General features: G+C 47.2%; 1 protein-coding gene across 4 annotated transcripts; it reads left to right on the top strand.

Annotated features, from left to right (window-relative positions):
• Positions 1–29,006: 29,006 nt before the first annotated feature.
• VSTM5 (V-set and transmembrane domain containing 5) lies at positions 29,007–122,571 on the top strand. Of its 4 annotated transcripts, none has more exons than XM_063956989.1 (4): positions 29,013–29,203; positions 115,775–116,101; positions 116,206–116,343; positions 121,908–122,571. In XM_063956989.1, the coding sequence occupies exons 1-4, from the start codon at positions 29,059–29,061 to the stop codon at positions 121,937–121,939; spliced, it is 642 nt and encodes a 213-aa protein (XP_063813059.1). In that variant the 5' UTR covers positions 29,013–29,058; the 3' UTR covers positions 121,940–122,571. The 4 variants fall into 4 exon arrangements, with proteins under 4 accessions (XP_063813061.1, XP_063813059.1, XP_063813058.1 ...); XM_063956988.1 differs by having other exon boundaries at positions 29,016–29,203; positions 121,905–122,571; XM_063956990.1 differs by lacking the exon at positions 29,013–29,203 and adding an exon at positions 52,882–53,378 and having other exon boundaries at positions 121,905–122,571.
• Positions 122,572–130,124: the final 7,553 nt, after the last annotated feature.

The following is a 130,124-nucleotide window of genomic DNA, read 5'->3' as shown; positions in this document are numbered from 1 at the left end:
TATAGTATACAAATTTTAGATGTTACTTCAGTGCTGATTGGCTGCCATGGGCAACTTCTCCACTGGCTCACTTCTCCGCTCTTATCACTGCTTAGTAAATGTCCCCCATAATCACAATATAGAATTGCATGCATTATTCTAGCTAGTAGTATAGTCAGGGCCCAAACTAGGGATGTGTAAGCAGTGCCACCAACCCAGGGTGTAAAGTTGAGGTGGAGCGCATTATTGCTGACCCGTGACATCTGTATTTGGCTTGCAGGGTAGAGTTACATATCTCCCAACTGTCCAGCTTTGGGGGGGGGACAGTCCCAATTTTCTGAGACTGCTGCATCGCCCCTCACATGGACTGCAGTGTCCACGGTGGGGGAGTTGGGGAAGCATACACTCCCGCTCTGCACAGCAGCAGCCACATAGTGCAGGAAGAGTCTCTGGAGGCAGCCCAACATCACTGGGAGTGCTGAGCATGCCCTCAGAGTGATGAAAGGGGGTGGTCATGAGGACACACCACCTCACATTGAGACCACACCCTCTTTTGGACGGACCCAACTTGAGAAGTGCATAAGTTGGGAGGTTTGGAGATAATGTAGTCAATTATTTGCATTATTAAATCTTCAATCTTCAGGGTTATAAAGTCAAAGCAGATCCAATATGAAAGCTATGCAAAAAAGATAGATTACAAAATATGTATCCTGGGACATAGTGACTTCTAGTGAGTGCACTACAAACTATTACTATGCAACTTGTTTTACCAAAGAGTAAGGTAAATGTTTTGTAAGCAGGCAAATTACAGAAAACCCCTTATCTGGAGGACAATCTTGAGTTCCAACGTTTCAGAATAATAAATTAGAGCCATGGTAATGTGTCATGAATCAGTAACAGGGACACACCCTAAAGACTGTTCCTCAGTGGCGTAACTAGAATTTTTTGGTCCCTATAACAGCATTATGAAAGGGCTTCTAGAGCGACAAGGTTGGTGGGGTATGGTGTGAAGCTGCTTATTTTACAACTTGGTTCTTCTAGTGGTGTTGACAGTTTACAACATCGGTAAGTCATTTCCCTGTCCCTGTAAGTGCAGCTACTCAGCTGCAGCGTAATTAATTGCAAGGGGCCTGTCTCTGTAAGTGCAGCTACTCAGCTGCAGTGTCATTAATTGCAAGGGGCCTGTCCCTGTAAGTGCAGCTACTTAGCTGCAGCGTAATTAATTGCAAGGGGCCTGTCCCTGTAAGTGCAGCTACTCAGCTGCAGTGTAAATAATTGCAAGGGGCCCGTCTCTGTAAGTGCAGCTACTCAGCTGCAGTGTAATTAATTGCAAGGGGCCTGTCTCTGTAAGTGCAGCTACTCAGCTGCAGCGTAAATAATTGCAAGGGGCCCGTCTCTGTAAGTGCAGCTACTCAGCTGCAGTGTAATTAATTGCTAGGGGCCTGTCTCTGTAAGTGCAGCTACTCAGCTACAAAGTTAATAATTGCAAGAGACCTGTCTCTGTTCTGGGGTTCTGATTGCCCCCCCGGATATGGTAAAAGGCAGGGAGGGCCTAGTCTGACTGCCGGTTATAGCTAATGTCCTGCCAGAAGTCACCTGCTCTGCTGCAGCTTCTTAGAGTTCTTCTGCTAGGTCTTGCCATCCATTTCTGCTTTGTAACTTGTCCCTGGTTTTGGAATACCTGAGTGCACCCTGCCTTTGCGCAGTGGCCCTAGCATTTGCATGCATGCGCACATGACAGGGGTGCGTGTGCCGCAAAAGGGGGTACGCAGACACTAATGACGGGGGCGTGCCACAAGTCAGGGGGGTATGGACTCGTGGCACCCCCCCCCCCCATTTCCATGGAGATGGGCAGTGGAGCGGCCAGACCAGAGAGCCAGATGCTGCGCGCGGCCTTCCCAGCTCTCTGTGTGACAGGAACAGCCAACCAGCCCATCAGCCCTTCTGTTACAGTGGAATGAAGATCTTCCTTCGGAGTTCAGCGCTGCTTGTAAGTCTTCAGGCAGTGACCCTTGTACACCTGGGTTGAAGCCCCATCCTCCCTTAATGAATAACTCAATACAGCTGACCAGCTGCAGGCACACACACAGCCCTGATCAGCCCCTTCCGCCAGCGTCCTTTGTTACTAGGGCACCGGTGGGCAGGGAGCTAACCTCATCTACCATCATCGAGGGAGCAACGGCCAGGTGCCAGAAGCCGCACGCCGCAGCTGTAACACCTTCTGGCATTTGCCAGAAGTGCCAGATGGGCAGTCCGTCCCTGGTCCTGCCTCTGTCTGTATTCTACTTTTTGTTTTGGACCTAGGATTCTCAGCCTGCCTTAGGGGGTAATTCAGACCTGATCGTAGCAGCAAATCTGTTAGCAGTTGGGCAAAACCATGTGCACTGCAGGGGGGGGGGGGGATTTTGGGGCAGCAGGGGTGTAAGTTCAAACCAGACGCCCGGAGGCAAATTAGACAATGGTGTGCCCCCACCTCATTTGCAGCCACATGTGCGCACACACACAGCCACATACAAACATAGCCACATATGCAGACAGCGACATCTACAGTCACATATACACGAACAGCCTCATACTGTATACACACACACCCACTTATACACAGACATGCAAGCAGCTACATATACAGACAGTCTCCTCACCTACAGTATAGCAGATATAAATGCGAGGCATCGTCCAAGAGAACCTTCCTAAGCAGCATGTGCTGGTGGGCTGTGGGAAACGAGCAGCAAGGCTGTCGGGAGGTGGGCGTATTGCCTGATACTACCAGCAAACCTCACCTCCTCCCAGCCACTGAGATTCTATAATGATGCTGCTGAGCACTGCCACTGAGATTCTATAATGATGCTGCTGTGCACTGCCACTGAGATTCTATAATGATGCTGCTGTGCACTGCCACTAAGATTCTATAATGCTGCTGCTGTGCACTGCCACTGCAGCGCTGTTCATACACATACTGTAGTGGCTGGCGCACAGAGACTGGGGGAGCTCACCAGAGGCAATGGAGAAGATCGAGATGCCCCTTTCAGAACTGGCACACAACTCCATTGTCTCCGATACTTCTGCCACTGCACGCAGCCACATATGCACACACATCCCCATACATGCACAGCCTCATACGCGCACACAAACAGCCCCAAATACGCCAGTGCGTACATGCACAGCTCCATACGCACACACAGTCTCATATACAGAACATACAGACACAGCCCTGTATACACACACACACAGCCCTATATATATACATACATACTGTACACATACACACACAGCCCCATATACATACATACTGTACACATATTTATTTATTTATTAACAGTTTCTTATATAGCGCAGCATATTCCATTGCGCTTTACAATTAGAACAACAGTAATAGAACAAAACTGGGTAAAAACAGACAGACATAGAGGTAGGAAGGCCCTGCTCGCAAGCTTACAATCTATAGGGAAATAGGCATAGATACACAAGGATAGATGCTACCTATTGCATAATGGTCCACCAGATTGCTAGGTTCTTAATGGGTTGTATGATGATACCCCACAAAGTTGGCCAAGTGTCAGGAGGGTGTGAGACTAAAGAAAGACAAGATGTGTGATGTTATGTGTACTGTACAGAGGATGTAATTAGATAGGGAAGCACTGAAGGTTATGTGGGTGGGTCTGGAATTTGATAGGCTTGTCTGAAGAGGTGAGTTTTAAGGGAACATTTAAAGGTTTGGAGACTAGAGGCGAGTCTTACTGTGCGTGGGAGGGCATTCCACAGAGTGGGTGAAGCCCGGATAAAGTCCTGTAATTTTGAGTGTGAACAAGTAATGCGTGTGGATGAGAGACGTAGATCTTGTGCAGAGCGGAGAGGTCGGTTAGGGAGATATTTTGAGATGAGTGAAGAGATGTATGTTAGTGCAGTTTGGTTAATAGCCTTGTATGTGAGTAAAAGTATTTTATATTTAATACGGTAGAATACCGGTAACCAATGGAGGGACTGACAGAGCGGATCTGCAGACGATGAACGTCTGGCAAGGAAGATTAGCCTCGCAGTTGCATTCAAAATGTATTGTAGTGGTGAGAGCCTATGTTTGGGAAGATCGGTCAGGAGACTATTACAATAATCAATGCGGGAGATAATGAGTGCATGGATTAGAGTTTTTGCTGTGTCTTGTGTAAGATATGGTCGTATTTTGGATATGTTTCTTAGATGAATGTAACATGATCTTGAGACAGATTGAATGTGGGTAACAAAGGACAGTTCAGAGTCAAGAATGACACCTAGGCAGCGAGCTTGTGGGGTAGGGGTGATTGCCGAGTTCTCAACAGTGATAGAGATATCAGGTTGGAAACTACTATTGGCCAGTGGAAATATAATTAATTCTGTTTTAGAAATATTAAGTTTGAGGTGGCGAGATGTCATCCAAGATGAAATGGCAGAAAGGCATTCAGTGACACGGCCCAATACAGATGGTCACAAATCAGGGGAGGATAGGTAGATTTGAGTATCATCCGCATACAGATGGTACTGAAATAGATATGGTATAGATAGAGAAAAGCAGAGGACCTAGGACTGAGCCTTGCGGTACTCCAACTGAGAGAGGTAGCGAAGGAGAGGTGGAATCAGAGAAACGAACACTGAAGGAGCGATTAGATAGGTAGGATGAGAACCAAGAAAGGGCTGTGTCCTGAATACCTAGGGATTGTAGTGTTTGTATGAGAAGAGAGTGGTCAACAGTGTCAAAAGCAGCAGAGAGATCAAGGAGAATAAGTAGAGAGTAATGTCCTTTAGATTTAGCAGTGACCAAATCATTCACTACCTTAGTCAGTGCTGTCTCTGTGGAGTGTTGGGCACGAAATCCTGACTGAAGTGGGTCCAGTAGGCTGTGTGAGTTAAGAAAGTGTGTGAGGCGAGTGTAGGCAAGTCTCTCAAGTAGCTTGGAGGGTCATGGGAGCTGAGAGATGGGACGGTAATTAGAGAGTTCGGGTCAGAGTTTTGTTTTTTCAGAATGGGAGTAATCACTGCATGCTTGTATAGAGAAGGAAAGATACCAGTAGACAGGGAGAGATTACAGATTTTCGTTAAGGTTGGGATGAGCACAGTAGACAGAGCTTTACTAATTTGTGAGGGTATAGAGTCAAGGGGAGAGGTATTAGAGTAGGCAGATGAAAAGAGTGCAGATACTTCATCTTCATTTGTAGGATCAAAGGAAGAGTAGGTGTTAGAGGGTTCAGGCAGGGAATTGAGCAGGTCACTTGCTGTGGAAGAGCATACCATTTCATTTCGGATCTTGTCAATCTTGTCCTTGAAATAGGAAGCAAGATCTTGCGCACTGACAGTGGCTGGTGGGTTAGGTGAGGGAGGGACAAGAAGTGATTTAAATGTATTAAAAAGTCGCTTGGGGTTAGAGGCTTGAGCAGAGATGAGAGATTGAAAATTTGTTTGTTTGGCAGTGTCCAGAGCATTACGATAAGAGTGGTAGGTGGTCTTATATGTGAGAAAGTCACTTGAACTACGAGATTTACGCCACTGGCGTTCAACTTTACGTGAGAGTTTTTGTAAGTGTCTAGTGTATTTAGAGTGCCACGGTTGACATTCAAGTCTATGTGGAGTGTGATAGGTAGCTGGAGCCACTTCATCAAGTGCTGTTTCTAGAGTTTGGTTAAGGTGTGACACAGCAGTCTCTGGATAGGTGAATGTAGAAATTGGTGAGAGCAGTGGTTGCAGAGAGGTAGATAGTTGTTGAAAATTAATAGCGTTAATATTTCTGCGGGTAAGAGGTGTCCTTGTAGACTTTAGGAACATTGAGTTTGAAGTAATGGAGGAGAGCATGCAGGTGATAAGGTTGTGATCTGAGACAGGGAAAGGAGTGTTAGTGAGTTCAGAAACAGAGCATAGTCTGGTGAATACAAGATCAAGGCAGTGGCCCTCCTGATGAGTAGGGGAGTCAGTCCATTGGGAGAGGCCAAGAGAGGAGGTTAGAGAGAGTAGTTTAGAGGCATGGGGAGATTGTGGACTGTCAATAGAGAGATTGAAATCGCCCATAATGATGGTGGAGATGTCAGAGGATAGAAAGTGAGGGAGCCAAGCAGAAAAATCTTCCAGAAAATTTTTGGGTTGCCCAGGTGGCCGATAGATAGCTGCAACACGCAGAGAGAAAGGGGTGAAAATCCTAATAGAGTGTACTTCAAAGGATGTAAATGTGAGTGAGGGAACAGGTGGTAAAACGATGTGCGTGTAAGATTTGGACAGTAATATTCCAACACCACCTCCTTTAATGTTACCAAGCCTGGGGGTGTGTGAAGTGGAGGCCACCATGTGACAGTGCTGCAGGGGAGGCAGTGTCTGATTGTGTGAGCCATGTTTCTGTTATGGCTAGCATATTGAATTTTTTTGCTATGAAAAGGTCATGAATAGCTGTTAATTTGTTGCAAACAGAGCGTGCATTCCATAAAGCACATTTTAGTGACTTGGAGGTAGATGGGAGACATGTGATGTTGATAAGGTTTGTTGGTTTTATATTCCGTTGTGAATCAGCTGAATGTGAGCGTGGTATGTGGATGGGACCTGGATTTGGGGATATGTCACCAGCTAGTAGAAGCAGAAGAAGAGAGAAATAGGTATATTTGGGGGAGGTGTGTGATAGTTTCTTATGGCGACAGGTAGAGGATGTGACAGTTAGTGTACATAGATAGGTTAAAAGCTCATGAGTGTTAATAAGAGGGGAGTGGATGAATGAGGCTGCAATGTGTACAGAGTGATACATAACAGGAATAGTGAAGGATGATGTCATTTTATAGAGGATACCATGAAGTGCTATGAGGAAAAACAGTTTGTGGAGCATGGTGTTTTTAAAGATAAAAGTATAGATAGGAAAGTGCTTATGGAAATTGTTAGTTAAATGGTAGATTTACCTGCTTTCCAATGTTTTGCAATGTTTGTTTAACTGTTGGTTTTACTGTTCTTTTTAAAATTTCCTAACTTTGTAATTTCCAAACTTCGTATATTTCTAAACTCTGACAACTGCCCCATAACTGAATGCTAACATATACTAGTTCTAATTTACAAAGGCTTCAGCTGAAGCCAATTGGACATCTAATCAAAGGGCTTATATTACCCTGTGTTAAGTAAACACCAGTCCATGTATGCTAATAAACTCCACTCCACTGACCAACATCTATACAAGAGATAATATCAGCTATAAGCAAGTACTAATATTCTACAAATACAATTACATACACTGCTAAATTATACATTGGTGTGAATACAGATCAAGAGTTATAGTTTGCAGGAATCATCAAGCAGAAATCACATACATTTAAAATACAGCTGAAGATGTTTGTGGGTTAATGCAGAGGTGCAGGAATCATCAAGCAGAAATCACATACATTTAAAATACAGCTGAAGATGTTTGTGGGTTAATGCAGAGGTGCAGGAATCATCAAGCAGAAATCACATACATTTAAAATACAGCTGAAGATGTTTGTGGGTTAATGCAGAGGTGCAGGAATCATCAAGCAGAAATCACATACCTGTGAGATGAAAAGATATATAGAAAGCTGATCAGTCCATATTCAGTGAGATATATGTAGACTAACTGTTGGTTTAACTGTTCTTTTTAAAATTTCCTAACTTTGTAATTTCCAAACTTCGTATATTTCTAAACTCTGACAACTGCCCCGCAGACAACTGCCCCATAACATACACACACACAGCCCCATATACATACATACTGTACACATACACACACACAGCCCCATATGCATACATACTGTACCATACACAGCCCCATATACATACATTCTGTACACATACACAGCCCCATATACATACATTCTGTACACATACACAGCCCCATATACATACATTCTGTACACATATACAGCCCCATATACATACATTCTGTACACATACACAGCCCCATATACATACATACTGTACACATACACAGCCCCATATACATACATACTGTACACATACACAGCCCCATATACATACATACATACTGTACACATACACAGCCCCATACAATATATCCTCCCGCCTTGCTCGGTTAACCCGAGCGCGCACGAACGTCATCATCCCGCTGACGGATTCTATCGAGATTCGTATTCTATATAAGGAGCTGCGCGTAGCCGCCATTTTCACTCGTGCATTGGAGATGATAGGGAGAGGACGTGCAGCGTTCTCTCAGTTTCTGTGTTCAGTGTGCTGCAAATATCTGTGCTCAGTGTGCTGCAAATATCTGTGCTCAGTGTGCTGCAAATATCTGTGCTCAGTGTACTTGCAAATATCTGTGCTCAGTGTGCTGAAAATATCTACGTTCTCTGCCTGAAAAACACTCCATATCTGTGCTGCACTGTAGTATATAGGAGGACAGTGCAGAATTTTGCTGACCAGTGACCACCAGTATTATATAGCAGTCTGGTACAGTAGTCCACTGCTCTACCTACCTCTGTGTCGTCAAGTATACTATCCATCCATACCTGTGGTGCATTTTAGTTGTGCGCAGTATATATAGTAGGAGGACAGTGCATAATTTTGCTGACCACCAGTATATAATATATAGCAGTACGGTACAGTAGTCCACTGCTCTACCTACCTCTGTGTCGTCAAGTATACTATCCTTCCATACCTGTGGTGCATTTTAGTTGTGCGCAGTATATATAGTAGGAGGACAGTGCAGAATTTTGCTGACCACCAGTATATAATATATAGCAGTACGGTACAGTAGGCCATTGCTATTGATATATTACTGGCATATAATTCCACACATTAAAAAATGGAGAACAAAAATGTGGAGGGTAAAATAGGGAAAGATCAAGATCCACTTCCACCTCGTGCTGAGGCTGCTGCCACTAGTCATGGCCGAGACGATGAAATGCCATCAACGTCGTCTGCCAAGGCCGATGCCCAATGTCATAGTAGAGAGCATGTAAAATCCAAAAAACAAAAGTTCAGTAAAATGACCCACAAATCAAAATTAAAAGCGTCTGATGAGAAGCGTAAACTTGCCACTATGCCATTTACGACACGGAGTGGCAAGGAACGGCTGAGGCCCTGGCCTATGTTCATGGCTAGTGGTTCAGATTCACATGAGGATGGAAGCACTCATCCTCTCGCTAGAAAACTGCAGTGCCACTCCTAGATGGGCCAGGTGTTTGTGTCGGCCACTTGGGTCGCTTAGCTTAGTCACACAGCTACCTCATTGCACCTCTTTTTTTCTTTGCATCATGTGCTGTTTGGGGACTATTTTTTAAATCTGCCATCCTGTCTGACACTGCAGTGCCACTCCTAGATGGCCCAGGTGTTTGTGTCGGCCACTTGGGTCGCTTAGCTTAGCCATCCAGCAACCATGGTGCACCTCTTTTTTTCTTTGCATCATGTGCTGTTTGGGGACAATTTTTTAAATCTGCCATCCTATCTGACACTGCAGTGCCACTCCTAGATGGGCCAGGTGTTTGTGTCGGCCACTTGGGTCGCTTAGCTTAGTCACACAGCTGCCTCATTGCACCTCTTTTTTTCTTTGCATCATGTGCTATTTGGGGACTATTTTTTTAAAACTGCCATCCTGTCTGACACTGCAGTGCCACTCCTAGATGGGCCAGGTGTTTGTGTCGGCCACTTGGGTCGCTTAGCTTAGCCATCCAGCGACCTTGGTGCACCTCTTTTTTTCTTTGCATCATGTGCTGTTTGGGGACTATTTTTTGAAGTGCTATCCTGTCTGACACTGCAGTGCCACTCCTAGATGGGCCAGGTGTTTGTGTCGGCCACTTAGGTCACTTAGCTTAGCCATCCAGCGACCTTGGTGCACCTCTTTTTTTCTTTGCATCATGTGCTGTTTGGGGACTATTTTTTGAAGTGCCATTCTGTCTGACACTGCAGTGCCACTCCTAGATGGGCCAGGTGTTTGTGTCGGCCACTTGGGTCGCTTAGCTTAGTCATCCAGCGACCTCGGTGCAAATTGTAGGACTAAAAATAATATTGTGAGGTGTTCAGAATAGACTGGAAATGAGTGGAAATTATGGTTATTGAGGTTAATAATACTATGGGATCAAAATGACCCCCAAATTCTATGATTTAAGCTGTTTTTGAGGGTTTTTTTGTAAAAAAAAACCCCGATCCGACAAAAAAATTTCAGGGAGGTTTTGCCAAAACGCGTCCGAATCCAAAACACGGCCGCGGATCCGAACCCAAAACCAAAACACAAAACCCGAAAAATTTCCGGTGCACATCACTTATATATATATATGTGTGTACCCAGTGAGAGTAGGAAATGAACACTACTTATCTGGAGCATAAATTTTTCTTCAGTCATGAGACCAATGTTGGAGCATAAAAAAGATAAAAGAAATATATCATAGCGCGTACCGTTTTCATGCAATTATCACACCATTGTTCAACATAAAATCAGTTGTATATATAAAAAACCTTGTAGGGATAAGCAAATCCCAGAATTTAAAATCCACAGCCTGGGATAATTGAAAGGTTTTTCACAAATTTTAATACAACACATAAAAACAAATGGTAAAAATGCAAGCGTACAGCATAAAAAAATTCAAATGAGCTTATCTATCAATATAGGAACGGGTACGTCTAACTTTCCATAAATATCCGTAGAAATGGTAACAATGCAAACGTACAGAAAATAAATATTAAAAGGCTTATGTGTCCATATAAAAGGTTCAGGTACAGCAGTCCCAACGCGTTTCGTCAGCAATTAGACTTCATACGTGTGTGTGTGTGTATGTATATATATTTATATATATATATATATAATTTTTTTATTTTTTATTTTGGGGGGGGGGGGGGGGGGTAGCTTTATTGTTTATTTTTATATACACACTTAGATCCCCAAACATTGCAGCCTCCGCTGCCACTCCTCACCTGAAATCAGCCATCCAGCAGACTCAAGGACATCTGGGAGCAGGTAAAGAGTGCGGACTGCAGAGTACTACTACGTCCCGCCCAGCATGAGCCACTCTGGGGAGGAGAGAGCTGACGGGAGATGGACTGTCAGGAGGTGGGGCGCATTGCCTGACACTGACGGTAATCTCCGCCTCCTGCCTGCTGAGATTCCGGGGTGAAGCTGCTGCTCTGCAGCCGCGTCTGAGTAGCTGGCAACTGGCGCACAGAGGCTGTACTCGAGTCAGAAGTAACAGGAGGCAATGGAGATGGTCAGGCCGAGTGCCCCCTTCAGAGCTGGAGCCCGGCGGCGACCGACTCCATTGCCTCCGGAACTTCCGCCACTGTGGGGCAGATATAACATGTGCAGATAGAGTAGATTTGGGTGTGGTGAGTTCAAACTGAAATCTAAATTGAAGTATAAACATAAAGCAGCCAGTATTTGCCCTGCACAGAAACAAAATAACCCACCCAAATCTAACTCTCTGCACATGTTATATCTGCCCCCCCTCCCTGCAGTGCACATGGTTTTGCCCAACTGCTAACAAATTTGCTGCTGCGATCAACTCTGAATTACCCCCTTACTCCTCTCCCAGCTTTCAGCCATTACCTGTTTCTTTCTGTGTATTTGTCTACAGCCACTGAAGTAATATTTCTGTTCCCACCTCAGCCTATTTCTTCTGCACACCTAGTTTTTACATTGACTCTTTGGGGCTAATTCAGACCTGTTCGCTAGCAGGCGATTTTTGCACTGCTGCGATTAGATAGTCGCCACCTACAGGGGGAGTGTATTTTCACTGTGCAAGTGTGTGAACGCATGTGCAGCAGAGCTGCACAAACTGATTTTGTGCAGTCTCTGCGCAGCCCAGGACTTACTCAGCCGCTGCGATCACATCAGTCTCTACGGGACCGGAATTGACGACAGGATCCCTCCCTGCAAACGCTTGGACATGCCTGCGTTTTTCCAAACACTCCCTGAAAACAGTCAATTGCCAGCCAACTGCATATGCATGCGCAGTTTGGAACTGATCGCAGGCTGTGACAAAACGCAGCCTAGCGGTCAGGTCTGAATTACCCCCTTTGTTACCTGTGTTAAGTCCTGGCGGCATCCAAGTACCGAGATCATTTCTTCTCCTGGGAATGGCGCCTGTTATAGGTGAAGACTGTTATGCTCAGTTCAGGAGTCATGTGTTTAACTAGGTGTGCACAAACAAGCACAAAATAAAAAGGTGTTATGCTGGAATACATACTAAATCCCGGTGGTCTGGATTCAGGCAGTCACATGACCTACCGCGGCATCCTGACATTGAAGATTCCGACATCAGGGGGGGTATTTCTACCCCCCTCCCAATCCATAACCTAACTCTATCCCTGGGGGGGGGCTAGGACTGCCCCTCTAGTGCCTAACTCTACCCCCCCCCTCCCCTTCCCCAGTGCCTAACCCTAACGCTTTCCCCCGGCCCTAACCCAGAACCCTTATAGTCATCTCCGGCGTCGATAACATTACCGCCGCCATCGCAACAGCTGGGATACTAAATGCATCCCGTTATGTTTTATAGGCTAAAGGGCAAAGTTGTCCAACAAAATGTTGTCAATGCATTAGAAGGTTTTTGTGTATACTTGCACTGAAGAATAAAATAGAGACTGATAGCACTAGGCCGTTTCCTGTCTGTAGTTGTAGCCTTTCTCTATCTCCTGTGTCATGCGGTACAGAAATGATTAACCAGCCATGTATTAACATACAGTAAGAGGCGTATCTATAATCGGTATAGGGTGTGTAGTGCATACCCACTGCTTCTCCTCATCTCCCCCTATGCCTTATGCCAGTTGCTCCATCATTGTTTCCTTGGCACAGGAGATGGCTCTGCTCCCCATGTGTCAGATGCCTCAGCTAAGCATATTTAAATAAACAGATCTAAAAACATTGCTTGGAGGGTAATTCTAAAGGAGATCTCCATTTTGTATGCTAGAGAAAAGATATAAGGCCTCCATTTTTTAACACAAGCATGGATTTGACCTTAGCCCTATGTACAATAAGTGTTGCCAGGGGTGTAGTATGTTTTGCCGGCGGTCGGGTTCCCGGCGCCCAGCATACCGGCACCGGGATATCGACCACTGGCATGCTGACAGTGCTGCGAGCGCAAATGAGCCCCTTGCGGTCTCACTGCGAGCATGGTGGCACGCTACGCGCACCACGTTATTTATTCTCCCTCCAGGGGGGTCGTGGACCCCCAAGAGGGAGAATAGTTGTCGGTATGCCGGGTGTCGGGATTCCGGTGTCGATATACTGAATATAACCCATTGCCAGGGGTGTTTTAATAGAGGAGGGGGCCTGTGTGCAGTCTCTGTCCGGGCACCTTCGTCCAGTGTTGGACTGGGGTATGAAGGGCACACCGGGGGAATGCAGTTATAGGGGCCCATATTTAGGGGTGTGACCAGCCTACAAATGGGGTGTGGCCAGCCTCCAAAGAGGCTTGAAATACACAATAGTCTTGTGCAGTGTAATGCAACATATCTACCATGTATAATACAAGTGCACAGTGTGGAACCTGATCCCTAGAGGAAGGAGTGGGCCCTCAGGCAGTGGGGCCCACTGGTGGTTTCCCTGGTACCACTGTGGGCCAGTCCGACCCTGCCTTCCTCTCTAGTCAGCATTCTCTGAGCATTAGGGTCGCTAGTGGACCTTAGAGCCATGCTCAAGTCTAGTATGCATTCGCAGGTGGCCGGGGAAACGGCACAGTGATTTTCCTAATGCACACGTCTGGTGATTTGTGCAGAGCTGATGCCACCGACGAAGGACTCTGGAGGGCGAGTAGTAAATAAATGCACCCATTATAGATACATCACTGGGTGTTGCACCCATTATTTAAATACTCACCTCTCCAGAGTCCCTCGCCACGGTATCATCTGTAAGAAAATCTTCGGTAAATGGTGCGGCAGCCATTTTTCCGTAGATATTCGCATTAAGGAAATCACTGGGAAAATGCTCACCGCACCATTTTCCTGGAGATCTGCGCATATGAGTGGCCAGACAGAGTCTGCACATGAGCCTCCGCCTCTCTAGAAACGCCCCTGGTGTTGCACAAGATATTCATTGTGCCACAAATATTACATCACTTTGACATAAAGATAAACCTATTGTAACTTCCAGTTCCTGAGTTAATCAAAATCATAGACAGGGTCATGTCAAGGAAAGACATCACAAAAAGCACAGTTTAATAAGGGCTTCAGCCAAACCAGAGACCTCACAGTCCTCTGAGCCGACTTGCACCTGAGAGTAAGCAGTGCAATATGCAAGGTGTTCGCCTACTGTACTGGTGCTCTAGGTGCAAAAACAGAAGTGTTGGTGCAAATCGCGATGTACAACTTTACACGGCATCTATCTGTTATCATGACACACATCGTCGCCTTAATCCTTGCTGTACTACACAAAAATAAAGAAGGGAAAACTCACATTTATTTAAATGTTTACGGAGAGAAAGCCTTTCATAGTGGTAAAAGAAACAGCCGCAGAATAGTAAGTAATCCAAGCAGCCACCAGTTGAAACACTTGCAAAACAGTAAAGAAAACAAAATGGCATAGAAGTACACGAACATGACATTATAACTGGGCTCAGACAACCCTGCTGCGGTGCACAGCACTGGTAGAAGGATTATCGTCGTTAGGCCAATACTAATTGTAGTATTTAGAGGTGCAAATCTTTGCCAGCAATTAGGAATTCCTTCTCCACTTTCTGTACACAGTGGGACTCACAGCACAAGAATTCTTTGTCAAGGGGTATTGTACAAAGTCAGATCCACATTGCATTTAGGAACCAGTCCTTACACTGTTTGCTTGGCCTTCTGCCACATAGAACAAAACCTTTGTTATTCAAGTGTTCTGTAACAGAAACAAACTTTAATTAATTACTGATGGCAAACAAGAAAAAATGTGTCTACGTTCTAATAGTAATTCTGTCACATGTTCACGTCAAGAAAAAATAGGATTGACCAAGTATGTGTACACACAGTCAAGAGTGTCAACGGGTTCAGTATGATTTAACGACGGTCAGGATGCCATCCGTCAGCAGGCCCGCCATCAAGGGGGACGGCGGTTACTCCAGTCCCGGGGTGAGATGGGGCCCAGGTGGTTGTAGTGTGGATCAGGGGGCCTGATCAGCTGCCTGCCTGCGTATCGGCAGGCAGCCACGGAAGAACAGAGGAAGAGGCTGAGCCGCGGCCAGCTGTCATATTCTTAATACAGAGCCAGCCATGAGCCAATCAGAGCTCCTGGCAGCTCCTGATTGGCTGCTGGTCCGTGAGCTCCGATTGTCTCGCGGCCGGCTCTGTATGAAGAATATGAATGCGGCTCTGTCTCTCCGTGGCAGCTGACCTGGTCCCCTGATCCTCACTACAACCACCCAGACCCCTCAAAAAGTAGTTTGGGGAATGCAGGAAAGAGGGGAGGATCGGAAGGGGGGGCTGCCTTGTGAGGGTCAGTCCCGGGCCCCATAATTTCTGATGACAGCTCTGTCCATCAGTTTACCGACAACGCCATCCCTACCGTCAGTAATCCAGCAGCGGGACAAGCGCCAAGATTCCCCTTGTGAGCTCAGTGGCTCGCTGCGCTCACCACAGGTTCTATTCCCACGCTATGGGTCCTGTGGACACCCACGAGTGGGAATAGCCCATGTGAAGCAGGATTCCGGCTGTCGGTATTGTCTGCAGTGGGACTCCGGCGTCAGCATAAGTACCTTAATTCTAATAGAAAAACCTTAAACAACACAGATGATACCCAGGAGTTTAAAATAAAGGAGTTCATGAACTGTTACACAACATCAGTCGTATATCTACTAGAATGCACGTGTTCTAAGAAATATGTCGGGAAGACCAAAAGGCAGGGCCGGATGAGCAATGGGGCGGATGGAGCTGCAGCTCCAGCCCCCCCTCACCCCCCCACCATGAAGATAGGCCCACACCACCAAGGAGGATCCGCTGGAGACAGGAAAAATATTTTCCTGTCACCACCAGCTGCCGACCGAGGCTCTAACCGTTCAAACCACACCTCCAATAAGCTCCTACACACCCCACCCGGTGGCCGGACATATATTGAAAGGGTGGCGCAGCGGAAGGCTTCACAAGCCCTCCCTGCGCTGCATACTAATGTGCCTCAGCCCCTTCTCTGTGCGGCTGCGCCATGTGATGTTGCGGCACGCCGGGTGATGTCACATAGGCTCCACTGCGCAGGGCTCTGCGTGGGTGACACTGAAGACCATGGGGAGGACTGAGGATGGGAGCCGCCACACACTGGATGCTAAAAATAGGCACAGAGGGGTGGGTGGGGCATAATTATAGACAGGTGGGGGGTGCAATGCAGAAATCAAGAGCAACAAGTTATTGCTCACTAGTAGCATCTATTCCTGGTGGTATAGAATATCCATATCTTAAATAATAAAATTGTCTTATAATGACAGACTGCGGCTAGTCAGATGGCCTGTTGTTTGTCTGGCCCTACACAAAACACAATGAAAAGGGTATAAAAACTCTGCAAAATATTGTTGATATATATCTGCTTAATGATAAACTTAATAGCAAACTTCTCTTTATACAAATAAAACAAAATTTATTATCCGACCTGAACACACATAAAATTTAAAGTGGGTACACACTTAGCACTATAGTGAACTATATCGCTCATTTTCCCCTCCTGAGCGATATAGTTTACTGTATCGCCCAGTGTGTATGTCGCCGATGACGAGCAATGCGCGGCCCCGTGGGTCATTAATGACCCTCGGTCTCGGCTGTGCATGCAGCTCAATTTGGACTCATTTTCCGGCCGGCTGCGGCATGATGTCACTGTGTGGTATCGCACTGTCTGTTAGGTAGTCAGGGCATGATGGTGAGTGAGGGTATTTGTGTGTCTGTTGTGTAGTCAGGGCATGATGGTGAGTGAGGGTATTTGTGTGTCTGTTGTGTAGTCAGGGCATGATGGTGAGTGAGGGTATTTGTGTGTCTGTTGTGTAGTCAGGGCATGATGGTGAGTGAGGGTATTTGTGTGTTGTGTGGTCAGGGCATGATGGTGAGTGAGGGTATTTGTGTGTCTGTTGTGTGGTCAGGGCATGACGGTGAGTGAGGGTATTTATGTGTCTGTTGTGTGGTCAGGGCATGATGGTGAGTGAGGGTATTTGTATGTCTGTTGTGTGGTCAGGGCATGATGGTGAGTGAGGGTATTTGTGTGTCTGTTGTGTGGTCAGGGCATGATGGTGAGTGAGGGTATTTGTGTGTCTGTTGTGTGGTCAGGGCATGACGGTGAGTGAGGGTATTTATGTGTCTGTTGTGTGGTCAGGGCATGATGGTGAGTGAGGGTATTTGTGTGTCTGTTGTGTGGTCAGGGCATGATGGTGAGTGAGGATATTTGTGTGTCTGTTGTGTGGTCAGGGCATGATGGTGAGTGAGGGTATTTGTGTGTCTTGTGTGGTCAGGGCATGACGGTGAGTGAGGGTATTTGTGTGTCTGTTGTGTGGTCAGGGCATGATGGTGAGTGAGGGTATTTGTGTGTCTTGTGTGGTCAGGGCATGACGGTGAGTGAGGGTATTTGTGTGTCTGTTGTGTGGTCAGGGCATGATGGTGAGTGAGGGTATTTGTGTGTCTGTTGTGTGGTCAGGGCATGATGGTGAGTGAGGGTATTTGTGTGTCTTGTGTGGTCAGGGCATGATGGTGAGTGAGGGTATTTGTGTGTCTGTTGTGTGGTCAGGGCATGATGGTGAGTGAGGGTATTTGTGTGTCTTGTGTGGTCAGGGCATGATGGTGAGTGAGGGTATTTGTGTGTCTTGTGTGGTCAGGGCATGATGGTGAGTGAGGGTATTTGTGTGTCTTGTGTGGTCAGGGCATGATGGTGAGTGAGGGTATTTGTGTGTCTTGTGTGGTCAGGGCATGATGGTGAGTGAGGGGTATTTAATATTGTCCGTTACAGGGTCAGGGAGTGGTAGTTGAAGGAATTACAGATAGTTAAATATGGGGTTGGGAAGTGATGGCGAGTGAGGGGTATTTCAGTGTTTGTGGTATGGGATCATGTAGTGATGGTGAATGAGGGGTATTTTAGTGTTTGAGATATAGTATCTGTGAGTAGTAGTAGATAATAGGTTCTGTATACAGGACTGATGCTCGACAAGGATTTAAGTGGGTGGTGGGTAAGGTAGCGTAGCACAGTCAGCAATACTTACCTCTGTCCCTGCACAAAGGTGGTGCGATTTGTGCCTATCAACATATACAATCAGCCTACCAAAATATGTTTGCGGGGGCATATCTATCTATCTAATGTATATGTGTATTTATGTATGTATGTATGTGTTAATATATATATATATACACACACACACACACACACACACACACACACACACACACACACATCGAGGGGAGGGACATTGAGGTGGCTGAAAGTACAGTAGGTGGTAGCTATGGCCATCATGGTACGTACTACACCCCCTGTACAGATCATTCCCCAATGCACTGGTCACGCCCTCCATATCATAAGCCAAACCCACATGAAGTTAGTCACACCCCTTATGATGGCATGCAATAGGGCCTTCATAAATTCCAGCTCCAGGCTCATGTGGACCTTAATCTGGCACTGCCAAAAGGTCATTAAAACTGAGGATCCAGGAGCATGTTCGAAACATCAAAAACAAATCACCATATATATAAACACTTCAATCTTGAACACAACTCTAATCCAGAAGAGATGTCCTTCAAAGCTATTGAACATGTACAGATTGTCGAAAGGGGTGGACACCTGGCAAATAGTCCCAACGGGAAATGGTTTGGATTTTCCAACTGAAAACCATGCACCCCATGGGCTTTAACGAAGAATATGAGATTGCCCTATTCCTATAAAGATGCATTCTACTCAGTTTAAGTATTTTTTTTATTGTAATATTTCTTATCGTCACTCCTGTCACACACCCCTTCTTTTTTTTTTGTATATTGCACCTTAATTTGTCACTGTGCACAATAAAAATTGATGATTAAAATGATACTGGGCTGATCTTTTATGTGCCGCAACCTACCATACTGGTCCTACGCCCAACTCTGTTCGATCTTGGAAGCTAAGCAGTGTTGGGCCTAATCAGTACCAGGTGGGAGACCACCCAGGAAGATTGAGTACTGTACCAGGAAGGCCTAAGCACACACGCGGTGATTTGATATCTACACACACATATGTAAATATATATATAATTCACGTCCACCATTACTATACCTCTAGCACTCTAAATATCCTTATGCCTATATTTTTATATGACCCTAGTAAGTACTCACAAGCTCTAATCTGAGCTAACAAGCACTCTCATTTCACATAGGCCCTCACTCCGAGTTGTTCGCTCGGTATTTTTCATCGCATCGCAGTGAAAATCCGCTTAGTACGCATGCGCAATGTTCGCACTGCGACTGCGCCAAGTAACTTTACTATGATGAAAGTATTTTTACTCACGGCTTTTTCTTCGCTCCGGCGATCGTAATGTGATTGACAGGAAATGGGTGTTACTGGGCGGAAACACGGCGTTTCAGGGGCGTGTGGCTGAAAACGCTACCGTTTCCGGAAAAAACGCAGGAGTGGCCGGGGAAACGGTGGGAGTGCCTGGGCGAACGCTGGGTGTGTTTGTGACGTCAACCAGGAACGACAAGCACTGAAATGATCGCACAGGCAGAGTAAGTCTGGAGCTACTCTGAAACTGCTAAGTAGTTAGTAATCGCAATATTGCGAATACATCGGTCGCAATTTTAAGAAGCTAAGATTCACTCCCAGTAGGCGGCGGCTTAGCGTGTGTAACTCTGCTAAAATCGCCTTGCGACCGATCAACTCGGAATGAGGGCCATAGTACTTTATAAAGTGTTAATTCCAGCATACTAATGCTATGTACTTTATTCTCATTATTATTTCCCATAGTCCTGTCACCGTCTAACACATATATCTTACTAGGTGCTTCATCGCGCCCTACGGGCGCTCTTCACATCGTCGCAAGGGGCTACGCCCCCTTAACCCTTGCATGCCTTTCTGGGGTTCAATATTTGTATTATATGGAGTATTACCTGCATTCCTTTGTTAGTGGTTAAATATTGAACAATGAAAGGGCGTGCGATGGTGAAGGAGGCGCAGCCCCTTGCGACGGCATGAACAGCACCTTCAGGGCATGATGTACAGAATGTAGCGGGTGCGGGGGGGTCTAAGGATGGGGGAGGGAGTCTGTAGATGCTGCGGGTGGAGGGGGGGCGGAAGCAGGGAGGGCCCCAGATGGGGAAGGGTCAGGAGACGCTGTGGATGGGGGAGCGGCAGAGGAGTGGGGGCTGCAGATGGGGAGGGGTCCGGAGGCACTGCAGGTGGGGGAGGGGCAGGGGTGCCACGGGTGGGAGAGGGGCAGGTGCGGGGATGTTGCGGATGGGTGAAGGGTTCCGGAGGTGCTGTGGGATGGGAAGGGGCGGGGGTGCCGGGGGTGTGGTGGGGGTCCGGAGGCACCATGGGTGGGGGAAAAGCAGGTACAGGTGGTGCGGCGGATGGGTAAGGGGGTCTCGAGGCGCTGCAGGTGGTGGAGGGGCAGGTGCGGGGGTGCCGTGGGTGGGGGAGGGGTGGGTGAGAAGGGGGACCACGGATTGAGGAGGGTGTCTGTAGATGCTGCGGGTGGAGGGGAGGCAGGTGTGGGGGAAGACATATATGGGGGGTGGATGGTGGAGGGGGCCTGGAGGTGCTGTGGGTGGTGGAGGGGCGGGGGAGTGGGAGCCACGGGTGGTGTAGGGGGTCTGGAGGCACAGCGTGTGGGGGAGGGGAAGGTACGGAGGTGTGGTGCATTGGGGAGGGGTCTGGAGGCGCTGCGGGTACTGTACCTGCCAAAAAGGTAGTTGGAGGGTATGCAGTAACAGGGCCAGAACAGGGGTGACAGGGTCAGAACAGGGGTGACAGGGTCAGAACAGGGGTGACAGGGTCAGAACAGGGGTGACGGGGCCAGGACAGGGGTGACGGGGCCAGGACAGGGGTGACTGGGCCAGGACAGGGGCGACGGGGCCAGGACAGAAATGATAGGGACAGGATAGGGGTGACATGGCCAGGGTAGGGGCGGCAGGACCAGGACAGGGGTGACAGGGCCAGGATAAGGGTGAAAGGGCCAGGATACGGGTGAAAGGGCCAGGATATGGGTGACAGGGCAAGGCCAGGGGTGACAGGGACATGACAGAACACAGGGCACGGGAGAGATTAGTATTAGGGACAGAACAGTGGTGACAGACAGATGTGTCTTACCGGAGTCACTGCTGCTGGCTGCTGCTGTTCCACTCCAACCTGTTGGGATCTGCTGCTGGTGGAGACTTGGCATGGCTGACTCTCTCAGGCTGGAGTCCTGCTTCCTCTGCCCGTCCGCATCCCTCCCCTCCTCCTCAGTCACACACCGCGGACCTCGCACAGCTGCCGGGCACTGTCGTAAGGGGAAACTGGGAGTGACTGGGTAGCCCCCAGGAGACGCTGCAGCTGGAGGGAGGAGGGGGTCATAGCATGCACGCGGCGTGGACCTCGCGGCTGCCGGGCACTGTGGTAAGGGGAGACTGGGAGTGACTGGTTAGCCCCCTGGAGACGCTGCAGCTGGAGGGAGGAGGGGGTCATAGCATGCACGCGGCGTGGACATCGCGGCTGCCGGGCACTGTAAAAAGGGGAGACTGGGAGTGACTGGTTAGCTCCCAGGAGACGCTGCGGCTGGAGGGAGGAGGGGGTCGGAGCCTGCAAACAGCGCGGACTTCTGCAGCGCTATCCGCCAGCTAAAGTGTGTGAAGGAGCTGGGCGCACCTCACTGCGGGCGGCAGCGGTGCAGCTAGCGGTGGGGTTGCCGGGACTGGAGATAACAGAGGCAGTACGGAACCTGCACAGCGGCAGGTGCCCCACAAAACTGCAGCTAAGAAGCATGGAGTGTGCCAGAAAGTGACGCTCCTCTGCGCCAGAGAGCCCCTGCTGAGTTTGCTGATGAGGGGGGTCAAGCACACAGTGAACCGGTGCCCGTCTGTCTGTATGGCATACCCCCTCACACACACCCATACCTCCCCACTGTCCCGATTTTGCGGGACAGTCCCATTTTTTGGGGTCTGTCCCGCTGCCCCACCCGTGGGCCGCAGTGTCCCCCGGTGGGGGGGGGGGGCAGTTGGGAAGCTCCTGAACTCGCTGTTCTGCTTAGCAGAGCAGCGGTGAATAGATGCGCACAGCGTCTATTTAGTGGAGACAGGAGGAGAGGGGGCATCAGGGGGTGGTTGATTCTATTTCGGAGTGGGAGAAGGGACCTTCTGACGTATCTAGGGGAGGAGCTACGGGCGAACAGGGTACCCGAAAAGTACCCTCGCGGGCTCGCTTCGCTCGCCACTCTTCGGGCTCGGTGGCTCGCTACGCTCCGCTTCGCTCGCCACCTGATTACTAAAGGTAATAGTTGGTGGCGTGGATAGTGGAGCAACTGTCCCGCTGGCCTAGCTCCTCCCCCTTTTGTCGTAACTCCTCCCCCTTAAGGAAAAGGTCCCTTAGCCCACTTGATTCTAGCATCTACCCTCCTTAGAGTAGACTGTATGTGTAGTGTCACGCAATGTACTCTGACTGCACTTAGGGGTTTGGCCAGATCTGTGACTCTGCCCAGCGCTGTGACTCCGCCCAGCGTTAGACACACAGTCACACAGGGGCAGATGTATTAAGCCTGGAGAAGTGATAAAGCAGTGATAAGTGCAAGGTGATAAACGCACCAGCCAATCAGTTCCTAACTGTAAATTTACATATTGGAGCTGATTGGCTGGTGCGTTATCACCTTGCACTTATCACTGCTTTATCACTTCTCCAGGCTTAATACATCTGCCCCTGAGTCACAGATCTGGGCTAATACATAGGAGATATGGTAACGGTGTGTGATGTGATTGTATAGAGCGGGTGGGCCGACCTTGCTAGGTCCAGTATCGTCTGTGTACACTGTTGTTGTTTGTAGGTTGATTTCATTTTATTTTTTATGATACAGCCCTGTAGGGGAGTAAGTATTAAACAGATTGTGAGTGACCTGGGTGCATTAGGTGGGGAGCAGCTGGTGGACATCTGTGCGTGCAGAACTGCGTGACCTCGAAGCGAGTGGTCCCAGACAATCTGCATGATGCTGATAAGCGTGAGTGTCACTCCTGCAACGGGATCCGGTCTGAAGATCGACAGTGTCTAGGTCGACAATGTTTAGGTCGACCACTATAGGTCGACAGTCACTAGGTCGACATGGATGGAAGGTCGACAGGGTTTCTATTTCTAGGTCGACATGTGCTAGGTCGACAGGTCTAAAGGTCGACATGAGTTTTTCACATTTTTTTTTTTCATACTTAACGATCCACGTGGACTACGATTGGAACGGTAAAGTGTGCCGAGCGAAGCGGTAGCGGAGCGAAGGCACCATGCCCGAAGCATGGCGAGCGAAGCGAGCCATGCGAGGGGACGCGGTGCACTAATTTGGGATCCCGGTCACTTTACGAAGAAAACGACACAAAAAAAAAAAAAATCCTCATGTCGACCTTTAGACCTGTCGACCTAGCACATGTCGACCTTCCATCCATGTCGACCTAGTGACTGTCGACCTATAGTGGTCGACCTAAACATTGTCGACCTAGATACTGTCGATAAAACGAACCACACCCCCTGCAACTGCCAGTTCATTATTTGTCGCTGTTCTCAAAGCCAAAACATGTAACATAGAAGTATTAGGATGAAAATTAATATGCTTTTAGCCTCCTGCCTATACTATTATACTATTTCAGGAGGAGTTTAGTTGATCAGTGCCGGATTTCCCACTAGGCACGTGAGGCACCTGCTGGCGGCGGCGGCACGGCAGTCACACCCTCCCACCTCGTTTGATCTTTCTTGTTAATGCTGTCCAGCAATGGTGACAGCCAGCCCAGGATCAACAGCTGCTTTGATGGGAGGGGGGTCGTGAGAGGGGGGGGTCAGGGGTCATGGGAGGGGGGGTGTAGAGAGGTAAATGGTACTTGCTGCCAGGTCCTGGAACGAAGGGTTCCCTGATGGGGTGGAGCCAGAGATGGTTATGTGTATACAGAGCCAATCAGAGCTCTGCATCTGTGCTTCATTACCCTGGCCCCTCCCCCCAGGTTCTAGAGCACTAGTAGCTCTAGAACCTGGCTCTCCCGGGCTGCTGCCTGTGATGGGGAGATCTGAAGGTGTGTGTTGGCGGGGTGAGGGGGTGGAGCAATAATGTTGTGCCTAGGGGTGGCCTGACCCTTAAATCTGCCACTGTAGTTGATATGTAGAAATCTACCATAACAGCATATTATTTGTTTGTAAAAAAAAGGAGCTGCAATACATACGTCCTTAGGAACTCCTCAATACAACTATAACACTTAAAATGAAGAAAAATTGAAAGGTCAGCATTCAATGACACTTATATTTTAGCACTGTATGGTTACTGGGACCTAGAGATTGTCATTAACCATTACTTTTAAGGCCAGTTTTAGTCTTTCAACAGCTTCCGTTCAGAAATCCCTGCCATGATTTTCTATAGAACTATTAGGAATGGCAGAGTAAGCCCCTTTCATTTAATTCTCCATGGGAAAGCTATTGTTGCTAGAATGAAATCCATTTTTTCGTTTTGGCCTCCATATAAACAATTACCTTTATTGGAAATGATTGATGTTTTTATGCATTTTCTCACAGACTACCGCTGAGACCATTACCGTCTACTTAAAATCTTTAATTCCTGAAACACAAACTGCACTGAGTCCACAGGGACTCTCTGAGTCTGAGCTTTAATTGACTTCTTGGCTTTCATTTCTTAGAACCTGGGATATGCTGTGGTAGGAGGGTGCCACGGCCATTAGCCCCTTGTCAGATTCTTCTGGCATACGGCTAAGTGCAGAACTATGGGGCATACAGATACCTGTTCTCTTCGGAGATGCAGAACCACAATTAGGAAGTGCAGTTGATGCAATAAGGAGACACCTCTATGAAGGACATCTCCGTGTACAGAGGTATGGGGAAATATAAAGGGACGTGCTGTGCAAAACTGCAAGCGCCATGCTAAAAATCCAAACTCACATTGAAAATCCAACTCTGGTCACTTTTAAAAACCCCTCCTTTTATTAAACAACAGAGCATTTCAGTTTTCTGCTCAGTTTCTCTTCATTTACTTCCTAAAGGCTTATAAAACTGTTTGAAGCTTGTTTTACTCTGGATAAGATTTTCCTAGAAATAGAATTATCTACTGCAGTTCTGCAAGGTGAAATCTCATTTTTGCACTGGTCTCTCTGCCTCACTTCTGGAACACTAGCACAAACTGAGGTGAATTGGGTACTGGTACCCTCTTGGGACTTGTTACTCTGCACTGCTCTTCTATTTTCCCCCATCATTAAAAATCATTGCTGTCCCACGGGACTTGCATTTGGCTTGCCTGGAACGCCCCCCCTGCAGCCAGTAGCTCTGCTGCAGCCATTTCCAGCTTAGTGTGGCATGATGTCGTGTGTTTGGAGGGTTAGAAGAACCAAGGTTGGGGTGAGTACAAATTATCTGGGTCTGGGCAGTAGAACATCGGGCAGGGAGAAAGAAGAGAATGCTGCTGTTCAGTGGCAGCAGTCTCTTCTTAAGCCAAGCCCAGGGTCCAGGGTGGCTGTTGTTGAGCAGTAGAAGTCTTCTCTATCTCCCTGCAAGTGTTGGGGGTCAGCCTGCCACATGGCTAAAGTTGACAAATCCGCCCCTCTTCAAAGTGCACATGGCACTTACAAATAAAATGTTTGGGGAGGGGGTATTGCCACGCCTCCCCAATTTCACTACACCCCCGTACACAGAGCCTTGCTCTGGGGCTTGATCTATCTCCACCAACTTCAAAACTACTACTGGAAGACTCTTGAATTTTGGGAAGTTCTCATGGACCCAGTCCATGTGGGTAGTGTAACAGAGTGTGATTTAGGGCACATCAGCAGCTGGAATTCATTACCGTCTTGTTAAGGTGTACTGAATCAGATCTTCAATGCGGCACAAATTGTCATCTATAGTGAATGTGCTTGGCCTACCTTGTCCACACATCTCTGATCAAAACGCACCAAATTCCCAGCAGTATATACTGCTAAATCTTGGTATAATGCCCACATGCACCCTTTGGCTCATATATTGTGTGAATGCCAGTGCCTCATGAGCCATTTACCTCACCGCACGCCCCTGATTCTAAGCATAAACGCAGAGCAATAAAGCCACGTCAAAAACTTTTAAAAATAAGACAATGCAATGCATTCAAGAAACAAAACTGTAATAAAGAAAAATATGTTCTTGCAAACTTAAACTGCGAACACTATTACATTCAAATAATAATAACCTAAACTGCAAATCAGGGACACAAAAATCTGTAAATGTCCTTTAGCAATAGTCCATAATAAGGGTGTCGTATGGTATGCCAGCGGCCGGGCTCTCGGCGACCAGCATACCGGCGGCAGAAGCCCGACCGCCGGCATAACGACAGCATGGTGAGCGCAAATGAGCCTCTTGTGGGCTCGCTGTGCCCGCCATGCTGTGGGCACGGTGGCGCGCTACGTGCGCCACGCTATTTATTCTCCCTCCAGGGGGGTCGTGGACCCCCAAGAGGGAGAAAAAGTGTCGGTATGCCGGCTGTCGGGATTCCGGCACCAGTATACTGTGCGCCGAGATCCCGACAGCTGGCAAATTGAAGACCACTCCATAATAATACATCTGGTGAATCATTAAAGTTCCCCAACTTGCTAAAACTCAGAGGCAGTGAACACAAAAATCGACATTATATATAAAATATACAATCCAAAGACAAGCAGTCTGCATTAACATAATTCCAAGACGTTAAATAGTCAGATCCATAAAGATCTTAATTGATGCGCCCAATGATTGTGAGTGAAAGTTAAATTGATTAATTCTCCAATAACATTGGGTCAAGTTCATCTACCGTCAATCTTTATAGTTTGAGAAGCTTCAATTTACGATTTAAAACCATGACACATTTTACATTCATTTCATCATGTTGACAATATGTCCAAAGTGCTTAAACTATACTTGTGTCAATACGCCCTAAGTGGCTGTTTTGTGTGTTCCTCTTAGCAATCTTTCTTGGCCTAAGCGGATATTAGGCATCCGCAATTCTCCTAAACATGCCGATGGTAAAGTATGTCAGCGTTCAACGGGGTCTCTCCTTATCCTTATCAGGATGTATGACAAACTTTCCCGGAAATAGGAACAATTTCTGAATAATTTTCTCCATTAACCAAAGTTGCTTTGGAATTCATGGAAAATAATTGAGACACTTTATAGTTTATTAAAACTATAAAAAAAAAAAAAAATGTTTATCGTGTACAATTCTGTTCCAAAACCGGCACCGTTGTACCATACTAAATGAATAACCGCAATCACAAATGGAATATCTGGACAAGCTAATCCATGGCCAGGGCTGTAACTAGCTATCAACCCCATAGCAATAAAAATAAATTTGTGGGAGGGTGGGTTAGCGTTGCAGATGTACTTACAGGACCCCCACATGCGGAATAGAGCACTCAACCAAACACTAATATGTTTGAAAAAGGGGCCAAAATAAATTCCACCAAAAGTTTATCCTGAAACCACGGTCTCCTGTCCACTCAGAAAAATAACTTTTGAATAAAACTCTGCCCCTTTTGTGGCCTGCGAAAAATTGGGAGGTGTTTGCGCAATACAGTGAAACTGGAAGTTCAGATCAGCTGCACTGCACATGCTCCGCCCACCATTCCTGTATAAACATCAAGATGGTGGTTTAAAACCATGCGCTTTTATGTACAGTTCAGCCTTTAGTAAATTGCTCACTTTACAAACCGCACATCAATGTGCTGAAAAACTTGGTGTTTCATCAAACAACAAATTTTTGACCCACGACCCAAACAGGCCTCCCTCCAGTTCCCCCAGGGCTCTGGCACTGAGCGCACTACAGTAATAGCAAGGTGACAGTTCTCCTGTGCTCCTTCCTGCAGTTGCTGCAGTGTAGAGACTGACACAGTCAGGGGAGTTGGAAGGTAGTGGGTAGGTAGGGGTCAGTCCCTGCATGGGCTCTTGCAGTGAGTAGTCGGTCACCAGACAGACTGCGGGAAGTGTGGCCCAGCCTCAGGAGATACTGTAGGTGGGAGGTCACCGCTAATGATCAACCGAAACGATTCATATGGGGTATCACTATGTGATGATTATCTGTTGATCCTGTCACTCACCTGTAGTGATGGGTGACAGGTGGCCCTAGGGACGCATGGTCTTCCAAAGCCTCACCTGTGGCCCCAAGATCCTTACCGCTTTTTAGTCAGAAATGTTTGTTACAGCTTGTAACACTTGTTTATGTTACATTAAAATACCCAATGATAGTTATACAGATAGGTGTCTTTATATTTGATTAAACCTATTGTGTTATCACTCAGATTGTAATATGTGGCCCTATTGATGGCTAAAGGGCTATCTATGTGGTCCTTCAACTGTATCAGATCGTCCATCATCTACTGTTCCAATAACCTTGGCTGTGGGGGCCTACACAGCACACGCTGTACCCATAAAGTTATACTTACCCTTTCAAAGTCCTGTGGCGGCCGGCGCTGCAGACGGAAATCACTAGGAAAATGTCACGGTGGCCATTTTGCCGGTGATTTGAGCATGTGCAATAGAGGTCTTCCTGGGAACAAGGAGCAGGCACCATGTTTCCAGAGACCTGTGATGCGCAGTAGACACTGGCTCTGTGCCAGAGTCTACAGCTCTGCCAGAGAGGAGGGGGCCTGCACAGATGCACATGGGCCCTCTTGTCTCTTAAAATGCCCCCGCTTGGCTGAATTGAATAACTAGAGCTAAAGATACATTAAATAAGAAATATATTACTTGAATCTCCTCATCAATAGCAGAAATTTGATGTGATTGGTAGATCCTGTAATTAGCGGATTTCTACCAATAAACTTCAGTTTTCCTGAATTATCTCCACAGCAGGAAAGATCAGATACAGTAGGGTTGCAGGTGATCATTTAAAGCGGCACTCACATCCAATGTAAAGACAGGTGTACTTTCCACTGACTGCGAGTGCCGTTTTAACTTTTCCCCTCCAACCGAAGCTGCCGCTTCGTGAATAAAGCCCAACGGCTCAGCGGTTTTCAGTTGGAGAGCCTGCGTTAGATGTCTCCGGCTATAGAGTTGAGTGCTAGTGAATGATGGGTACTGTCCTGTTCCTTTTTGTATTACTGTGCTTAGACCACGGTGGGCAAGGAACACCCCAGTCTGCCAAGATCCTCCAATCAGAAGCAACATTTAGCACATCCGCCATCACTAATCCATGTGCGCACCCATTCTACGGTAAGCAACTGCATGATGTGCTAGATTTCTTGTTATGGGCATCAACAGAACAGTTCCCGTGGTACAATAATTTACCCATAGGCGGCGCTATTTTATTGGAGCTCGTAGCTTACTTTACCTCCCAAGTTAACAAATCTACAATTTACTGAATACTAGGGGGTAAATGCATGAAGCAGTGATAAGAGTGGAGAAGTGAGCCAGTGGAGAAGTTGCCCATTGCAACCAATCAGCATTGAAGTAACATTTATAATTTGCATACTATAAAATTATACAGAGCAGCTGATTGGTTGCCATGGGCAACTTCTCCACTTGCTCACATCTTATCACTACTTCATACATTTACCCAGTGCCGTAACTAGGCATTTTAGCACTGTGTGCAAGAAACGACATTGGCGCCCCCCCCATGTAAGATAGGGGCAGTGCGCGCCGTAGGCGCGTGAAAAATAGGGGTGTGGCTTCATGGGGAAGGGGTGTGGCCACAAAATAATAGCAATTCATACTACAGTGCACAGTAGTCTACATTATTCAAATTACGCTGCACAGTAGCGCCACTACACCAGGTAAAGCCCCTTTTATACATTACAGCAGACAGCGTCCCCCTTTTTACACATTACAGCAGACAGTCTCCCTTTTAACACATTGCGGCAGCCAGTCCCCCTTTTTACACATTGCGGCAGACAGCGTCCCCTTTTTTACACATTACAGCAGACAGCGTCCCCTTTTTTAACATTACGGCAGACAGCGTCCCCTTTTTACACATTACAGCAGACAGCGTCCCCGTTTTTACACATTACGGCAGACGGTGTCCCCCTTTATACACATTGCGGCAGCCAGTCCCCCTTTTTACACATTACGGCAGCCAGTCCCCCTTTTTACACATTGCGGCAGCCAGTCCCCCTTTTTACACATTGCGGCAGCTAGTCCCCCTTTTTACACATTGCAGCAGCCGCCAGGCCCCCTTTTTACACATTGCGGCAGCCAGGCCCCCTTTTTACACATTGCGGCCTCCAGTCCCCCTTTTTACACATTGCGGCCTCCAGTCCCCCTTTTTACACATTGCGGCAGCCAGGCCCCCTTTTTACACATTGCGGCAGCCAGTCCCCCTTTTTACACATTGCGGCAGCCAGGCCCCCTTTTTACACATTATGGCAGACGGTGTCCCCCTGAGAGAGAGAGAGAGAGAGAGAGAGAGAGAGAGAGAGAGAGAGAGAGAGAGAAGAGAGATACATACTTACCATCTTCCCGCTGACAGGCTCCTCATGCAGCTCCCTCGGTGCAGGCAGGTGAGAAGGAGGAGGAGGGAGGGGGACTGGAGCCGCAGCAGCGCTATTTCATTGGTAGTAAGCGCCGCTGCAGCATCCCCCTCTCCTTCCGTATTGGCTGCCCGGCGCTGCTGTGGATGCTGGGATGGAGGAACCGCATCCCAGCATCCACAGCAGCGCCGGGCAGCCAATACGGAAGGAGAGGGGGATGCTGCAGCGGTGCTTACTACCAATGAAATAGCGCTGCTGCGGCTCCAGTCCCCCTCCCTCCTCCTCCTTCTCACCTGCCCGGCGCTGTAGCTCTCCTCCACAGCGCGGCGCACGGCGCAGACTTCAGAGGCATGTAATGAGCCAATTTGACTCATTACATGCCGCTGGCCGTGCGCCCTCAGGGCAACTGCGCTGTGTGCCAAGCCCACTTGGCATACACGTAGTTACGGCCCTGCATTTACCCCATTCATATATCAGGGTTTCCCAACTCCAGTCCCCAGGGAACCCTAACAGTGCATGTTTTCCAATCTCCTTGCTTGAACACAGGTGTATTTTTACTGACTGACACATTGTAAAAGATCCACAGATGGTGCTCATTATTTCACTTCTGATTTTGAGCCTAATTCAGACTGGAACGCTGCAGCGGCAGCGTTCGCAGGCTGAAGCGCTGTGGTATGTGTGCACGCGCAGCGGCCGCACTCCACATGCGCACACGTGAGATGTGAAGGCATCTCACTGGTGCGATCTCCTCTGCCTGATTGACAGGCAGAGGCGGTTGCAGGGCGTGTCAGTGGAATTGGGGGGGAGCGTGTTGGTGGCTTTGGAGGTGGGTGCAGTCCGGACAACGCAGGCGTGTCCAGACCATTTGCGGGCGGGCCACGGCGGCTGCATGACATCGCACACAGCCGATGAGGCCAAAAACATGGCAGGCCGCCGCCTGCCTTCGCAACTAGGCTGCATAGGCAGGGAGCTACTTGCCAGGTGCTGTGCGATGCTTTCACATGTGTGCGGGGAATAGGGGGGGAGGGGGAGGGCCTGGCATATGGGGCGGACTAGCCCTGTGCTGGGCGTCCCCCCGCATATCAGAGATCACCCCCCCCCCCCCTTGAGAGGAGACCTGGAAAACATGCACTGTTAAGGTTCCCTGGGGCCAGGAATTGGGAAAAGATGCTATAGATTGATTTCAGATATTTGGGTTTGAGTCAGTTGTAAAACTTCCATTGTCTTTAGCAAATCTAATTATGAATGTCAGGTAACTTTTTTTAATATACTGAGATAATTGTAATACTGCAATTCTGGTGGCACTCGGTTTCTATTTGTCAAAGGGGGTCATTCCGAATTGATCGCTCGCTAGCAGTTTTTAGCAGCCGTGCAAACGCATTGTCGCTGCCCACGGGGGGAGTGTATTTTCGCTTTGCAGAAGTGCGAACGCTTGTGCAGCAGAGCGCCTGCAAAAACATTTTGTGCAAAACAAGACCAGCCCTGTAGTTACTCTTCATGTGCGTTGATTCTAACGACGGAGGGACGGCTTTTGACGTCACACACCCGCCCAGCCACGCCTGCATTTTCCCCGACACGCCTGCATTTTTCTAAGCACTCCCTGAAAACGGTCGGTTGACACCCAGAAACGCCCACTTCATGTCAGTCTTCCAGCGTTCGGCTGTGCCACTGAAAGCTTCGCTAGAACCTGTGCAAAACCACAAAGGACTTTGTAACCGTACGTCGCACGTGCGCATTGCGGTGCATACACATGCACAGATTAGCCGTTTTTTCCACTGATCGCTGCGCTGCGAACAACAGCAGCTAGCGATTAACTTGGAATGACCCCCAAAGTGCAGTGTCTTCTTGTAGCCTCTAGGTGGCAATGTGAGCTGCATTGTCATATTTCCCCTGTTACACTAGCCATTGTACTGTAAATAGCATTTACAGTATCTGTGTAGTTCAGACCTTTCTGGATAACGGATTTATACAGTACAATGTCTTTTATTTAAAAATACAATATCTAGGTAACGTTTTATTATTGATTTAAGCAACAGTGCTTTATAGGTATTATTTAAGAGGATTAAAAGTGAAAGCTGCTAGCTTGTAATAATAACAATCATGTAATACCATACTAATAACAAAAGAATTAGATCAGTTCATTCGCTGAAGTGAATAACAATGTAAACTTCTCAGCATGATAAAGATGAATATTAAGCACAATAGTGCCGCATACCTCCTAACATATCGTCGAGGAATCAGGACAAGTGTTGGCATACCTCCGTGACCCGCTCAAAAAGGGGGCGAGACCAGTGATCTGCTCTGCATAGGGGCGGAGTTAAAAGGTATGGGGCCTTATGTGATAGGCTGTGAGACGCAGGGACAGGTGCATTTCAGGTGAGTCTGTCTGAATTTTTAAAATGCCAGTATTATAAAAGGAAAAACCAAGCAACCTCAATTTTGAACAATGCTTTCAATGTGGAGGACCTGTTACCCACTTGTAGCGCTGCTTCCTCCCCCAGCCATGCCCCCTACCTCCCAGCATTCACCCATGCAAAATTCTAATAAAATAAGCACAACCCAAAATCATTGCAACCATATACCCATTTCAGACACAACACACCCTAATTCAGATCCTTTTCTGATGGAAACTTGCCTACTTTTCTGTGAGAAACACCCAGTTCAGGGTCTGCAGACAAGAACTGACCTGCTGAAATTGTGCCTTTTGGGAGGTATACTGCCCGGGCAGCTGCTGCAGCAGCCTTCAGTGCAGAAGAAATGTGATCTACAAAGGAAGCCTCCTGTTGAGGTAAGGAGAGCGCTACTGCGCAGTTTCCGTGATGCTCCGCCTGGGAGGCATTAGAACCTAACCAAAATGGCCGCCAACGTTGTCTTCACTGCCTGTTACTGTGAATGAGTGCCACAGTGGGAGTGGGACACTAAAATGTTTCACTTAGCTCCAGTCAGACCCAGCTACAACCGAGAGACACCTGTAATTGTCAACAGCAATGCTTTTAGTTTGTGTTGTATTTTTGTACTGTAACTTAAACAAAAATGTACAATAAAAATTGTCGAATTAAAAATAAATAAATAAATAAAATAAAAACAATCCCAATGTTCCTTCACATTCAAGATTCACTTAAGCCATGAGGATAAAATTCAATATATATTCAATAAAAAGGAGCTGGGTTTTAATGTGATTTACATAGTGCATCTTTCCATATTTTTCCCCCATTCCGCACACCGAGACGCTCCTTGTGATGCACAGCGTCTGCCATCCTGACACAATGCCGGAAAACCAGAGTGTTTTTTGGTGCTCATCAACTGCGCTATGTAAATGACCTCCACTGTGTACAATTATTACTAATTAACAGAGCAATTCATTTTACAGTTCTGCCAGGAATTCAGCTGCTAAATGATAAGCATGTGACAGGCTGCAGTTCTGTATGACAGGCACGTCGCGGGGTATATTTACACAATCAACATTTATAACCTAATGGATATTTCTGCTTTATGGAGAGGTTCCATAAATATCACAAGTGATAAGATATTGGCAAGATAATAACCGCTATAACCTACAGTTGACATTCGTATCACTGAATGCTGTTAGGTTTGAATGTAGGGTATATATAACTGAAAATAGACCGATGAGATGCTCAAGTTATATATGTGTATTTGCTAAGGGGCACAATGGTTAAGTGCATTTACTATACACTGAGCTACAGGGGCGGATCCAGAAGAAAATGATAGGGGGGGCACCATGGAAGGGGCAAGTACATTTGCGTGCGGCTTTGGTGCATGTGAGGTGGCGCTTCTTATACAATGCCCACAGTTGTAGCGCTCATTATGCAATGTCCACTGTACTGGTAGTGCCCCTTATATAGACCCCAGAGTAGTGGTGCCCCTTATGCAATGCCCGTATTGCCCCCAGTAGTAATGTTGCCTGTAGTAATGCCCCCAGTCATTTAGCGCCCTAGTAGTTATGCCCCCAGTGGTAATGCCCCTGCAGTTATGACCCCAGTAGTTTACCCCCCCCCCCCTTTAGTTTAGCCTCCCAGTGGTAATGCCCCCAGGAGTTTGCCTGCTTGTAGTTTAGCCACCAGTAGTAATGCCCCCCTGTAGTTTGCCCCATTGTAGTTTAGCCCCTGTAGTTATGCCCCCTTGTTGTTTAGCCCCCAGTAGTAATGCCCCCAGTAGTTTGGCCCCTGTAGTTATCCCCCAGTAGTTATGCCCCCAGTAGTTTGGCCCCCCTGTAGTTTAGCCCCCAAGTAGTAATGCCCCTGTAGTTACACCGCCAGTAGTAATGCCCCTGTAGTTACACCGCTAGTAGTAATGCCCTCCTGTAGTTTGCCCCTTTGTTGTTGGCCCCCAGTAATAATGTCCCCCCAGTAGTTTGCCCCCAGTAGATGCCCCCCAGTGATAATGTCCCCCAGTAGTTTGCCCCCAGTAGATGCACCCCAGTAATAATGTCCTCCAGTAGTTTGCCCCCAGTAGTAATGCCCCTTAGGAGTTTGCACCCAATAGATGACCCCCCAGTAGTAATGCCCCCAGTATATGCCCCCCAGTGATAATGCCCCCAGTTGTAATACACCCAGTTGTAATACACCCAGTAGATGCCACCAGTAATAATATCCCCCAGTAGTTTGCCTCCAGTAGATGCCCCCCAGTAAAAATGTTCCCAGTAGCTGCCCCCAGTAGTAATTCCCCCAATAGATGACCCCCCAGTAGTGCCCCCAGTAGATGCCCCCCAGTAATAATGCCCCCAGTTGTAATGCCCCTCAGTAGTAATGCCCCTTGTTAATGCCCCCAGTAGTAATGTCCCCCCGTAGTTTGCTCCCAGTAGATGCCCCCGCTGCACTAAGGAAGTAGAAATTAAATCATACTTACCGAGCCCCGTTCCCGCTTCCAGACTGCTGCAGTCCTCCTCTCTTGGCGTCCTCTCCTCAGCACTATGAGAGAGACGTCATGACTGACGTCTCTCCCATAGCGCACGCCGCACAGTGACAGCGCCGGAGGCAGGAGCTTAGTACTGAGCTCCTGCCTCCGGCTTTCGGTGAGGAGAGACGGGCGCCCGCTGGTAACACAATCTCAGCGGGCGCCCGTCATCTCCCTGTGCGGCGCCGGGGACAGAGGCCACAAATGACAGGGGGGCACGGGCCCGAGTGCCCTCCCCCCCTGGATCCGCCACTGCTGAGCTAGAGGACATTTTGTGGAGGAAGGAGTATTCCTCTTTCTCTTTTGGATTTCCCCTGAGGAGGTCATACTGCTGCACTGTGAGTACCTATCTTGTACATATTTTTGCAGTTTTTTGCTCTAGTTTTGCATTAGAGTAAGAAAAGTCTTACTCTAGTGGGCAAAACCATGTGCACTGCAGCTGGGGCCGATAATGTGCAGAGAGAGTTAGATTTGGGTGGGGTGTGTTCAAACTGAAATGTAAATTGCAGTGTAAAAATAAAGCAGCCAGTATTTACCCTGCACAGAAACAATGTAACCCACCCAAATCTAACTCTCTCTGTCTTGTAAAAGTGCTGGACGTTCCTGGGAGGTGGCTAAAGAAAAGCCCGGAGATGGTCCATATGATCAGCGCATTATGGGAGTGCCGCAGGCATGCTGCCGAAGTGTTTGCGCACACAGGTGCTCAATCGTTATCTTTGAAGGCCACACGTGCACCTGGCATCTGGCTGTTGCAAGTTTCCATGATGTGACCTATGGCACACAAGTTGGTCTTACAGCACCTGCAGTCCTTGCTCATTCATATACACGGATATACACGGGCGGATTGGGTACAAAAAGCGGCCCTGGAAAAATTTGTACTAGTGGCCCCACATGGGCAGCACCAGAGGTGTAAGGTCTAGCCATTCATTATGTCTATAAAAAGGACCACATGTCCTCAAACAAAACAGGCCCCACGGATGCGTCGGCCCACCGGGAATCTTCCCCTGTAAACCCTATGGCCAATCCACCTTTGTGTCCGCTTTTGCATAAAACAGCAGACGGGTGAGTGACCCCATCTGCTTCCAACTATGTATTATGGCCCCTGTGGCTTGCGCTTGTGATGTGAAATTTTGCGCTTGTGATGTGAAATTTTGCGATTGTGATGTGAAATCTTGCGATGTGGCTCCTTGCTCCCGATTGCTTGCTTGCGGCGTTTCGTGGCCCCTGCTCTGTCCTGTGACTGGCGTTGGTGTCTGCTGGTACATTCTCCTGGGCGGGGATATAAATGCAGGGGAGCGGGCAAGCTGGTTTCGCAACCCTAGTGTAATGTCCCTGTCCTGTGCGCTCCCTGCGCCCTGTCCCCAGTTACCCCCTTGCCTAGGAGTGCCCTCTGGCTGCCTAGCCGGGCTATTATATTGCTGTGTCTCTGCCAGGAATACCCATCTCCCCCTCACTTCGGGTGACCCTGCCCCGCTGGCTGTGTCGGTGAGAATAACTCCCCCTTCCTGGCATGCTGCTCCTACGTTCCTAGCCTGTGTTGGGGTATTCTGCAACCGTTGTGCTGCAACGTTAATAGGGGTTCCCCTGGACTGTAGTGGGCCATAGCCGCTCTGCCCCTTCCTTTCCTGTGTGGGTAAAATGGAGCTATTAACTCCCTCCCCCCCGGCTGCTGCTTTTATCTGCCTCTCCCTCCTCACCCCCCCCCCCCCCCCCAGCCTCTGGGCCGCACCTTTTACTGGCCCAGGGCTCCCTGCAGGTGATGAAAAGGGGAGGGGGTCCCTCCTCCCTGCAGCCAACACCCCCTCCCCCGGCGTTCGCGCCTTCGGGCGGCCCGGCACCCCTCCTCCTTATCCTGCTGCGGCGCCATTGCTGCCCCCTTCGCCCCTGTTATGGCCCCTGTCCCTGTGTAGGTGGCTACAGTTTGGGAGGGGGTGCGTTTTGCACTGTATAGAGTCATGCTTTCTGTACTGATTCACTGTTTGTTTGGAAAACATTAAAAAGATGCAAAGAAATAGCATCAAAGTGTCCGTCTGAAAAAAACATCGCTAAGCTGTAATAAAAAAATCTGACAAAAATGATTTATGTTGCAATAAGTTTCCACTCCTTGAAATCCATAAATAGTGATTTTCAGAACATGGGGAGAGATGTATCAAAGCGTGGAGAGAGATCAAGTACCAACCAAAAAACTTCTGCTGTGACACTTTACAGGCTGTGTTTGAAAAATGACAGGAGCTGATTGGTTGGTACTTTTTCTCATACGTCCTAGAGGATGCTGGGGATGCTTCAAGAACCATGGGGTATAGACGGGATCCGCAGGAGACATGGGCACACTATAAGACTTTGAATGGGTGTTAACTGGCTCCTCCCTCTATGCCCCTCCTCCAGACTCCAGTTAGATTCTGTGCCCAGTGAGACTGGATGCACACTGAGGAGCTCTCCAGAGTTTCTCAGAAAAAAAGACTTAGTTAGGTTTGTTATTTTCAGGGAGACCTGCTGGCAACAGGCTCCCTGCATCGTGGGACTGAGGGAAGAGAAGCAGACCTACTTCTGAGTTCAAGGGCTCTGCTTCTTAGGCTACTGACACCATTAGCTCCAGAGGGTTCGATCACTTGGTACGTCTAGCTGCTTGTTCCCGGAGCCGCGCCGTCACCCCCTCACAGAGCCAGAAGACAGAAGCCGGGTGAGTATGAGAAGATCAGAAGACTTCAGTGACGGCATTTGAGGTACCATGCTCCCACACATAACACGGCACTACAGGGTGCAGGGATCAGGGGGGGCGCCCTGGGCAGCATGGGGGACCTCAAACAGCACTGGCATAAGATATAACAGTGCCCAGGCACTAGTTAAGGGACCCCCGCCAGTATAAAGATTTTTTAAGCGGGACTGAAGTGCGCCATGTAGTGGGCGGGGCTTAGCCCACACAGCTCTGACCAGCGCCATTTTCTCTTCACAGAAGCTGCAGAGACGCTGGCCCTGACCCAGGGCCGGTGCAAGGTTTCTTGACACCCTAGGCAAATTTTCTGCCTACTGCCCCCCAACACCATCAATTACTCACTTTCCCAGTCACTAAGGTGAAAGTACATAAGCGGCGTCTTATATGTTTCCCAGCCATCTGACTGCATTGAGTACAACAAGGATGTATCTCTCAAAGACATCCTTAATTAATTGATGGGTACACCTAGTGGCACCCCCGTTCCCAGATCCTGGCACCCTACCCAGCTGCCCATCTCTTTCTATTTCATTCGTCTCTCATACATACATACATATCCACAGGGGCGGATTGGGATACAAAACCAGCCCTGGAAATTTCTGGAAGCAGCCCTAAATAGGGGGCGGGGGTCAGGGCAGCGGAGAGCGAATATGGATCAACGTACTGGTGGGGTGTGGCAAAATATGGAGAAGCATGGCCACCCTCTTAAAAAATTTTTACTATCCATCTGACCCCCTCTGCAACTAACACAGGCCACTACTATATGTGCAAGGGGACAGTGCCGTAACTAGGCATTTTAGCGCTGTGTGGAAGAAACGGCATTGGCGCCCCCCTTCCGTAAATTACGGGCAGTGCGCGCCGTAGGCACGTGCCAAAAAATTAGGGGCGTGGCTTCATGGGGAAGGGGTGTGGCCACAAAATAATACCCATTCATACTACCGTGCACAGTAGTCTCCATTATTCAAATTACGGCGCACAGTAGCACCACTACACCAGGTAGAGCCCCTTTACACATTACGGCAGCCAGTACCCCTTTTTACACATTACGGCAGACAGTGTCCCCCTTTTTACACATTACGGCAGCCAGCGTCCCCCTTTTTACACATTACGGCAGCCAGCGTCCCCCTTTTTACACATTACGGCAGGCAGCATCCCCCTTTTTACACATTACGGCAGCCAGCGTCCCCCTTTTTACACATTACGGCAGACAGTGTCCCCTTTTTACACATTACGGCAGACAGCGTCCCCCTTTTTACACATTATGGCAGCCAGCGTCCCCCTTTTTACACATTACGGCAGACAGCGTCCCCCTTTTTACACATTACGGCAGACAGTGTGCCCCTTTTTACACATTATGGCAGACAGCTTCCCCTTTTTACACATTACGGCAGACAGAGCCCCCTTTTTACACATTACGGCAGACAGCGTCCCATTTTTACACATTACGGCAGACAGCATCCCCCTTTTTACACATTAAGGCAGACAGTGTCTCCCTTTTTACACATTACGGCAGCCAGCGTCCCCTTATTACACATTACGGCAGACAGTGTCCCCCTTTTTACACATTACGGTAGACAGTGGGGTAAATTTACTAAGATTCGTGTTTTCCCGTTTGAGGTCAAAGTTCAATCACGAATGACATCGAAAGTGTAAATATGCAACTTTTTGAATTGATTACGACTAATTTACTAAGCTGCCGTATTCTGCATTTTTGGGTTTTCCGATGTCGATGTCATTCGGTTTTTTTGGCAGTGTTTTACGTGAGTGACTTGTAAAACACTGCCGACTTTAATACAATGAATCTCGGCCGGATCTGAGAGATCCGTGCTGGGCTTCATTGTGCACTTTGTTTAACAAAAAAATAAAGTTTAAATGTAAAAAAAAAATTGCGTGGGGTCCCCCCTCCTAAGGCAAACCAGCCTCGGGCTCTTTGAGCCGATCCTGGTTGCAGAAATATGGGAAAAAAATGGACAGGGGTTCCCCCATATTTAAGCAACCAGCATCGGGCTCTGCGCCTGGTCCTGGTTCCAAAAATACGGGGAACAAAAAGAGTAGGGGTCCCCCGTATTTTTGAAACCAGCACCGGGCTCCACTAGCTGGACAGATAATGCCACAGCCGGGGGTCACTTTTATACAGTGCCTTGCGGCCGTGGCATCAAATATCCAACTAGTCACCCCTGGCCGGGGTACCCTGGGGGAGTGGGGACCCCTTCAATCAAGGGGTCCCCCCCCCCAGCCACCCAAGGGCCAGGGGTGAAGCCCGAGGCTGTCGCCCCCATCCAATAGGCTGCGAATGGGGGGCTGATAGCCTTTGTGAAAAGTGATTGATATTGTTTTTAGTAGCAGTACTACAAGGCCCAGCAAGCCTCCCCCGCAAGCTGGTACTTGGAGAACCACAAGTACCAGCATGCGGCGGAAAAACGGGCCCGCTGGTACCTGTAGTACTACTACTAAAAAAATACCCCAATAAAGACAACACACACACACCTTGAAAGTATAACTTTAATACATCCATCCACACCTCCATATACACATACTTACCTTATGTTCACACGAGGGTCGGTCCTCTTCTCCAGTAGAATCCATTGTGTACCTGTAGAAAAAATTATACTCACATAATCCAGTGTTTTCGGCTCCTCGGTAAATCCTTTTGTAATCCACGTACTTGAAAAAATAAAAAAACGGACACCCGACCACGAACTGAAAGGGGACCCATGTTTTCACATGGGCCCCCTTTCCCCGAATGCCAGAAACCCACTCTGACTGATGTCTAAGTGGGTTTCTTCAGCCAATCAGGGAGCGCTACGTTGTGGCACCCTCCTGATCGGCTGTGTGCTCCTGTACTGTATGACAGGCGGCACACGGCAGTGTTACAATGTAGCGCCTATGCGCTCCATTGTAACCAATGGTGGGAACTTTCAGGTCAGCGGTGAGGTCACTTTCGGTCAACCGCTGACCTGAAAGTTCCCACCATTGGTTACAATGGAGCGCATAGGCGCTACATTGTAACACTGCCGTGTGCTGGCTGTCAGACAGTACAGGAGCACACAGCCGATCAGGAGGGTGCCACAACGTAGCGCTCCCTGATTGGCTGAAGAAACCCACTTAGACATCAGTCAGAGTGGGTTTCTGGCATTCGGGGAAAGGGGGCCCATGTGAAAACATGGGTCCCCTTTCAGTTCGTGGTCGGGTATCCGTTTTTTTATTTTTTCAAGTACGTGGATTACAAAAGGATTTACCGAGGAGCCGAAAACACTGGATTATGTGAGTATAATTTTTTCTACAGGTACACAATGGATTCTACTGGAGAAGAGGACCGACCTGCGTGGGAACATAAGGTAAGTATGTGTATATGGAGGTGTGGATGGATGTATTAAAGTTATACTTTCAAGGTGTGTGTGTGTTGTCTTTTTTGGGGTATTTTTTTTAGTAGTAGTACTACAGGTACCAGCGGGCCCGTTTTTCCGCCGCATGCTGGTACTTGTGGTTCTCCAAGTACCAGCTTGCGGGGGAGGCTTGCTGGGCCTTGTAGTACTGCTACTAAAAACAATATCAATCACTTTTCACAAAGGCTATCAGCCCCCCATCCGCAGCCTATTGGATGGGGGGGACAGCCTCGGGCTTCACCCCTGGCCCTTGGGTGGCTGGGGGGGGACCCCTTGATTGAAGGGGTCCCCACTCCCCCAGGGTACCCCAGCCAGGGGTGACTAGTTGGATATTTGATGCCACGGCCACAAGGCACTGTATAAAAGTGACCCCCGGCTGTGGCATTATCTGTCCAGCTAGTGCTGGTTTCAAAAATACGGGGGACCCCTACTCTTTTTGTCCCCCGTATTTTTGGAACCAGGACCAGGCGCAGAGCCCGATGCTGGTTGCTTAAATATGGGGGAACCCCTGTCCATTTTTTCCCCATATTTCTGCAACCAGGATCGGCTCAAAGAGCCCGAGGCTGGTTTGCCTTAGGAGGGGGGACCCCACGCAATTTTTTTTCTGAAAATTTATAACATTTCCCCCCCGTTCCCACTGAAAAACATGCACGGATCTCATGGATCCGTGCATGCCTATACAAACACGGGATAAAAAAGCAGGTCTGTTTTTTTTTAGCACTTTTTCACGATTTGTATTTTATCACGGCAGTGCTTGGCTATTGTCGGCAGTGTTTGTGTTTTGCACTTTTTAGTAAATTCCCGATTTCTAGCAAATTGCAGGCGTATTTGACCGATGGTGTATTGATTCGTGATTTTTTCCTAGGACTTCCAAAATATTACGAATGCCCTCATCACTGCCGTGATTTTTGCTTAGTAAATTACCGAGATGACACTTTGATGAAAAAACAGCATCTCGGTCAAAATCGGGACCTTAGTAAATATACCCCAGTGTCCCCCTTTTTACACATTATGGCAGACAGAGTCCCCTTTTTACACATTATGGCAGACAGCGTCCCCCTTTTTACACATTACGGCAGCCAGAGTCCCGTTTTTACACATTACGGCAGGCAGCGTCCCCCTTTTTACACATTACGGCAGGCAGCGTCCCCCTTTGTGTGAGGAGGGTAGGGCTGTGTGTGTGGATCTGAGTGAGGAGCTGTGTATTTACCTTTAGTTGAATGGCGATGCTGGGGTTGGTTCCTCCATGGTGGCCGATTCCTTTTGAAAGTGGCTGCAGATGGCAATTTGGTGGCCTGGCCCTTGTTCAGCGTGGTGGGTGGACTGAGGCAGACACCGGCCGCGCTTCTCTCCCTGGGGCCCTCCTCTATTTTCCTACAAGTAGCGCAGGCAGACACTAAGCCTATATTCATCCATACACTACCTCCATACATACATCCATACACTGCCTCCATACATATATACATCTATACACTGCCTCCATACATATATACATCTATACATCCATACACTGCCTCCATACATATATACATCTATACATCCATACACTGCCTCCATACATATATACATCTATACATCCATACACTGCTTCCATACATATATACATCTATACATCCATACACTGCCTCCATACATACACACATATATACATCCATATACTACCTCCGTACATACATACACACACACATATATACATCCATACACTACCTTCGTACATACACATATATACATCCATATACTCCCTCTATACATACACACAGATATACATCCATATACACTGCCTCTATACATACATCCATATATACAAACTGTCTCCACACATACACACATATATACATCCATACATACATGTTTATACATACTGTCTCCATACATACACACATATATACATCCATACAGTACCTCCATACATACACACATATATACATCCATACAGTACCTCCACACATACACACATAAATACAGCCATACACTGCCTCCGTTCATACATACTGTCTCCATCCATATACACATATATACATCTGCCGTGCGGGTAACAGGCGGCGGGTGCAGAGTCGTGGGGGGGGCAGGGTTACAAGATGCAGGAGCCGAGTGGGAGCATGTAGCAGGCAGCGGAAGCAGAGTCGCGGGGGGGTGGGGGGGTGGAGAGCGGGTTACAAGTTGCAGGGAGCCGAGTGGGAGCGGGTAACAGGCAGCGGGAGCAGAGTCTGGGGGGGGGGGGGATGGGGAAGAAGAACGAGTTCCAAGTTGCAGGAGCCGAGTGAGAGCGGGTAACATGCAGCTGGAGCAGAGTCTGGGGGGGGGGGGAATGGGGAAGAAGAGCGGGTTCCAAGTTGCAGGAGCCGAGTGGGAGCGGGTAACATGCAGCGGGAGCAGAGTCGCGGGGGTGAGGATGTGTGTGACAAGAAGCGGCATGCGGGAGTGCAATTACGGAGGGGGGAGCATGTTACCCGCTCCCCCAGTTGCAGGGGGATGGGGTGACATGTTGGAGACCAAACGCACCAGGGGGAAGAGAGAAAAATTATGCGGGTGCTCCTGCCATGCGGGAGACTGATCGAGGGGGGGAGCTGGTAACATGATAAAGGGGGGGGGGGGGTAAGGCAACATGTGGGAGCCCAATTGCGGGTGGGAGCAGTCTAGTAACAAGATGCAGGGGGGGGGTAACCTGTGGGAGCCCAATTGTGGGGGGGGCTTTAGTAACAAGATGCAGGGGGGGGAGGCAACATGTGGGAGCCGAATTGCGGGAAGGGGGGGGGCGATCTAGTAACAAGATGCAGGGGGGGTAACCTGTTGGAGCCAAATTGTGGGGGGGCTTTAGTAACAATATGCAGGGGGGGAGGCAACATGTGGGAGCCAAATTGCGGGAAGGGGGGGCGAACTAGTAATAAGATGCAGCGGGGGGGGGGGCACCTTGTGGGAGCCGAATTGTGTGTGGGGGGGAGTAACAAGATGCAGGGGGGGGAAGGCAACATGCGGGAGCCGAATTGCGCGGGGGGGGGATAATCTGGTAATAAGATGCAGGGGGGGAGGCAACATGTGGGAACCGAATTGCGCGGGGGGGGGGGGATAGTAATAAGATGCAGGAGGAGCGGCAACGAATTGCGGGGTTAGGAGGAACTGCTAGTAACCAGATGCAGGGGGGAGGGAGGGGGGCGAGGGGAGCCGAATAGCCATGGGGGGAGCAGCCAGGTGACGAGATGAAGGCGGGGGGGGAGGCAGCGGGAGCCGGAGCCGAATAGACGTGGGGAGAGCAGGTGACGAGATGCAGGGAGGGGGGGGGTGGCAGCGGGAGCCGAACCAGCCGGGTGAGCGACGAGATGCAGGGGGGGGGGGAGGCAGCGGGAGCTGAAGCCGTACAGCCGTGGGGGGGAGCAGCCGAGTAACGAGATGTAGGGGGGGGGGGGGGGGAGGCAGCGGGAGCCGGAGCTGAACAGCCGTGTGGGGGAGCTGGAGCAGGTGACAAGATGCAGGAGGGGGGACTCGGGCAGGCAGCAGGTATGGTGATCAGATGCGGGGGGAGCGCCAGTGCCAGCTCGTAAGCTGCTCCTCGTCTCTTACTGAATAGGAGGAGTTTGGCTGAGCTGAAGCGTTCTCTCATTCACTGTGCGGTGCCGCCCTCCAGTGGTCGCCGCCGACGAATGATTGGGTGAATATGTTGAGTGTTTTAAACGCAAATGTGACTAAGTTGACTAAGAGATTTGATAAATCTGAGTCTAAGAACCAGACATGGAGAAAATCCATGGAAGATGCTTTGTCACAGGCCCAGACCCCTCCGGGGTCACAGAAACGTGCATTTACCCAGATAGCAGATACAGATACCGACACGGACTCTGATTCCAGTGTCGACTATAGTGATGCCAGATTACATCCAAAACTGGCTAAGAGTATTCAGTACATGATTGTGGCGATAAAAGATGTTTTACATATCATTGAGGACCCTGCTGTCCCTGATACTAGGGTCTGTATGTATAAAGGAATGAAACCTGAGTTAACGTTTCCTCCCTCTCATGAACAGAACGCTCTTTTTGAAAAGGCTTGGGAAAATCCTGACAAAAAGATACATGTTCCCAAAAGAATTCCAGTGGCATATCCGTTCCCCTCTGGGGACAGGGAAAGGTGGGAATCAATCCCCACGGTAGTCAAAGCTTTATCGCGTCTATCCAAAAAGGTGGCGCTTCCGTCCCCTGACATGGCAGCCCTAAAGGATCCTGCGGATCGTAAGCAGGAAAATACACTATAATCCATTTATGTCACTACAGGGTTGCTACTCAGGCCTGCCGTTGCTGCGGCATGGGTGAGTAGCGCTATTGAAAGGTGGGCAGATAACTTGTCATCTGAGATAGATACCCTAGACAGGGATAGTGTGCTTCTGACTCTGGGTCACATCAGGGACGCTGCAGCATATTTAAAAGAAGCTGTAAGGGATATTGGCCTTTTGGGGTCAAGGGCCAATGCCATGGCAGTCTCAGCAAGGAGAGAGTTGTGGATTCATCAATGGAATGCTGACGCTGACTCTAAAAAGGCGATGGAGTCTCTACTGTTTAACGGTAGGGTCTTGTTTGGCGACGGCCTCACTGACCTGGTGTCTACGGCTACCGCGGGTAAGTCATCATTTTTACCTTATGTTCCTGCACAGCAGAAGAAATCACCTCACTATCAGATGCAGTCCTTTCGGCCCAATAAATTCAAAAAAGGTCGTGGGTCCTCCTTCCTTGCTGCGAGGGGAAGAGGACGGGGAAAAAGGTCACAGGCTGTGGCAAGTTCCCAGGAGCAGAAGTCCTCTCCAGCTTCTACCAAATCCACCGCATGACGCTGGGGCTCCTCTGCGGGAGTCCGCACCAGTGGGGGCACGTCTCCAACTCTTCAGTCAGGTCTGGGTGCACTCGGACCTGGATCCTTGGATAGTAAACATAGTAACCCAGGGGTACAAGTTAGAGTTTCAAGACGTGCCCTCTCACCGATTTTTCAAATCGGCCTTGCCAGCTTCTCTTCCAGACTGGGAAGCAGACTTCCTCAGCAGACACGATCTCCATCCAGGAGACTGGGGTCGTCATCAAGAGGTCTTTGCAGAAGTGACAAGTCGTTGGGGAGTTCCTCAAATAGACATGATGGCGTCCCGCCTCAACAAGAAACTTCAGAGATCTTGTTCCAGGTCAAGGGACCCTCAAGCGATGGCGGTGGACGCCCTAGTGACACTGTGGGTGTTTCAGTTGATCTATGTGTTCCCTCCACTTCCACTCATTCCAAAGGTGATTAAAATTATAAGAAGAACAAGGGTTCAGGCGATCCTCATTGTTCCGGATTGGCCAAAAAGGGCCTGGTATCCAGATCTTCAGGAGTTGCTCATAGAAGATCCCTGGCCTCTTCCTCTACAGGGGGACCTGTTATAACAGGGGCTGTGCGTGTATCAGGACTTTCCGCGGCTGCGTTTGGCGGCGTGACGGTTGAGCGCCAAATCCTAGCCCGAAAGGGTATTCCCAGTGAAGTCATTCCCACACTTCTTCAGGCTAGAAAAGAAGTAACGGCAAAGCATTACCACCGTATTTGGAGAAAATATGTGTCTTGGTGTGAATCCAAGAAGGCTCCTACGGAAGAATTTCACCTGGGGCGTTTGCTCCGTTTACTACAAGCTTGTGTGAATGCGGGCCTAAAGTTAGGCTCTATTAAAGTACAGATTTCGGCCTTGTCGATCTTTTTTTCAGAAAGAATTGGCCTCCCTTCCAGAAGTTCAGACCTTCGTAAAAGGCGTGCTGCACATCCAACCTCCCTTTGTGCCCCCAGTGGCACCATGGGATCTTAATGTGTTGTTGCAATTCTTGCAATCACATTGGTTTGAACCTTTGCGCAAGGTTGGGTTAAAATTCCTTACTTGGAAAGTGGTCATGTTGTTGGCCTTGGCGTCTGCAAGGCGAGTGTCTGAGTTGGCGGCTTTGTCTCACAAAAGCCCCTATTTGATTTTCCATGCTGATAGAGCGGAGTTCAGAACTCGTCAACAATTTCTGCCAAAAGTGGTTTCATCATTTCATGTTAACCAGCCAATTGTGGTGCCAGTGGCTACTGACGCCTTGGCGGAGTCAAAGTCTCTCGATGTGGTCAGAGCTTTGAGGATCTATGTCGCCAGGACGGCGCAGCTTAGGAAAACAGAGGCTCTGTTTGTCCTGTGGACTCCCAACAAGATTGGGGCTCTTGCTTCTAATCAGACTATTGCGCGCTGGATCTGTAATACGATTCAGCAGGCTCATTCTACGGCAGGATTGCCGTTACCGAAATCGGTTAAAGCCATTCTACCAGAAAGGTGGGCTCATCCTGGGCGGCTGCCCGAGGAGTCTCGGCATTACAGCTTTGCCGAGCTGCTACTTGGTCAGGATCAAACACCTCAAACACAAATTTTACAAGTTTGATACCCTGGCTGGTGAGGACCTCTTGTTTGGTCAATCGATGCTGCAGAGTTATCCGCAATATCCCGCCCGTTCTAGAGCTTTGGTATAAACCCCATGGTTCTTGAAGCATCCCCAGCATCCTCTAGGACGTATGAAAAAATAGGATTTTAATACCTACCGGTAAATCCTTTTCTCTTAGTCCGTAGAGGATGCTGGGCGCCCGTCCCAGTGTGGGCTGTATCTGCAGTTTGGTTTTTTGTTACGCTCATGTTGCATTGAGTTCAGTCAACTCTGTGACTGCTGTTAGTCATGCCGTTGCATGCGTTGTTGTTGAATGCCATGTTGTACGGCGTGTTGGTGGTGTGAGCTGGTATGTAATTCACCTTAGTTTAAATTATTAATTAAATCTTTTTCCTCGAAATGTCCGTCTCCCTGGGCACAGTTCCTATAACTGGAGTCTGGAGGAGGGGCATAGAGGGAGGAGCCAGTTCACACCCATTCAAAGTCTTATAGTGTGCCCATGTCTCCTGCGGATCCCGTCTATACCCCATGGTTCTTGAAGCATCCCCAGCATCCTCTACGGACTAAGAGAAAAGGATTTACCGGTAGGTATTAAAATCCTATTATCTCTCTCCACTTCATCTTTCTTCAAGCTTTGATAACTCTCCCCCATGGATTGGCTAATATGTTCTTTTTCATCTGCAAATATTTTCTGTTGCTGTTGTGTTCTCTTCAAAAGATTGGAAAGACACATTCCACACTGTCTGTTGTGGCTGGGCCCATGCACATACTCATAGTTATGCAAGCAGCGACAGCCGTGTGATATATGTCGTTTGGGATTCCTGAATTAGCACATCTGAAAAAATAGTCATATGTCTTAGATCTCAGTGTGAGAGACAGAAGAGCAATGGACACAGGTTTTGCTGATCTCTGTTAAAAAAGAAAAAGAAGAGCTATAGAAAATATTGATGATGATGATGATGATGATGATGATGATGATGTCAATGGAAATTTTCTAGGCACCCTTGAGTATCTTTGCAGTATTTGACCCTTTTACAGCCCAGATTCATAGGGGCAACTAGGGTCGAGGGCGTCCATCCTACCTATCTATAGCTCTTTATTTTTTTGAAAAAATAATAATTTTTATGTGATGCGGTTAACATACCGGCAGTCAGGATGCTGGTGGTCATGTGACCGACGCCGGAATCCTGACACCACTCGGAATCCCAGCACCAGAACACTGACCACCAGCATCCCGAAGGTTAGTATCGGGGTCACTGGGGGGGGTTAGGGCCCTTAGGGGAAGTTAGGCTTAGGCACTAGAGGGGGGTTAGCCATAGGCACTAACCCCCGACTCTTAGCCCTAGCCGCCACCCCCCAAGTCTTAGCCCTAGCCGCCACTCTAGGCGGGTTAGGGTAGGGAACAGGGGAGTGGTAAAATAATTACCCCCGTTGGCATTCTCAAGGCCGGGATGCCGGTATCGGTCATGTGACCGCCGGCATCCTGACCTCCGTTATCCTGTATCGCACCCATTTTGATGAGTAATAAGGTTCCACGGATAATTACTGACAAAGTGACTGATATGATTAAATATTTTTCTGTAGTAGTTTATTCAGTTGACATACGTCACGTGCTGGCCACGCTGACTGCAATTCTGCCACTTATTAATGAAAATACTGAATTTGAACAGTCTTCCAATGGCTTTTTCGATTTATGTTAATCATAAGGGAAAAGAGACAGCTATGGTGCTTTGGAAAAATGTAAAAGCCTAAAGCTTGGTACACGCTATACGATGGTGTGACCCAGCCATGCTGCAATGTGAAGTAACTATACAGTACGCTGCACCGCCGTGCACACTAAATGAGCCGATGCATGATGGTGCGATGTATCATTACACGCTGCACGTAAAATACACACCACGTCGGCTGTAGATTGGTCCTGTTGCCCATCCAAAGGGACAATTCAATGAACGCCGGCCGGGAACGATGGATGAAGTTTACGCACTAAGTGATGTGTATGACAGAGGTGCCCAAACGCGGTTCTCAAGGCACCCCAACAGTCCAGGATTTAGGTATATTCATGGCTCAGCACAGATGGTTAAATCAAATTGACTAAGGTGCTAATTAAGTCACCTGTGGCCAAGCATGGATACATTTAAAACCAGGACCATTGATGTGCCTTGAGGACCGCGTTTGGGAACCTCTGGTGTATGATATATCATTCCGATCCGCATCGGAACGATATACTGTATGATAGATCGCATAGTGTGTACCCAGCTTAAGGGGCATTTTTATGAAGCCTAGAACCCTGCTGAAATCTCTGTTTCTGCATGGTTTAGGAAATCTAAGAATAAAATGTAAACACATGCCTGTGGTAGGGAAACTAATGCTGCAGACTGCAGTCCCCATAATTCTCAGTGGGGTCTGCGGTCTGGTTTGATCTATAAAGTTCCAAATATCTGTAGATGGAGCTAACCGCTGGGTTGCTGCTCTAGGGAGAGCGTCATTGGAGAGGCATCTTCTCCTCCCTACATGGCAGCCTACATGCTTCTCCAGACCCTTCTTTCACAGTTGTTTTCTGCCGCAGTATCAGAACCCGGCAATAAGGGGCTAGCGATAACTGCCACTGTACTGAGACAGGCTCTTATCAAAGGCGTTGGCCCAGTAAGTGTGTTTTCACAAAATTGCCTCCCAAAAAGCATCTCTTCTCGTTGCTATATGTGGTGATAATAAATTATATTTTTGCGGGCCCAGCTGCCAACAATGGCCCTCATTCCGAGTTGTTCGCTCGCTAGCTGCTTTTAGCAGCATTGCACACGCTAAGCCGCCGCCCTCTGGGAGTGTATCTTAGCTTAGCAGAATTGCGAACGAAAGATTAGCAGATTTGCGAATAGAAAATTCTTAGCAGTTTCTGAGTGGCTCCAGACTTACTCAGCCATTGCGATCAGTTCAGTCAGTTTCGTTCCTGGTTTGACGTCACAAACACACCCAGCGTTCGCCCAGACACTCCCCCGTTTCTTCAGACACTCCCGCGTTTTTCCCAGAAACGCCAGCGTTTTTTCGCACACTCCCATAAAACGACCAGTTTCCGCCCAGAAACACCCACTTCCTGTCAATCACACTACGATCATCAGAACGATGAAAAATCCTCGTTATGCCGTGAGTAAAATACCTAACTTTTGAGTAAAATATCTAAGCGCGTGCGCTCTGCGAACCTTGCGCATGCGCAGTAAGCGACTAATCCCAATATAGCGAAACTCGGCAACGAGCGAACAACTTGGAATGAGGGCCAATGATAGGTTTCTAAATCTGGACATGAAAAATGAGCATGGCCAAATGATAATACCTCAGACATGTCTCGTAAATTTGAGGGCTTACAAGCATTAAAAAAAGAGTCTAAATGTATTGATGATATACCGTTGCTGTGGACAACTTCTTCACTTTATTTCCCCCGAAAGTTTGATACTTCTCCCATTGAATCTGACAAACAACAATACTGTTCAGAGCTGTTAGATGGATCCATAGTTTTTCACTTTTTTTCAGTCCTTGTTAGGGATGGCCATCGATGGTACCATTGGTAGTTAACCTTGACGGTATAAAACCATCTGCAAGGGAACCATTGATGTTTCGCCCACTGATGGTCATCCCTGCTTTACTATTCACTGGCCTGTGGGCCAGTCAGAGCCTAGGTGCATCACAGGTGCATCAGGGACCTTGTAGTGAAAAAAACCCCCATCAGGTGGTTCTGTAACATCGATGGTGGGAAATCATCTGGTTCTCCCAATCAATGGCAAATTGATTCAACATCAAACATAGATCATTGATGATTTTCAAGTACTGATGGTCAATGACCACCCATATTTCTTGTATCATTTTTGTGCTACCTCTACAGACAGATGGGAAATGGTCTGTGGCTGTCTATTGGATGAGACTGGGAGAATGGTTTCTAAGACACTGGTCGGAAGTTACTAATTCTACCATAACTCTGCACAGAAATTATAATAATATCTACGGTATAATTGTCTGGAAGAGAAGACTGAAGATGAAGAAATTCATGTTGGTGAGCCAGCTTAGGCAGTTACCATTATGAGCAAGATGAGGTCACACAATGTTGGTTTCACAACGGTTTTGTGAAAGATAGTGTTGGAAAGGTTTGATGCAACTAGTAAACCTGAAAGGAAAAAACTGGACCTATCTGCACTGCTGTCAAGTATCTGAAGACTCTTGACAATATATAAGCAAGATCCTTCTCGTTGATGATGTTGAAATCAGTGCCTAGACTGTTGTTGTGGACCAACGTAGGCTAGAGTTTGATAAAACGCGTGGACAGGAATTCAAAGACGAAGGTTGCCCTAAATTCCAAGTGAGAAAACTTTATTCATATCATGGATCAACTATAAACAGATGCCTGTAAGAGTGAATCAACTGCTAACATCTTTAGATGCCTGCCATACATCAAGTCTACAGTATGCTTCACGCCTTTTCAATGAAATCAGTTGTGTGGGCCATGTCCTGAAAGCTTGGAAGACTCCTTCATTGGTGACATGATTGAGAATCCTAAATTTCGTAGAAAGAAGTGAAAACCCATCAGCACTAGAGTGCCTTAAATCATGTAGACCTACAAATCTGTACGTGGAGGTTGCTTTTCTGCATCTATGTAATTATACTGTAGCTGTGCAATCTGTAGAGCAGGAAGGACATTTTTCAAAAATTTCCAAGGCGACCGGAATGAGATTTGCTCTTCAATGACAGATCCAAGACTGCTCTCAGTCTGTTGAGTACGGTTCATAGCATTCAGTATGAAGATTTCCCGTAACTCACTGATAATACATTATACATACTGTATAGTCATGTGCAACATTTTTGAAAATTGAGTCTATCACTGTTGACATTTTAATGCAATTTGCTCTGTTTATCTTGTACCGAACTGATCAAAGCTCTACGCCCACTTGTTGCTATGGGCTACTAGGTAGGTGAATAGCCCTCAGTGTGCATGGGCATTTAACCCATTAAAGTGCCAGGCTTCTCCTGGAGCAATTCATTGCAGTCTTAGCCCATTAGTGATTGCTTGTAATGCCGCTGTCCTTTGCTCTGCTCCCTGTAGACTGACGTGCCTCTGTCTGCACCAGAAAACACATAAATCAATAACTGGGCATGTGCTGTAAACAGCCCTGCTGCATTCGCTGTGTGTGTTTCTGTTTCTTTTAAAGGACGTGCCTATGAAACTGGTTAGACCAGAGTCTCTGTGACAGCAGCACTTCAGCTAAAAATACAACCAGTGTGGAGGTAAAGGTAATGCACGTTGCAGCAGCTGGGCTGAAGGATCACACAGGTACTCACTCTGCCCATGTCACCTATGAATGAGGAGTAACACTGCCCATTGTCATCACCATGCTTTGCTGCTACACCAGACACAAGGAAACCTGAGATGATCTGTCACCATCTCTTCCATGAAGAATCTCAAAGGCTGGAGCCAAGTCAGAGGACCGTTGCTGCTTTTCACACTATGCCTGATTCAGCAGTTTCATCAACGTGAGTATAAATTGCCTGTAGAACTACAAGTCACAGCATGCCCTGGTACCCTAAAGGCTAAAAACCACAGGTGGCCTGTACTTGCTCATAGGGAAAGCAGAGTCATTCCATTGCCTTCCGTCACTGATTCAAATATACGTATCTATTTTCCAAAAATGTCATATTTATGTGTTAATGATGTTTCAGTTTTTTCATATTTGGAAGCTTGCAGATGCTATTAATATGACTAACGTAATGTTTAGTGCCTGCGATAATAATGTTGATTTAATGTATATTATATTAATCTGAACTTCAGTGGTTGACTGTATTGCGCTTTTTGGACGCTGCGTTTCAATAGTAGGTTGTATATTTTTGGATGCTTACACTCCCCGGTTACTAGTACAGTGCAGAATATTGCAATGCATTGCAAGAAATAATGGGGAAAAATAATATTTTTTTTCCAATTACAATTCAATTTATCAGACTAATACACATGCAGTTTCAATGTATTTAAAACAAAACTGGCATTTAAAGAGACAGTAGGCGAAGATGAAGTATAATGTGTAGGGCTACCAATATATGCAGGTGAGAGCCGGGATACTCATACAATCATTTTTTATTTTTTTGAAATGGACAGATACAGGATTGCAACAACAGATTTCTATATTCACTCATCCTGGTCATCCAGCTGTATCAGGAGCCTAAACTCTAATGGTCAGTGTTGGACCTGCCCAAAGGGGAATAGAGAAAACTCCTGGTGGGGGATTTCTACCTCCTCCCAATATGATGACTTCTCATGGTAAAAAGTGGGATTTCCCTGCCAAAACCGTGACCTTTGTAAAGCGCAGCGGAATGTGCTGGCGCTATGGAAGTAAATGTTTAATAAATAATGGCATTTAATCTTGCAGAGATTGCTGGTGATCAGACTCAACCTTTAAAAACAAAAAATGTATATCACTGTCCAAACCTGATACGGTTGTATGCATGTATTTATTATGACACCATGTTGGTGCATATTAGAACATTCTATAGATATTAGTCAATATTCGCTGTCTTATCTCCGTACTATGCTTTGTTTGTTTATCTGCCAAAGTAGCACTAGTAGGCTGTTCTCACCATAAAGCATGGTCACTCCCCTCAGATCCTTTCCTCGTTCTTCTGTAGCTACACTACACCTGTCACTTACAGTAGATAAGACTGGGATGGGCAACGTGTTTGCTTTACAGTAACTGTACGACTAAGTGTATGCAAAACTTTCATTGCATCTCGACACACCATATAATGATGTATAGATTTCTCCTATGGAATGTCAGAAGGCTACAGAAGGTCCATGTGATAGGACAAGTTCCACTTAGGAGGAACGTAGGAGCCCAGAGCATGGGGGAATGGGGAACCTACAATTCTGAGGAGGGTTCAAGCTCCCAGAACATATGGTGCATGATAGGAAGCTATCAGAGAGAAAAGTATTTTTCTTTATCTTACTGAGGGATGACTCTGAGATTAGTATTATGTGATTATTTTTATGCAGGATTATAGTATTGTGGCAACCAGGGATGGACTGGCCCACAGGGGTACAGGGAAACCCCTGGTGGTCCTCACTGCCTGGGGGCTCACCCCCTCTTCTAAAGGGCCCCATACACTAGGACGATAATGCCCGATTTAATTCGATTTCGGGCATTTGGCCCGATATATATCAGATGAAATCAGGCATTTTAGAGGCGTTCCAGTGAGCATCGGATCGGATCCTCCAGATTGAATGTGCTGCACATTCAATCATGTCCGATCCCGCAGGCATGGCTGGGATCGCCCAGGATCGCCCAAAATATATTGTATGCAAAAGGACTGCATACGATGTATCTTGGGCGATCCTGCCCCCCGGGAGGCTGCCGGGAGTGATCGCCTGCGACATGTCAGACGGACATGTCGTGGTAGTGTATGGAGCCCTTAAGGATCAGGTTCCAGACTGTGCACTTGAATTATACATATGTTACATTATACTGCACAGGACTATGGTGTATTTTTTACAGAGCATTCATCTGGTACATTATCATGCATGGAATATATTTATAAAGGGCCCCAGACCATGCACTCTCTAATGGTTATAGCCTCTGTGTTGGCTGGTCACACCCCTAAACACTGTAGTCTCCTGGTGGGCCCTTCATGCCCCAGTCTGACACTGGTGGCAACTGCACAGAAACCATACCTTCCGACTTTTGGCTTCCGTGAAGAGGGACATTTACGCGCGCGCAGCCGCCCAAAAAGGGGGCGTAGCTTCGCGGAGGGTTCGCGATCATGAACCACGCCCCCGTTTTCATCACTGAGGGGGCATGCCCAGCGCTCTGTGAGCTTCTGGCATGCCCCCTCTCCTCCTGTCTCCACTGAATAGACGGTGTGCGCATGCTCACAGAGTCTATTCACCGCTGCTCTGCTAAGCAGGGCAGCGAGTGCAGGAGCCTCCCAACTCCCCCCCCTCCCCCTCCAACCCCCTCCAACCCTTACCACAGGACACTGTGGCCCGCAAGTGGGACAGCCCCAAAAAATGGGACTCTCCTGCGAAAATTGGGACAGTTGGGAGGTATGCAGAAACCTTACTTATATAGGTCAGTTACTTCTGATTTTAGAATGAATTTGCCTAAAGGTCCAAAAACCTTACTTCTTTCTTCCCCCCCCCCCCCCCCCCCCCCACCCCATGCGTTTTATAACTTCCATAGATTACTTTATGGCTGAGCTGTGGCTATCAGTACCTCTGATGAGTTTTCACAAAATGCAAACACACCCATTGTATTTAGTGAGCTACATATAATCTCTTTTGATTTTTATGGATAGAATAAGAGTCTATGGGGGACATTTACTGAGCAGTGATAAGAGCAGAGAAGTGAGCCAGTGGAGAAGTTGCTCTATCCACCAATCAACAGCTCTGTATATTTTTATAGTATGCAAATTATAGATGTTACTTCAGTGCTGATTGGTTGCCATGGGCAACTTCTCCGCTGGCTCACTTCTCCGCTCTTATGACTGCTTAGTAAATGTCCCCCTTTGATAGGCATCCAAGCAGTCAGAGTTTAGAAACTGCTAAGATAACCGTAATGATTAGACCATCAACGCCTGAAAACTATATATGAATATATATGTGAGTACATGCGACTTCTTATTTTTAATATATTTACTGGCACATTGAAAAGCACATAAGAGGAATATCTGACATACTCTGGGGATGATCGAGAAACACAGGTGGTTTCTACAGGTGGCACAGAGCCGTAGCATCTCAGCTGCATCTCCACATGAATGGGTGTAACTGGGCAGCAAGTGAGCAGTGGCACCAGTGGTGCAAGTGGGCGGGTATGGGTGGGTACGGCGTACCCGTAAGAATTTAGCCGTGGGTACGCCGTACCCACACCGACGGGCCGCCGCTCCTCGCACCGCTGCTGATGTGAGGGAAGGAGAGCGCAGCCTGTGCCTCTCCTTCCCCTCAGTCTCCGGCGGGTGTCATAGTTTAATTCAGCGCCGATCCGTGAGCCAATCAGAGCTCGCGGTGCGAGCTCTGATTGGCTCACGGATCGGCGCTGAATTAAACTGTGAGACACCCGCCGGAGACTGAGGGGAAGGAGAGGCACAGGCTGCGCTCTCCTTCCCTCACACAGGACGGCAGCGGTGAGCAGGGAAGGGGGGGGGGGGGGCATGTTATACCTGGCACTGGGGGATATCTGGCACTGGGGGGGCATTTCTATCTGGCACTGGGGGATATCTGGCACTGGGGGGGGCATTTCTATCTGGCACTGGGGGATATCTGGCACTGGGGGGCATATATACCTGGCACTGGGGGATATCTGGCACTGGGGGGCATATATACCTGGCACTGGGGGATATCTGGCACAGGGGGGCATGTATACCTGGCACTGGGGGATATCTGGCACAGGGGGGCATGTATACCTGGCACTGGGGGATATCTGGCACTGGGGGGGCATGTATACCTGGCACTGGGGGATATCTGGCACTGGGGGCATATCTGGCACAGTAGGGGCATTTCTGTATCTGGCACGGGGGGCAATGTATATCTGACACAGTGGGAGCATTTGTGTATCTGGCACTGTGGGGCAATGTGTATCTGGCACTGTGGGGCAATGTATATCTGGCACTGTGGGGCAACGTGTATTTGACACTGCGAGGCAATGTATATCTGGCACTCTGGGGGCATTTCTGTATCTGGCACTGTGGGGCAATGTGTATCTGGCACTGTTAGTCAATGTGTATCTGGCACTGTGGGGCAATGTATATCTGGCACTGTGGGGCAACGTGTATCTGGCACTATTGGGGTCATACGTGTATCTGCCCCTCCCCCATATGTGTATCACGCCCCCATTTCCATTGGCCACGCCCCATGTGGCATTTGGCCACAGTACCCGTAAGACATTTTTTCTACTTGCACCACTGAGTGGCACATAGGCTAAGTGCTCCGCAGGCGGTACAGTAAGTAGGATTACAGACTATTCAGAACTGAGTGTATCCGTCTGATTTCCTATGGCTCTCATGCACTAGGCATATAGATAGTGATGACAGCTACTTTCATAAGCAGAGGGATGAGGAGGGTGGCGCAGCGACATAAAAGCGAACAACTCGGAATACAGATGGCGAGGCTCATTTATTTCAGCATGCAGTGTGGCCGCATCTTTTAGATCATCTCTGAATCAGGGCCACTGAGAGCAAATAGATTTCCAAGGAACCAGCAAATTTTTTTTTATTTCTTATCATTTTCTGGAAACTGAGAATAACACACTGGCTGTATCTGTTATAATACATAGACTATGAGCCAGACAGCGTGATGAGTGCATCGCTCACTTAGCGGAACACTCATACACTGACTGTAAAATATAAATTAGTAAGTGAAGGAGGAGGATGATCTAATGTCTAATAAACCTAGAGGAAAGCTAATGCATTTCACCCGATATAAAAGCAGGGAAGGGCAGAACTGGAAGGAGCTGGTGACGGGGCACAAGTTCACACTGGGAAGAAGTTGAGATTGCGGAGTGGGCAGAATAAAAAAACAAATGTCGGTGCGGCCTTTGCAGTGTGGCTGTTGGCCAACTGCTTGTAACGTGTGGGCGTAATACTCTGTACAGTGCCACTCCCGTAGTACAAGTTTTGTACAGTATCATAGAAAGGTGGTGAAAGAGGGACGGGCAAGGTGGGCTACATCCCAGTGATACAGTCTACTGACAATACACAGAGTGCCGGATTCTGAGTGGGAGGCAGCGGCGTCCGTGTGTGGGTCTTCTGCCCCTCCCTGGTGCACGTCCGTGCATAGGAATGTGCAAAGTCTAAGACAGCCACTTCCAGCGTCTCTTGATGCTGCAATTGAGCTTGTACGTCTTTAGTCTCCACTCTCCACCATGGTCACACCATCAAAACGTGCACTATCCCGTGTTAGGAGCAGATGTTACATTTGAGTATGGCCTCCAATATGAACGATTAAGCGTCGGTGTAAGCAACCACTTTAGTGACACACCTGTGACGCTACCATAAGATGGATGGACCTTCTCTGTGTGTCTACATATATATGTCCTAATCACCACCGAGTCACCACCCAGGAACGCCCAATACATTTTCAATACACTTCTGGATGTGCGCATCTGAAATCGCACCCGTGAGCCTGCAGGAACACAATCATGTGCGGTGCGACTCAGACACGTTAGTTTGGACACTGAAACTGCTTCCAGATAGATAATGTGGGACTACCTGGCAGGATTCTTAGCAAAGTTCTGTTCTATGAAGCTTTTACAAAGGCAGGTCCAACACTATGCAGATTTACCAAAACCTGCTAAAAAAAAAAAGAGTGGAGATGTTGCTCATAGCAACCAATCAGATTTTAGCTATGGCTTTCTAGGCTGTACTAGATAAATGATAACTAGATTTTGATTGGTTGTTATGGAAACCAACTTCTTTATACTATTTAGAAGGTTTCATAAATATCCCCCTACATATTACATTGCTACAGCCCAAGTAGAGTAAAAGTCACCCCTGTCCCCGTCCTTCAACTAAGGCACCCGACATGGAATGTCTCATTCACTCTATTATTTACCTAATACAATCAAGCTGTTGCCTCAGTTAATCAGGTTGGATAGTAACACAGTGCTGCGCATAGACTCTGCAGGTGGCCGCCTTCAAAATGAATATATGCACAATGGAGTCGATTCAATTCACCGACAGTTGAATAGCACCGAGAATTAGCTCCCAGTGCTATTCAATGCAGCGCCAAGTGACACTCAATTGTCGTGAATTCTTCTCTCACCCCCCGGGGGATGCGAGAGGAGATCCGACAAAAGTGCCGCCACGAGGCCAGCGTGAGCTGATTCGGGAATCAGAATCGCAGCATGGAGTCAAGTCGGAGAGTGCCCGTACTCCTGACAAATCAACCTGTTAAGTCTGGGAGAACGGGCATTCGCCGACTTAACTTGAGCTGAATTGAATAGCGACGGGAGCTAATTCCCGGCGCTATTCAACTGTCGGAGAATTGAATCGACCCCAATGTCCTGCTATCCCTCTCTAGAGGGTATCATACTGCTTTTGAAAAAGGTTTGAATAAAACCGAAATGTCAAGCTTAAGCGTGGAGTGATACCCATTCTTTACACAGTCAAGTCCGTGAGTGCCGCCTGATCTCCGTTTTATGTTGCTATACAAGCTGAGGGGGGCACCGGGCAAGTTGCACAGGCTGGATTCATAGAGTGACGAATATTCTTCATATATATATATATATATATATATATATATATATATATATATAGTGATTCAAAAGTCGCAGTGCACCCTTTTCAAAAACTGTGCAGGAAATGGGAAAACTGAATAATCCAGTAAGGTATGGGTAAGGTGGGCTATCTTATAGGGTATGTACTAAACATGGGCGCCATCTTGAAATCTGCCATCTTGAAGCTAAGTCAGTTTTTTTCGAATGGAATGGGGCTCATGTAACATGTCAAATAACATCAGAATTTGCTGAAAAGTTTATTGCTGCAAACAGATTTTACATAGCATACTTTTTTTGTTGCAGGTAACAGAAGATGGCTTTGACAAAAGAGGAGAGAATTTAGGTCATTTTGATGTCTGGAGAACGAAGTTTCCGTGTCATAGCTGCAGATTTTAACAACCGGCACCCAGAAAGACCTTCAATTTCACATAACACTGTCAGGTGCCTAATTTCCTAATTCTGAGAAACTAGGACTGTGACTGACAAGTCACGGAGTGGTCGTCCAAAAAGTGCTACTGACGAGACAACCTCAACAATGGTTATGTGAAATCGGAGGTCTTTCTGGGTGCCGTTTGTTAAAATCTGCAGCTATGACACGGAAACTTTGTTCTCCAGACATCAAAATGACCTAAATTCTCCCCTCTTATGTCAAAGCCATCTTTAGTTACCTGCAACAAAAAAAGTGTTGTAACTTTTGAACCATAGTTCATAGAAGGGAGTAGTCACATTTATGTATTTATACAGATATATTCTGATTACATTTGTACATTGATTAATAGATTTCAGTTGTTTGTAACTGTATTATATTTCAACCATGTGACGGGAGAGGACGACTACAATGTTACGCTGGATGTTTGAGGAGTCTTCTCTTTATGTCACATGTGCGTGATATTTGTACCAGGTTCCATTTATACCATGTGATCAGGGACTTGTTTAATTTCCCATTAGGGAAACCCCTAATACCCTTTTCAGACATGTGACCCAGGAATTTGCGTTGTCTAGCAGCCAGCAAATTCCCAGGTCTCAGCTCTGTGACCCTGGTCGGAAGCAGTGTCTGGGACCCGAGACTTACTCCTGGGTTGTATCCTTTCACACATGCAGTTATCCCGGGTTGACGCGCATTCACCTGCATAGAACCGGGATTTAGCTGCATGTCTGAATGGTGTATTTGTCATATGGTGTAGGTGTGATGAACCTTGTTCTTTCCCTTTCCCAATAACATATGCAAGATAGAACAGAATCATCTTTAATGGTAAGTAAATTAAAAGAGATTGATAAGCCTAGTATAGAAAATTATACCGAAATGTAATAAAAAAATGATTTCTTAAAATAAAGACTATATTAATTCTTATTAGAGCTCCCTAGTACTCAAATCCTCTCTTCCCACCTAGAAACAATGGGGCAGATGTATTAACCTGGAGAAGGAATAAGGAAGTGATAAACCAGTGATATATGCAAGGTGATAAAAGCACCAGCCAATCAGCTCCAATATGCAAATTAACAGTTAAGATATGATTGGCTGGTGCCTTTATCGCCTTGCACTTATCACTGGTTTATCACTTCCTTATGCCTTCTCCAGGTTAATACATCTGCCCCAATGTTTTCATTCCTAAAATACCTTCTATGTGAAAATTTCCCTACATGGCAATAACGTCCCTTCCCCTTTCAATCCCTTGCCCACTGACTAAAATCCTATTAATAAACCCTAACCCCTAAACACTCTATCACTTACCCCACACAATGTAATAACAATAAATATTTGAATGCAACTTATATATGCTAGACAAGTGGTTCTCAAACTCAGTCCTCAGTACCCTGGACAGCTCATGTTTTCCAGGTCACCCAGAAGGTGCACAGGTGTAGTCATTACTCACTGACACATTTGTCAAGGGGGGTGATTCAGACCTGATCGCTAGGCTGCTTAAATTGTAGTCCTGCGATCAGATAGTCGCCGCCCAAGGGGATATTTGAGGAAACAAAAAGGGTAGTGGACAAGTGGAATAGCCTCCCATCAACTTACCTTTCTCTAACGTTCTAGTGGATGCTGGGGACTCCGTAAGGACCATGGGGAATAGACGGGCTTCGCAGGAGACAGGGCACTTTAAGAAAGAATTAGGACTACTGGTGTGCACTGGCTCCTCCCTCTATGTCCCTCCTCCAGACCTCAGTTTGAATCTGTGCCCGGACGAGCTGGGTGCACCTTAGTGAGCTCTCCTGAGCTTGCTAAATAGAAAGTATTTTGTTAGGATTTTTTTATTTTCAGAGAGATCTGCTGGCAACAGACTCTCTGCTACGTGGGACTGAGGGGAGAGAAGCAGCCCTATTCACTGTGGATAGGTCATGCTTCTTAGGCTACTGGACACCATTAGCTCCAGAGGGATCGAACACAGGAACGCACCCTTGGTCGTCCGATCCCAGAGCCGCGCCGCCGCCCCCCTCGCAGAGCCAGAAGCCAGAAGCCGGCGTGAGAAGCAAGAAGACTTCAAAAGCGGCGGCAGAAAACTCCAGTCTGGGTCATATAGCGCTGGGGTGTGTGCTGGCATACTCTCTCGCTGTCTCTCCAAAAGGCCTTGTTGGGGTTCTGTCCTCAAATAGAGCATCCCCTGTGTGTGGTGTGTCGGCATGTTTGACGAGGAAGGCTATGTGGAAGCAGAGCAGGTACAAATGAATGTGGGATCGGCGCCGACGCCCGATTGGATGAATATGTGGAAGGTTTTAAATGATAATGTTAATTCCTTGCATAAAAGGTTGGATAAAGCTGAAGCCTTGGGACAGTCAGGGTCTCAACCCATGCCTGATCCTACAGCGCAGAGGCCGTCAGGGTCTCAGAAGCGCCCACTATCCAAAATTGTTGACACAGATATCGACACGGATTCTGACTCCAGTGTCGATGGCGATGATGCAAAGTTGCAGCCTAAAATGGCTAAAGCCATCCGTTACATGATTATAGCAATGAAGGATGTATTGCACATATCAGAGGAAAACCCAGTCCCTGACAAGAGGGTTTATATGTTTGGGGGAAAAAGGCAGGAGGTGACCTTTCCCCCTTCACATGAGTTAAATGAGTTATGTGAAAAGGCTTGGGAATCTCCAGATAGAAAAATGCAGATTTCCAAACGGTTGCTTATGGCGTATCCTTTCCCGCTAACGGACAGGTTACGCTGGGAATCCTCCCCTAGGGTAGACAAAGCTTTGACATGCTTATCTAAGAAGGTAGCCCTGCCGTCACAGGATACGGCCACCCTAAAAGACCCTGCGGATAGAAAGCAGGAAGGTATCCTGAAGTCCGTTTATACACATTCAGGTACCCTACTAAGGCCGGCAATTGCGTCGGCCTGGATGTGTAGTGCTGTAGCAGCATGGACGGATACTTTATCTGAGGAACTTGATACCTTGGACAAGGATACTATATTACTGACCCTGGGGCATATAAAAGACGCTGTCCTATATATGAGAGATGCCCAGAGAGACATTAGCCTACTGGGCTCTAGAATAAATGCAATGTCGATTACTGCCAGAAGGGTCCTGTGGACTCGGCAATGGACAGGTGATGCCGACTCAAAAAGGCACATGGAGGTTTTACCTTATAAGGGTGAGGAATTGTTTGGGGACGGTCTCTCGGACCTAGTTTCCACAGCTACGGCTGGGAAGTCAAATTTTTTGCCATATATTCCCTCACAACCTAAGAAAGCACCATATTACCAAATGCAGTCCTTTCGATCACGAAGAGGCAAGAAAGTCTGAGGTGCGTCCTTTCTTGCCAGAGGCAGGGGAAGAAGAAAGAAGCTGCACAATACAGCTAGTTCCCAGGAACAGAAGTCCTCCCCGGCTTCCACTAAATCCACCGCATGACGCTGGGGCTCCACAGGTGGAGCCAGGATCGGTGGAGGCGCGTCTCCGAAATTTCAGCCACCAGTGGGTTCGCTCACGGGTGGATCCCTGGGCTATACAGATTGTATCTCAGGGATACAAGCTGGAATTCGAGGTGATGCCCCCTCACCGTTTCCTCAAATCGGCCCTGCCAGCTTCCCCCATAGAGAGGGAAATAGTGTTAGCGGCAATTCACAAATTATATCTCCAGCAGGTGGTGGTAAAGTGAGAAAGATAAAGTAGGTGCAATAGGGTGCGCTAAATGCGTGCAATTCACGTAAGGAATGAACTTATGTCTTAAGTGCTGAGATAGAAAATAATAATAATACTTCCCTTAATACTACCTATATGCGTAAGCTTGGATTCGTTTCACATGTAAAAAGAGGAATAAACAGCATATAGTGTAGTATATTTGAATAGGGCAAGATTTAATACAATGAATAATAGGAATAATAACATACAAAAAAATTATAAAATATGCAAAACACACATAAAATGCAGATCTGGATTGATAAAAATCTGTTTCTCCCAAATGGAGGGTAATAAGGTGGAGGATTACCAGATGAGAGTAGTAAGTGAGCGTATCAGATGTAACCTTAGGGTAACTGGCTCCGGAACCGGGTTCCCACGTCCACGTTACAATCGTCTGAAGTAACCTTTCACCTGTTGAGGGTTTGGTCAGCAACTTCACTCTCCTGCTGCTACGCGTTTCGGGAATGTCCCTTCATCAGGCAGTGAGGGTGAAGTGACCAGGATATCCTATTTATACCTGAACTCATCTTTATTTCCGGTTCAGAGGTCATATCTCAACAATAATTAATAAACTTTAAATTGTGTATAGCTTTGACATGAGTACAACGAAGGAATGTATATACAACGTAGTAAATATCATAACCATAGAACTTTGGGTGTTTTGAAATGATGATAAACTAGTATTAAGTCGTAATGACCGGAAGTGACGTTTATGTGACCTCCGGTGCTTACTGGGGTAAATGATGCGTCATAAAAAGGCAGTCCTTTAACACTTTTTGGGTTGTAATGAATCCCCATCTCCTTAGTCTGTATAATGCTACTGGCGGGGGAATAGAAATCATGTTAAACCAGAGCGTTCGGCGTTACTCGCAGTGGAACGCACTTGGAACGCATGGGGATTTCCGGTGACGTACTTCCGGTGATTCTATAGCCGGGATTAACAGTATCTTGAGATGGAACGCACTTGAAGCGCATGGTGACTTCCGGTAGTATACTTCCGGTCGCGGCCGTCGTCATCGAGTAAATCAAGTCTTTGCCACATATTAAAACTATATTGTCCTGAGTTTTTATGAACGGATCTCTATGTATTGATTAAAGCATTAAAACGCTCCTTTCCCTGAAGCTGGATACTGGGTTTCATTCATCACTTACTTCCTGGATCCCAGCTCCATTTTTGGAAGTGGGCATCTATGCCCATAGTTCTGGTTTATTAAACAAAGACAAAAAACATATTAAAATCAACATGTTTTGGTGGAAGGAATGAGGGGACCAAAAACTTATGCTTGTATATATACAGAAATACATATTTTGGGGCAAATTTATAAGGTATTGAGGCTGATATATTATAGAAAGATGGTGGTTGGTGGAGGAAAGAGTTAATGGTAAACAGGAGATGATTGGTGAAGGGAATAAGGAGACATAACTTATACTAGTAAATATGTATAAACATGCATCCAAATATGAGGATTTCACTGTTAAGAACAACAAATATAAACTACATCAATTCATGACCTGTCATACTACTAATGTGGTTTACCTAATAGAATGTAGCTGCAACTTAGTGTATATAGGTCGAACCAGCCGAGCCCTGAAAACTAGATTAAGTGAACATCTGCGTAATATCAAGAAGGGCTTAATTACACATTCCTTATCCAACCATTTCAAAGAAGTTCACAACTGCTCCACTAATAATATCGTACGTTTTCTAGCAATTGAGAACGTCAAGAACAATTGGAGATACAGAGACGAGGCCACTCGCCTGGCAAGATGCGAAATGAAATGGATCCACAAAGTGAAGAGCCTTATCCCATATGGACTCAACGCAGATTTTGAGCTAAAATGGTTCCTCTAATCCCCACTTCAACCAACTCCTGCCACAATTAACCTTTTTCTCCACCAACTATCGATTTTCTCTCCATTATATATCAGCCATATTACAAATTCGCCCTAAAATGCATGTTTATACATATTTACTAGTATAAGTTATGTCTCCTTATTCCCTTCACCAATCATCTCCTGTTTACCATTAACTCTTTCCTCCACCAACCACCATCTTTCTATAATATATCAGCCTCAATACCTTATAAATTTGCCCCAAAATATGTATTTCTGTATATATACAAGCATAAGTTTTTGGTCCCCTCATTCCTTCCACCAAAACATGTTGATTTTAATATGTTTTTTGTCTTTGTTTAATAAACCAGAACTATGGGCATAGATGCCCACTTCCAAAAATGGAGCTGGGATCCAGGAAGTAAGTGATGAATGAAACCCAGTATCCAGCTTCAGGGAAAGGAGCGTTTTAATGCTTTAATCAATACATAGAGATCCGTTCATAAAAACTCAGGACAATATAGTTTTAATATGTGGCAAAGACTTGATTTACTCGATGACGACGGCCGCGACCGGAAGTATACTACCGGAAGTCACCATGCGCTTCAAGTGCGTTCCATCTCAAGATACTGTTAATCCCGGCTATAGAATCACCGGAAGTACGTCACCGGAAATCCCCATGCGTTCCAAGTGCGTTCCACTGCGAGTAACGCCGAACGCTCTGGTTTAACATGATTTCTATTCCCCCGCCAGTAGCATTATACAGACTAAGGAGATGGGGATTCATTACAACCCAAAAAGTGTTAAAGGACTGCCTTTTTATGACGCATCATTTACCCCAGTAAGCACCGGAGGTCACATAAACGTCACTTCCGGTCATTACGACTTAATACTAGTTTATCATCATTTCAAAACACCCAAAGTTCTATGGTTATGATATTTACTACGTTGTATATACATTCCTTCGTTGTACTCATGTCAAAGCTATACACAATTTAAAGTTTATTAATTATTGTTGAGATATGACCTCTGAACCGGAAATAAAGATGAGTTCAGGTATAAATAGGATATCCTGGTCACTTCACCCTCACTGCCTGATGAAGGGACATTCCCGAAACGCGTAGCAGCAGGAGAGTGAAGTTGCTGACCAAACCCTCAACAGGTGAAAGGTTACTTCAGACGATTGTAACGTGGACGTGGGAACCCGGTTCCGGAGCCAGTTACCCTAAGGTTACATCTGATACGCTCACTTACTACTCTCATCTGGTAATCCTCCACCTTATTACCCTCCATTTGGGAGAAACAGATTTTTATCAATCCAGATCTGCATTTTATGTGTGTTTTGCATATTTTATAATTTTTTTGTATGTTATTATTCCTATTATTCATTGTATTAAATCTTGCCCTATTCAAATATACTACACTATATGCTGTTTATTCCTCTTTTTACATGTGAAACGAATCCAAGCTTACGCATATAGGTAGTATTAAGGGAAGTATTATTATTATTTTCTATCTCAGCACTTAAGACATAAGTTCATTCCTTACGTGAATTGCACGCATTTAGCGCACCCTATTGCACCTACTTTATCTTTCTCACTATCACACATTGGTATAAGGGAATACCATTGGTGCAAAGGGGTAGCTGCTTTTGCTAGTGGCGCCATATTCGTTCTCTATACCTCTCCTACACCACAGGTGGTGGTAAAGGTTCCCCTCCTTCAACAGGGAAGGGGTTACTATTCCACAATGTTGTGGTACCGAAACCGGACGGTTCGGTCAGACCCATATTGAATTTAAATTCCCTGAACATTAACCTGAAAAGGTTCAAGTTCAAGATGGAATCGCTCAGAGCGGTCATTGCAAGCCTGGAAGAGGGGGATTTTAAGGTGTCTCTGGACATAAAGGATGCTTACCTGCATGTCCCCATTTATCCACCTCATCAGGAGTACCTCAGATTTGTGGTACAGGACTGTCATTACCAATTCCAGACGTTGCCGTTTGGTCTGTCCACGGCACCGAGAATATTTACCAAGGTAATGGCAGAAATTATGGTGCTTCTGCGAAAGCAAGGAGTCACAATTATCCCATACTTGGACGATCTCCTCATAAAGGCGAGGTCGAGAGAGCAGTTGCTGATCAGCGTAGCACACTCTCGGGAAGTGTTGCAACAGCACGGCTGGATTCTGAATATTCCAAAGTCGCAGCTGATTCCTACGACGCGTCTGCCCTTCCTGGGCATGATTCTGGACACAGACCAGAAGAAGGTTTTTCTCCCGGCGGAGAAGGCTCAGGAGCTTGTGACTCTGGTCAGAGACCTCTTAAAACCAAAACAGGTGTCGGTGCATCAATGCACGCGAGTCCTGGGAAAGATGGTGGCGTCATACGAAGCCATTCCCTTCGGCAGGTTCCATGCGAGGACCTTTCAGTGGGATCTGTTGGACAAGTGATCCGGATCGCATCTTCAGATGCAGCGGCTGATCACCCTATCCCCCAGGGCCAGGGTGTCTCTTCTGTGGTGGCTGCAGAGTGCTCACCTTCTCGAGGGTCACATGTTCAGCATTCAGGACTGGGTCCTGGTGACCACGGATGCAAGCCTCCGAGGGTGGGGGGCAGTCACACAGGGAAGAAATTTCCAGGGTCTGTGGTCAAGTCAGGAGACTTGTCTGCACATCAATATCCTGGAACTAAGGGCAATATACAAAGCCCTAAGTCAAGCGGAGCCTCTGCTTCGCAACCAACCGGTGCTGATTCAGTCAGACAACATCACCGCAATGGCTCATGTAAACCGCCAAGGCGGCACAAGGAGCAGGGTGGCGATGGCGGAAGCCACCAGAATTCTTCGCTGGGCGGAGAATCACGTAAAAGCACTGTCAGCAGTGTTCATTCCGGGAGTGGACAACTGGGAAGCAGACTTCCTCAGCAGGCACGACCTCCACCCGGGAGAGTGGGTACTTCATCAAGAAGTCTTCACACAGATTACAAGTCGTTGGGAACTGCCACAGGTGGACATGATGGCATCCCGCCTCAACAAAAAGCTACAAATGTGTTGCGCCAGGTCAAGAGACCCTCAGGCGATAGCTGTGGACGCACTAGTGACACCGTGGGTGTTCCAGTCGGTTTATGTGTTTCATCCTCTTCCTCTCATACCCAAGGTGCTGAGAATCGCAAGAAAAAGAGGAGTGAGAACAATACTCATTGTTCCGGATTGGCCAAGAAGGACTTGGTATCCGGAACTGCAAGAAATGCTCACAGAGGACCCATGGCCTCTGCCTCTCAGACAGGATCTGTTGCAACAGGGGCCCTGTCTGTTCCAAGACTTACCGCGGCTGTGTTTGACGGCATGGCGGTTAAACGCCGGATCCTAGCAGAAAAAGGCATTCCAGATGAGGTTATTCCTACGCTAATAAAGGCTAAGAAGGATGTGACGGCTAAACATTATCACCGTATATGGCGAAAATCTATTGCTTGGTGTGAGGCCAGGAATGCCCCTACAGAGGAATTCCAGCTGGGCCGTTTCCTTCACTTCCTACAGTCGGGAGTGACTATGGGCTTAAAATCGGGGTCCATTAAGGTCCAGATTTCAGCCCTATCCATTTTCTTTCAAAAGGAACTGGCTTCTCTTCCTGAAGTTCAGACATTTGTAAAGGGAGTGCTGCATATTCAGCCCCCTTTTGTGCCACCAGTGGCACCTTGGGATCTTAACGTGGTGTTGAGTTTCCTGAAATCACACTGGTTTGAGCCACTTAAAACCGTGGAGTTAAAATATCTCACGTGGAAGGTGGTCATGCTATTGGCCTTAGCTTCGGCTAGGCGTGTGTCAGAATTGGCGGCTTTGTCACATAAAAGCCCCTATCTGGTTTTCCATATGGACAGGGCAGAATTACAGACTCGTCCGCAATTTCTGCCAAAAGTGGTGTCATCTTTTCATTTGAACCAACCTATTGTGGTGCCTGCGGCTACTCGTGACTTGGAGGATTCCAAGTTACTAGATATAGTCAGAGCTTTGAAGGTTTATGTAGCCAGAACGGCTGGAGTCAGGAAAACTGAGTCGCTGTTTATCCTGTATGCATCCAACAAGCTGGGTGCTCCTGCTTCAAAGCAAACTATTGCTCGCTGGATCTGTAACACGATTCAGCAGGCTCATTCTGCGGCTGGATTGCCGCCTCCAAAATCAGTAAAAGCCCATTCCACAAGGAAGGTGGGCTCTTCTTGGGCGGCTGCCCGAGGGGTCTCGGCATTACAGCTTTGCCGAGCAGCTACTTGGTCGGGTTCAAACACTTTTGCAAAGTTCTACAAGTTTGATACCCTGGCTGAGGAGGACCTTGTGTTTGCTCATTCGGTGCTGCAGAGTCATCCGCACTCTCCCGCCCGTTTGGGAGCTTTGGTATAATCCCCATGGTCCTTATGGAGTCCCCAGCATCCACTAGGACGTTAGAGAAAATAAGATTTTACTTACCGGTAAATCTATTTCTCGTAGTCCGTAGTGGATGCTGGGCGCCTGTCCCAAGTGCGGACTTCTTCTGCAATACTTGTATATAGTTATTGCTTAAATAAGGGTTATGTTATGGTTGCATCAGGTTTATCTGATGCTCTGTTGTTGTTCATACTGTTGACTGGGTAAGTTTATCACAAGTTATACGGTGTGATTGGTGTGGCTGGTATGAGTCTTACCCTGGATTCCAAAATCCTTTCCTTGTACTGTCAGCTCTTCCGGGCACAGTTTCCGTAACTGAGGTCTGGAGGAGGGACATAGAGGGAGGAGCCAGTGCACACCAGTAGTCCTAATTCTTTCTTAAAGTGCCCTGCCTCCTGCAGAGCCCGTCTATTCCCCATGGTCCTTACGGAGTCCCCAGCATCCACTACGGACTACGAGAAATAGATTTACCGGTTAGTAAAATCTTATTTTATCTGTGCGCAGCCCAGGACTTACTCCTACTGTGCGATCAGAACGGGCTGATCAGATCCGGAGCTGACGTCACACACCCTCCCTGAAAACACTTGGGCACACCTGCATTTTTCCTGACACTCCCAGAAAACGGTCAGTTACCACCCACAAACAGCTTCCTCCTGTCAATCAGCATACGCATGGCTGTGTGATTAGAATTTTCGCACCAGCCTGTAGCTGACCGTCGATGCCTATTGTTGTTTGCCGACACGCGTGCGTTAATAGTTAATAATAGCAGATAGTTAATAGTAGCTGATCGCCCGCTGTGCGAAAACGCACAGCAGTGATCAGGTCTGAATCGGGCCTAAGATCCACAGGTGGAGCTAATTATTTCACTTGTGATTCTGCGAGGAGACCTTGAAAACATGTGCTGTTTGATGTCCTGAGGACCGAGACTGAGAACCTATGTGTTAGATTGACGTGGACATAAGCTCGTTGGTGCACATATAGAGTAATGATGTACCCGGGTCACAGTTTATCACAATAGTGGGTATCACTGAAGGTGGATATCTATAATGAAGGATTCCTGTCTCACAGTATGCACTAGTAATAGTAATGGGCTGTGCAGGGAGCGTTTGTGGTGCTGAAAAACCTCCTTGAAGACTAGTCTGATCCAGAACCCCTCCTGAAAATGGAGTCTTCCCAGCACCATGACTCAGACATTAGATTCTTAAAATCTTCTTTGTGGACAAATACTCAGACCACTACTGGGCTGCTCTGACAACATCTCACTTCATGATATATTATTTCAGTGTCACTGAATCTTTAGGACTCATTTATACTCTACCTGATATGAAGGGTGACCAAAGGCAACCTCTGACTGACTTTACCCCTTTAAGACATTAGGTCTTGTGCAAAAGCTTCTTTCCCGTCCACCCTGCAAGCCACTTCTGGACACATCTCAGCCCGTGCAGGTATAAGGTTCTGATCTCCCGTGCTGCTGGCTCCCTGGAATTGCTTCTATGCACAGCACAGGACCCTCCATTAACCCTCTCACTGCTGAAACTTTGGCTGTGATTCTGAGTCAAAAGGGTTGGGTATGCGTTACCACCGCTGAGGATCTCGGCAGTCAGCACACCAACAGTAGGGTCCCGGCGGCAGAATCGGTGGCTGCGCTCGCCACAGGTTCTAATCCCACTCTGTGGGTGTCGTGGACACCCACGAGTGGGAATAGTCTCTGCTAGTTGGCAGTCGGGATTTAGAGGGGGGCGGGATGTAGCCGTCGGTAATGTGACTGGTGGTCTCCTGACCGTCGATCACATAACTACATCCCGTATATCCGTGTGTCTGCATGTGCAAGGACTGAGATACCCACTCTTGGTACATCTACTGTAGACACAACCAACAGTCCTACCATCGGACTTGCACCTGCCTCCTGCTAGTTGCAGATTCTCCATCAGAGTATGTCCTCCAATGTGCGACTGACTAGCATATCTCCCTGTTACCACCCAGGAACAACCAACACAGGGCCTAATTCAGACCTGATCGCAGCAGCAAATTTCTTAGCTAATGGGCAAAACCATGTGCACTGCAGGGGGAGGGGGGGCAGATATAACATGTGCAGAGAGAGTTATAGGCCCTACACACATGCCGATTTTTTGAAAGATATGAACGATCTCGTTCATAAATGAACGAGAACTCGTTCATATCTTTCAGTGTGGAGGCTCCAGCGATGAACGATGCGCGGCCCCGCGCTCGTTCATCGCTGGTCCCCCGTCGGCTGTGCATGCAGGCCAATATGGACGATCTCGTCCATATTTGCCTGCACGTCTATGGAGCCGGGTGACGGGGGGAGTGAAGAAACTTCACTCCCCCCGTCACTGCCCCCCCGCCGCCGGGTCGGCCGTATCGGCCGTCGGGCACCTCGGCGGCACATCGCCATATGTGTAGGGCTCATTAGATTTGGGTGGGTTATATTGTTTCTGTGCAGGGTAAATACTGGTATTTTTACACTGCAATTTAGATTTCAGTTTGAACACACCGCACCCAAATCTAACTCTCTCTGCCCATGTTACATATGCCCCCCCTGCAGTGCATATGGATTGACCCATTAGCTAACAAATGTGCTGCTGCAATCAGGTCTGAATTAGGCCCACAATCACTAAACTCCATGTACATCAGCAGTGCGCCCTACATGTCTTTATGTTTAACAGCCGGAATAGTAGATTCTGGAGGGTGTATCAGAAATGATGCTGTACAATATGTCCGTCTCTCTGCGCTTGTGTCTGAGGTGTGGGCTGCATTACACTAGAAGCTTCCCCACTCTGGAGACAGTACAAAGCAGCCACCACACGCCAGCACCTTCGCTCCTACAGTACGTTCTAGAGCCAAGTATTCCTCAGCACCATCTGCATTGATCGGTCTCCATACAACATGTCTTGCACTTACGACATTGGACTGTATCCATTCATCCCCAACGCCGCTCATTAATGTATTCTTATTGTTTCCTGTCAGGAAGAGTCTTTATTTAAGTACGTCTGCTATGCACTGGCTGTAGAGATCCATTAATAAAACATGTATAATTAATAGCCGGCTTTCTACAAGAAGGATTTTCTCAATGCATTCATTTTCTATTCCCATCTTACTATACGCAAAATCCATTAGACTATGGCAGAGGTTTTAGAGTCCAGGGGAGGAATGTAATAGGGTGTGAGGAAGTGAGAGATTTTGTGAGAGTTCCCTCAATTTTTTTAAAGTGGCAATTATTTACAGGTTGATTTTGCAATGTAAATAATTGCCACTTTTAAACAAAACAAAAAACAGGAGAACTTTCACAAAATCTCTCACTTCCTGATTTTCACACCCTATTACATTTCCCCCAAGTCTGGATTGAAGTTACTGTCGAAGGGTCTCCTAGTTAGGGATGGCCATCAATCATGGTTAGAACCCATGGATGGTCGCCAACTAGTTTTACCATCGATGGTAGGGACACAGATGGCTTCCCATCATCGATGGTTGCTGTGAGACAAAAAAAATTTTTAACGTTTGCAGTCACAATGCTGCAGGTACTGTGCACGGCTACAAGCCTGTCAACCAGCCCAGCAGCCCTGCGCCACCCCCGGTTTACACACACATACAGTATAAATAGTGTGTATTCCCAGATGGGCTGGCCCGCCTCGCTGACTTGATAAGCTGAGCTCAGCTGCCAGTAAGCAAACCTGCCCTGCCCCAGCTCCAAATACTACACTGTGCCATGGGTGCACATCTCTTCTGAACATGGAACCATAAATGTTTAGAACCATCAATGGTGCACCATAAAATAGTATACTACCATTGATGGTTCAAGACACCAATTGCCATCAATGGCAACCATTGATGAAGACCAGTTGATGGCTAGCCCTACTTCTAGTTAGGTGACTGTAGCGCTTTGGCACTTTCAAGCCAGCTACAAAAGGGCACCAAGTTTCATTGGAGTACAGATTATTTTAAAGGGAATCTTTATTATGTTCACAGAGGGGGTCATTCCGAGTTGATCGCTAGCTGCCGTTGTTCGCAGCGCAGCAATCAGGCTAAAAAATGGCTTTCTTGCGCATGCGTATGCACTGCAATGCGCACGCGCGTCGTACGGGTACAAAGCCCGTTGCGGTTGTGCACAGGTTCTAGCGAAGTTTTCAGTCGCACTGATGGCCGCAAGAAGATTGACAGGAAGGGGGCATTACTGGGTGTCAACTGACCGTTTTCAGGGAGTGTTTGCAAAAATGCAGGCATGTCTGAAAATACGCAGGCGTGGCTGGGCGTTCGCTGGGCGGGTGTATGACGTCAAATACAGACACGAATAGGCTGAAGTGATCGAAAGCGCTGAGTAGGTTCAGAGCAACTCAGAAACTGCACAAACTGTTTTTGCAGAGCTCGGCTGCACATGTGTTCGCACTTCTGCTAAGCTAAAATACACTCCCCAGTGGGCGGCGGCATAGCGTTTGCACGGCTGCTAAAACTAGCTAGCGAGCGATCAACTCGGAATGACCCCCAAAGCCCCTAGCAAGATACGGGTAGGTGCCTGGTGATAGCGCTCTAGTGCTTCTTCTGAGAATGTCCTGTCCGATGCATAAATGTCGCTGCATTAGGGTTGTCCATCAGCTGAGTAACAACAGTCAATAGTGATAGTTGTGAATGTAGGGAAAAAACAATGATAGTTCTGGTCTATGCATCTGCAAACGATTGGAGCCATGGATGCGCATGTATAATACAGTTAAGCGGTGTGTTTTGCAAAATCAGAACACCAGAAAAACAACAATGGTTTCTAATCATCGATGGCCATCCGTAGCATGTCTCTCTAAGAAGAAGGCCCCTAACCTCTGGGCCCCGTAGTGGCTGCACCCGCTTTTTCTCTAACGTCCTAGTGGATGCTGGGGACTCCGTAAGGACCATGGGAAAGACGGGCTCTGCAGGAGACATGGGCACTTTAAGAAAGAATTTAGGTTCTGGTGTGCACTGGCTCCTCCCTCTATGCCCCTCCTCCAGACCTCAGTTTGATACTGTGCCCAGACGAGCTGGGTGCTTTTCAGTGAGCTCACCTGAGTTTGCTGTGAGAAAGTATTTTGTTAGGTTTTTTATTTTCAGGGAGATCTGCTGGCAACAGACTCCCTGCCTCGTGGGACAGAGGAGAGAGAAGCAGCCCTACTCTCTGAAGCTAGGTCCTGCTTCTTAGGCTACTGGACACCATTAGCTCCAGAGTGATCGGTACGCAGGATCTCACCCTCGCCGTCCGGTCCCAGAGCCACGCCGCCGTCCCACTCGCAGAGCCGGAAGACAGAAGCCGGGTGAGTATGAGAAGCAAAGAAGACTTCACAGGCGGCAGAAGACTCCGTGATCTTCACTGAGGTAACGCACAGCACTGCAGCTGTGCGCCATTGCTCCACACACCTACACATACTCCGGTCACTGTAAGGGTGCAGGGCGCGGGGGGGGGCGCCCTGGGCAGCAATTGGGACCTCTTTTGGCAAAGTTAAACATATATACAGCTGGGCACTGTATATTAGAGATGAGCGCCTGAAATTTTTCGGGTTTTGTGTTTTGGTTTTGGGTTCGGTTCCGCGGCCGTGTTTTGGGTTCGAACGCGTTTTGGCAAAACCTCACCGAATTTTTTTTGTCGGATTCGGGTGTGTTTTGGATTCGGGTGTTTTTTTCAAAAAACACTAAAAAACAGCTTAAATCATAGAATTTGGGGGTCATTTTGATCCCAAAGTATTATTAACCTCAAAAACCATAATTTACACTCATTTTCAGTCTATTCTGAATACCTCACACCTCACAATATTATTTTTAGTCCTAAAATTTGCACCGAGGTCGCTGTGTGAGTAAGATAAGCGACCCTAGTGGCCGACACAAACACCGGGCCCATCTAGGAGTGGCACTGCAGTGTCACGCAGGATGTCCCTTCCAAAAAACCCTCCCCAAACAGCACATGACGCAAAGAAAAAAAGAGGCGCAATGAGGTAGCTGTGTGAGTAAGATTAGCGACCCTAGTGGCCGACACAAACACCGGGCCCATCTAGGAGTGGCACTGCAGTGTCACGCAGGATGGCCCTTCCAAAAAACCCTCCCCAAACAGCACATGACGCAAAGAAAAAAAGAGGCGCAATGAGGTAGCTGACTGTGTGAGTAAGATTAGCGACCCTAGTGGCCGACACAAACACCGGGCACATCTAGGAGTGGCACTACAGTGTCACGCAGGATGTCCCTTCCAAAAAACCCTCCCCAAACAGCACATGACGCAAAGAAAAAAAGAGGCGCAATGAGGTAGCTGTGTGAGTAAGATTAGCGACCCTAGTGGCCGACACAAACACCGGGCCCATCTAGGAGTGGCACTGCAGTGTCACGCAGGGTGTCCCTTCCAAAAAACCCACCCCAATCAGCACATGATGCAAAGAAAAAGAAAAGAAAAAAGAGGTGCAAGATGGAATTATCCTTGGGCCCTCCCACCCACCCTTATGTTGTATAAACAAAACAGGACATGCACACTTTAACCAACCCATCATTTCAGTGACAGGGTCTGCCACACGACTGTGACTGATATGACGGGTTGGTTTGGACCCCCCCCAAAAAAGAAGCAATTAATCTCTCCTTGCACAAACTGGCTCTACAGAGGCAAGATGTCCACCTCATCTTCACCCTCCGATATATCACCGTGTACATCCCCCTCCTCACAGATTATCAATTCGTCCCCACTGGAATCCACCATCTCAGCTCCCTGTGTACTTTGTGGAGGCAATTGCTGCTGGTCAATGTCTCCGCGGAGGAATTGATTATAATTCATTTTAATGAACATCATCTTCTCCACATTTTCTGGATGTAACCTCGTACGCCGATTGCTGACAAGGTGAGCGGCGGCACTAAACACTCTTTCGGAGTACACACTTGTGGGAGGGCAACTTAGGTAGAATAAAGCCAGTTTGTGCAAGGGCCTCCAAATTGCCTCTTTTTCCTGCCAGTATAAGTACGGACTGTGTGACGTGCCTACTTGGATGCGGTCACTCATATAATCCTCCACCATTCTATCAATGTTGAGAGAATCATATGCAGTGACAGTAGACGACATGTCCGTAATCGTTGTCAGGTCCTTCAGTCCGGACCAGATGTCAGCATCAGCAGTCGCTCCAGACTGCCCTGCATCACCGCCAGCGGGTGGGCTCGGAATTCTGAGCCTTTTCCTCGCACCCCCAGTTGCGGGAGAATGTGAAGGAGGAGATGTTGACAGGTCGCGTTCCGCTTGACTTGACAATTTTGTCACCAGCAGGTCTTTCAACCCCAGCAGACCTGTGTCTGCCGGAAAGAGAGATCCAAGGTAGGCTTTAAATCTAGGATCGAGCACGGTGGCCAAAATGTAGTGCTCTGATTTCAACAGATTGACCACCCGTGAATCCTTGTTAAGCGAATTAAGGGCTGCATCCACAAGTCCCACATGCCTAGCGGAATCGCTCCGTGTTAGCTCCTCCTTCAATGCCTCCAGCTTCTTCTGCAAAAGCCTGATGAGGGGAATGACCTGACTCAGGCTGGCAGTGTCTGAACTGACTTCACGTGTGGCAAGTTCAAAGGGCATCAGAACCTTGCACAACGTTGAAATCATTCTCCACTGCACTTGAGACAGGTGCATTCCACCTACTATATCGTGCTCAATTGTATAGGCTTGAATGGCCTTTTGCTGCTCCTCCAACCTCTGAAGCATATAGAGGGTTGAATTCCACCTCGTTACCACTTCTTGCTTCAGATGATGGCAGGGCAGGTTCAGTAGTTTTTGGTGGTGCTCCAGTTTTCTGTACGTGGTGCCTGTACGCCGAAAGTGTCCCGCAATTCTTCTGGCCACCGACAGCATCTCTTGCACGGCCCTGTCGTTTTTTAAAAAATTCTGCACCACCAAATTCAAGGTATGTGCAAAACATGGGACGTGCTGGAATTGGCCCAGATTTAATGCACACACAATATTGCTGGCGTTGTCCGATGCCACAAATCCACAGGAGAGTCCAATTGGGGTAAGCCATTCCGCGATGATCTTCCTCAGTTGCCGTAAGAGGTTTTCAGCTGTGTGCGTATTCTGGAAAGCGGTGATACAAAGCGTAGCCTGCCTAGGAAAGAGTTGGCGTTTGCGAGATGCTGCTACTGGTGCCGCCGCTGCTGTTCTTGCGGCGGGAGTCCATACATCTACCCAGTGGGCTGTCACAGTCATATAGTCCTGACCCTGCCCTGCTCCACTTGTCCACATGTCCGTGGTTAAGTGGACATTGGGTACAGCTGCATTTTTTAGGACACTGGTGACTCTTTTTCTGAGGTCTGTGTACATTTTCGGTATCGCCTGCCTAGAGAAATGGAACCTAGATGGTATTTGGTACCGGGGACACAGTACCTCCAACAAGTCTCTAGTTGGCTCTGCAGTAATGATGGATACCGGAACCACGTTTCTCACCACCCAGGATGCCAAGGCCTCAGTTATCCGCTTTGCAGTAGGATGACTGCTGTGATATTTCATCTTCCTCGCAAAGGACTGTTGAACAGTCAATTGCTTACTGGAAGTAGTACAAGTGGGCTTACGACTTCCCCTCTGGGATGACCATCGACTCCCAGCGGCAACAACAGCAGCGCCAGCAGCAGTAGGCGTTACACGCAAGGATGCATCGGAGGAATCCCAGGCAGGAGAGGACTCGTCAGACTTGCCAGTGACATGGCCTGCAGGACTATTGGCATTCCTGGGGAAGGAGGAAATTGACACTGAGGGAGTTGGTGGGGTGGTTTGCGTGAGCTTGGTTACAAGAGGAAGGGATTTACTGGTCAGTGGACTGCTTCCGCTGTCACCCAAAGTTTTTGAACTTGTCACTGACTTATTATGAATGCGCTGCAGGTGACGTATAAGGGAGGATGTTCCGAGGTGGTTAACGTCCTTACCCCTACTTATTACAGCTTGACAAAGGGAACACACGGCTTGACACCTGTTGTCCGCATTTGTGGTGAAATACCTCCACACCGAAGAGCTGATTTTTTTGGTATTTTCACCTGGCATGTCAACGGCCATATTCCTCCCACGGACAACAGGTGTCTCCCCGGGTGCCTGACTTAAACAAACCACCTCACCATCAGAATCCTCCTGGTCAATTTCCTCCCCAGCGCCAGCAACACCCATATCCTCCTCATCCTGGTGTACTTCAACACTGACATCTTCAATCTGACTATCAGGAACTGGACTGCGGGTGCTCCTTCCAGCACTTGCAGGGGGCATGCAAATAGTGGAAGGCGCATGCTCTTCACGTCCAGTGTTGGGAAGGTCAGGCATCGCAAACGACACAATTGGACTCTCCTTGTGGATTTGGGATTTCAAAGAACGCACAGTTCTTTGCGGTGCTTTTGCCAGCTTGAGTCTTTTCAGTTTTCTAGCGAGAGGCTGAGTGCTTCCATCCTCATGTGAAGCTGAACCACTAGCCATGAACATAGGCCAGGGCCTCAGCCGTTCCTTGCCACTCCGTGTGGTAAATGGCATATTGGCAAGTTTACGCTTCTCCTCCGACAATTTTATTTTAGGTTTTGGAGTCCTTTTTTTTCTGATATTTGGTGTTTTGGATTTGACATGCTCTGTACTATGACATTGGGCATCGGCCTTGGCAGACGACGTTGCTGGCATTTCATCGTCTCGGCCATGACTAGTGGCAGCAGCTTCAGCACGAGGTGGAAGTGGATCTTGATCTTTCCCTAATTTTGGAACCTCAACTTTTTTGTTCTCCATATTTTATAGGCAGAACTAAAAGGCACCTCAGGTAAACAATGGAGATGGATGGATTGGATACTAGTATACAATTATGGACGGACTGCCACGGTTAGGTGGTATAAAAAAACCACGGTTAGGTGGTATATATTATAATAATAATACAATTATGGATGGACGGACTGCCTGCCGACTGCCGACACAGAGGTAGCCACAGCCGTGAACTACCGCACTGTACACTGGTTGATAAAGAGATAGTAGTATACTCGTAACAATTAGGATGACACTATGACGGTATAAAGAATGAAAAAAAAACCACGGTTAGGTGGTAGGTATATAATAATAAATAATACAATTCTGGTCGGACGGACTGCCTGCCGTGTGCCGACACAGAGGTAGCCACAGCCGTGAACTACCGCACTGTACACTGGTTGATAAAGAGATAGTAGTATACTCGTAACAATTAGGATGACACTATGACGGTATAAAGAATGAAAAAAAAAACCACGGTTAGGTGGTAGGTATATAATAATAAATAATACAATTCTGGTCGGACGGACTGCCTGCCGTGTGCCGACACAGAGGTAGCCACAGCCGTGAACTACCGCACTGTACACTGGTTGATAAAGAGATAGTAGTATACTCGTAACAATTAGGATGACACTATGACGGTATAAAGAATGAAAAAAAAACCACGGTTAGGTGGTAGGTATATAATAATAAATAATACAATTCTGGTCGGACGGACTGCCTGCCGTGTGCCGACACAGAGGTAGCCACAGCCGTGAACTACCGCACTGTACACTGGTTGATAAAGAGATAGTAGTATACTCGTAACAATTAGGATGACACTATGACGGTATAAAGAATGAAAAAAAAAACCACGGTTAGGTGGTAGGTATATAATAATAAATAATACAATTCTGGTCGGACGGACTGCCTGCCGTGTGCCGACACAGAGGTAGCCACAGCCGTGAACTACCGCACTGTACACTGGTTGATAAAGAGATAGTAGTATACTCGTAACAATTAGGATGACACTATGACGGTATAAAGAATGAAAAAAAAACCACGGTTAGGTGGTAGGTATATAATAATAAATAATACAATTCTGGTCGGACGGACTGCCTGCCGTGTGCCGACACAGAGGTAGCCACAGCCGTGAACTACCGCACTGTACACTGGTTGATAAAGAGATAGTAGTATACTCGTAACAATTAGGATGACACTATGACGGTATAAAGAATGAAAAAAGAAACCACGGTTAGGTGGTAGGTATATAATAATAAATAATACAATTCTGGTCGGACGGACTGCCTGCCGTGTGCCGACACAGAGGTAGCCACAGCCGTGAACTACCGCACTGTACACTGGTTGATAAAGAGATAGTAGTATACTCGTAACAATTAGGATGACACTATGACGGTATAAAGAATGAAAAAAAAAACCACGGTTAGGTGGTAGGTATATAATAATAAATAATACAATTCTGGTCGGACGGACTGCCTGCCGTGTGCCGACACAGAGGTAGCCACAGCCGTGAACTACCGCACTGTACACTGGTTGATAAAGAGATAGTAGTATACTCGTAACAATTAGGATGACACTATGACGGTATAAAGAATGAAAAAAAAACCACGGTTAGGTGGTAGGTATATAATAATAAATAATACAATTCTGGTCGGACGGACTGCCTGCCGTGTGCCGACACAGAGGTAGCCACAGCCGTGAACTACCGCACTGTACACTGGTTGATAAAGAGATAGTAGTATACTCGTAACAATTAGGATGACACTATGACGGTATAAAGAATGAAAAAAAAACCACGGTTAGGTGGTAGGTATATAATAATAAATAATACAATTCTGGTCGGACGGACTGCCTGCCGTGTGCCGACACAGAGGTAGCCACAGCCGTGAACTACCGCACTGTACTGTGTCTGCTGCTAATATAGACTGGTTGATATTTAAAGAGATATTAGTAGTATACAACAATACTATACTGGTGGTCAGGCACTGGTCACCACTCCTGCAGCAAAAGTGTGCACTGTTAATTAATATAATTGTACTCCTGGCTCCTGCTAACAACCTGCAGTGCTCCCCAGTCTCCCCCACAATTAATTATAAGCTTTTAATTTATACATTGATGACTGTGCAGCACACTGGGCTGAGCTGAGTGCACACAGACTGAGTCACACTGTGTGACTGACTGTGCTGTGTATCGTTTTTTTTTTCAGGCAGAGAACGGATATAGCAGAGAGAAGTGAACGGATATATTATATTAAATAAAAGTTAACTAGCAACTGCACTGGTCACTGACTGTGGTAAACTAACTCTGTCTGCGACTCTGCACAATCTCTCTCTCTCTATCTAATCTATCTCTATTCTAATGGAGAGGACGCCAGACACGTCCTCTCCCTATCAATCTCAATGCACGAGTGAAAATGGCGGCGACGCGCGGCTCCTTATATAGAATCCGAGTCTCGCGATAGAATCCGAGCCTCGCGAGAATCCGACAGCGTCATGATGACGTTCGGGCGCGCTCGGGTTAACCGAGCAAGGCGGGAAGATCCGAGTCGCTCGGACCCGTGAAAAAAAACATGAAGTTCGGGCGGGTTCGGATTCCGAGGAACCGAACCCGCTCATCTCTACTGTATATATGTATGAGTCCCCGCCAAGAATTGCATATTTAAGCGGGACAGAAGCCAGCCGCAGAGGGGGCGGGGCTTCTTCCTCAGCACTCACCAGCGCCATTTTTTCTCCACAGCTCCGCTGAGAGGAAGCTGCTCAGGCTCTCCCCTGCAGATACACGGTAGAAGAGGGTTAAAAAGAGAGGGGGGGGGGGCACATAATTAGGCGCAAAACACAATATAAACAGCAGCTACTGGGTTAACATTGAGTTACTGTGTTATTCCTGGGTTTATAGCGCTGGGGTGTGTGCTGGCATACTCTCCCTCTGCCTCTCCAAAGGGCCTTGTGGGGGAACTGTCTTCAGAAAGGGCATTCCCTGTGTGTGTGGTGTGTCGGTACGCTTGTGTTGACATATCTGATGAGGAAGGCTATGTGGAAGCAGAGCGGGAGCAAATGAATGTGGTGTCTCCGCCGACGGCGCTGACACCTGATTGGATGGATATGTGGAAGGTTTTAAATGATAATGTTAATTCCTTGCATAAAAGGTTAGAAAAAGCTGAAGCCTCGGAACAGTCAGGGTCTCAACCCGTGCCTGATCCTATGTCGCAGAGGCCGTCAGGGTCTCAGAAGCGCCCACTATCCCAAATTGTTGACACAGATACCGACATGGATTCTGACTCCAGTGTCGATTACGATGATGCAAAGTTACAGCCAAAATTGGCTAAATCCATCCGTTATATGATTATAGCAATTAAGGATGTGTTGCACATCACAGAGGAAACCCCAGTCCCTGACAAGAGGGTGCATATGTATAAGGGAAAGAAGCCGGAGGTAACCTTTCCCCCCTCACACGAGCTGAATGAGTTATGTGAAAAGGCTTGGGAATCTCCAGATAAAAAACTGCAGATTTCCAAAAGGATTCTTATGGCGTATCCTTTCCCGCCACGGACAGGTTACGCTGGGAATCCTCCCCTAGGGTGGACAAAGCTTTAACACGCTTATCCAAGAAGGTAGCCCCGCCGTCACAGGATACGGCTACACTCAAAGATGCTGCGGATCGCAAACAGGAGGTTACCCTGAAGTCCATTTATACACATTCAGGTACCTTACTGAGGCCGGCAATCGCGTCGGCCTGGGTGTGTAGTGCTGTAGCAGCATGGACGGATACCTTATCTGAGGAAATTGATACCTTAGACAAGGATACTATATTGTTGACCCTGGGGCATATTAAAGACGCTGTCCTATATATGAGAGATGCTCAAAGAGACATTAGTCTACTGGGTTCTAGAATAAATGCTATGTCGATTTCTGCCAGAAGGGTCCTGTGGACTCGGCAATGGACAGGTGATGCCGACTCAAAAAGGCATATGGAGGTTTTACCTTACAAGGGTGAGGAATTGTTTGGGGAGGGTCTCTCGGACCTGGCAAGAAAGGACGCACCTCAGACTTTCTTGTTTCTTTGTGATCGAAAGGACTGCATTTGATAATACGGTGCTCTCTTAGGCTGTGAGGGAATATAAGGCAAGAAATTTGACTTTCCAGCTGTAGCTGTGGATACAGCTGGAAAGTCAAATTTTTTGCCTTATATTCCCTCACAGCCTAAGAGAGCACCGTATTATCAAATGCAGTCCTTTCGATCACAAAGAAACAAGAAAGTCCGAGGTGCGTCCTTTCTTGCCAGAGGCAGGGGCAGAGGAAAGAAGCTGCACAACACAGCTAGTTCCCAGGAACAGAAGTCCTCCCCGGCCTCTACAAAATCCGCCGCATGACGCTGGGGCTCCACAGGCGGAGCTAGGCCCGGTGGGGGCACGTCTTCGAAATTTCAGCCACAAGTGGGTTCACTCCCAGGTGGATCCCTGGGCAATAGAAAATGTGTCTCAGGGATACAAGCTGGAATTCGAAGAGATGCCCCTCACCGATACCTCAAATCGGCCCTACCAGCATCCCCCCACGGGAGGGAAATAGTGTTAACTGCAATTCACAAATTGTATCTTCACAGGTGGTGGTCAAGGTTCCCCTCCTTCAACAGGGAAGGGGTTATTATTCGACCATGTTTGTAGTCCCGAAACCGGATGGTTCGGTCAGACCCATATTGAATTTTAAATCCCTGAATATATACCTGAAAAGGTTCAAGTTCAAGATGGAATCGCTGAGAGGGGTCATCGCAAGCCTGGAAGGGGATTTTATGGTGTCTCTGGACATAAAGGATGCATACCTTCATGTCCCCATTTAACCACCTCATCAGGCGTACCTCAGATTTGTGGTACAGGATTGTCATTACCAATTTCAGACGTTGCCGTTTGGTCTCTCCACGGCACCGAGAATATTTACCAAGGTAATGGCGGAAATGATGGTACTCCTGCGGAAGCAAGGGGTCAAAATTATCCCGTACTTGGACGATCTCCTCATAAAAGCGAGATCAAGAGAGCAGTTGCTGAACAGCGTATCACTTTCTCTGGAAGTGTTACGGCAACACGGCTGGATTCTGAATATTAAGTCGCAGTTGGTTCCTACGACTCGTCTGCCTTTCCTGGGCATGATTCTGGACACAGACCAGAAAAGGGTTTATCTCCCGATAGAGAGAGCTCAGGAACTCATGACCCTGGTCAGGAACCTATTAAAACCAAAACAGGTGTCAGTGCATCACTGCACTCGAGCCCTGGGAAAGATGGTGGCATCATACGAGGCCATTCCCTTCGGCAGGTTCCATGCGAGGACCTTTCAATGGGACTTACTGGACAAGTGGTCCGGATCACATCTTCAGATGCATCGGTTAATCACCCTATCCCCCAGGGCCAGGGTGTCACTCCTGTGGTGGCTGCAGAGTGCTCACCTTCTCGAGGGCCACAGATTCGACATTCAGGACTGGGTCCTGGTGACCACGGACGCAAGCCTCCGAGGTTGGGGAGCAGTCACACAGGGAAGAAATTTCCAAGGTCTGTGGTCAAGTCAAGAGACTTGCCTTCACATCAACATCCTGGAACTAAGGGCCATATACAACGCCCTGCGTCAAGCGGAGAACTTGCTTCGCGACCAACCGGTTCTGATTCAGTCAGACAACATCACCGCAGTGGCTCGTGTAAACCAACAAGGCGGCACAAGGAGCAGAGTGGCGATGGCGGAAGCCACCAGAATTCTTAGCTGGGCGGAGAATCACGTAAGCGCACTGTCAGCAGTGTTCATCCCGGGAGTGGACAACTGGGAAGCAGACTTCCTCAGCAGACACGACCTCCACCCGGGAGAGTGGGGACTTAATCAGGAAGTCATCGCACAGATTACAAGCCGGTGGGAACTGCCACAGGTGGACATGATGGCATCCCGCCTCAACAAAAAGCTACAGAGGTATTGCGCCAGGTCAAGAGACCCTCAGGCAGTAGCTGTGGACGTCCTGGTGACACCGTGGGTGTTCCAGTCGGTGTATGTATTTCCTCCTCTTCCTCTCATACCCAAGGTGCTGAGGATAATAAGAAAAAGAGGAGTGAGAACAATCCTCATTGTTCCAGATTGGCCACGAAGGACTTGGTATCCAGATCTGCAAGAAATGCTCACAGAGGACCCGTGGCCTCTTCCTCTAAGACAGGACCTGTTGCAACAGGGGCCCTGTCTGTTCCAAGACTTACCGCGGCTGCGTTTGACGGCATGGCGGTTGAACGCCGGATCCTAGCAGAGAAGGGCATTTCAGATGAGGTCATTCCTACGCTGATAAAGGCTAGAAAGGACGTGACAGCTAAACATTATCACTGTATATCGTGAAAATATGTTTCTTGGTGCGAGGCCAGGAATGCTCCTACGGAAGAATTCCAGCTGGGCCGTTTCCTTCACTTCCTACAGTCCGGAGTGAATTTGGGCCTAAAATTGAGCTCCATTAAGGTCCAGATTTCGGCCCTATCCATTTTCTTTCAAAAGGAGTTGGCTTCTCTACCAGAAGTTCAGACGTTTGTAAAGGGAGTGCTGCATATGCAGCCTCCTTTTGTGCCTCCAGTGGCACCTTGGGATCTTAACGTGGCGTTAAGTTTCCTGAAATCCCACTGGTTTGAACCACTTAAAACGGTGGAGTTGAAATATCTCACGTGGAAGGTGGTCATGCTATTAGCCTTGGCTTCGGCTAGGTGTGTGTCAGAGTTGGCGGCTTTGTCACATAAAAGCCCCTATCTGGTTTTCCATATGGATAGAGCAGAATTGCGGACCCGTCCACAATTTCTGCCGAAAGTGGTTTCATCTTTTCATATGAACCAACCTATTGTGGTGCCTGTGGCTACTCGTGACTTGGAGGATTCCGAGTTGCTTGATGTGGTTAGGGCTTTGAAGGTTTATGTAGCCAGAACGGCTAAGGTCAGGAAGACAGAGTCGTTGTTTATCCTGTATGCATCCAACAAGCTTGGTGCTCCTGCTTCAAAGCAAACTATTGCTCGCTGGATCTGTAACACGATTCAGCAGGCTCATTCTGCGGCTGGATTGCCGCTGCCAAAATCAGTTAAAGCCCATTCCACTAGGAAGGTGGGCTCTTCTTGGGCGGCTGCCCGAGGGGTCTCGGCATTACAACTTTGCCGAGCGGCTACTTGGTCAGGTTCAAACACTTTTGCAAAGTTCTACAAGTTTGATACCCTGGCTGAGGAGGATCTCTTGTTTGCTCAATCGGTGCTGCAGAGTCATCCGCACTCTCCCGCCCGTTTGGGAGCTTTGGTATAATCCCCATGGTCCTTACGGAGTCCCCAGCATCCACTAGGACGTTAGAGAAAATAAGATTTTACTTACCGGTAAATCTATTTCTCGTAGTCCGTAGTGGATGCTGGGCGCCCGTCCCAAGTGTGGACTTCTTCTGCAATACTTGTATATAGTTATTGCTTCAATAAGGGTTAAGTTATGGTTGCATCAGGGTTTGACCTGATGCTCTGTTATTTGTCATACTGTTAACTGGTTGTTATCACATGTTATACGGTGTGATTGGTGTGGCTGGTATGAATCTTGCCCTGGATTACCAAAATCCTTTCCTTGTACTGTCAGCTCCTCTGGGCACAGTTTCTCTAACTGAGGTCTGGAGGAGGGGCATAAAGGGAGGAACCAGTGCACACCAGAACCTAAATTCTTTCTTAAAGTGCCCATGTCTCCTGTGGAGCCCGTCTTTCCCCATGGTCCTTACGGAGTCCCCAGCATCCACTACGGACTACGAGAAATAGATTTACCGGTAAGTAAAATCTTATTATTTTCACTACTTCATGTAAGATATTTTTTCTGTGGATTAAATTCACAGAAAACAACATGTGGGCATTTCTCTACTGAACATGGAACCATCATTGTTTAGAACCATCAGTGGTGCACCATAAATAGTATACTACCATTGATGGTTCAAGACACCAATTGCCATCAATGGCAACCATCGATGAAGACCATTTAGATGGCCATCCCTTCTAGTTAAGTGACTTTAGTGCTTTGGCACTTTCGAGCCAGCTACAAAAGGGCACCAAGATTCATTGGAGTACCGATTATTTTAAAGGGAATCTTTATTATGTTCACAGAGCCCTTAGCAAGATATGGGTAGGAGCCTGCTGATAGCGCTCTAGTGCTTCTTCTGAGAATGTCCTGTCCGATGCATAAATGTCACTGCATTAGAGTTGTCCATCAACTGAGTAACCGTCAATGGTGATAGTTTTGAATTTAGGGGAAAAGCAACGATAGTTCTGGTCTATGCATTTGCAAACTATCAGAGCAATGGACGTGCATATAATACAGTTACTCGGTGGGTTTTGCAACATCAGAACAGCACATTGATGGCAAAACCTTCAGCCTGTCAAAGTCGAAAAATATCATGATCCATATGCCTTGTATTAACCCCTAATGTGTGCGCATGCTGCTCGTCGCCTGGTCCCCCGTGCATACACATCCCCGCAGGTTTTGTAAGGGACGCTCCAGCGTCTCGTGCGCATGGGATGTGTAAATACGGCGGAGTTTGTGAGCTTGTAGCGTGCGACTCGATCGTGACATATTTAACCCAAATAGCGTATATTATAGTTAAATATTCCCCTTAACAATGTCAGCAAGTATGGTAAGTTTAAAACTCCTTGGACAGAGAGATTCCTCTTTGCATGCTGGGAGGGCTCAGACAAAGGTTGGAGGGTAGTGTTTGGTGTCCAGCTGTGGGGTATTGAAGGGGTGTTGTGCCTATGATAGTTGGGAGGGATTCGCATGTTCCTGCGCATGGTTATGCGCAGAGGTAGAGAATAAGATGGATTGTATTCAGAATTAAATTAGAAATAAGTGCAGGGTAAGTAAATGGAATTCAGTCATTTCTTTTCCACAGACTGAATACAAAGGCCCTATTTACACTAAGCTTTGAGATTCTATGAAGAGGGCTTACACCTTTGTTTATGAATAGGACCAGGTTTCTCTCCAGAATAATGAGTGCTGAGTTGCCAATTGTCTCAACTGAAGGTGGGGTAAACAAAGCCCAGAGACAGAGTCTGTTTGGAAGATCCAAAACAATAGCTTTCCACAATACAACCAGACAGAGAGGAATTTAGAATACTAACAAGTCCTAGCCATCGCCCACTTCTTGAACTAACCAATGATCCCCGGTGCAGTACATGTCCCACCCCCTAACCAATGGAAAGAGAGCACACAGTGTCTATTGTAGTATGTCTTGAGTTAGTAAATAAATATAGCTTGCAATAGGCTTGGTCACACAAGACTCTGCAAGGTTTTCACACTGAAGGCTGGAACCCTGGTCCAGGACTGCGCTTGCGATTCATTCCCACGTGTGTAAGTTCTCTGTGGCCATTTCGTTACTCTGTATGTATGCAATTATTCTCTTTTAGCTAACCTATAAGTGTTTGCCATTTATTCCCTTTCTGTTTATTTGTATTTGCAATCGTTCGTTATTGTGTATATTTCTGTTTCGTTTTTCTGTTAGTTATTAATGTTAGGACTGTAGTGTATAAGCTGTAACTATTTCTTTTCCCTTTTACTTACTAAAATCATCTAGTAAAGGTGTTGGAACCTTAGCAAGGAGTGTGTGTTTTACTAGTTATTATATAGGGTTTCTGAGCGTCATAATCGCTCCAACAGCTTTCATATGATAAGGGTTAATCAGTGTTACATTGTGGTAATATTACAGTAATAAGGTTTACAGCATAAGCATACCCTTACAGTGTGTTGATAACAAGGTTTTCTGTGTGTAATTCAGTGAGCGTCAGCGCCGCTCGTATCCAGCTCTCGCGGTACAGCGTCTGCTACGCTAAGTGCGTACCATTACGGCACCTCGTGCGCCTATTGCATACATTGTCTTTAATAAGTATATAGCTTAGGTTCAAGATAAATATTTGACTATATCAAGCCATTGACAGAAAAACAACAACGGTTTACTAATCATCGATGGCCATCCATAGCATACTTCTCTAATAAGAGGCCCCCTGACCTCCGGGCCCCGTAGTGGCTGCACCCGCTTTATTTCCACTACTGCATGTAAGATATTTTCTCTGTGGATTAAATTCACAGAAATATATACGTTATGGTAAGAACTTACCGTTGATAACGGTATTACTCCTAAGTCCACAGGTTCCACAGGATACATTGGGATATGGTTGAGTGACAACGGATCTTGCACCAATCGGTCAAAGCATTCTGGCCTCCCACCATGCAGTGGGCCCATCCATATATCCCCGCCTCCTGGCTCAGGCAAATCAGTTGTTTTCCAAAGCTTAAGGCAGGAGCATCATGTAGAGCCCTAATCAGGCGAGAAGAAAACACATGCACACCCTTCTGTATAAGAGGGAAGAGCAGTGGTTTCCAAACTTTTTTCAATCACAGCTCCCTAGAATATCAGATTTTTTTTCACAGCACCCCTAGGCCAAAAATTTCTTATTGAGAAATTTAGAAAGAAATATTACATTAAGTAGATCACGTTTATATGTCATTCTTAGGGTCAGTTGTGTTGTGAGAGACAAGATTTGCTTCTGTTTGACCACATATTTTATGACTGGCAGCCACCAGCACTGGTTTTGCCTATTATATTGACCATGAATAATTTGAATTGGTCCTGGACCACCAACCCAGGGCACCCCTGCAAGTGTCCCGAGACACCCCAGGGAGCCACGGCACACAGTTTGGGAACCTCTAGGTTAGTAAGTAAAAGGATCCTCAAATCAGGTGCGTCAGGGTAGGATCCCTGTGGAACCTGTGGACTTAGGAGAAATATCGTTATCAACGGTAAGTTCTTACCATAACATATATTTCTCCTGCAGGGTCCACAGGGTATCCACAGGATACATTGGGATGTCCCAAAGCAATTTAGTGGTGAGGACGCTCCTGATTAGACAGTAGAATCCTTGGCCCGAATTCAGCGTCCTGAGAGGCAAAGGTATCTGCGGCATAATGTCTAATGAATGTGTTAATAGAAGACCATGTGGCTGCCTTACATATCTGTTCTGCTGAAGCACCATGTTGTGGTGCGCATGATGGACCTACCTTATGAGTAGAGTGAGCAGAGACATTATCCTGAACCGGGAGATTAGCCTAAGACTATGCTTCTGAAATCGTCATCTGAAGCCACCTCGCCAGTGTCTGCTTATCAGCAGGCCATCCTCTCCTGTGAAATCCGTAGAGAACAAAGAGAGATTCTGTCTTTCTGATAGCACTGGTACGATCTACGTAGATCCTTAAGGCACGGACTATTTCCAATGATGCATCTCCCGCAGAGAGATCCGGCCCCTGGACAGCCAGGACTACCATTTCTTTGTTAAGGTGGAATTTAGACAACACCTTAGGAAGATACCCAGATTTAGTTCTGATAAAAAATCAGAAATGGAGGATGACATAATAATGCGCCTAAATCTGAAACTCTTCTAGCTGAAGTCATGACAAATAGAAAGAGAACCTTAGCTGTCAACCATTTAAAATCCTCTCTTTTAAGTGGTTCAAATGGGGCAACTTGAAGGGCCTTTAGAACAAAACTTAGGTCCCAAGGCACTGTAGGAGGAACAAAAGGAGGTTGAATGCGCAGCATTTCCTGGTATAAAGTGCGCACATCCTGTAGGTTGTCAATTTTCTTTTGGAACCATACAGTTAGTGCTGACACCAGCAATTTCAAGGAAGCCACCCATAAACCTTTATCCATTCCTGCCTGAAGGAATGCTAGGATTCTGGAAACTCTGAAAGACCTGGGGTCAAGTTTCCGTTCACTGCACCACTGAATATAGGCTTGCCATATTCTGTGATAAATGCGAGCTGAGGAGGGTTTCCTTGCTCTAAGCATTGTTTGAATTACCTGTTAGAATCCTCTTGACTTCAGGATGGAGGTCTGAAGAGCCACGCCATCAAAGACAGTCGATCCAGATGTCTGTGATGACAAGGCCCCTGAATCAGTAGATGGGGACGTTGAGGTAGTAGGAATGGAGCATCCTCTGCAGATCTGTGTACCAATGTCTTCTGGGCCAAGCCAGAGCTATTAGTATCACGGCACTTTCTCTGACGTCCTAGTGGATGCTGGGAACTCCGTAAGGACCATGGGGAATAGCGGCTCCGCAGGAGACTGGGCACAAAAAGTAAAAGCTTTAGACTAGCTGGTGTGCACTGGCTCCTCCCCCTATGACCCTCCTCCAAGCCTCAGTTAGATTTTTGTGCCCGAACGAGAAGGGTGCAAGCTAGGTGGCTCTCCTGAGCTGCTTAGAAGTAAAAGTTTAAATAGGTTTTTTATTTTAAGTGAGTCCTGCTGGCAACAGGCTCACTGCATCGTGGGACTAAGGGGAGAAGAAGCGAACTCACCTGACTGCAGAGTGGATTGGGCTTCTTGGCTACTGGACATTAGCTCCAGAGGGACGATCACAGGTTCAGCCTGGATGGGTCCCGGAGCCGCGCCGCCGGCCCCCTTACAGAGCCAGAAGAGCGAAGAGGTCCGGAGAAAGCGGCGGCAGAAGACGTTCCTGTCTTCAAATAAGGTAGCGCACAGCACTGCAGCTGTGCGCCATTGCTCTCAGCACACTTCACACTCCGGTCACTGAGGGTGCAGGGCGCTGGGGGGGAGCGCCCTGAGACGCAATAAAAACGATATAAAAACCTTATATGGCTAAAAAAAATGCATCACATATAGCTCCTGGGCTATATGGATGCATTTATCCCCTGCCAGTTTCCTGAAAAAAGCGGGAGAAAAGGCCGCCGTGAAGGGGGCGGAGCCTTTCTCCTCAGCACACAAGCGCCATTTTCTTTCACAGCTCCGCTGGAAGGACGGCTCCCTGACTCTCCCCTGCAGACTACACTACAGAAACAGGGTAAAACAAGAGAGGGGGGGCACTATTGGCAGCTAATATATAATACAGCAGCTATAAAGGGAGTAACACTTATATAAGGTTATCCCTGTATATATATAGCGCTCTGGTGTGTGCTGGCAAACTCTCCCTCTGTCTCCCCAAAGGGCTAGTGGGGTCCTGTCCTCTATCAGAGCATTCCCTGTGTGTGTGCTGGGTGTCGGTACGATTGTGTCGACATGTATGAGGAGGAACATGATGTGGAAGCAGAGCAATTGCCTGTGTTAGTGATGTCACCCCCTAGGGAGTCGACACCTGACTGGATGGTAGTAATTAAAGAATTACGTGACAATGTCAGCACTTTGCAAAAAACTGTTGACGACATGAGACAGCCGACAAATCAATTAGTGCCTGTTCAGGCGTCTCAGACACCGTCAGGGGCGCTAAAACGCCCGTTACCTCAGATGGTCGACACAGACCCTGACACGGATACTGAATCCAGTGTCGACGGTGACGAGACAAACGTAATGTCCAGTAGGGCCACACGTTACATGATCACGGCAATGAAGGAGGCATTGAACATTTCTGACACTACAAGTACCACAAAAAAGGGTATTATGTGGGGTGTGAAAAACTACCAGTAGTTTTTCCTGAGTCAGATGAATTAAATGAGGTGTGTGATAAAGCGTGGGTTTCCCCCGATAAAAAACTGCTGATTTCTAATAAATTATTGGCACTATACCCTTTCCCGCCAGAGGTTAGGGCACGTTGGGAAACACCCCCTCGGGTAGATAAGGCGCTCACACGCTTATCAAAACAAGTGGCGTTACCGTCTCCTGATACGGCCGCTCTCAAGGAACCAGCTGATAGAAGGCTGGAAAATATCTTAAAAGGTATATACACACATACCGGTGTTATACTGCGACCAGCGATCGCCTCAGCCTGGATGTGCAGCGCTGGAGTGGCTTGGTCGGATTCCCTGACTGAAAATATTGATACCCTGGATAGGGACAGTATATTATTAACTATAGAGCATTTAAAGGATGCATTACTATATATGCGAGATGCACAGAGGGATATTTGCACCCTGGCATCTAGAGTAAGTGCGATGTCCATTTCTGCCAGAAGAACGTTATGGACGCGACAGTGGTCAGGTGATGCGGATTCCAAACGACATATGGAAGTATTGCCGTATAAAGGGGAGGAGTTATTTGGGGACGGTCTATCGGACCTGGTGGCCACGGCAACGGCTGGAAAATCCACCTTTTTACCCCAGGTCACCTCTCAGCAGAAAAAGACACCATCTTTTCAAACCCAGTCCTTTCGTCCCTATAAGGGCAAGAGGGAAAAAGGCCGCTCATTCCTGCCCCGGGGCAGAGGAAGGGGAAAAAGACTGCACCATGCAGCCTCTTCCCAGGAGCAGAAGCCCTCCCCCGCTTCTGCCAAGTCCTCAGCATGACGCTGAGGCTCTGCAAGCAGACTCGGGCACGGTGGGGGGCCGTCTCAAGATTTTCAGCGCGCAGTGGGCTCACTCGCAAGTGGACCCCTGGATCCTGCAGGTAGTATCACAGGGGTACAAATTGGAATTCGAGACGTCTCCCCCTCGCCGGTTCCTGAAGTCTGCTCTACCAACGTCTCCCTCCGACAGGGAGGCAGTATTGGAAGCTATTCACAAGCTGTATTCCCAGCAGGTGATAATCAAGGTACCCCTCCTACAACAGGGAAAGGGGTATTATTCCACGCTGTTTGTGGTACCGAAGCCGGACGGCTCGGTGAGACCAATTTTAAATCTAAAATCTTTGAACACTTACATAAAAAGGTTCAAATTCAAGATGGAGTCACTCAGAGCAGTGATAGCGAATCTGGAAGAAGGGGACTATATGGTATCTCTAGACATCAAGGATGCTTATCTCCATGTCCCAATCTACCCTTCTCACCAAGGGTACCTCAGGTTTGTGATACAAAACTGTCATTATCAGTTTCAGACGCTGCCGTTTGGATTGTCCACGGCACCACGGGTCTTTACCAAGGTAATGGCCGAAATGATGATTCTTCTTCGAAGAAAAGGCGTATTAATTATCCCTTACTTGGACGATCTCCTGATAAGGGCAAGGTCCAGGGAACAGTTAGAGGTCGGAGTAGCACTATCTCAGGTAGTGCTACGTCAGCACGGGTGGATTCTAAATATCACAAAATCACAGCTGATTCCAACAACACGTCTACTGTTCCTAGGGATGATTCTGGACACAGTCCAGAAAAAGATGTTTCTCCCGGAGGAGAAGGCCAGGGAGTTATCCGAGCTAGTCAGGAACCTCCTAAAACCAGGACAAGTGTCAGTGCATCAGTGCACGAGAGTCCTGGGAAAAATGGTGGCTTCTTACGAAGCGATTCCATTCGGAAGATTCCATGCAAGAACTTTTCAGTGGGATCTGCTGGACAAATGGTCCGGATCGCATCTTCAGATGCATCAGCGGATAACCCTATCTCCAAGGACAAGGGTATCTCTCCTGTGGTGGTTACAGAAGGCTCATCTTCTAGAGGGCCGCAGATTCGGCATTCAGGATTGGATGCTGGTAACCACGGATGCCAGCCTGAGAGGCTGGGGAGCAGTCACACAGGGAAGAAATTTCCAGGGCTTGTGGTCAAGCATGGAAACGTCTCTTCACATAAATATCCTAGAGCTAAGGGCCATTTACAATGCCCTAAGTCAAGCAAGGCCTCTGCTTCAGGGTCAACCGGTATTGATCCAGTCGGACAACATCACGGCTGTCGCCCACGTAAACAGACAGGGCGGCACAAGAAGCAGGAGGGCAATGGCAGAAGCTGCAAGGATTCTCCGCTGGGCGGAAAATCATGTGATAGCACTGTCAGCAGTGTTCATTCCAGGAGTGGACAACTGGGAAGCAGACTTCCTCAGCAGACACGACCTCCACCCGGGGGAGTGGGGACTTCATCCAGAAGTCTTCCAAGTGATTGTAAACCGTTGGGAAAAACCAAAGGTGGACATGATGGCGTCCCGTCTCAACAAGAAACTGGACAGATATTGCGCCAGGTCAAGGGACCCTCAGGCAATAGCGGTGGACGCTCTGGTAACTCCGTGGGTTTTCCAGTCGGTATATGTGTTCCCTCCTCTTCCTCTCATACCAAAAGTACTGAGAATCATAAGAAGGAGAGGAGTAAGAACGATACTCGTGGCTCCGGATTGGCCAAGAAGAACTTGGTACCCGGAGCTGCAAGAGATGCTCACGGAGGACCCGTGGCCTCTACCTCTAAGGAAGGACCTGCTCCAGCAGGGACCTTGTCTGTTCCAAGACTTACCGCGGCTGCGTTTGACGGCATGGCGGTTGAACGCCGGATCCTGAAGGAAAAAGGCATTCCAGATGAAGTCATCCCTACCCTGATCAAGGCCAGGAAGGATGTAACTGCAAAACATTATCATCGCATTTGGCGAAAATATGTTGCGTGGTGTGAGGCCAAGAAGGCCCCTACGGAGGAATTTCAACTGGGTCGTTTCCTACATTTCCTGCAAGCAGGATTGTCTATGGGCCTAAAATTGGGATCCATTAAGGTTCAAATTTCGGCCCTGTCGATCTTCTTCCAGAAAGAACTGGCTTCAGTGCCTGAAGTTCAGACGTTTGTCAAAGGGGTACTGCATATACAGCCTCCTTTTGTGCCTCCAGTGGCACCTTGGGATCTCAATGTAGTTTTAGGGTTCCTAAAATCACATTGGTTTGAACCACTTGCCACAGTGGATTTGAAATATCTCACATGGAAAGTGGTAATGCTGTTGGCCCTGGCTTCAGCCAGGCGCGTATCAGAATTGGCGGCTTTATCCTATAAAAGCCCTTACCTGATATTTCATTCGGATAGGGCGGAATTGAGGACTCGTCCTCAATTTCTCCCTAAGGTGGTTTCAGCGTTTCACATGAATCAACCTATTGTGGTACCTGTGGCTACTAGGGACTTGGAGGACTCCAAGTTGCTGGACGTAGTCAGGGCCCTGAAAATATATGTTTCCAGGACGGCTGGAGTCAGAAAATCTGACTCGCTGTTTATACTGTATGCACCCAACAAGCTGGGTGCTCCTGCTTCTAAGCAGACGATTGCTCGTTGGATTTGTAGTACAATTCAACTTGCACATTCTGTGGCAGGCCTGCCACAGCCAAAATCTGTAAAAGCCCATTCCACAAGGAAGGTGGGCTCATCTTGGGCGGCTGCCCGAGGGGTCTCGGCTTTACAACTTTGCCGAGCAGCTACTTGGTCAGGGGCAAACACGTTTGCTAAATTCTACAAATTTGATACCCTGGCTGAGGAGGACCTGGAGTTCTCTCATTCGGTGCTGCAGAGTCATCCGCACTCTCCCGCCCATTTGGGAGCTTTGGTATAATCCCCATGGTCCTTACGGAGTTCCCAGCATCCACTAGGACGTCAGAGAAAATAAGAATTTACTTACCGATAATTCTATTTCTCGTAGTCCGTAGTGGATGCTGGGCGCCCATCCCAAGTGCGGATTGTCTGCAATACTTGTATATAGTTATTGTTACAAACAAATCGGGTTGTTTATTGTTGGAAGCCATCTATTCAGAGGCTCCTACAGTTATCATACTGTTAACTGGGTTCAGATCACGAGTTGTACGGTGTGATTGGTGTGGCTGGTATGAGTCTTACCCGGGATTCAAGATCCTTCCTTATTATGTACGCTCGTCCGGGCACAGTATCTTAACTGAGGCTTGGAGGAGGGTCATAGGGGGAGGAGCCAGTGCACACCAGCTAGTCTAAAGCTTTTACTTTTTGTGCCCAGTCTCCTGCGGAGCCGCTATTCCCCATGGTCCTTACGGAGTTCCCAGCATCCACTACGGACTACGAGAAATAGAATTATCGGTAAGTAAATTCTTATTTTTTCCTTGTTTTACCTTTCTCACCACCCTGGGTAACAGGGCGATGGGAGGAAATACATAGGCCAGATGAAAGTCCCATCTCACTGATAGGGAATCCACAAAGATCACTTTGGGATCATTTGTTCTTGATCCGTATGCGGGCACCTTGTGGTTCTGATGAGACGCCATGAGATCTATCTCTGGCAACCCCCATCTGTCGACCAGGGTCTGGAAGACTTCCAGGTGTAAAGCCCATTTGTTTACATGAATGGTGTGCCATCTAAGAAAATCCGCTTCCCAGTTTAGGACTCCTGGAACGAACACTGCAGACAATGCTGGAAGATGACGTTCTGCCCTCTTTAACGTGTGACTTACTTCTTTCCGGCTATGAGTTCCTCCCTGATGGTTGAGGTACGCTACTGCCGTTGCATTGTCCGAGCGGATTGTCCTTTGCCTGATTCAATGCCATGTATATGGCTCAAAGTTCCAATTTATTTATTGGCAGGCAACTTTCTTCCTTGGTCCACTGCCCCTGGAAGAAATTTCTTCCTGACACTGCTCCCCAGCCCTGAAGGATGGCATCTGTTGTCAGAATTTCCAAATCTGATATCCAAAAGGGTCTCCCTTTGTCCAGATGGGTTGTCTGTAGCCACCAAGCTAATTACCTCCTTACTTCCAGAGGAAGAACCATAGTCTGCATTTTTATTGTCTGATGAAACCCATTCCACTTGGTAAGGGTCAGATGTTGCAGAGGCCTTGAATGGAACTGAGCATACTCTACCATGTCAATTGTTGACACCATTAATCCCATCACACGCATTGCTGCGTGAATGGATACTCTTCGACTGTGTAGAAGCTCCTGGATCCTTAACTGAAGTTTGGTTATTTTGGTCAGAGGTAAAATTACTCTCTGAAGGCTCAAATCCAATACAGCCCCCAAGTAAGTAATCCGTTGTGACGGAACCAAAGACGATTTTGTCCAATTTATGAGCCAACCATGCTTCTGCAGACACTCTATTGTCTGTTGCAGATGACACAGAAGCAATTCCTGAGACTGTGCCAGGATTAAAAGATTGTCGAGGTATGGAAATATTCTTATCCTCTGCTGGCGGAGATAAGCTGCCATAATCACCATTATTTTGGTGAATACTCTGGGGGCTGTGGCCAATCCAATTGGTAGAGCCTGAAACTGAAAATGCTGTTGGAGGATAGCGAACCTGAGATAGCGCTGATGGGACAGGGCTATAAGAACATGCAGGTAAGCATCCTGTATATCCAGGGATACCATAAAATCTCCTGGTTCCATAGCCAAAATGATGGAAACCGTGGTACCCAAATGTACTTGTTCAGCATTTTTAGATTGAGTATGTGCCGGAACGACCCGTTCCGCTTCTGGACTAAAAACAGGTTGGAGTAGAAACCCTGTCCTTGTTGTGCAGGAGGAACTGGAATGATTACTCCTGACTGAAGCAATTTCTGAACTGCCTCTTGCAAAGCCCTGGCCTTCATTTCTACTAAAAACGGGCTGTTACGAAAAAAAAATTTGAGGAGGGTTCTTCCTGAAAGCAAACGCATAACCGTGAGATACTGCTTCTTGCACCCAGGCACCCGTGGTAGACTGTTGCAAGATTTGTGCAAAATAAATAAGTCGGTCCCCCAGGTGGAGGCTCGCACCATCAGGCTGATGGCTTATCTTCTGTTTTAGAAACCGGTCCTCTGGTTGTCCAATGCTTTTTAGTCTTACAAGACCTGATATACTGGGACTGTTTGCTATCACCCTTTCCTTTTCCTTGAGACCGAAAAGGCCGAAAAGCTGGAATTTTAGGCTTAAATTTGTAAGTAGAAAGAAACTTAACTTTCTTGGAGTCTGCTTCTCACTCCAAAATACTGGTTAACTCTTTACCAAAGAGAATGTCTCCAGTAAAAGGTAACAACTCCAAAACTTTTTTGGATTCTGAATCAGCTTTCCAGGTGCGTAGCCAAACTGCTCGGCGAGTGGCTACTGTTGAGGCTGATGCTTGAGAGGCAATAGTATCCATATCTAAGGCTGCTTCTTCCAAGAATATTGCAGCCTGTTTGATATGTGCCACATGGGATTTTTGCTAGAGATGAGCGCCTGAAATTTTTCGGGTTTTGTGTTTTGGTTTTGGGTTCGGTTCCGCGGCCGTGTTTTGGGTTCGAACGCGTTTTGGCAAAACCTCACCGAATTATTTTTGTCGGATTCGGGTGTGTTTTGGATTCGGGTGTTTTTTCCCAAAAACACTAAAAAACAGCTTAAATCATAGAATTTGGGGGTCATTTTGATCCCAAAGTATTATTAACCTCAAAAACCATAATTTACACTCATTTTCAGTCTATTCTGAATACCTCACACCTCACAATATTATTTTTAGTCCTAAAATTTGCACCGAGGTCGCTGTGTGAGTAAGATAAGCGACCCTAGTGGCCGACACAAACACCGGGCCCATCTAGGAGTGGCACTGCAGTGTCACGCAGGATGTCCCTTCCAAAAAACCCTCCCCAAACAGCACATGACGCAAAGAAAAAAAGAGGCGCAATGAGGTAGCTGTGTGAGTAAGATTAGCGACCCTAGTGGCCGACACAAACACCGGGCCCATCTAGGAGTGGCACTGCAGTGTCACGCAGGATGGCCCTTCCAAAAAACCCTCCCCAAACAGCACATGACGCAAAGAAAAAAAGAGGCGCAATGAGGTAGCTGACTGTGTGAGTAAGATTAGCGACCCTAGTGGCCGACACAAACACCGGGCCCATCTAGGAGTGGCACTGCAGTGTCACGCAGGATGTCCCTTCCAAAAAACCCTCCCCAAACAGCACATGACGCAAAGAAAAAAAGAGGCGCAATGAGGTAGCTGTGTGAGTAAGATTAGCGACCCTAGTGGCCGACACAAACACCGGGCCCATTTAGGAGTGGCACTGCAGTGTCACGCAGGATGTCCCTTCCAAAAAACCCTCCCCAATCAGCACATGATGCAAAGAAAAAGAAAAGAAAAAAGAGGTGCAAGATGGAATTATCCTTGGGCCCTCCCACCCACCCTTATGTTGTATAAACAAAACAGGACATGCACACTTTAACCAACCCATCATTTCAGTGACAGGGTCTGCCACACGACTGTGACTGATATGACGGGTTGGTTTGGACCCCCCCCAAAAAAGAAGCAATTAATCTCTCCTTGCACAAACTGGCTCTACAGAGGCAAGATGTCCACCTCATCTTCACCCTCCGATATATCACCGTGTACATCCCCCTCCTCACAGATTATTCGTCCCCACTGGAATCCACCATCTCAGCTCCCTGTGTACTTTGTGGAGGCAATTGCTGCTGGTCAATGTCTCCGCGGAGGAATTGATTATAATTCATTTTAATGAACATCATCTTCTCCACATTTTCTGGATGTAACCTCGTACGCCGATTGCTGACAAGGTGAGCGGCGGCACTAAACACTCTTTCGGAGTACACACTTGTGGGAGGGCAACTTAGGTAGAATAAAGCCAGTTTGTGCAAGGGCCTCCAAATTGCCTCTTTTTCCTGCCAGTATAAGTACGGACTGTGTGACGTGCCTACTTGGATGCGGTCACTCATATAATCCTCCACCATTCTATCAATGTTGAGAGAATCATATGCAGTGACAGTAGACGACATGTCCGTAATCGTTGTCAGGTCCTTCAGTCCGGACCAGATGTCAGCATCAGCAGTCGCTCCAGACTGCCCTGCATCACCGCCAGCGGGTGGGCTCGGAATTCTGAGCCTTTTCCTCGCACCCCCAGTTGCGGGAGAATGTGAAGGAGGAGATGTTGACAGGTCGCGTTCCGCTTGACTTGACAATTTTGTCACCAGCAGGTCTTTCAACCCCAGCAGACCTGTGTCTGCCGGAAAGAGAGATCCAAGGTAGGCTTTAAATCTAGGATCGAGCACGGTGGCCAAAATGTAGTGCTCTGATTTCAACAGATTGACCACCCGTGAATCCTTGTTAAGCGAATTAAGGGCTGCATCCACAAGTCCCACATGCCTAGCGGAATCGCTCCCTTTTAGCTCCTTCTTCAATGCCTCCAGCTTCTTCTGCAAAAGCCTGATGAGGGGAATGACCTGACTCAGGCTGGCAGTGTCTGAACTGACTTCACGTGTGGCAAGTTCAAAGGGCATCAGAACCTTGCACAACGTTGAAATCATTCTCCACTGCACTTGAGACAGGTGCATTCCATCTCCTATATCGTGCTCAATTGTATAGGCTTGAATGGCCTTTTGCTGCTCCTCCAACCTCTGAAGCATATAGAGGGTTGAATTCCACCTCGTTACCACTTCTTGCTTCAGATGATGGCAGGGCAGGTTCAGTAGTTTTTGGTGGTGCTCCAGTCTTCTGTACGTGGTGCCTGTACGCCGAAAGTGTCCCGCAATTTTTCTGGCCACCGACAGCATCTCTTGCACGCCCCTGTCGTTTTTTTAAAAATTCTGCACCACCAAATTCAAGGTATGTGCAAAACATGGGACGTGCTGGAATTTGCCCATATTTAATGCACACACAATATTGCTGGCGTTGTCCGATGCCACAAATCCACAGGAGAGTCCAATTGGGGTAAGCCATTCCGCGATGATCTTCCTCAGTTGCCGTAAGAGGTTTTCAGCTGTGTGCGTATTCTGGAAAGCGGTGATACAAAGCGTAGCCTGCCTAGGAAAGAGTTGGCGTTTGCGAGATGCTGCTACTGGTGCCGCCGCTGCTGTTCTTGCGGCGGGAGTCCATACATCTACCCAGTGGGCTGTCACAGTCATATAGTCCTGACCCTGCCCTGCTCCACTTGTCCACATGTCCGTGGTTAAGTGGACATTGGGTACAACTGCATTTTTTAGGAGACTGGTGAGTCTTTTTCTGACGTCCGTGTACATTCTCGGTATCGCCTGCCTAGAGAAGTGGAACCTAGATGGTATTTGGTAACGGGGGCACACTGCCTCAATAAATTGTCTAGTTCCCTGTGAACTAACGGCGGATACCGGACGCACGTCTAACACCAACATAGTTGTCAAGGACTCAGTTATCCGCTTTGCAGTAGGATGACTGCTGTGATATTTCATCTTCCTCGCAAAGGACTGTTGAACAGTCAATTGCTTACTGGAAGTAGTACAAGTGGGCTTACGACTTCCCCTCTGGGATGACCATCGACTCCCAGCGGCAACAACAGCAGCGCCAGCAGCAGTAGGCGTTACACGCAAGGATGCATCGGAGGAATCCCAGGCAGGAGAGGACTCGTCAGACTTGCCAGTGACATGGCCTGCAGGACTATTGGCATTCCTGGGGAAGGAGGAAATTGACACTGAGGGAGTTGGTGGGGTGGTTTGCGTGAGCTTGGTTACAAGAGGAAGGGATTTACTGGTCAGTGGACTGCTTCCGCTGTCACCCAAAGTTTTTGAACTTGTCACTGACTTATTATGAATGCGCTGCAGGTGACGTATAAGGGAGGATGTTCCGAGGTGGTTAACGTCCTTACCCCTACTTATTACAGCTTGACAAAGGGAACACACGGCTTGACACCTGTTGTCCGCATTTCTGGTGAAATACCTCCACACCGAAGAGCTGATTTTTTTGGTATTTTCACCTGGCATGTCAACGGCCATATTCCTCCCACGGACAACAGGTGTCTCCCCGGGTGCCTGACTTAAACAAACCACCTCACCATCAGAATCCTCCTGGTCAATTTCCTCCCCAGCGCCAGCAACACCCATATCCTCCTCATCCTGGTGTACTTCAACACTGACATCTTCAATCTGACTATCAGGAACTGGACTGCGGGTGCTCCTTCCAGCACTTGCAGGGGGCGTGCAAATGGTGGAAGGTGCATGCTCTTCACGTCCAGTGTTGGGAAGGTCAGGCATCGCAACCGACACAATTGGACTCTCCTTGTGGATTTGGGATTTCAAAGAACGCACAGTTCTTTGCGGTGCTTTTGCCAGCTTGAGTCTTTTCAGTTTTCTAGCGAGAGGCTGAGTGCTTCCATCCTCATGTGAAGCTGAACCACTAGCCATGAACATAGGCCAGGGCCTCAGCCGTTCCTTGCCACTCCGTGTGGTAAATGGCATATTGGCAAGTTTACGCTTCTCCTCCGACAATTTTATTTTAGGTTTTGGAGTCCTTTTTTTACTGATATTTGGTGTTTTGGTTTTGACATGCTCTGTACTATGCCATTGGGCATCGGCCTTGGCAGACGACGTTGCTGGCATTTCATCGTCTCGGCCATGACTAGTGGCAGCAGCTTCAGCACGAGGTGGAAGTGGATCTTGATCTTTCCCTAATTTTGGAACCTCAACATTTTTGTTCTCCATATTTTAATAGGCACAACTAAAAGGCACCTCAGGTAAACAATGCAGATGGATGGATTGGATACTAGTATACAATTATGGACGGGCTGCCGAGTGCCGACACAGAGGTAGCCACAGCCGTGAACTACCGCACTGTACTGTGTCTGCTGCTAATATATAGACTGGTTGATAAAGAGATAGTATACTCGTAACTAGTATGTATGTATAAAGAAAGAAAAAAAAACCACGGTTAGGTCACTGGTATATACAATTATGGACGGGCTGCCGAGTGCCGACACAGAGGTAGCCACAGCCGTGAACTACCGCACTGTACTGTGTCTGCTGCTAATATATAGACTGGTTGATAAAGAGATAGTATACTCGTAACTAGTATGTATGTATAAAGAAAGAAAAAAAAACCACGGTTAGGTCACTGGTATATACAATTATGGACGGGCTGCCGAGTGCCGACACAGAGGTAGCCACAGCCGTGAACTACCGCACTGTACTGTGTCTGCTGCTAATATATAGACTGGTTGATAAAGAGATAGTATACTCGTAACTAGTATGTATGTATAAAGAAAGAAAAAAAAACCACGGTTAGGTCACTGGTATATACAATTATGGACGGGCTGCGGAGTGCCGACACAGAGGTAGCCACAGCCGTGAACTACCGCACTGTACTGTGTCTGCTGCTAATATATAGACTGGTTGATAAAGAGATAGTATACTCGTAACTAGTATGTATGTATAAAGAAAGAAAAAAAAACCACGGTTAGGTGGTATATACAATTATGGACGGGCTGCCGAGTGCCGACACAGAGGTAGCCACAGCCGTGAACTACCGCACTGTACTGTGTCTGCTGCTAATATATAGACTGGTTGATAAAGAGATAGTATACTCGTAACTAGTATGTATGTATAAAGAAAGAAAAAAAAACCACGGTTAGGTCACTGGTATATACAATTATGGACGGGCTGCCGAGTGCCGACACAGAGGTAGCCACAGCCGTGAACTACCGCACTGTACACTGGTTGATAAAGAGATAGTAGTATACTCGTAACAACTAGTATGACGACGGTATAAAGAATGAAAAAAAAACCACGGTTAGGTGGTATATAATACAATTATGGTTGGACGGACTGCCTGCCGAGTGCCGACACAGAGGTAGCCACAGCCGTGAACTACCGCACTGTACACTGGTTGATAAAGAGATAGTAGTATACTCGTAACAACTAGTATGACGACGGTATAAAGAATGAAAAAAAAACCACGGTTAGGTGGTATATAATACAATTATGGTTGGACGGACTGCCTGCCGAGTGCCGACACAGAGGTAGCCACAGCCGTGAACTACCGCACTGTACACTGGTTGATAAAGAGATAGTAGTATACTCGTAACAACTAGTATGACGACGGTATAAAGAACGAAAAAAAAACCACGGTTAGGTGGTATATATTATAATACAATTATGGATGGACGGACGGACTGCCTGCCGAGTTCCGACACAGAGGTAGCCACAGCCGTGAACTACCGCACTGTACACTGGTTGATAAAGAGATAGTAGTATACTCGTAACAACTAGTATGACGACGGTATAAAGAACGAAAAAAAAACCACGGTTAGGTGGTATATATTATAATACAATTATGGATGGACGGACTGCCTGCCGAGTTCCGACACAGAGGTAGCCACAGCCGTGAACTACCGCACTGTACACTGGTTGATAAAGAGATAGTAGTATACTCGTAACAACTAGTATGACTATGACGACGGTATAAAGAAAGAAAAAAAAAACCACGGTTAGGTGGTATATAATACAATTATGGATGGACGGACTGCCTGCCGAGTGCCGACACAGAGGTAGCCACAGCCGTGAACTACCGCACTGTACTGTGTCTGCTGCTAATATAGACTGGTTGATAAAGAGATAGTATACAATACTACTAATATACTGGTGGTCAGGCACTGGTCACCACTAGTCACACTGGCAGTGGCACTCCTGCAGCAAAAGTGTGCACTGTTTAATTTTAATATAATATTATTTATCATGTACTCCTGGCTCCTGCTATAACAACCTGCAGTGCTCCCCAGTCTCCCCCACAATTATAAGCTTTATATACAATACATTGATGTGCAGCACACTGGGCTGAGCAGTGCACACAGACTGAGTCACTGTGTGACTGTGTATCGTTTTTTTCAGGCAGAGAACGGATATATTAAATAAAACAAACAACTGCACTGTCTCTGGTGGTCACTGGTCACTGTGGTCGTCAGTCACTAAACTCTGTCTGCACTCTGCACTCTCTTCTAATCTACAGTATCACAGCAATCTCTCTCTCTCTCTCTCTTCTAAATCTAATCTAAATGGAGAGGACGCCAGCCACGTCCTCTCCCTATCAATCTCAATGCACGTGTGAAAATGGCGGCGACGCGCGGCTCCTTATATAGAATCCGAGTCTCGCGAGAATCCGACAGCGTCATGATGACGTTCGGGCGCGCTCGGGTTAACCGAGCAAGGCGGGAAGATCCGAGTCGCTCGGACCCGTGAAAAAAAAAGTGAAGTTCGTGCGGGTTCGGATTCAAAGAAACCGAACCCGCTCATCTCTAATTTTTGCTCTCTAGATGTCATTGAAATTTCCCCTTCCAATGCATCTGCCCAGGCAGCCACTGCTTTAGCCATCCAGGCTGAGGCGATGGCTGGTCTAATGATTGCCCCAGACAGGGAAACAATGGTTATTAGCAAACCATCTACTCTCCTATCCGTGACATCATTTAATGATGTTGAAGGCAGAGGTAATGTAGATTTTCGCACTAAGTGAATCACATGCGTATCTACTTTAAGGGCTACCTCCCTCTTTAAACAGTCCCCAATCAGAAAAGGATAATTGGAATTCCATTTCCTAGGAATTCTAAACTTCTTAGTGGGCATAGCCCAAGCCTCTTCCATAATTTCCATTAGCTGTTCTGATCCAGGAAACTCAGTCTTAACTGTTTTGGGACGTTTAAATACCGGTGCCTTGGATTTTAACACAGGCTCTGTTGATTCTTCTAAGGGTAAAATGGATTTCATTACAGTATTCAACTCAGATATGTCCACTGAACGGAGACCTTTTTCCTCATCCTCATATGCAGAACCAGAGTCCTCTGATGAATCCTCATCTGAAACATATGTGGACTGTGAAGACGTTGTTTCGTGTCTAAATCATTTACATATCAATGGCTTTTCAGCCTGTTTCTGTTGAGAGGCTACTGCTTCCCCTGCTGTAAATGATAAACTGCAGGTGGAATGCTGCACATAAGGGTTAATAGTATAGCCTATCGCTGGTACTGAAGTTGGAATTATTCGCTCAGCTATACTGGATAATGTCTGTGCAAACCTAGCCCATGGGGGATCAATTTGCACCTGCATCTGCCTTGAATTTTTCAAGAGACCTTGGTGAAAGCTAAAACAGTTTGCACACAACCCATCCTGAACCAGATCCTGAAAGGTTAACCCAGCTTTACATGACAAAAATGATATGAGTGTTGGTGCTGCCGTGAGTGCATTTTTCTCACCTTTGCCGCTCTTAAACATGATAAATAATCAGACACTTTCCCAGTGTAATACACAATTTGTGACTGTAATCACTTTAAATGTGTTACAGTGACATACAATCTGACCCCACCCTGCTTACCACCAGCATTGAGGATCGGGGTAAACAGAGAAAACCGACAGAATTTATAGCAAAGTCAGCAATCACACTAGCAGTTAGTCACAGGTTATACATTAGTATAATAAGCAATATGAGCACATATTCAACTACAGATACAGTTCAAGTATGTAGGAGACACATATTACTAGATTACTTTATAACAAAGTTTTAACCATATTCAGACGCATAGCAAAAGGTACATAGAGACTTAGGGGGTCATTCCGAGTTGATCGCTAGCTGCATTTGTTCGCAGCACAGCGATCAGGCTAAAAAACTGCAGTTCTGTGCATGTGTATGCGGCGCAATGCGCACGTGGGATGTATGGGCACAACGAATTATGTAGTTTTGCACAGGGTCTAGCGATGCATTTCAGTCGCACTGGTTGCCGCATAGTGATTGATATGAAGTGGGCATTTCTGGGTGGCAACTAACCGTTTTAAGGAGGTGTTTGGGAAAACGCAGGCGTGCCAGAAAAAACGCAGGCGTGGCTGTGTGAACGCTGGGCGGGTGTGTGACGTCAAATCCGTAACTGAATAGGCTGAAGTGATCGCAAGCGCTGAGTAGGTTTTGAGCTACTCTGAAACTACACAAAAAATGTTTTGCATGCGCTCTGCGATACATTTGTTCGCACTTCTGCTAAGCTAAAATACACTCCTGTGGGCGGTGGCATACCGTTTGCACAGCTGCTAAAAACTGCTAGCGAGCGATCAACTCGGAATGACCCCCCAAGTGCTGTATAGCTGGTACTCAGGAGAGTGGGATACAGGGAGACTTACCCCGCTTCCAGGATCGATCGATACGTTTGCGAACACTGAGTGGATCTAGACGCTATAAGTGTACACTGCCGCTCCGTGAACCTATAGTGAACACATATGCCCAAGTGGGCTGGTCTTCAGGTTGCCGGCGGCCGGGCTCCCGACGACCACCATACCGGTGCCAGAATCCCGATCGCCGGCAAATCAACAGCTTTTCTCCCTCTTGGGGGTCCACGACCCCCCTGGAGGGAGAATAGATAGCATGGCGTGCGTAGCGCACCACCCTGCCCACAGCGTGGCGAGCGCAGCGAGCCTGCAAGGGGCTCATTTGCACTCGCCCAGCTGTCGGTGTGCCGGCAGTCGGGATTCCGGCACCAGTATGCTGGCCGCCGGGAGCCCGACCGCCGGCATCACATACTACACCCGTCCAAGTGAAGACTGACGCACCAGTCACACAGCTGCCTAAGCTGCCTAGTACACAGCGTCTTGGCCGGAAGCGTGAATTCAGTTCATGGCGGGAGACTCAGAGAAACTGGTCATGTACCGGGGGGAGGGGCGACCAGGGGAGCGTCTGACTCCCCGCTGCTGACATCAACCCTAGGGATCGCGGCCTCATGCTACCCCTGGAGCCTATGATCCCTAAGGCCTAGCACTGGTGCACTCTCGGTGGCAGCCGCGTCAGCGACTGTTTGGTAGTCTACCCCCAAAACAGTGCGGCTGTGTCCGTTTTCCCCCTCTAAGCGGAACCGATGCCTTACCTTCTTCCCCGTGCTCCGGCCACAGCCTGGTAACGTCTGCTGGACCTGCTAGTTTTATCCAACACAGACCCCCGCCGAAACAGCACTGTACTCGTGGGTAAGCGTTGTCACGACCCGGCGGGGAGTTGTTGGAGCAACTCTTTCTAAGGTACGTATAAGACGCTGTTTAGAAAGATGACTCAGAAAAAAATAGTAAGACTATAAAAATAACATAAGAAAGCTTAGGGCTGCTAAAAACCAGCGGCCCTCTGGCCATGGTCTGGTTCCTGCTGTCCTAAACAAAAAACTGATTTACCTGAGCCAGGAGGCGGGGATATATATGGATGGGCCCACTGCATGTTGGGAGGCCAGAAAGCTTTGACCGATTGGTGCAAGATCCACTGTTGCTCAATCATATCCCAATGTATCCTGTGGATGGGTGTGGTATGATATGCCGGCGGCCGGGCTCCCGGCGACCAGCATACCGGTGCCAGAAGCCTGACCGCCGGCATACCAACAGCGTGGCGAGCAGAAATTAGCCCCTTGCGGGCGCGGTACACGCGCCATGCTATTTATTCTCCCTCCAGGGGGGTCGTGGACCCCCATGAGGGAGAAAAACTGTCGGTATGCCGGCTGTCAGGATTCCGGCGCCGGTATAATGTGCGCCGGGATCCCGACAGTCGGCAACCCGAAGACCACCCCTGTGGATACCCTGTGGACCCTGCAGGAGAAAACGTAGACATTTCTTAGTTACAAAGTGCAGATAATCTCATTCATCAGCATAATTGTGCAGCGCTATGTCTGTCTGTGGGGTGGTGTAAGTGTACACACTCAGGGTCCTACCTATTAGGCTTAGCTGAGTCCCCCACTTATAAGGACGCAGTGTGTAGGCAATGGGCCGATGACCACACGCAGGTCTAGTTACAACCGGCCTGTATATGTAGCAGTGTTAGTTATCCAGTACAATCACAGTCGATGCATAAATGGACTCTCTCATCTACCTGATGAAATAAGGAGCCATTTTTTATCATGACTTTTACTCGTGTACAGCTCGTTTGTATCATATTACATAGTTGTCCCCAGAGCTTACACTCTCACTTGCCTTGTCTTAACAGTATCAGGTTCTCTCTACCTAATCTCTTTCCACCATTTTCTCTCCTTTTAGCTGTATATTTTCCCCCCAAGCCTTTTCCCAGGCACTAGAGTGAACACTTAAATGGTGTGGTCTCATCGCTAGATGCTAGCCTGCCCAACCGAGGCCGACAACACTTAGGTCGACCACTATTAGTCAACATGCATTAGGCCGCTATGGTCATTGGGTCGACATGGCAAAGGTCGACATGACTTCTTCTTTTTTGTATTAATTTTTTTAACTTTTCATACTTTACGATCCACATGGACTATGATTGGGTAAAGTAACCGAAACGAGCAATGCGAGGGGACACGGTGCACTAATTGGGGTTCCCGGACACTTTACGAAGAAAACGACACCCAAAAAAGAAAACACTCATGTCAACCTTTTTCCATGTTGACCTAATGTCCGTGTCGACCTATTTCAGGTGTCGACCTAGTCACTGACGACCAATAGTGGTTGATCTAATGACTGTCGACCTACTTACTGACAGCCCAGCAATCCACACCCCCCAACCGGTGCTCACATTCATACCACAAGGGCTGTTACATTTGACTTGCCATTTTTATTAAATGGGTATCTCGCCACGAGGAACATCTCATTGTTGAGCACCTCATGGCTGGCAATGACCGGTGACAGATTGCTAGCTCTGCTTATCATGTCCTGAGTTTGTAGAATCTGCTGACGCTGAAATCTACCACACAGTGCCCCGGAGAGCGGTGAGAGCAGCATGAATCATCCAACGCTAATCCCTCTAGAGTCGTGCTCTTCCATGATCAGGTCCAAAAGCATAAAGAAATAGGGCAAAGCGTTTAAATTGTTATGTCATATTGTTTGCTCTTACAGCACATTGCTATCCGCTGTGAGACACTGTCCGGATCATCAGTCAGTCAGCAGGGAGGTCGTTAACGCTGGCAGCCTCATAGCTCAAGTATAACAGCAATGTAATCCTTTCATTTTGTTCAGATACTGTAGACTTTAAAACAAACTGGTATCATAATAAAGGTTCCCAAATAAAGAGTAAGATATGTGGTCTTATCCCAAAGGCCCGTTATTTGCAAAGTTGAATGTTAATCCACCATGTAACATTAGTGAATACACTTTCTGACAGTAAATCTCTTTACTCACATGTTCCGCTCACCCCAGGCCAACCGTATGGGGCAATGTTTTATTACTGTTTTTCTATAGCCACTGGAAAATCCAGGCGCTATATAAGTAAATGTTATTATTATTATTATTATTATTATTATTATTATTATCAACACCAACAGCATTTTGGGTTCTCATCAATTAGGGAACTACAGTAATCTCAAATGTAGACATTTCCTTCTTCAAAACTCTACAGAGGATCTTTTTCCCCTTGTTCTGCTTCATGTCAGATAAGTAGAGGCCTGATTTTCAGTCGCACACAAGTCCTAAAACGTGGCCTGCACCTGAACTGTGATTTCTAGTTAAAGTAGAGGTATCCATGCACTGCACACACCATCCACCCCTGTAGTCACTGCTCATACTCTCTGCCCCTCCAATCACTGCACACCATATTGCCAACTTTTGAAAAAGCATTTCAGGGAGATTGTGACAGTAACACCTATCAGCGTGGACGTGTACTGCTACATCTGAGAGGTGCGTCATAAACATGACTGACATCCAATGTGAATGAGCCCCAAAGTTAGTAAGATCTACTTGTTGGAGAAAATACACTGATATTTTTCAGGATTTCTTTGTGTATAGTGTTTTATAAGAGTTTCCATATACTGTAAGTAGCCACAAGAAACCTTATATAAAATGCATATAGCCATAGGGATAATTGTGCCCTATAACCAATGCAGGGAAATGACACTGATGATCCCATTTGATTATATGTATCTCTGATTTCTCTTTTTCCCCAAGAATGTAACAGCTGCATAATGGGGGTAAGGTGCAATCAGGGAGATTGCAGGTCTATTCAGGGAGTCAGGGAGATTGCTGCTATTTCAGGGAGTCTCCTGCAGAATGTGGGAGGGTAGGCAACTATGCTGCACACGCTGTCAACCTCCAATCACTGCACACATCGCCTGTACCCTTGAAATCACTACACACGCTGTCAACCTCCCTCCAATCATTGTACACATTGCCTGTACCTCTCCAATCACTGCACACACTGTCTGCCCCTCCTTTCACTGCACACACTGTCTGTCCCCCCTTTCACTGCACACGCTGTCTGTCCCTTTCAATCACTACACACACTGTCTGCCCCTCCTTTCACTTTTCACTGCACACACTGTCTGTCCCCTCCAATCACTCACACAATGTCCGTCCCCTCCAATCACTGCACACATTGCCTGTGCCCCTCAAATCACTTCACACACTGCCTGCCCCTCCTTTCACTGCACACACTATCTGACCCCTCCAACCACTGCGCACACTGCCTGCCTCTCCAATCACTGCACATACTATCTGACCCCTCCAGTACCAGCCAATCAGCTCATAACTGTCATTTTTCAAACCCACTCTGTGACATGGCAGTTAGTAGCTGATTGGCTGGGACATTAACTCCGTCCACTTTACCTCGATCCGAGACTTAGTAAATAGACCCCTATATTTGTAAATGCATGTAGATACTGTATATGGATCACTGTGCCTTATAATAAATGCAGGGAAATGGCACTGATGATCCCATTTGAATGTATATACAGTATCTCTGATGTCTCCCCCCCAAGAATAACAGAATAAACAGCTATACAATCAGGGAGAATGCTGTCTATTCAGAGAGTCAGGGAGATTGCCACTATTTCAGGGAGTCTCCTTGACATTCAGGGAGATTTGGTAAGTAGGCTGCACACACAGCCTGTCCCCTCCAATCACTGCACACACTCTGTCTCCTCCAATCACTGCACACACAGCCTGTCCCCTCCAATCACGGCACACACTGCCTGTCCCTTCCAATCACTGTACACACTGTCTGCCCCCAGAGCCGGCCCTAGGTATAGGCAAACTAGGCAAATGCCTAGGGCATTTGGAATGTCATGGGGCACAAGCAGCTTCTGCTGATTAAAATGATGTGCAGTATGCCTATATTCTGTATGTGACTGCGGCTCTATCTGCATATGAAATGCCTTACTAATGTGTGGCATTATGTGTATAAGGTGCTCTATTGTGTGGCGTAATGTATAGAAAGGGCACTACTGTGTGGTCTAATGTGAATAAAGAGCAATATGGTGTGGTGTAATGTGAATAAGGGGCACTACTGTGAGGAGTAACGTGGTACTACTGTGTGATGTAACGTGAATAAGAGATAACTATTGCATGATATAATGTGAATAAAGTTGCAGTACTGTGTGGCGTAATTCCAACTGGGGGTATTATTGTGTGGCCATGCCCCTTCCCAGCAAGAACACGCCCCGTTTTGGGCTGTGCACCGAATGTGCACACTGTTCCTATTTACAATATAGGGGGTAGGAGCACCAAAATGAGGGCTGCTATGGGTGAGGGGTGATGGTGCTGGGAAAGGGGTGCAGGATCAGAGGCGGAACTAGCGTCTGTGCTAGGGGGCACCAGCCAAAATCTTGCCTAGGCCATCATATTGGTTAGGGCCGGCTCTGCCTGCCCCTCCAATCACTGCACACATTGTCTGTCCCTTCCAATTACAGCACACACTGTCTGCCCACTCCAATCACTGCAGACACTGTCTGTCCCTTCAAATCACTGCACACACTGCCTGCCCTTCCAATCACCGCTCATACTGTTCATTCCCTCCAATCAACGCACACACTCTCTGTCCCCTCCAATCACTGCTCATACTGTTCATCCCCTCCAATCACTGCACACGCTCTCTGTCCCCTCCAATCACCCCACACATAGCCTTATTAGCCAGGCACTGGACCCAGTTTTTCCCATCCAGTCACTGAAGCCACTTTATATCCCAGTTGGTACAAGGCATGAATGTACCATCTCACCTCTCTAGTCAGGGATATAATAACACAGGAGCATCTGCCCCAGGCACACTAGGACAGGGCATTCACTCAACAAATTCTGCAATAGTGTCTGGAACCCCAAAAACCCTCCAAAACAGAATTAAATTGTCATTATAAAGAAAATGATAATTGTTCAAATCAATTTATAGGCCCAGCACAGGTGCAAGTAAAGAAGGGGCTGATCTAGACTAGAAAAAACTAAGAAGGTGGTTTTATCATGTAGCATAGGGCCACCAAAGCAGAAATACCTTGGCATGCTAGTGGCTTACCATATGTTTGCAAAATGTATGTAACTGAGATATCTGCATTACTGCTATCATGTAGAATGTAAATCCCTTCTTACCTGGAGGTTTGCAGTGTGCTGGGGAATTCTGTATGCAACCAATCAGAATCTAGCTATCATATCTAGCTGTACCATTGAGAGTGTTCTGACCTTTAGCATGATCATTTGGTTTGGAAATTGCTCTGCAGGAGAAATAGGAGGGCTTGAACGCTTGATTAAAACTGCAAGTACAATTGTTGGGGTACAGCTGCCTAGCATTCAGAAGCTTTATGAAAGCAGGGTTGTAAAAAGAGCACGAGGCGTGACTCTGGACATCTGCATTGTAGGATGTTTGCAAAATTACCATCCAACACAAGGTTTAGAGAACTGATGTCACGCACCAAGTGACTGCACGACCGTTTCTTTCCATCAGCTATTCGTATTTTAAATCACAATATTGTTTAACCTAAATACGTTGAGAATTGCTTGGTATGCTTTCTTATCATTTGCTCATTTCTGGCAGCAATTCATATTTTTGTTTGATGACAATAAACTGTATTATTATTATATTATAGAATGTAATATCTAAATGATAGCTAAAATCTGATTGGTTGCCATGAGCAATACCTCCACGTGTCCTCTTTATAAGGTTTGATAAATCACCCTTTAGGAAGGTACAGTATATATGTATGTTTTCCTCTAATAGGCAGGAATGACTAGAGAGAGTAAGAATAGGAAAAATTATTTTTGTATGTTTCTTGTTCCTTCACAAACGCCCCCCTACACACCCCAAAAAGTTCCAGACTCACATATAAAAACCAAGTATAGGAAAATATTTTACCGCTCTTACGCTTAAATGTAATAAAGGATCAAATATATCTAATTGCATTGTGCTAATTAGCATTAATAACGGATGGTGTGTGTGTGTGTGTGTGTGTGTGTGTGGGGGGGGGGTGGTCTGTATGCAACGTCATATCACAAGCGTGTTCTCTTTCCTTTCAGACAAAGGGATCATGCTGCTGGTCCCAGAGCCCGTCATAAACGCCACGGTGACGCAGGACGTTCTCCTGTCAGTAGAGTACACCAGTAACGGCACTCCGTGGGTACAGTGGCAATACTTATCCAGCTGGAAGTCGCAATGTATCATTGAGTGGAAGGTGAACTCTTACATTAATATCTCCACGAGCTACAACCAGCGAATACACAAGTACGACAATGGTTCCATACAGCTGGAGCGTGTGGAAGTGAGAGACACTGGTTTCTATATGATCACAGTGAGTGATGACTTTGGAAGTACCAAGCAGAGCACAATTATCCTCAATGTCCACGGTAGAACCTCTCTCCTCATCTCTTCTCTTTTTCTGTACATTTCAGATATTTAATTTTAATCCTTTTTTTTTTTTCCCCCGCTCACGGCTCTTTCTCTGCTTTAGAAATCCGCTATGAAGAATTCTTCTTTGTGGCCGTGTTCATCGCCTTCCTGGCGGCAGGGTCAGCGGCTTTAGTCTGCCTCATGTGGGCCTGCAACAAGTGCATCAATATCGCCCAGAGGGGAAAGCAGCATCGCAGAGGTAACTGCAAAACCGGGAGACGAGGTTCTACCTGTTACCCCATTCATTCTTCCAATAAAGGGGAAGATATATCAAAGCTTGGGGAAAGAAAAAGTGGACAGAGATAAAATACCAACCAATCAGCTCCTAACTGCCATGTTACAGGCTGTGTTTGAAAAATGACAGCAATGAGCTGATTGGTTGGTACTTTAGCTCTCTCAGATATTTTATAAATTTTCCCCTTAGTCCCCGACTACAGTATGGTGCAGAACACCTTCTTCTGCTCCTGTCTCCAGGCACCTATGTTGAAGCCCATGGAGCTAGGTAGAAAGTATGTATAACTTCCAATAACGTAATTGTTATCAATAAGGGGCAGATGTACTAAGCCTTGGAGAGTGATAAAGTGGAGAGAGATAAACTACCAACCAATCAGCTCCTGTCAATTTTCAAACAGCCTGTAACATGGCAGTTAGGAGCTGATTGGTTGGTACTTTATCTCTCCATTTTATCAGTCTCCAAGGCTTAGTACATCTCCCCTAAGGGAGCAACATTACACAATGGGCCTAATTCAGACCTGATTGGTGCTGTGCGTTTTCGCACAGCAGCCGATCAGGTCTGAACTGTGCATGCATCGGTACCGCAGTGCCGCGGCGCATGCCAGACTGCCGACGCCCGTCCCAGCCCTGCGATTGCCTCTGCCTGATTGACAGGCAGAGGCGGTCACTGGGCGGGAGGGAGCAGGCCGGCGGCATTTGGTCACCGTTTAAGGGGCGCGGTCCAGGCAACGCAGGCATGCCCGGACCGTGCACATCATACGCCGTCGCTGCGACACTCACAGCGACGAGTAGCTTCCTGCCAGCTACTCCTAAAATACAAAAGCATCGCCACTGTGCGATGCTTTTGTACTTGTGCGACGGGGCCTGACATGTGGGGTGGACTAGCCGCTGTGCTGGGCGTGCCCCTGCATGTCAGTGTGCCTGATAATTTAGCACATCTACGATCAGGTCTTAATTAGGCCCAATGTCTCATCTTGAGGTGGCCATACTCTGTCAGAGAAAACTCACCATCAGTGAAAACATCCAATACCACTGCCATACACTGTCAGAAGATGAGGGACAAGACCCTCCCCGCCCTCCTCTCCCCCCCCCCTCCACACACATGCGCATACACACACACACCAGGGCCGGTTCTACACCTTGTGGCGCCCAGTGCGAAAGTTTCCACTGGCGCCCCCCCCCCCCCCTGCGGCAAAACAGTTAGTGCACGCAAACAAATAGGGGCATGGCTTCATAAGGGAGGGGCATGGCCACAGTTATGCTCCCAGTAGCTGTGCCCCCAGATTTTCCCCAAGTAGTTGTGCCCCCAGTAGATATGCCCCCTTTAGCTGTTCCCCCAGTAGATATGCCCCCTGTAGCTATGCACCCAGTAGATATGCCCCCTGTAGCTATGCACCCAGTAGATATGCCCCCTGTAGCTATGCACCCTGTAGATATGCCCCCTGTAGCTGTGCCCCCAGTAGATATGCCCCCTGTAGATTTGCCCCAGTAGTTGTGCCCCCTATAGCTATGACCCCAGTAGTTGTGCCCCGTTGCTGTGCCCCCAGTAGTTGTGACCCGTTTCTTTGCCCCCAGTAGTTGTGCCCCCTCTTTCTTTGCCCCCAGTTGCTTTGCCCCCTGTTGCCGCTTACAAACACACAAAAAAAACCAATACTTACCACTGCCCTGCTCCTGCTTCCCGACCGCTGCTGCTGCTCCGTCTGGCCGCCGGCTCCTCTCTATGGGAGAGACGTCATGACATCTCTCCCATAGCAGCGCCGCACAGACAAGACACTAGAGGTCAATACTGACCTCTAGTGTCTGTCCCTGGAGCCGGCTGCAGCGGACGCCCACACAGCCCACGGCATCTGCTGCAGCCGTGGAGCGGGGTGCGGGTAGGCGGCGGTGCCTGCGGGGTGACTGTGGCCGCACCAAGAACCACTCCTGACACACACACACACCTCTGAGACATTGCATATGATAGTGGTTCCCAAACTCGGTCCTCAAGGAGGACTAAGGGGTACATTTACTAAGCAGTGATAAGAACGGAGAAGTGAGCCAGTGGAGAAATTTCCCTATCAACCATTCAGTAGCTCTGTATCATTTTATAGTACTGTATGTAAATTATAGATGTTACTTCAGTGCTGATTGGTTGATGGGGCAACTTCTCCACTGGCTCACTTCTCAGCTCTTAACACTGCTTAGTAAATGTACCCCTAAGGCTTTGTAAACACCTGATTGGCATGTCGGCGGAACCACCGTTGCTCCAAATGAGTGGCTGACCAAGGGTAAGTATACACACTTACGGATCGGATGCTCATCGTATTGGTCAGGATCCCCATCTGGTCGGGCATTTGAATTTACCTCCCCAACTTTGACATCAGTTCCCTGCAGCAAGTGTACGGGCAATCGCCGAACGGACTGCACGCACACACGACCAGATGGCCCGATATATGCAGATATCAGTCACCGTCTGGGCTGCTCAGCCGACGCAATATGTCGGTGAACAACGCCGTTCACAGACATAAAAGGGGTAAACACCCGCCGACAGGCTCACAATATATTGGCTGCTTGCTTACATCAGTCCAGGCCCCATCAGCTCCGAATAAGTCCCCACCTAGCCAACTCTCCCCCACTATGTGCATCAGGATACACCCCCTCTGTGAGGCTGCCTGTGGCCACCATACTACAGCTGTGTGTGTGTCATCAGAGGCCGGGGACAGCAGGTTCCCAGGTCACATGTCCACATTGTTATATGGCTTAAAGGGGAATGCTGCTCAGTAGAGTCACTAGGGGTTGTGGACTACAATGGGTGTCACCAAGCCTGGAGTGGGCGCATCATAATGTCACAGTGCTGTGCTGGCTCCCAGTCACTGAGGAGGAGCTTGCAGTACAGGGAGAATCTCTGGGAGCAGCAGCATAGCAGGTTCAAAAAGGGAACCTGCTATACAGCCATGCCCCCTTTTGGGATATGGGTGTCAATTTAGCACACTGGGTGACACCAGCCCTAATGATGCTGCTGATATCCGAGTACAAATGATCTGATGTGTCGGGCAAACTGGAAGATTCCATACATTGTGCAATTATCACCCCAATCAGCTAATTATCGGCTGATAATTGCCTATTGTATAGCCACCTCCATGCAGTGGCTAAAATTATATTGACACAGCTTTCTTAACAGGGATATTTTAACAAATGAGAGGGCCAGTGGGCTACCCCCACCTTTCCCTCGATATTCATAAATATGGCGCATGCGCAGTGTAGCGTGCAGTCTCTGCTGTCTGCTGTGCCAGCATCATCTTCCCAAATACATTATGGAAAGGTGGCACCGCTGAGATCACTTATGTGGTTTTGCAGCAGCTTATCTCATGATGCTGGGCCACCACGGACCGACAGGCACATGTGCACCGCACACTCTGCATCCATTATAGATACACTATGGTTGCTTAACTCATAATTGTGTCTCCTGTCAGGGCCACACAGCTGTCTCTAAGCCTTTGAAAGAACCTTCTTAGAGTAGCGTATATAGCAGTGGCACATAAATCCAAAGCAATTTACTTTTTTGTAACAAAGTACGCAGCATAATTAGATGGTCCCTCGGTACCTCAGTGGGACAGTGATACTTTGCCGGCAATGCCTAAAAGTCTGCTATTATGCGTAACAAGAAGGTCCTTCAGATTCATACAAACTTCACTGAGCATGAACGGAGTCTAACTCCAATTAAATAACATTTAATTGTGTAAATAAAATGCTTATAAATCAACAAAAATAAGTAATATTGTCTCCTCTCTACTCCCGCCAGAGTGATGTAAGCTAGAGGAGCCCTATAGCTGTAGCAGAACATGTAGTCTATGTACTAAGCCTTGGAGAGAGATAAAGTAGAGAGAGATAAAGAAACAACCAACCAGCTCCTGTCATTTTTCAAACTCAGGCTATAATATGGCAGTTAGGAGCTGATTGACTGCACACACAGATGCGTAATAGCTCACATTGGAGGCTGTATTCAGATGGAGGAGCTACACCTGCCATAAGGCAGGGCTCAGTATCTCAGCATGTACGGATACTGACAGTAGGTGCCTCGGTCCCTGCACATTTGGAAGCACAAATGTACACCAGGAAAGGCCTTTGTAACCGCATTTGAATGAAGTTGCAGGCATGACTGTTACGGATGTAGCTGATGGTACCCAGAGGGAATAGAGCTCTGCCACAATCTCTGTGCACTTATGTAGCAGTCCAAATGTCTACATAGGGTGGATGTATAGCTTTCACCAGCATGGGTAATGAAGGACAATTCAGTAGTGCAAGTCTGGAGACACATGCAATACTTGCTTGTTATTCTGCACACCCAAATGCCCTGGGATTTTGCAGGACTGTCCCTATTTCTAGTGAGCACATGGTTCATGAACTGACAATTTGTGGGAATGGAAAAATGGGGACAGGGTTGGGAGAACTGCGGATGTGTCTGGCTGTAATGGGCCACATACAAATAGGGACTGTGGGGCAGATTTATGAAGCCTGGTGAAGTGATAAAGTGGACGGAGATAAAGTTCCAGCCAGTCAGCTCCCAACTGTCATTTTTCAAACCCAGCCTGTTACATGGCAGTTAGGAGCTGATTGGCTGCGACCTTTCACTTTATCACTTCACCAGGCTTAATAAATCTGCCTTATTGATCATGTTGGCCAGAATATATGCAGGTATGTAGGCTTTTTAGCATCACTGCAATTAGTTCAATGCTGCTGGCACAGTGCCATGACCTAGCTTACTGGGATTGTAACATGACAGGGATGCGGTCAATATCCCGCTGGACGGGATCCCGGCGGTCGAAATACCGATGCCGGAATCCCGACCGCCACAATCCCGACATATTCTCCCTCCGTGGGTGTCCACGACACCTATAGAGGGAGAATATAATAGTGTGCCGAGCGTAGCGAGGCACCGTGCCCGCAGCGTGGCGAGCGAAGCGAGCCCGCAAGGGGCTGCATTCCGCTCGCCACTCCTGTCGGGATTGTGTGGTCGGGATTCCGGCGTCGGTATTTCGACCGCCGGCATCCCGTCCAGCAGGATTACGTACTGATCCCATAACAGATTGCCGCATGGATGATGTAAATGTTGGGAGGTGGCATTTGCAGAACTGCCACCAGTGGAGGGAAACTGGGAAAGCTGTCCCAAGCCTCTTCACAAAGTAGGTTCCTGCCTGGGATCAGACAGAGCAGTGATGCCTTGAGTGCATGTTGCATGAGCCACAGACACCAGGCTCAGTGCCCCAGATTTTGTTTAGCCTACCCTTCCATGTATCTGCTGGGCACCAAGTATTGGTTACCCCCTGTCTGAGATTGGCTGGTTCAGTGATGGCATAAAGAGGGACACATGGCTGGTTTAATCATCTCAATCAGTACTGCGACCCTGTGTGTTAGCAATCGGGACGCATGCGCAGTATAAAACATTGTTCCACTCTGACATCGCCACTGCATGCGAGGGAGAATCAGTCCCATTGTATCCTTATTTACAATTACGACAATAAAACTTTATATCTGTATTCTTTATAGCAGAAGAGATTGAACTGCGAATCATTTCAGACTGACGAAGACTCTCACTTGGATCACCTACCTCAAAGCCGCTCGAGTGACTATTGTCCAGTGTAAACGGGAATTTAGCCATGATGGGGAGAGAGAATTCCAGTGTTAAACCGTACATTGGGATAGAAATGGATTTGTAAGCACTGAGTGCTCCGCTACGGAACCTGTTCTGCAGTATTTGTCATTGACCCTTGAAGGACATTTCCATTTAATGGATTGGAGCTTGTATCCATAAGTACAAAAAAAAAGCTTCACTTGCACAAAACTATTGGAAACCTGTACATATAGACTTTAGAGAGACCAGTATACACAATGTTACCCAGCTCCTTATCAACTGATACAACCAGTCAGTAGGGATTCCAACACTTGCCAGAGAAGGTCCATTGTTCTGAAACCTGTTATAACATGCTCTGACAGTGTATTAAACATATACAATGCAGTATAACAACAGGGTATACAAGTTAATGTATATTGTCTCATTATCTATATTATTGTGTACAGTATGGAGCCTTTGTTTACAGTCTGTGTTTAACTTGTCTCTTTGATGACGTCAAAGATTAACTGGAATCAGCACTTAGCAATGTGCCTATGTTGTGTTATTTATAAATGTATTTTATAAACGTGACTGTGAAATGTGGATTGTAATGTTTTCCGGGCTTTTGTGTAATACTTTAATAGTGTATTTTATGTTTCAAGAATTAACATAGTAAAGGCCCCATACGTCTGCAATCAATTGGGATCATTTGGCCTTTTGCAGATTATTGTGTAAATAAATCTGCTATGTATGGGATTCACATATCACAGATTCAGACAAAAAATTGATTGCAATTGGTAAATCAGGTTTTTCAACATTTTTAATTACACAGTGGGGGCTCAATTGTGACTGTAGAGTGCTAGTGTATGGTAACAATCAGCAGATATCCAGACTGTTTCTAGTAAAATGATGAGCCTTTCAAGACTGGCAGATCTGTATTTGCCAAAATGATCTGCGAATCACTGAAAAATATCTGTCATGTATGGGCGCAAATTGGTGGATTGAGGAATCTTAAAATTGGGGTAAAAAAATCAAATATACTGTGAATTGCTCACATATCAGAGATTGCAGCTGCAGGATGTTAGTGGTTCCCAAAGTGGGTGCCACGCAGGGGCGTAACTCTGGGAGTCATCTGCCGCCGGGCTACTGCTCTGAAGGGGGCACCTCTGCTCCCATTCTGTGACACCATTGAATTAAGTTAAGTGATAGCTGCTGCTATCGCTTCAGTGGCTTACTTCCTCACTGGTCCCTGCACCTTACAAATCACACCCTTTTTATTATACAAGTGTCATACCCAGGATTAGAAACAACGACCTATTACATATATTTATCTAAATATAGGGGCGGAGGCACCAATATTTATCCTGCCTTCGGGCAACTGGGAAGAATTTACGCCACTGGTGCCACGGCATGAAGACCCAAAACCAAATACAATTATTTATGGTCAATGTGATAGGCAAAACCAGAGCTGGTGGCTGCTAATCATAACTGACCCTAAAGGTGTGTACACACGGTGAGATTTCTCCTTTCCATTTTGACTATATAGTGGAAATCGCAAAGGTGCTAGGCAGCTTGCGATCCCGATTCGATCCCGATGCGCACTCCCGTGGGGTCGGTATCGTAAGGCTAGATAGACTGAGCAGGCAAGTCAATCTTGACTATCTGGTGTACTATCTGGTACAAAGTATTGTCAAAATTGGCACTTGATCAAAATCGTACATAGACAAAATCTTAAGTACAGAGAGTCAAAATCTGGGCAATCTGGGCTCTGGGGGAGTTCAAGGGAAATCGCATAGTCAGAATCGGGCATAGCAAGGATCTCACCGTGTGTACACACCTTAAGGGTGACAGGTAAGCAAAATTTACTTTTTTTTCTGCATTTCTTAATAAGAAACTTTTGACCTAGTGGTGCAGAGAAACAAATGTCGATTTGCTGATACTCTAGGGCGCCGTGATTTAAGAAAGTTTGGGAACCACTGTCCTATGGTAATTCCTAATCTAAAGGGCCCCATACACTACCGCGACATATCTGTCTGACATGTCGCAGGCGATCACCCCCGGCAGCCTCCCGGGGGCAGGATCGCCCAAGATACATCGTATGCTGTCCTTTTGCATACGATGTATCTTGGGCGATCCTGAGTGATCCCAGCCATGACTGCGGGGTCGGACCAGATTGAATGTGCAGCACATTCAATCTGGAGGATCTGATCCGATGCTCACGGGAACGCCTCTAAAATGCCTGATTTCATCCGATATATCGGGCCGAATGCCTGAAATCGGGTGAAATCGGTCATTATCGTCCTAGTATATGGGGCCCTTAAGGACGGACTCAGAGTTGGAAGCAGTGCAAAAACAAAGGAGTAACTTTACACCTGGACAAACCATGTTGCACTGCAAGGGGGGCAAATACATGTATTGTTTTTGTTGTCATGCAGGGTAAATACTGTCTGGTTTTGTATGGAGCCCACAAACGCTGGACAGCTTTATTTTGACGCTTCAGTTATTATTTAAGGACACGACCCTTTCCAAATCTAAATCTCTCTGCACGTTACATCTGCCCCACCTGCAGTGCAGCATGGTGTTACCAACCTAGAATGCAGACACCTAATGTGCAGGTTTACACGGGAGTCTGGACTATTGATTTTGTATTAATATTATAAATAAAAGCTCCCAATACCTAACATATAATTTACGCAGTCATCTAAATAGTAACAATATCATACCACCAGTTGCAGTTTGCTATCTAGGTACAGAGTGCATGGCAGTGTGCCCCAAACAGGCGAGCATGATCAAGTCGCATTGCAGCACCTACCAAAAGTCCTGAACTAAGCTCTCTTTAGCAGACATCAGATCTGCGAGTGTATACCGTACAATGGGGGTGAGTCAGACCTGACCACTGCTTTGTTTTCGCACAGCGGTTGATCAGGTAGTCATGCACTTGCGTATGCACCGCAATGCGCACGCGCGTCGGATGGCAACAATGGGCATCGCCGGTCAGCGAAGGGATGGTGCGAAAAATCTGATAGCAATGGCGTTAGCAAGGTGATTGACAAAAGGAGGCCGTTTGTGGGTGGAAAATGACCGTTTACCGGGAGTGTCCGGAAAAACGCAGGCGTGTCCAAGCGTTTTCAGGGAGGTTGTCTGACGTCAGCTCCAGCCCCGATCAGCTTCTTGTCATCGCACTGTAGGAGTAAGTCCTGGGCTGCGCAGAGACTGCACAAAGTGGATTTTAGCAGCAAACATGGAATTGCACACTTCCTGGAGGCGGTGACTATCCGAACGCAGGACAGCAAAGTTTGTAGCCCAGCGATCAGGTCTGAATTACCCCCTATGACTGAGCTCTCTCGGTTATTCAAGCAGAAGACCATGGAGGAAGACGGGCCTATTTTGATAGACTTGCAGCAAACTTAATGTTATGACCCTTTTAACAAAAGGTTGAAGGTTTTTCAAACAGGAGAAGGTAGACTGGTTTTGAGCCGAACCCAGTCAACAGCACAAACCTGTGTTTACAGAGAGAACGGTGGGTAAATCTTCTAAGCAGCTTCCTCAATTGCAGTAGCCATGCCTGTATACTCAGCACGTCAACACCAAGAGCTGCTGCTAGCAGAAATATGGTGTAACCAACAACAGCAGCCACTGAGATAGTATGGAGATACCACTAAGGTAACCAAAGATTCACCTAGAACTATCAACAGGGCAACTGGGTACGCAGGGAGGGCGGAGAAAGGCCTGAATGATAAATTAAAGATCCCATTTTCTTATCTAGTCAAATAAGGTACATGGACTCACTGTTGAGAGTACTCAAAGCCATCCAGTGTGGGTGGTAAAGGTTCATTATAGCACATTCCTAACAGATTTGCAGAAGCTCTCGCCTAAATCTTGTTTCATCCAAGTCCATGATGTACACATGATAAAAGTTAATGGATGTACTAAAGACTATGTAACAGCTCCTGCAGACCTGCACAGCCAATCTTAATGTCTCCAGGTCCAGTGGGGACACACAGCCCTTGTGAAATGAGTTATAATCTGAAGAAGATCCAAGCTCCCAGCTTATGCCCTTATAGAGGGGCTAAAAGATAGTGGAGATGGACAGTGCCTTCTGTATGCTCTACCAAAGCGGACGAGGGGGCAGACTACTGCCTCTTCTATCCTGGACCAATCTGGGTAAAAAGACAAAAAATAGAAATCCAAGATGAGCAACCCACCCCCTGCCTCACACCACGTATAATTATTCTTAATCTGCAACTTTATACCAATTCCTATTTCCTATGCGACTTAAGTGCTCACCTAGTGTTCCTAGTATACTGTGAGCGACTTTGAGGATATGATGCGAAAAAAATACGGAATTCAGGAAAGCGTACACACGGCACAAAACGCTGGGTGAGTGAGGACACATCTGTATCTGCAAACACATTAAATTGATACAAAGACAACTTGAGCACTATCAGTACGGCCTTATCTAGAATACTGTGTTCAATTCTGGAGGCCATATCTTCAGAAGGATATTAATACATTAGAGACTGTACAAAGAAGGGCAACTAAAATGGTGCATGGCCTACATCACAAAACATACCCAGAAAGACGAAGAAACCTCAATATGTATAGTTTGGAGCAGAGAAGGGAAAGGGGGGACATGATATAAACTTTCAAATATATCAAAGGTTTTAACAAAGTCTAGAAGGGAAACATTCTCCAAGTGAAGAGAAGCAATAGGAGACTGGAGGGGGGAGGGTCAGGGGTAATTTGAGGATTAATTACTTCACAGAAAGGGTAGTGGACAAGTGGAATAGCCTCCCATCAGAGGTGGTAGAGGCTAAGACAGTAGAGCGATTTAAACATGCGTGGGATAGGCAGAAGGATATCCTTACAAAGAAATGAGGATCAAATAAGGTTTGAGATAAAAAAATATGGTAAAAAAAAAAAAAGGGGCAGACTAGATGGGCCAAGTGGTTCTTATCTGCCGACACATTATATGTTTCTATCCAACTCTCCATTAATCTTCTTCCGTTCATACACCCAATGCTCCTCCCTGTGTCTTCTGCTCACCACATAACGCTTTCCTCAATAGCACAGGGTAAGGTTATCTGATCTGCGAGATTTCCAAACGCAACAGTTACTAGGATATTAGTCATGATCAATGTAAACATTAAATTCTGCACACACTGATGTTGTTGTGATTCTCCGACAACACTGCTGTATAGCTGTACTATGTCACATTATGTATTATTACAGGAGCGTAGCTGTGCGGCCAGTTGGGAAGCTGGGTGCGCCCCGCCGAGATCTGAACGCCAAGTTTACACAGATGTTGGAATGTTTTGGTAAAGGGATCTGTTATCTATTGTATTTGCACACATAACATACATGAAGAGGACAAGCCAATGCAGCCGTACTGCAATAATAAGAGGCTGTACATACAGTATAGTGTCTCTATGATACTGTACATGCTGCAACCTGTGAGTTCTCCCATTAGATGGATAAACCCTTGCTGATAACATGAGGGGGAGGGGTGACTGCGGAGAGAGAAAACAAAAGCATCCCCATGGTTTTTTTCCAGTGTTGTTGGGATGGAAACTTGGATATAACCCCAGATGACACACAAATCTTTATCTTGTGTCACTATGCCAGAGACCGGCAATGGTTTTAATGGGAAATGCTACAGAAAAAATACTTACTTTAAAAGCAATATAAGTTTTATATGGACTGCTTATACTGGAGAATAAAAGTTATTATTCTAGTAAAGTTTGGACGCAGAATGTTTCATACAGGGGCGAGTCTGACCCTACAGGCTTTCTGTATATGGGTTGCTGTGTATTAGATGTGACTGTGATGCACCTGCAAGTAATTGCAGATGGTACAGACGGACTTGTAGATTTTTTTTCATATCCTCAGCCAGTCTTCACTAACACATCACTCACCTCCTGATGTACTCTGTGCTGCTGGGGACCCTGCTACTTCCACTATATACAGTAACTGTCTGTGGCTTCCTGCTGCCTCCATTACCCTCCTCACATCATATCACTGCCCCTGTCATCTGCAGCCCTGTCCTCTAACACATCACTCACCTCCTGATGTACTCTGTGCTGCTGGGGACCCTGCTACTTCCACTATATACAGTAACTGTCTGTGGCTTCCTGCTGCCTCCATTACCCTCCTCACATCATATCACTGCCCCTGTCATCTGCAGCCTGTCCTCTAACACATCACTCACCTCCTGATGTACTCTGTGCTGCTGGGGACCCTGCTACTTCCACTATATACAGTAACTGTCTGTGGCTTCCTGCTGCCTCCATTACCCTCCTCACATCATATCACTGCCCCTGTCATCTGCAGCCCTGTCCTCTAACACATCACTCACCTCCTGATATACTCTGTGCTGCTGGGGACCCTGCTGCTTCCACTATATAACTCACATATACAGGTGAAACTCAGAAAATTTGAATATTGTGCAAAAGTTCATTTATTTCAGTAATTTAACTTAAAAGGTGAAACTAATATATTATATAGACTCTACATGCAAAGTGAGATATTTCAAGCCTTTATTTGTTATCATTTTGATGATTGTGGCTTAAAGCTTAAGAAAACCCCAAATCCAAAATCTCAGAAAATTAGAATATTACATAAAATCAATAAAAAAAGGATTTTAAATACATAAATGTCGGCCCTGTGAAAAGTATAATCATGCATATGTACTCAGTACTTGGTTTGGGCCTGTGGCACTGCTGAGGTGTTATGGAAGACCTGGATGCTTCGTTAGCAGCCTACAGCTCTTCTGCACATGTTCAACATGGCTCACATAATCAGACACAGCCTCCACTGCAGCAGTCACATGGTGGCCTCCACTTCACACACACCTCCAGGCCTTGCAACTATAAAGGAGGTGGGGTTGGAATATTACTGTCCAAATCTTACACATACACAGTTTTACCACCTGTTCTTTCACTCACTCACTTCACTCACATTTACTGTACATCATTTGAAATACATTATATTAAGATTTTCACCCCTTTCTCTCTGCGTGTTGCAGCTATGTATCGCCCACCTGGGCAACCCACAAAGTTTCTGGAAGATTTTTCTGCTTGGCTCCCTCACTTTTTATCCTCTGACATCTCCACCATCATTATGAGCGATTTCAATATCGCTATTGACAGCCCACAATCTCCACATACCTCCAAACTTCTCTCTAACCTCTTTTGGCCTCTCTCAGTGGGCTGACTCCCCTACTCATCAGGAGGGCCACTGCTTTTCACCAGACTATGCTCTGTTTCTGAACTCACTAACACTCCTTTGCCTCTCTCAGATCACAACCTTATCACAAACTTAGTATGGATGGCGTAATGGTTAGCATTACTGCCTCACAGCACTGAGGTCATGGGTTCGATTACAACCATGGCCTTAACTGTGTGGAGTTTGTATATTCTCCCCGTACTTGTGTGGCTTTCCTCCAGGTACTTTGCTTTCCTCCCAAAATCCAAAAACATACTGGTAGATAAATTAAATCCCAACAAAAAAAAATTAACCCTAGCGTGGATATGTGTCAATGTCCCTGAAGTCTACCAAGCCTCCTCTAACCCGCAGAAATATTAACGCTATTAATTTTCAACAACTATCTACCTCTCTGCAACCACTGCTCTCACCAATTTCTACATTCACCTCTCATGAGACTGCTGTATAACACCTTACCCAAACTCTAGAAACAGCACTCAAAGAAGTGGCTCCGGCTTCCCATCACACTCCACGTAGACGTAGATGTCAACCATGGCATTCTAAATTCACAAGACACCTACAAAAACTGTCACGTAAAGTAGAACGTCAGTGGCGTAAATCTCGTAGTTCAAGTGACTTTCTCACATAAAAGACCATTTACCACTCTTATTGTAATGCTCTGGACACTGCCAAACAAACATATTTCCAATCTCTCATCTCTGCTCAAGCCTCTAACCCAGTGATTATCAACCTTTATTTACTAGCGGCACACCAAACCATATTTTTAAATTCTCAAGGCATACCATCAGTTCCCCACAGAAGAAAAAACAAAACACACACATTGGCCCTCACAGTAAAAAAAAAAAAAATCCACACATACATTGGCCTACACAGAAAAAACAATCACATTGCTCCCTACATAAATCATGTTGCTCCCTACATAAATCCTATTG

Source organism: Pseudophryne corroboree, chromosome 2 (assembly GCF_028390025.1).
Source record: "Pseudophryne corroboree isolate aPseCor3 chromosome 2, aPseCor3.hap2, whole genome shotgun sequence".
Classification (NCBI taxonomy): domain Eukaryota; kingdom Metazoa; phylum Chordata; class Amphibia; order Anura; family Myobatrachidae; genus Pseudophryne; species Pseudophryne corroboree.
The sequence above is the reverse complement of the archived record's forward strand: the minus strand, read 5'-3'. Positions and strand labels throughout refer to the sequence as shown.

What these genes read in the sequence shown, in the direction of transcription:
- VSTM5 (XM_063956988.1), top strand. Translation starts at nt 29,059, where the DNA reads ATGATGGGTACTGTCCTGTTCCTTTTTGTATTACTGTGCTTAGACCAC. An exon ending in ATGTGCGCACCCATTCTACG is followed by an intron (nt 29,204 to 115,774) that starts GTAAGCAACTGC and finishes CTTTCCTTTCAG; the next exon opens with ACAAAGGGATCATGCTGCTG. An exon ending in GGGAAAGCAGCATCGCAGAG is followed by an intron (nt 116,344 to 121,904) that starts GTAACTGCAAAA and finishes TATTCTTTATAG; the next exon opens with CAGAAGAGATTGAACTGCGA.